This window comes from Oryctolagus cuniculus, chromosome 13 (genome assembly GCF_051225735.1).
Source record: "Oryctolagus cuniculus isolate XC-2025 breed Fujian yellow rabbit chromosome 13, ASM5122573v1, whole genome shotgun sequence".
NCBI classification, from domain to species: domain Eukaryota; kingdom Metazoa; phylum Chordata; class Mammalia; order Lagomorpha; family Leporidae; genus Oryctolagus; species Oryctolagus cuniculus.
This window is the reverse complement of record NC_142879.1, coordinates 69,641,275-69,782,826: the sequence shown is the minus strand read 5'-3', so window position 1 is coordinate 69,782,826 and position 141,552 is coordinate 69,641,275. Positions and strand designations below refer to the sequence as shown.

The following is a 141,552-nucleotide window of genomic DNA, read 5'->3' as shown; positions in this document are numbered from 1 at the left end:
TGTGACACGGAGAACCTGCAGGGAGAGCAAGGACGCCCACGGCACGGAAGCCGAGCCTCGGAAGCTGAGCTGCGGAGTCTGCACGTCAGCGCTGGAAGGGGAGGTGAGACAAAAAACTCGGTAACCCGAGTCATTCGCAGGGAAAGGCAGTAAGAGCCTAGAGGGAATGAGGCTTAAGGCCCCGCTGGGGAAAGTTCACCAGGCTGACTGGAGGAGAGAAAAAAAAATGAATAAAAAAGGGTAACCGGCATGGACACTAGTCTCTCTCTCCACTCACCTTACAAAGCTGAGCAAGACAAAGAGCAGGCACCATTTTGGACATACGTAAAGCAGCGCCCGCCATCAGCCAAGCAGAAAAAGCTGACTCTGGTGGGGAGAAATAACTGGAGGTAAGAACATAGTGAAAGTGTGGAGCTAACGAACTGAGACTGTGAAAATCTTAGGGTGGGCAAGTGAGCTCACCGAGTACACAAACTCGGTAACCTTGGCAACCCAGTGAGAGACTGCGGAGAAATTTGAGACCACATTGAGGGCTGCATAGACCCTTTGTGTGGTCCTTGGGGTAGAGCAGACTAATACCCACAGGGGCCAGATTTCATACATCAACTACCCTCAATTCCACTCAGCTGTGCAGAATTACTTCCCTTCTGAGTCAAAAAAAAAGAGAGCAAGTAAGCGAGCCAGAGAGAGAGAACAACCTGGGTGAGTCACCTTTGGCACACCCTTAACCCTGAAGAACCAAACAGAGCCACACCCATCACAGCCTCTAAGGACACATCAAAAGAAGAAAGTCCACTTCATCTAGAGTCATAGTACAACGAGAAAAAACACCACATTAAAGAAACCAAAGAATATCTCCACAATGTCAAACAAATGCAGAAACTGAGGTAACAAGAACAAGGAAGACACTATGACGCCCCCAAATGAACAAGACACCCCAATTCAAGATTATGAAGATGATGAGATAGAAGAAATGCAAGAAGCAGATCTCAAAAAACTTGATAAGAACATTAAGAAGTTCTCAATAACAAATTCTTGAACTACAGAAATCCTTACTGCACAGGATAGAAAATCTCTCATGAAAATGAAATCATAAGGAGGAATCAAAATGAAATGAAGAAACTAGTAGAATATGAAACTGGTAGTGACGAGAAATCATAATGAAATGAAGAAGTCAATAGATCAAATGACAAACACATTAGAGAGCCTTAAAAACAGAATGAGTAAAGCAGAAAAGAGACTATCAGACTTAGAAGACAGAACACAGGAAAGTATACAGTCAACCAAAGAAAAGAAGAGGAAATTAGAAATCTAAAAAACATTGGTGGGAATCTACAGAATAATATTAAAAAAACCAACATTCGAGTTCTAGGAGTCCTGAAGGTATGGAGAGGGAGAAAGGATTAGAAGGTCTTTGTAGTAGGATACTAGCAGAGAACATTCCGGGTTTGGAGAAGGACAGAGACATCCTAGTACAGGAAGCTCATAGAACCCCCAGTAAACATGACCAAAGAGATCCTCACCACGACACATTGTAAATAAACTCACCACAGTGAAACATAAAGAAAAGATCCTAAAATGTGCAAGAGAGAAACATCAGATTACTCTCAGAGGATCTCCAATGAGACTCACAGCTGACTTCTCATCAGAAACCCTACTGGCTAGGAGGGAATGGCGAGATATAGCCCAGGTACTAAGAGAGAAAAACTGCCAGCCCAGAATTTTATATCCTTCAAAGCTCTCATTTGAGAATGAAGGTTAAATAAAAACCTTTTATAGCAAACAGAAATTAAAAGAATTTGTTGCCACATGTGCAGCCCTGCAAAAGATGCTCAAAAATGTGTTACACACAGAAACACAGAAACATGACCAACAATATGAAAGACGGTAAAGGAAGAAAACTTCCCAGTAAAAGATCACAGGAAGTTAAAAGCTTATGAATTACAATGGCTTCCCCCCCCCATAACTTCCCTCCCACCCGCAACCCTCCGATCCCCAACACCCTCTCCCATTCCATTCACATCAAGATTCATTTTCAATTCTCTTTATATACAGGAGATCAATTTTAGCATATATTAAGTAAAGATTTCAACAGTTTGCACCCACACAGACTATAAAGTGAAAAATTCTGTTTGAGTACTAGTTATAGCATTAATTCACATTGAACAACACATTAAGGGCAGAGATCCTGCATGAGGAGTAAGTGCACAATGACTCCTGTTGTTGACTTAACAAATTGACAGTCTTGTTTATAGTGTCAGTAATATCCTCAAGCTCTTGTCATGAGCTGCCAAGGCTATGGAAGCCTTTTGAGTTTGCCAACTCCAATCTTATTTAGACAAGGTCATAGTCAAAGTGGAAGTTCTCTCCTCCCTTCAAAGAAAGGTACCTCCTTCTTTGATGGCCCTTTCTTTCCACTGGGATCTCACTCGCAGAGATCTTTCATTTAGGTCATTTTTTTTTGCCAGAGTGTCTTGGCTTTCCATGCTTATAATACTCTCATGGGCTCTTCAACCAGATCCGAATGCCTTAAGGGCTGATTCTGAGGCCAGAGTGCTGTTTAGGACATCTGCCATTCTATGAGTCTGCTCTGTATCCTATTCCCATGTAGGATCGTTCTCTCCCTTTTTTATTCTATCGGTTAGTATTTTCAGACACTAGTCTTGTTTATGTGATCCCTTTAATTATTATTCCTATCATTATGATCAATTGTGAACAAAAATTGATCACTTGGACTAGTGAGATGGCATTGGTACATGCCACTTTGATGGGATTGAATTGGAAACCCTGGTATGATTCTAACTCTACCATTTGGGGCAAGTCAGTTTGAGCATGTCCCAAATTGTACATCTCTTCCCTCTCTTGTTCCCACTCTTACATTTAAAAGGGATCACTTTTCAGTTAAGTTTCAACACTTAAGAAATACCGTGTATTAATTACAGAATTAAACCAATAGTATTAAGTAGAACAAACAAAAAAAATACTAGGAGGGATAAAGTATTAAGTTGTTCATCAACAGTCAGGGCAAGAGCTGATCAAGTCACCGTTTCTCATAGTGTCCATTTCACTTCAACAGGTTTCCTTTTTGGTGCTCGGTTAGTTGTCACCGATCAGGGAGAACATATGATATTTGTCCCTTTGGGACTGGTTTATTTTATTCAGCATAATATTTTCCAGATTCCTCCATTTTGTTGCAAATGACCGGATTTCATTGTTTTTTACTGCTTTATAGTATTCTGTAGAGTACATATCCCATAAATTCTTTATCCAGTCTACTGTTGATGGGCATTTAGGTTGATTCCAGGTCTTAGCTATTGTGAATGGAGCTGCAATAAACATTAAGGTGCAGACCACTTTTTCTTTGCCCATTTAATTTCCTTTGGGCAAATTCCAAGGAGTGGGATGGCTGGGTTGAATGGTAGGGTTATATTCAGGTTTCTGAGGAATCTCCAGGCTGACTTCTGTAGTGGCTTAACCAGTTTTCATTCCCACCAACAGTGAGTTAGAGTCCCTTTTCCCCCACATCTTCACCAGCATCTGTTGTTGGTAGATTTCTGAATGTGGGCCATTCTCACCGGGGTGAGGTGAAACCTCATTGTGGTTTTGATTTGCATTTCCCTGATGGCTAGTGATCTTGAACATTTTTTTCATGTGTCTGTTGGCCATTTGGATTTCCTCTTTTGAAAAATGTCTATTGAGGTCCTTGACCCATCTCTTAAGTGGGTTGTTAGTTTTCTTGTTGTGGAGTTTCTTGATCTCTTTGTAGATTCTGGTTGTTAATCCTTTATCTGTTGCATAGTTTGCATATATTTTTCCCATTCTGTTGGTTGCCTCTTCACTCTCCTGACTGTTTCTTTTGCAGTACAGAAACTTCTCAATTTGATGCAATCCCAAATGTTAATTTTGGCTTTGACTGCCTGTCCCTCTGAGGTTTCCAGGAAGTCTTTGCTCGTGCCAATATCTTGCAGGGTTTCTCCAATGTTCTCTAATAATTTGATGGTGTTGGGTCATAGACTTAGGGCTTTAATGCATGCTGAGTGGATTTTTCTGTAAGGTGTAAGGTAGGCATCTTGCTTCATGCTTCTGCATATGGAAATCCAGTTTTCCCAGCACCATTTATTGAATAGAGTGTCCTTGCTCCGGGAAATGGTTTTAGATCCTTGATCAAATATAAGTTGGTTGTAGATGTTTGGGTTGATTCCTGGTGTTTCTATTCTGTTCCATTGGTATATCCACCTGTTTCTGTACCAGTACCATGCTGTTTTCATTACCACTGCCCTGTAGTATGTCCTGAATCTGGTATTGTGATGCCTCCAGCTTTGTTTTTGTTGTACAAAATTGCTTTAGCTATGCGAGTTCTGTGTTTCCATATGAATTTCAGCATCATTTTTTCTAGATCTGAGAAGAATGTCTTTGGTGTCTTGATTGGTATCGCATTGAATCTATAAATTGCTTTTGGGAGAATGGATATTTTGATGATATTGATTCTTCCGATCCATGAGCATGGAAGATTTTTCCATTTTTTGGTATCCTCTTCTATTTCTTTCTTTAAGATTTTGTAATTCTCATCGTAGAGATCTTTAATTTCCTTGCTTAATTTTATTCCAAGGCATTTGATTGTTTTTGTGGCTGTTGTGAATGAGATTGATCTTAGAAGTTCTTTCTCAGCTGTGGCATTGCCTGTGTTGATTTTTGTGCATTGATTTTATATCCTGCCACTTTGCCAAACTCTTCTATGAGTTCCAATAGTCTCTTAGTAGAGTTCTTTGGATCCCCTACATAAAGAATCATATCATCTGCAAAGAGGGATAGCTTGAGTTCTTCCTTCCCAATTTGTATCCCTTTAATTTCTTTTTCTTCCCTGATGGCTCTGGCTAAAACTTCCAGAACTATATTGAATAGCAGTGGTGAGAGTGGGCATCCCCGTCTGGCACCAGATCTCAGTGGAAATGCTTCCAACTTTTCCCCATTCAATAGGATGTTGGCCATGAGTTTTTCATAAATTGCTTTGATTGTATTGAGGAATGTTCCTTCTATACCCAATTTGCTTAGAGTTTTCATCATGAAAGGGTGTTCAATTTTATCAAATGCTTTCTCTGCATCTATTGAGATAATCATGGTTTTTCTTCTGCAGTCTGTTAATGTGGTATATCACATTGATTGATTTGCACACATTGAACCATCCCTGCATACCAGGGATAAATCCCACTTGGTCTGGGTGGATGATCTTTCTGATGTGTTGTTGCATTCTATTGGCCAGAATTTTATTGAGGATTTTTGTGTCCATGTTCATCAGGAATATTGGTCTGTAATTTTCTTTCAATGTTGCATCTTTTTCGGCTTAGTGATGCTGGCTTCATAGAAAGAATTTGGGAGGATTACATCTTTTTGGATTGTTCTGAGTAGTCTGAGAAGAATTGGAGTTAGTTCTTCTTTAAATGTCTGGTAGAATTCAGCAATGAATCCATCTGGTCCTGGGCTTTTCTTTGTTGGGAGAGCCTTTTTACTGTTTCAATTTCTGTCTCAGTTATGGGTCTGTTCAGGTTTTCTACGTCTTCGTTGTTCAATTTAGGAAGGTTGCCTGTGTCCAGGAATCTATCCATTTCTGATAGGTTTCCCTGTTTGCTGGCATACAAGTCCTTGTAGTAATTTCTGATGATTCTTTTTATTTCTGTGGTTTCTTTTGTTACTCTCCCTTTTTCATCTCTGAATTTATTTATTTAGGTCTTATCTTTTTTTAGTCAGTTGGGCCAATGGTGTGTCAATTTTGTTTATTTTTTTCAAAAAAACAGCTCTTCTTTTGGCTGATTTTTGGTAATGTTTTTGTGGATTCAATCCTGTTGATTTCTTCTCTGATGTTAATTATTTCCTCTTATCCTACTAGATTTGGGTCTGGTTTTCTGTAGTTGTTCTAGATCCTTGAGATGCACTGAAAGCTCATTTATTTGGTGCCTTTCCAATTTCTTGATGTAGGCACCTATTGCTATAAAATTTCCTCTTTACACTGCTTTTTCTGTATCCTATAAGTTTTGATATGTTGTACTGTTTTCCTCATTTACTTCCAGAAAGTTTTTGATTTCTCTTTTGATTTCTTCTATGACCCAGTGTTCATTCAGGAGCATGTTGTTCAGTCTTCATGTGTTTGCACACACTCTAGGGATTCCTGAGTTGCTAATTTCCAACTTCATTCCATTGTGGTCTGAGAAGCTGCATCATATGATTCTAATTTTTTGAATTTGCTGAGACTTGCTTTATGGCCTAGTATGTGGTCAATCCTAGAGTAGGTTCCATACACTGCTGAGAAGAATGTAAAATCTGTAAGTGTAGGATTGAAAGTTCTGGAGATATCTGTAAGACCCATTTGGGCTATAGTATCCATTAAATCTGCTGTTTCCTTGTTGATCTTCTGTCCGTTTGATCTGTCTATTTCTGAGAGTGGAGTATTGAAGTCCCCCAGTGCTATTGTATTGGAGTCTACATTTCCCTTTAAGTCCCTTAGCATATGTTTTAAATAAACCGGTGCCCTGTAATTAGGTGCATATACATTGATAATAGTTACATCTTCCTATTGAATTGATCCTTTAATCATTATATAGTGCCCCTCTTTGTCTCTGTTAACAGTTTTTGTGTTAAAGTTTATTTTGTATAATATTAAGATGGCTACACCTGCTCTTTTTTCATTTCTGTTGGCATTGTATATCTTTTTCCAGCCTTTCACTTTCAATCTGCATGCATCTTTGTTGGAAAGATGTGTTTCTTGTAAGCAGCAAATGGATGGGTTTTGTACCTTAACCCATTCAGCCAATCTGTGCCTTTTAAATGGAGAGTTGAGGCCATTAATGTTCAATGTGACTATTGATAAGTAGTAACTTTGCCCTGCCATTTTCCCAAAAGATATTTTCTAATATATGGTTTTAACTTCCTGTGATCTTTTACTGGGAGGTCTTCTTCCTTTCCCATCTTTCATATTGATGGTCATGTTTCTGTATTTCTGTGTGTAACACATCTTTCAGCATCTTTTGCCGGGCTGGACATGTGGCAACAAATTCTTTTAATTTCTGTTTGCTATGAAAGGTCTTTATTTCACCTTCATTCACAAATGAGAGCTTTGCAGGATATGATATTCTGGGCTGGCAGTTTTTCTCTCTTAGTACCTGGGCTATATCTCGCCATTCCCTCCTAGCCAGTAGGGTTTCTGATGAGAAGTCAGCTGTGAGTCTCATTGGAGATCCTCTGAGAGTAATCTGATGTTTCTCTCTTGCACATTTTAGAATCTTTTCGTTGTATTTCACTGTGGTGAGTTTAATTACAACGTGTCATGGTGAAGATCTCTTTGGTCATGTTTACTGGGGGTTCTATGAGCTCCCTGTACTAGGATGTCTCTGTCCTTCTCCAAACCCGGAATGTTCTCTGCTAGTATCCTACTACAAAGACCTTCTAATCCTTTCTCCCTCTCCATGCCTTCTGGAACTCCTAGCACTCGAATGTTGGGGGTTTTAATAGTATCCTGTAGATTCCTGCCAATATTTTTTAGATTTCTAATTTCCTCTTCTTTTCTTTGGTTTGACTGTATACTTTCCTGTGCTCTGTCTTCTAAGTCCGATATTCTCTCTTCTGCTTCACTGACTCTGTTTTTAAGGCTCTCTAATGTGTTTGTCATTTGATCTATTGACTTCTTCATTTCATTTTGATTTCTCTTCACTATCAATTTCATGTTCTACTAGTTTCTTCATTTCATTTTAATTCCTCCTTATGATTTCATTTTCATGAGAGAGATTTTCTTTCCTGTCCAGTAAGGATTTCTTAGTTCAAGAATTTGTTATTGAGAACTTCTTAATGTTCTTATCAAGTTTTTTGAGATCTGCTTCTTGCATTTCTTCTATCTCATCATCTTCATAATCTTGAATTGGGGTGTCTTGTTCATTTGGGGGCGTCATAGTGTCTTCCTTGTTCTTGTTACCTCAGTTTCTGCATTTGTTGCTTGCCATTATGGAGATATTCTTTGGTTTCTTCGCTGTAGTGGTTTCTGTCATTATACTATGACTCTAGATGAAGTGGACTGTCTGCTTTTGATGTATCCTTAGAGGCTTGTGATGGGTGTGCCCAGAGAACTCTGGTTCTTCAGGGTTAAGGGTGTGCCTAAGGTGACACACCCAGGTTAGGAGTGGTAAATCTCTCTCTCTCTCTTTTTAAATTCAGAAGGGAAGTAATTCCGTACAGCAGTGAAATTGAAGATAGTTAATGTCTGAAATCTGGCCCCTGTGGGTATCTCTGCAGTCTCCCACTGGGTTGCCAAGGTTACCGAGTTTGTGTACTCTCCAGAGAGTACTCATGTCTCTGTGAGTTCTCTCCCACACGTTCAGTTTTTCACAGTCTCAGTTCATTAGCTCCACACGTTCACTAAGTCCTAACCTCCTGGTAGTTCTCCTCACCAGAGTCAGGTTTTTCTGCTTGCTGATGGCGGATGCCACTTTTACGTATGTGTAAAATGTACCTGCTCTTTATCTTACTTGCCTTTGTAAGGTGAGTGCAGAGAGAGACTTGTGTCCCTGCTGGTCCCTTTTATTTATTTATTGTTTTCTCTCCTCTAGTTAGCCTGCTGAACTTTCCCCAGTGGGGCTTCAAGCCTCGTTCCCTCTAGGCTTTTCCTGCCATTTCCCCACCAATGTCTTGGGCTACTGAGGTTTTGCCTCACCTCCCTTTCCAGCGCTGGTGTGTAGACTCCGCGGCTCCCGAGCCGTGGGCACCCTTGCCCTCCACATAGGTCCAACGTGCCCCCTAGTTCCAGAAGAGTTTCTTCTGCAGTTTTTTTCCTGAACATTTCCCTGAAACTACAGTATCTCCACTTTTATTAAACGATCTTTTCCCAGACTATCAGGGCACTCCCTCATGATTCCGCCATCTTGCCTCCCTCCCCATATAAAAGGTATTAAACACTACCATCCACACAACAGTCTTTATTACTGATTTTATTTAAAAATTATTTGCATAATTATATCTTGAATTGTAAATGAGTATTATACATGAACCCGCTTTGGGAAGACAATTCCTTGTTGCACTATAGAACATCTAATTACATAGCAAACAGGATACTTTTTTGCTGTCAACAAAGAAAACAGTTAATGATGCTACTGTAAATATCAAGAAGGCTAAAAAAAAGAAATTCTATTTCTTTTTTTGTAGAAAATTTATTTCTTCTTTTGTCTTCTAAGTGCTTTCCATGCAGAGGGAAGCACTCGACTTGTGGAACTGAATGCACTATTGGAGAATGTCCTGGGCCAAAGACATGCTCTAGGATGATAAGACTCAAAGGAACCATGCAACCCTCCTGCAGCTCAGAAGCCGTCATTCTCACTTACCAATTCCATCTTTCCAGACGCCATTCAAGATGCTTGAAAAAAGATCAGGCTTATATGATAAATACACATCAAATGAAAAGACACGAACCGCTACCTGACACCACTACTGGTAACGTCTGTGCTGTGTGAAAGCACCTTTAGAAAGAGCCTATGCGGCGAGAGATAAGCGTCTAAAGATTCAAAATGAATCAACAGTATTGGATAACAACATAATTCTCAACTCAGAAGCCGCCTCAAGAGCAGGTGCATCTTCAGTTAATGTAACAGGAAAAAAGGCCATGGATTTTATTTTATTAATTGTACCCACTCACAAATCGACCTAAGGTCACCAGATGTGTAGACACAATGAGATTTTTGTTGTTGCTTATAGTCTTTAATTGAAGTGATGAGAAAGGAAATAGATCTTTTTAAAAACAAAACCGAGTAGCTACTGCTGTCTAAATTAAGAGGTGGCACCAGGTGTGGGGTTCACTTTGAGTGGCCACTTGTGGTGCGACTTCAATGATCCGGGGCTTGTCTATGATCCTGGCGGTACGGTTGCCCTTCTCTACAATCCCAATAATCCATGCTTGGTGACCTTCACCATATTTGGGGGACTTTATCTCTGCACAGAACCGAGCTGCTTGCTCACGTGGTAAACAGATTAGGAGGCCTCCTGGCAAAGGAATAAAGAGGGACCATTAGCTGTGACACTACAAGAGCAGCTCTCCACCTCTGTGTGTCTACAGACACTCCCACCCAGACCAGCGCCTCCCTGGGCCTGCAGCAAGCTGCGCCTTCCATTCAGCTCAGATGCCGGGTCTGTCCTGAACAGCGGCTCAGCAAGTTCTCAGTCAGCTCCACTTTATTAAATAAAAAACACTTCTACAACAAACACTCAAAATGGCAAAAACAATCAATCTGTGAACGATTAATGCTACAGAGGAGAAAGGTGGTTAGGGCTCTGGATGGAGCTGCACTGAAGTCCATACAAACAAGAGGATCCCTCATCTTAACCAAGAATGTGCTCTGGCGTTTTTTTAAAAATCTAAGACTCATGAAAGAGTATATGTCACCACGTACCTACGTTCTAGTCCAGACCATCATTCCTCCAAATATTCACCCTCTCCCACCCATCACCAGATTCTGATGTCAAAAAGAACATGGGACAGTCCCAATGAACCTGCTCAGTCACACACAGGCTGCTGGGCCTGGAAGCCCATACACAGCAGGAGGCTGCCACGGCCACAGGGGACTGACCTCAAAGTGGGGTCACATGCACAGACTGGACCCATACCCTTGTACCTGATGTTTCTGGGCAGGTCCCATGCATGAGGCCAAACATGTTTGACAGGCCTTGCTCACAGCAGCCATCTTGGCCAGCACAGGAAGGTTGTGGATCACAAATGACACCTCGTTCCTCTGCTGCTTGGCTAAGATCTGTGCGTGGCCCAGGATCCCGAAGCCTGTGGGCAGCCAGGTCTCTAACTAGCACCCATATGGGATGCTGGCACTTGCAAGCGGAGGCTTTGCCCATTACGCCACAACACTGGCGCCTAGAGGAAAACTCATCACCCAACTACATTGTGGGTTTGGTTTATCATAAAATCAAATCAGCCCACAAGACTTCCTATCATCAGAAATCTGACTTTATTTTTCAGGTCAACCTGCAAATACACCCCCTGACACAATCATGTCACGTCCAACTTCAAAGACAAATAAGCAGGCACAGTGCCTTGCTGTCAGTTTCTCTCGGGGCTGGAGTCAGCTCCTGTGCCTGCAGGTTTTCTCACTGCTGCTTCCTTACTCTGTTGTCACCCGATTTTGAAATCAGAAGAACATCCACCTGGAGGTTTTCACTGCTTTGAGGAGTGAACCTTGATGAGGTCCATACATTGGGGCTTGGGGAGGAGCTGTTTGTCTTTTTCTTAAAATGTTTTTTTTTAATTATTTTAAAGATTTATTTATTCGTCTGAAAGAACTTGGGTGAGGGGGAAAGAGAAATATTCCACCTTCTGGTTCACTCCCCAAATGCCTGCAATAGCGAGGATTGGGCCAGGAGCCAGGAACTGCATCTGCCAGTCCCTATTTTTGCTTATTTGAAAGGCCAAGAGAGAGAGAGAGACAGAGTACTTCCATCTTCTGGTTCACTTCCTAAATGGGCCAGGCCAAAGCCAAGAGCCTAGAATTCAATCCAGGTCTACCATGTGGGTGCCAAGGCCCCAGGCATTTCAGCCAACACCTGCTGCTTCCCAGGGAGTGCATTGGCAGGAAGCTGGAGGCAGATATGGGATGCAGAGTTTTAGCAGTGAGGCGAAACTTCCACTCTGGTCTGAGCTATAGGTAAGTGCACAGTTCAGCAGCATTGCATGCATTCCTCACATTGCACAACCACCACTGCTGCCTATCCCCAGAGCTCTTTTTCTTTCCAGCTTGTAAAGCTGAGCCCTGCACCCATCAACAATAGCTTGTCATTCCACCTCCCAAGAACCGGCAGCCAGCATTCCATGTTCTGTCTAGGAATTGGACTACTCTAGGCACCTCATGTAAGTAGAATTAGAAACTATTTGTCCTTTTGTGACTGGTGTATTTCACTAAGCATAAACTCGAGGTTCATATACCTCGGAGCCTGTGTCAGAGTTTCCTTCCTTATTTAGGCTGAACAATATAGTGTATTTTATGGGGTAGCTGTGGTGATGCAGCAGGTTAAGCCACTTTTTGGGAGACCTGCATCCCAAATTGGAGCACTGGCTCAAGTCCCAGCCACTCTGTGCTTCAATTCCAGCTCCCTGCTAATGCCCCTGAGAGACAGAGGCTGATGGCCCAAGTACTTAGGCCTCGGCCACCCTCATGGGAGACCCAGATGGAGTTTCTGGCTCCTGGCTTCAGCCTGGCCCACTCCAAGCTGTTGCGGTCATCTGTGGACTGGATCAGCTGATAGAAGCTGTCTCTCTCTTTCCCACCCTCTCAGTTCTCTGTTTTTGTATCAATAAATAATTAAATTTTAAAAATTGTCCATTGTATGTCAATGGCACATTCAGCTGGTCTGTCCCTTGATGTGCTTTCGGGTCATTTTCATTTTTTTAGCTATGTGGATAATACTGCCATCCACAGGGGTGTACCACAGTCTGCTTTGAATTCCTTTGCGTAGCTACCCAAAAGCAGAGCTACCAGTTGCATGGTAATTGCATTTTTAGAGAAAAAACCATTCAGTTTTCTGTAGCTATTGCACCATTTTACGTTCCCACCAACAGGACTAAAGGATGCCAAATTTCCACCATGTTGTTCTCAGCACTTGTTACTCTCTCTCTCTCTCTCTCTCTCTTTTTTTTTTTTTTTACAGGCATAACCTACTGGGTGTGAGGATTTGATTTACACTGTGCTGCTTGTCTTATGTGAAAAAGTGGAAAGGATTGGAAGCCCACACCTCCTCCGTCCCTGGGCACATGTCAGAACAGTTTCAGGAAAGAGTGGATGGAGATTGAGCTAGAACTTGGTGCTCAAAACCAGGGCCACTGCACCTGCAGAGACTTCACGGACACCTCCCTCTCTGACCTCGGGAAGGCGTAGGGAGAAGAGAGAAGGTCTGAGAAGGCAAAGCGTGCACAGAGTTAGACATCAAGGACAGGAAGAGAACCAGCAAAGGAGACTGAGAAGGAACCCCCCGGAGGCTCTAGGAGAGTGGGGTTGAGAGCCCGCAGGGGAGGGCCAGGGAGATGAGTTGCTGGCAGGAGGCATCCCGCACATCTGGGGAACCTGGGCACTGATTCTCAGTGGGGTCTCTATGGCCTTGGAAACACCTTCTTTCAGGGGTCCTCAGAGTAGGTTTGGTGGGGTCAATCGGCAGAGAAAAGAGAGTACCCCTCATGTTCTGGGGTCACCCTGGCCTCCTCTCTTCCTCTCACCATCACATCTAACTCCGCTGCTTCTGTGTCTTCAACAAGGTCCACTGTGTCCATTCTTGCATTCTGCATTTGCTATGGCTGAGGCTGTCATTTCAAACCCTCCCATGCTGCTTTCCCTGTCGGGAGTGCCCGTTTTCTCCCCCTTAGCATCCTGTGAACTGTTTCCGGAGTCATCTTTCCACAATGCAAATCAGATCACATTGTCCCTCCACCCAAAGCCCACAAGCAGGGCTCAGCACAGCAATGGCACGTGCCACTCCCTTCTCTGGCAGCAGAGCTGAGATGTCATCCAAGTATCTGCCAACCATGTGCATCTCGACCCATCTCCAGCCCCTGGGGTAGGGCTTGATGAGTCAACTCAGTTAAGTAAGTCCCCTTGCTAATCATTGATTTAACAAGGGGTGCATGAACTTGATGGTGTGGAGGAAGGAACCTTATGGGGTGTATGAGATTTGGGAAAAGGTTTCTTAGTTCTTAGTTTTTACAAAGAAACAAATATAAAGAAAGGATTCTAATCCCTTGAAAGGAGACAAAAGGGCAGGCACAGCAGGTTAGAGCCCTGGCCTACAATGCTGGCATCCCATATGGTCGCCAGTTCAAGTCCCACCTCCACTTCCCATGCACCACTTCCAATCCAGCTCCCTGCTAATGCACCTGGGAAAGCAGCAGATGATGGTCCAAGTGCTTGAGCCCTTGTACCCATGTGGGAGACCCCAAGGAAGCTCCTGGCTCCTGGCTTCAGCCTGGCCCAGCCCCGGCTGTTGCAGCCATTAGGGAGTGAACCAACATCCAGCAGAGGCCCTAGCCAGCACAGGGGCCTCAGGGACAGGGCTGGGGGTTAGAGATCTCACAGATCCCAAGAGTCATAGCCCAGCCTGTCCCTTTGCACCGTGCCCACCCGCTCTGCACCCCTGGCTCCCAGCCTCATTTGGGGCAAATCCCTGTGCCCCAGAACATCTGCAAACAACAAAGTCCATTTTCTGTTCTCAGGGTCTGGGTCAGCTTCTGATGTTTGCAACCAAAACAGCTGACTGCTCCTGACATACACGCTTACCCAGAATCCATGAAGAGATCACATCTCCCCTCGTGCCTTCAAGCAGTTCCCTTCTGGGCAGCAATGACACAGAACTGGCAAAGGATGGGGCTTAACAGGTGACTCCACGCAACTCAATTCAAAACCGGCCACTTCAAGAAAACAAAAGGAGCCGTTCTGTACACCCAGGAGGGTGTACAGAGGGAGAGGCTGGCAGAACCTTCTGCCCATTTGTAAGAGCAGTGAGGAACGGGTCCCCCAAAGCACCGCTCCTCAGGTGGGGGTGCTGCTTGCCAAGGTGCAGGGCTGTTTGCTTTGCTGAAGTTGTATGTTCATCTAGAGCAGAGCAGGCAGACCAGAGCCCCAGCCTCAGGCCTGGCAGACGGCCTCTTTGTAAATAGAGTTTTGTTGGGTCCCAGCCACGCTCCTTGAGGTCCTGTTGTCTCTGGCAGCCTTCCTGCCCCAACGGCAGAGTGGAATCAATGCAGCAGATGTGGCCTGGGCTGCATGGGGGAAAATACTGACCATCCGGGTCTTGACAGGACAAGCTTGCAGGCTCCTGACCCAGGGCCCAAGTATGCACCTGACTCGATGGAAAGTTCTGCTTGTACCAGAGGGTCTTCACAAGGTTCATAGAAAATGCATGTTATGAAAACAGGGCACATGGATTTCAAATTGTGGCACCCAAATACATGTGTTTTATTTCCATTTTCTACCCACTTTTTTTAAAGGACTTTCGTTGTCCTGGGTCCATTCTCTGTTGCTCTAAATTTCTTCCTGTTTATTGTCTCTTTTTCTTTTTCTCTGGAGAGTTGTTTATTTATTGGAAAGGCAGAGTGATGGAGAGGAGAGAGGGAGAGACACTGGCTCACTCTCCAGATGGCCTCAACAGCCTGGTCAGGGCCAGGCAAAACTGGAAGGCTGGGGCTCCATCCGGGTCTCCCACACGGATAACAGGGGCCCAAGTACTTGGGCTGTCTTCTGCTGCCATCCAAGGTAGATAGCAAGAAGCTGGGTCAGAAGCAGAGCATCAGGGACTCGAACCTGCTACTAGAAGTAGCCACTTAACCAGCTACACCACAACATTGGCCACCCTGTTCATTGTTTCAATTTAAAAATTCATTTTAGTGTCTACACATTTGTGTGATTTACATGAAAATCAAAGGAATACAAAATGTCCTAAAAAGAAGAAGAAGAAGAAGAAGAAGAAGAAGAAGAAGAAGAAGAAGAAGAAGAAGAAGAAGAAGAAGAAGAAGAAAAGGCCAGCACCACAGCTCACTAGGCTAATCTTACGCCTGCGGCACTGGCACCCCGGGTTCTAGTGCCGGTTGGGGTGCTGGATTCTGTCCCAGTCAGAAACCATGACCCCTATGCAAGAGACATAGAAAAAAACAAAGCAGACCCATGGTGTATTCAAACTGTGTAGAAGAACTGATCGGTTGCTGTGCACTTCCTATATAAGTTCCTAATACCCAGACCTGGATGGACCCCTCCCTGGAGGACCCCTCCTGAAAAATGGAAGTCTGCTTCTCAATAAAATCAGCTTAAACTTACTTTTCTCACCCTATTTGCTGTCCACATCATGATTCTTCCTTGTGGTGAGACAAAGGCCCAACTCCAAACTCCTGTAACACCTGGACCCCTGCCCCCAGTGTGAGGACCTGGAAGAAGCTCCTGGCTCCTAACAAAGAGAAAGGCCTTCCATCCCATGGTTCATTCCTCAGATGACTGCAATAGCCAGGGCAGGGCAAGGCCAAAGCCAGGAGCCAGGAGCTTCATCTGGGTCTCCCACATGGGTGCTGGAGTCCAAGTACATGGGCCATCTTCCACTGCTTTCCCAGGGACATTAGCAGGGAGCTAGATAGGAAATGCAGCACTCAGGACTCAAACCATGACCCATATGGTAAGCCAGCAATGCAGGTGGCTGCTTTACTTGCTACGCCACAATATTGGTCCCCATGACTTTTTTTTAATGACTTTTTTTAAAGACTTATTTATTTCACAGGCAGAATCAGAGAGAGAGAGAGAGAGAGAGAGAGAATGAGAATCTTCCATCTGCTGGTTCACTCCCCAGTTGACCACACCGCTAGGGTCGGGCCAGGCTGCAGCCAAGAGCCGGGAACTCCAGAGGGATCTTCTGTGTGGGTGACAGGGGCCCAAGCCCTTGGGCCATCCTCCACTGGCTTCATAGGCGCCTTACTAGGAAGCTGCATCAGATATAGAGCACCCAGGACTCAAGCCAGCATGTACATGGGATGCCAGCCTTGCAAGCAGTGGCTTAACCTGCTGTGCCACAATGCCAGCCCCTGGCCAAGGCTTTCTGCCTCCACGTTGGTCAGTCACAGGGGAAAGGGCATGACCTTGGTGGAAGCAGCTCTGCCACGGAGGCCATTCCCAAAGAGGCTGGCATTTGAAGGCTGTTTACTGACAGTACTAGCAGCGGCAGGAATTGTGTTCTGTATTACTGAGAGGAATCTGGGATGTGCAGCACTCCCCACCCCACCCCCACCACATTATATCATCCTGTGAGTCCCATACAAACAGCCTACAGAGCAGTCATATTGTAGATACTTTATAGATGAGGAAACAGGCTCCGAGAGGTCAGCTTGCTGGGAATTGGTGGGCCTGGGGTTGCACGGCCTCTGCTGTTGTGTGAAACCCTTCCTCTTGCAAAGCATCCAGCCTGCAGGCCTGGCGACCTTCAGGGAAGGAAGTCCACGGGACGGCTGCCCCAGGGCTTCATGTACGAGGCGTTCCTCCTTAGAGCCTGCCAAGATCTCTCCTGATTTATCAACGTGGCCCTCATGAGCACGGAAAACGGCTTTTTAACGTCTCCTCAGCCTCTTCACCAACTCCTTCATTAGGTTTCTCTAACCTTCCAGGCTTCAATCTAACTTGAGCCCAAACAGGTGCATTCATTGGAGTCATTGTGAAGTCACAGTCTGTGTTGGAATGAGAAGGCCATGCCAAGTTGGCCACTGGCAAGCGAGCGTCAGTTACTCAGGAATGGCTTTGAAACCCACCTGGCTTTAGAAGCTGCCTGGCAACAGGCTGTGATTGGTTGGGGCATAGACCGCCCCTTGACCAGATTGGCTGGTCTTGGCTATATAACATGTGGTTCCAACTGTAATAAACGATCTGCGGGTTAACGCCCTGGCCTGAAGCGCCAACATCCTATATGGTGCTGGTTTTAGTCCTGGCTGCTCCATTTCTGATCCAGCTCTCTGCTATGGCCTGGGATACCAGTAGAAGATGGCCCAAGTCCTTGGGCCCCTGCACCTGCATGGAAGACCCAGAAGAAGCTCCTGGCTCCTGGCTTCGGATCAAGAAGCTCTGGACGTTGCCGTCATCTGGGGAGGAAACCAGCAGACAGAAGACCTCTCTCTCTGTCTCTACCTCTCTCTGTAACTCTTTCAAATAAATAAAATAAATCTTTTTAAAAAAATGGCATATGGGTGCTGACGCTGTGGTACAGTGGATTAAAGCCTTGGCGTGCAGTGCCAGCATCCTATATGGGCACCAGTTCGGGTCTCTGCTGCTCCACTTCTGATCCAGTTCTCTGCTATGGCCTGGGAGGGCAGCAGAGGATGGCCCAAGTCCTTGGGCCCCAGCACCTGCATGAGAGACCCCGAAGAAGCTGCTGGCTTCGGATTGGCTCAGCTTCAGCAGTTGCAGCCATTTGTGGAGTGAACCAGTGGATGGAAGACCTCTCTCTCTCTCTGTCTCTACCTCTCTCTAACTCTGCCTCTCAAATAAGTAAATCTTAAATTAAAAAAACAGTTTATGTTGGGTTGGTGTTGTGGTATAACATGCTAAGCTGTTGCCTGCAGCACCGGCATCCCATATGAGCACCAACTTGAGTCCTTGCTACTCCACTTCTGATCCAGCTCCCTGCTAATGTGCCTGGGAAAGCAGCAGAAGATGGCCCAAGTGTTTGGGTCCCTGTACCCATATGTGAGACCCAGAAAAGCTCCTTGCTTTGGACTGGTCCAGCTCCAGCCATTATGGCCATTGGGGAGTGAACCAGCAGATGGAAGATTCTCTCTCTACTTCTCTCACTGTAACTCTGCCTTTCAAATAAATAAAATGAGTCTTTTTTAAACAAAAGTTATGGAAAAAACAAACCTGATTTATGTGGAAGAGTTTCCATTAGGGGCATTTTACAATTGAAAAAAAAAAAAAAAGAACACAGGAATGAAAGGTGAGTCGAGGAAGGCTTGCACTGTAAACAGTGAGCAAAGACCTTTGGTTTTCCTAAGCTGGGAGTCCCAAAATTCATACAAGGGAAGCCTTTCCTTTTGTTTCATTTTGTGCTTTGTTTGAGCATTAACTTCTAGATTAGTCTCTGCTGAAAGGAACAGCAGCCCAGGCCAAGCCCAGCCTCTGAGGCACCAGGCAGCCCTCATTCTGCCAAGCACCAGTGCCATCCCCTTTACAGCTCCTCCTCTCTCCTCCACTTGCCTGGGATCCACACGGACGATGAGCAGTGCCCATTTCCTCAGCTGTTCTTTTCCTTCATGGACAAAACCATGGATAAAATGTGATGTCCTGATTGGTTGGCTTTCACTCACAAATACACATGGACAGAAACATCTTGTGCTATCTACTTTTCCTACAGAAGTTTTTTTTTTTTTTGGTCTTTATTTTTTAATGTACTTATTTATTTGAAAGCCAGTGTTACAGAGGCAGAGAGAGAGAGAGAGAAAGAAAGTCTTCCATATACTGGTTCATTCCCCAAATGGCCACAACAGCCAGAGTCTGCCAATCCAAGCCAGGAGCCAGGAGCTTCTTCAGGGTCTCCCATGCAGGTACAGGGGCCCAAGGACTTGAGCCATCTTCTACTGCTTTCCCAGGCCATAGCAGAGAGCTGGATCAGAAATGGAGCAGCCAGGACTTCAACCAGCACCCATATGGGATGCCAGCACTGAAGGCGGCGGCTTTACCCACTATGCCACAGCACCGGCCCCAAATCCACTCTTTTCAAACAAGCTCCACCCACTATGCCACAATGCCACACACACACACACACACACCCTTTTTTTAACACTGACGTTTGAAACCAGCTTGGGAAGTTTAGTCCAGAACAAAACAGTGTTGCCTAAGTGCTATCTATTCACACTGGCATTCCTTCTTTACATTTTAGCGCCATTCCACAATCCAGTCTGCTGAAATCCTCCCCAGGAGTCCCTTGGCAACCCTGGTTTCCAGATGGAACAAGTCCTAAACAAGGTGTCCCTACAAAGAAACCGACCAGAAAGGTGATGCTAGATTTGGGGACATTTCTGCTTAGCAGAATGGCAAGAAAGCGACCCTTTGTTATTTTTTCTCACTAAAGTCCTAACTACAATTTTAAAAATCAAGACTGTGTTTCCTTGCTGCCCTCCACTGGTCCAGAAATATGGTGCTGTGGTGAAGTCCTCTCCAGTCCATGGATACTTCCAATCCAGGCAAAAGTACCTAAAACTTTCTCTGTACAATGAAGGAAGTGGTGTTTCATTCATAAATGCTCAAGGCTTTGGACTGCCCTGCCCAATAGAACACACCATCTGAACAGAGGAAAAGATCAGAGGTAGGGGCCAGCATTGTGGCAATAGTAGGCTAAGCCTCCACCTGCAGTGCAGGCATCCCGTGTGGATGCTGGTTCAAGTCCTGGCTGCTCCACTTCCAATCCAACTCCCTGCTCATGGCTTGGGAAAGCAGTGGAAGATAGCCCAAGTCCTTGGGCCACTTCACTCACATGGGAGACCCAGAAGATGCTCCTGGCTCCTGTCTTTGGCCACGTAGGGAGTAAGCAGTGCATAGAAGATCTCTCTGTCTCTCCCCCTCTCTGTCTGTAACTCTGCCTCTCAAATAAATAAACTAATTTTTAAAAGAACAGAAATACCAGGTGGGTTTCTTAAGGAGGACAGTTGGGTAGAGCAAGTTGTGCAAGGAGGCCTGTATCAGACCCTTACTGTGTCTTTATTATGTCCTCCTGAAGCCTTTAATAAAAGGTCAATGTGTTATATGGTGTTCTCAATTGGAGAAGCATCTGTCACGACAGGAAATTGGTAGGTTGTGGGTTTATCAGGACAGAAATGCAAACCTCAGCTCTTCCTGAGTTCCAAAGCATTCATTTCAGCAACTGAACGAAATAACCGACTTCACACACTGAAATTATGTCAACTATCTTTATTAATCTTGTTGTAACCCCAGATGATTTTCCTTGAGACAATACTATTTCAGTTTTACTGTTTTTACTTCCATCACCACACCCTCATTGCACTGCAGAATTCACTGTATGCAATCAAGTACCTGAGCCATGGTTTGTGATTTTGTTAACGAGTGATAGCACAGATGACACCATCACAAGGGAAGGGTTTTCTTCTGACACCTGGTTTTGTTTTGGGTTCCTGTAGGAGAGTTTTAGCAAAGGGTGGTTTCAAAGGTTGACTCGTTCCCCCTTCACAAGTCGACTTCGAAATATAAAAACATCCTGGAAATAAGGCCAAACAGAAGGAATTTATGGAACACTTCTATTTGCCTACTCACCATCTACATAGGGTTAAATAGGGGGAAAAATTCCCCATAATTGCTACACTGGTTAGTAAGTAAACCATGTTCTGAGACTCCAATTAATGTAATATCTAAAATAGTGCCACCACACTAAGTCAGTGGGGGCCCACATCGCCAGCCCTGGCTGAGGTGATGCACCTGCTAACTGCAGGGAATGTCTCGTAACATCGCCAGTTCCTGAAGAGTTTCCTCTGCACTTCCCTGCCGCCCTTTATGCTGACTGCTTGAGCCATCTAGAACATTCTACTCCTGCCTGATTACACCCTGACAGGGAAACTAGTGTCTTGGGTTACTAATTTTTGTTGCTTTTTTTCCCTTTGTTTTTTGATGACACAGTTTGAACCTCCTTGTTTAGTATTTATTTCCGGTCAAACAGCAAGGTATGGTGGAAAGAATGATTTTAGAATTAGGCCTCTGAAATCTTATGTTGCTAAGGAAACTTGCACCAACCACCTGACTCTTATGTTCTCCTACACAGCATGGAGCTGTGCTGACTGCTCCTTACGGTGTGGGAGAAGAAAACAGGAGAATGGACATGAACGTGCTTTGATACCTCACAAAGAATTATAAAGCAGATCACAACAATTAGTACCGCCATTCCCAGTAAGCCTGAGGAACAATGACCTGCTCGATAACTCAATTAAATATAGGAGGTATTTATTCAGCATAGCCTTGCTGAATTCAAACATATGTGCAGCTGGACCTCATCATATCTTCAGGGCACTGGTTCCAGGACCCCCAGGGAATACAACATCTGAGGCTGCTCCAGTCCCTCATCTGAGTATCAAGTAGTGTATAAAACCTGAATCTAACCTGTGCACATCCTCCTGCCTACTTCAAGTCATCTTTAGAGTCTTCATAATATTAGTACAATGACTATGCTATGTAAACAACTGTTCAGGATCATTCAGGGACTAATGACACAGACAATTTGTCTGCTGGTCACCGGTAGCTTTGACTGTCTGCTCGTTAATAAGGAACAGGTCTGTATGTATTCAGAACAAGTGGAATATTTTTTCAAATGTTTCTGCTTGTCTTTTATACATTGGATGATTGACTCTACAGACGCAGAACTTGCAATTAAGCAGAGCTGACTGCATACTGTGTTTATCCTGTGTTAAAATTCAGGGTGTCAGATATAAGTCCCAGTGGACAGATTATGTTGTCTGTGTGAGGCATTTTAAGGACTGAACAAAAGGCAAGGGACAAGATTTCGTGGGAAAAATGCCAAGACCTGCCAGCTGGGGTCACACCTGCAGGTAATGAAGGAAGAAGATTCTCATGCTGGGAAGCTACTTCAGAAGGTGCACTCTGCACCTCCCAGAATTCAACTGGGTGGGAGAACCATGAAGCATCTGAAGACACACCTGACACCTGTACCAAATTTTTCACAAGCGTACCTTCAAGTCCACGGTGCCCTCATAGCCCTGGAATTTATCCGCCATTTGTGAAGCTTCCTTCCCAATGTTTTCTTGGATGGTGCCCTCCACATCAATGTAGTGGCAGTCGGCACTGGCGTAATGACAGGAAATGGCCTATAGAGAGTGGTGAAATTGAGAAACACATCCCATTGCTGCCAGCAACCAACCAGGCAGGGAGGCCTTCTCTTACCCAGCCAATTCTACACTGGAAGCCTGCTCCATGGGACACAAAATCAGTGTCTCTGTAGCTCAGCTCCATCCCTCTCCCAGGACCCCAGTTAAAGGCTAACTGAAAATTTACAAATGGTTTTAACCAGGTGTGATAACTGAGGCAGCTGAGCCCATCATTGTTTTTTAAAAGGTGTAGATGGGGGGGCTGGTGCTGTGGCATAGTGAACTAAGCCTTTGCCTATATCACCAGCGTCCCATATGGGCACTGGTTCATGTCCTGGCTGCTCCTCTTCCAATCCAGCTCTCTGCTAGGGCCTGGGAAGGTAGTAGAAGATGGCCTAATTACTTGGTCCCCTGCACCCATGTGTGGACTTGGAAGAAGCTCCTGGCTCCTGGCTTCAGATCAGCCCAGCTCTGGCCATTGCAGCCAATTGGGGAGGGAACCAGTGGATGGAAGACCTCTCTTGGGAAAGCACTTGGGTCCTTGCCCCACCAGACTTCCAGGATTCTGCTTTCAGCCTGGCCCAGTCTGGCTATTGCAGCCATTTGAGGAGTGAACCAGTGCATCAAAGATTCTCTCTCTCTCTCACTCTCTCTTTCTCTGTCACTTTGCCTTTTAAATAAAAAGTACATCTTTAAGAAAAGAAAAGGTATAGAGGGGACAGGAAACACAATCCTCTAGGTGAGAGAACTTTGCCATGGGATTTTCCTAAGCCCCACAAAGCCAGGTATCCCAAGTAGCCCGTCATCTTCTTAGTTCCAAGGCTAGGCCCCCTGCCAAATTTGGGAGGGTTAGTATTCTGATGGCAAGCATGAAAACAAAAGACACCGTGGAAAGAAAACCCATGCCCACCTCCTCGCAAATCAGAGGGAACACTTCAAGGCCAAGGCCGTGTTTCCTTCAAGGCAAAGGCTTAAGTTATGTGGTTCTTCCCGTTCCAGAAAAACTTATACACAGACCTAAGTGGCAAAGCAACGTTAAAACTCACTGTCTTTGCCACAGGTCAGATATCTTAAGGTGACTGCACCCTGCAGGAGGACTTACTACTTTGCCCAACACATGGAGCTTCCAGAGAGTGGAGTGACAAACTCCATTTCCTTAGGTGAGCCCCCGTGTAGCCACAGCAGAGCCCCAGGCAAAGGCAAACACGTGTGCACTGGCATTCACATTGTTATGTCATGATGATTAATATTTTTCCAGGGCATTAAGGCTACTGAAAACATCCTGGAGGAACACTGCACAGTCAGGTAGTAAAACCCACAGCGACATTTGCATAACTGTCCCTGCACCTCCTCACTCCTGTGGCTCGGAGGGCTGTGTGAGTGCAGAGTCCAATCCCATCTTCTATTTAAGATTCTGGCATTGTTGCACAGGATGGGTTGTTTGTGTTCATTGTGACTTGGGAAACATGTAAGGGACCTTGATTGCTGAGGTTTTATTGGAATCCTCTCAATTTTTTTAAGTTTTTTTTTTTTTTTTTTTGAGAGGTCAAGTACAGAGACAGAGAAAGACAGAAAGATCCACCATCTGCTGGTTCACACCCCAAATGACCACAATGGCCAGAGCTGGGCCAGGACAAAGCCAGGAGCTTCATCCGGGTCTCCCATGTGGGTGGAGGGACCCAAGCACTTGGGCCATCTTCCACTGCTTTCCCAGCCATAGTAGACTCTGGATTGGAAGAGGAGCAGCTGGGACACGAACCAACAGACATATGGATGCCAGCACCACAAGCAGAGGCTTAGTCTACTACACCACAGCACTGGCCTCATCCCCTTAAATTTTGCCCCTGGGGAGGCTGCCTCAACTTGCCTCAGCCTAATCTGGGCCCTACTGAGCCCAGGGAAGAAAATGAATGGATGGAACATGAAATGTGACCCCTGACCTTTGGCCTCAGAGAGGCTTCAGGGATTGGTGGGAACAGCATCATGAACTCGAAAGCTCCACTGGGCCCCAAAGGAGCTCCAGTATTGGGTGTGGACAGCATGTTATCCTGGGAGAATGTGCACCCATGGGACCGTCAGTCTGTGAGACCAAGAAGTCAACCATCCGGGGTGTGTGAGGATCCTCATTCCCTTTTGAATGCAAGCAATGAAATTAAAACCTTCTAAGGCCAAGGGATTAAAAAAGATACATATATATCTCTATATATATCTCTATATCTATGTAGATATAGATATATACAGATGCATATATATGGCTGAAGTTCATTCTGGCTTCAGGGCAATCAATTCAGAATCAATACAACGTGTATTGGATCAATACTGTTTTCCCAGCAGTAATATTAACATGAAGTTCCCTCCAGTTATCATTTACACAAGCATCTAAATTCCACATTTTCGCCCCAGAAGAAGCAATCCCGAGCACGTTCATGTGTCAGTAGTAATATCCACATGATTAGGATCCTGAGGTCCTCTGGCTTCTCACTGATAAGAGCCAAAAGGGCACAAGGCCCAGAAATTGATTTCCTGGTAAACAAACTGGACTAAAGTCCAGTTTAGTTAAAACTCGCACACCCTTCACATTTTCATATATCTTAAAATTTTTGTTTCTAACTCATCATCTCTGAAAGCTGCAGCAACGTGAACGCATACCTTCCGGAAGCCTTGGGTTCTGTTCCGCCCGGATCCATGGATGAGCAAAGGATGAAAGAAAACTGTGTCCCCCTTCTCCATCACAAGGTGCACGCGGGCGTTGTTCTTCTCATAGTCCTGGATCCCGTGGTACATTATGTTAACTCCTCCCTGCGACACACAAGAGAAGACACAGCTAAACACGAGGAAGCAGCAGCATCAGTAAAAACTTGTTCAACGGCTCACCACGGGAGCACGGGCGCTCTCTGTTCTTCCAAGAGAAAGAGACATCTGAATCAGTCTTGGAAAAGTTTTCAGGGGCCAGCACTGTGGTACATGGGTTAAGCTTTGGCCTATAATGCTCGCATCCCATATTGGCGCCAGTTCGAGTCCTGCCTGCTCCACTTCCAATCCAGCTTCCTGCTAATGTGTCTGAGAAGGCAACAGATGTTGGCCCAAGAACCTGGGTGCCTGCACCAATGTGGGAGACCAGGAAGAAGCTCCCGGCTTTAGCTTGGCCCAACCCCAGCCCTTGGGGAGGGAACCAGCAGATGGAAGTGCTCTCTCACTCCCTCTCACTCCCTGTCGCTCCCTCTCACTCTCTCTCGCGCTCTGTGTGTGTGTGTGTGTGTGTGTGTATCTCTGCCTTTCAAATAAATAAAAGAACCTTTAAAAAAAAAAACGGAAAGAAAGACAAAGTTTTCCATACACAAAAGCCTCTCGGTGCCTGGTTTGAGAAGTCATGTGTTGGTATTAAAATCTTTGAAATTTCATGACTGAGTCAAACAGGAAGCCACAGACGGGCTTTGCTTTTTGGATCAGTACAGGGGTCACACTTCCCGCCATCCTCCTGACCCTGCCAGCTGACTCTGTAACAGTCTTTGCCAGCAGTGTCCTCTCCCAGAGCTCGCGAACATTCTTCTCCATTACAGGGGCGCGTCTCTGAGAGGCCAGTCCTTCTGAAATAGGGGCAGGGTGGAAATGCTCAATTTGCACTTTATTTACTTTTTGCTCAAAACCATTTATGTCACGTCCTTAGTAAGAAAAAAACAAAAAGAATACATTTGGTGTTTGTTTCAAACTGTTTCCAAAGCAAGTTATCGCTTTAGGTAATGGGTTGCTTCTTTATTGCAGAAACACAAGTGAGAAGCATGTAAAGCTTGCAAGCCTCAGGGTGTGGTTTGGCTTAGCTGTGTAGATGCCTACACTCCACATCAGGGGCCTGAGTTCCATACCCGCCTCCAGCTTCAACTAATGCCGACCCTGCGAGGCAGCAGAATATGGGGCAAGCACTTGGGTTCCTGGGGCCGGTGCTATGGCACAGTGGGTTAAAGCCTTGGCCTGAAGAGCCAGAACCAGCATCCCATATGAGTGCTAGTTCTAGTTCCGACTGCTCCTCTTCGGAACAGCTCTCTGCTGTGCTCCAGGAGTTCAGTGCAGGATGGCCCAAGTCCTTGGGCCCCTGCACCCACATGGGAGACCCAGAAAAAGCTCCTGGCTCCTGACTTCGGATCTGCACAGCTTTAGCCATTGTGGCCATCTGGGGAGTGAACTAGTGGATGGAAGACCTCTCTCTCTCAGTCTCTACCTCTCTCTGTAACTCTGCCTTTCAAATAAATAAAAATATCTTAAAAATAAATAAAATAATAAGCTGTAAGCTCCTATTTTAAAAAATTACTTGGGTTCCTGCCACCCACATGAGAGACCTGGCCTGAGCTCCCAGCTCCTTGGTCTCTGCCACTGCGGGTTTCTGGGGAGCGTGAACCAGTAGATGGGAGTGCATGCATGCGCTGTGTTTGTCTCTGAAAGAAAAAGAGAAGGAAGGAAGGGACAGAGGGAGGGAGGGAGACAGCGAGGGAAAGAGAGGGAGGAGGGAAGGAAGGGAGAGAGGAAAGACAGACAGCGAGAAAGACAATAAAGTTCACAGTGTGGGAGTTTACATGGGTCACTGGGGGGCAGGGAGGCAGGAGCACCCATTCAGCTTCCCAAGGGATCCCAAATCCCATGCCTCTGTCTGCGCCCACTTCCCTGCTGCAGAGTGGTGAACCTTGACCCAGTGCCCTTCTCTTCTGGCAAAAGGTGGAAACGTGACCCAGGCTCAGTGAGTCAGACCCCCAGCCCTGCAGCTGCCACCACTCTGAGCCCCACAGAGGGGACAGCCCCAGCCTGGCCCTGGAGTCCTACAGACATCCCTCGGCCTAAGGCATCCAGAGCCTCTCCTGCTGCTTACTTGCATTAACTCTCACCAAAACCGGAACTTCATGGATGATCTCACAATTCCAAGTTTTTCTAACAGGATCCAGACTCAAATATTTTCACGTAACACTAATCATCCGTGCAAGAATTCTAACTAACGGAGTCGAACGTTCAGAGGTTCTTCACTTCTAAAGACCTACAACCCCCACTTCCTGCCGCAGGTGCTCTTCCAGCCCAACCATCTCTCAGGCCTTCCCGATCTCCTCATCTTACGCCTCAAATGCTCATGATCTCCTTCTGGTTCCTCTGGCTCTGGACGCCCACAGCTCCAGTGCATCCTGGGCCAGAGTGTCAGCCTATTCTTCCTCAAGGACCGATCTGATGCCGCCACTCATTGGCTTAAAGGAGCATACCAGTCCCCAGCATCTACAGCTGCACGGATGAACAAAGCCAGAAAGTAACTCAGTGTTTACCTGTGATTAAGAGAGCTTATCTCGATTGTGGTGGGGATTGCACAGGGGTGCGTGTGTGTGTGTGTGTGTATCAAAGTGATCATGTTATAGACTCAAAATATGCTCAGTTTGGGGCAAAGATGATGACTGGGAAACCCACATGCCACATCAGAATGCCTGGTTTGAGTCCTGGTTCCTAGGCTTCTGGACCCAGCTTCTTGCTGACGCACATCCTGCGACACAGCAGGTGACAAGTACAGTGTGTCCCTGCCACCTACTGGGGACACCTGTCCAAGCCCTGGCTGTTGTGATCATTTGGGGAGTGAATTTGCAGATGGAGGAGCTCTCTCTCTCTCTCCCTCTCTCTCGCACCCTCTCCCCCCCACCCCTCCCCTCTCTTTCTGTCTCTCTGCCCTTTAAACCAGGCCTCTCTGCTTGGGCCATTCTCCCCCGACCAGCCCTCCGAAGAGCCCTGCTGGCCTTTGCAGTTGGAGCACACGATCCCTTCCTCTTCTCCGCTCTCAGAGCCACAGTCAGCGAGCAGACTCGGGGGGCACGTATCACCCACATCCAGGGCTGAAGTGCTTACGTCTTCCTCTGCGATTAGGCCATGCCATCTCGGGCCCTCCGCAGCACCTGCTCAAGTTCCCCACCTGGGCCGGTTTTCAAACGCGTGTTCAAAGGACAACTACACTGGGTGTTTGGTCTGACATCCTCCAACTGATCGCACTTCTAAGTCTCAGGACAGCGCTTGGCTAAGAAAGGCAGTGCCCTCTCCCCTGTATGCTCTTTATGGATGCTGAGTGAAATTTAAAACCGGGAAGGAGATTCGGCTCCTAGACAGACCTACCCCCCACTGCGGGTAGTCCTGCGGCTTCAGGGGGCCTTTGTGGGTGCCGGGAAGCACCACCAGACAACCGTTGTTCCGGTCAATGTGCTCCATCGCGGTCCACGCACAAACAATGAGATTGCTGGGCCGGAAGGGGAAATAGTACAGATCCTGGTGCAAGGGATGACGGGACGTCTTCTTGCCTGAAAGAGAACCTGCTGTTAATAGACGTTCAAGGGCAGACAAGAGGCCCCGTGGTTAAGACACTGGTGAGGACATCTGCATCCCCATTCAGATGCCTGGGTGTGATACTCAGTCCTGGCTCCTAACTCCAGTTTCTTGCCACTCTGCACCCTGGAAGGCACTGGGTGAAGATGGTTCAAGTACCTTAGTTCCTGCCACCCAGGTGGGTACCTGGATTGAGTTCCTGGCCCAGCCCCAGGCATTGCAAGTATCAGGGAGTGAATCAGAAGATGGGCTCTTTCTTGAGAGGGCTCTCGCTCTCTCTCTTTTCTTCTCAGACAAATTTTTTTTAATTTTAAATAAATAATCAAATTAAATCTAATGTCTTAAAAAGACATTTGTCCAAGTCTCAGAATTCCTTATCCTTTGCCTAGAAAACCAGAAAAATGAACTATCCCCAGGAAATGAAACAACACTACAGAAAAATCAACCTTGAGAGAGAAGCAACCAACTGGATGTCAAATCAAATGCGAAGGGGCCAGTACTGTGGAGTAGCAGTGCCACATCCCATATGGGTGGGGGTTTCAGTCTTGGCTGCTCCACTTCCGATCCAGCTCTGTGCAATGGCCTGAGAAAGCAGTTTACTGTGGCCCAAGTCCTTGGGCCCCTGCACTTGCGTAGGAGACCCAGAAGAAGCTCCTGGCTTTGGATCGGCCCAGCTTTGGTCATTGTGGCCATTTGGGGAGTGAACCAGCCACTGCAACTGCAGGAGCAAAGCCAGTCTGAAGCCAGAAGCCTGGAAGTTCTGCACCACCAAGGTCAGAACATCAACCTCACATATGTTAATTGAACAATTTTTTCTTGCTTCTCCTTAATAAGAAGAGTCCTGGAGTACTGTGGTGGCACCGCTGGTTAAGTACCACCTACAATGCTGGCATCCTTTATGAGCGCTGGTTCCAGTCCTGAATGCTGCACTTCCAACGCAGCTCCCTTCTGATGCACCTGGGAAGGCAGCAGAAGATGGCCCAAGTGCTTGGGCCCCTGCCACCCACCAGTGAACTCAGGGGGCTTCCATAGCCTTGGCAGCTCATGACAAGAGCCCAGGGTGATTACTGATGCCATAAACAAGAGTGTCAATTTGTTAAGTCAACAACAGGAGTCACTGTGCACTTACTCCTCATGTAGGATCTTTGTCCTTAGTATGCTGTACATTGTGATTTAATGCTATAACTAGTACTCAAACAGTATTTTTCACTTCTTGTTTCTGTGTGGGAGCAAACTGTTGAAATCTTTACTTAATGTATGCTAAACTGATCTTCTGTATATAAAGAGAAACGAAAATGAATCTTGATGAGAATGGAAGGGGAGAGGGAGTGGGAAAGGGGAGGGTTGTGGTTGGGAGGGACGTTATGGGGGGGAAGTCATTGTAATCCATAAGCTGTACTTTGGAAATTTATATTCATTAAATAAAAGTTAAAAAAAAAAAAAGAAAGAGGGTTGGAGGGAGGTTACGGGGGGGAAAACGCTATAATCCAAAACTGTACTTTTGAAATTTATATTTATTAAATAAAAGTTTAAAAAAATAAAATTAAATCAAAAAAAATAAGAAGAGTCCTTTACCAACATCTGGAGGTTTGTTAATCAGCATTGCGTGCATGGCCATAATATTGGGTCCGGTGAAGCACTCCACGTATTTCAAGATCTAAGAAAAATAAGGGGGAGGGGGAGGAACAAAGTTTCATGGGCAATCAGAAGTACAGGCCAGTGGCACCAAGGCCAACTCCTCTATGACAGGCAAGATGGTAACAGTCAGTATTTCACAACACTGCGAACAAAGCATGGCAGAAAATCCAGAAACTGGAAACCACTCTAAATCTACAACCCTTTGAATTGGGCAGGCTTGTCTGAGTAGCTGGGAATATAACCTGTTTCTCTTCTACAAGAAAGGGGTGCGTTTCTGTAAGGTATCAGCCTAGAAGGCCAGGACCAGCCCTTCTGCCACCCAAAGCCACAGACAGTGCCCAGGGAGAAACGGCTTCCTTTTTCTTCTTGGAGACCCTGCACAAGAACGACCCTGCCTAAGTGGGCCCAAGGGGAGCATCTGGCCCGGCAGCTGGGTTTGAGTCCCAGCTCTGTGCCCAATTCCAGCTCCCTGCTCCTGCACACGCTGGGAGGGAGCAGCTGATGGCTCAAGTTGCTGGGTTCTTGCCACCCACGTGGGAGACCTGGATTGAGTTCCAGCGCCCACCTTTGGCAGGCCCAGCCCTGGACACTTATGGGCATCTGTGGAGTAGAATTGTGAGTGGAGATTTCTCCATCAGTCTGCCTCTCAGACAGTAAGAGAAGAAAGGAAGAGCTCAGCAGGATTCGCTGCTGTCAGGAGCGGCCAGGTCAGAGCAGGGCAGCAACTCAGAGGACACTGCACAACCAGTGTGCCCTCCCCTCCACGTCTTCACATAGGCAGGAAGCAGGCCCAGTCACAGGAAGCAGGCGTGCATCAGTGGACAAGAAAAGCAGGTCCTGTGCCTGTGCAGTTGGAGGTCCCGTGAGAATCAAGATACTGACTCAGTCATGACCTGGGAGCATTGTGGGTGCACGGCCAAGGGTGAAGTCAGATCAGGGAAGAAGACGGCATTCAAGCGTGGCCGGGTCTGATTCCAAAACAGGAGGCAGGGCCCGCTCCTCCTCACAGCCTGATCTCTGCTAGGTCGGGAATGTTGGCAGTTACAGCCTGAAACACTTGAAATGTACAAACAGCTCGAGAGGCAGGCCTCACGGTTCTGTCTACACCAAGCCTGGGACTGTGCACCTTCACTTGGGCTGGCGCTTATAAACCCCCACGGCTGAGAGCCATCCCCACCATCCCTGCTGTCCTCCGTACTGTTCTTTAGCCAGTCACTTGCCTCAATTACATCAGCTTCCTTCTAAATCTTATCCCCAGTACTAACTTCCTGAAAATCGTTGAGTTCGATGTGCTGGTGATGCTTCCCAACACATGGACAGAGAAGTAACCATTCACGTAACTCGTACCTCCTGAGGGCGCTACAGGAACTGCCAATATTCACCCAAGGTATTCACAGCAGCGTTTCGCCAACCACAAGTTGTCACCCACCATCCCGCAGCCGAGTTCCATCTCCAGCACAGGACTGCACGACAGTCCAGGGGGCCGCTTCCCCTCGGTCCTCTGTCTGGGACCTGGATGTGACGGCACAGGTGGCATCCCTGTACAGCCCACCTCTGGGAACCAAGCTCTCTAACAGCACCTGCTTATAATTCCTATACTCCCTGGGAAGCCTCCTGCTGAGCCATTCCAACAAATGGCTCGGAAACTAAGACTCTGGTATACTGCAGTTTGAAAGTTACCAGGTGGCTCCATGCAGAGGGCTATGGGAGGATGACAGGCACCCACTGTAAGTGAAAAACACAAGGTGACAGCCAGGAGGTTCCTGATCCCCGACACAGGCAGGAGGTGTACAAGTGAGAGAATTCCCGACGTATACACTCAACAGGGAGCGAGGTTCCGGGGAGCTGGGGTCACTCCTTTTTGCTTCATGTCTTTGTGTACTGCTTAGACCTTTTCTTATTTGTTTTTAATTTGATTTATTTATTTATTTTTGACAGGCAGAGTGGACAGTGAGAGAGAAGCAGAGAGAAAGGTCTTTCTTTTCCGTTGGTTCACCTTCCAATTCCCGCTGTGGACAGCACGCTCGGCCGGCGCATCACGCTGATCCAAAGCCAGGAGCCAGGTGTTTCTCTTGGTCTCCCATGCGGGTGCAGGGCCCAAGCACTTGGGCCATCCTCCACTACACACACCCAGGCCACAGCAGAGAGCTGGACAGGAAGAGGAGCAACCGGGACAGAATCCGGCGCCCCGACCGGGACTAGAACACGGTGTGCCAGTGCCGCAGGTGGAAGATTAGCCTATTGAGCCGGGGGGCTGGCCTGTTTAGATCTTTTTTGTAAATATGGTTCATGCTTAAAGAATAATACTCTTGGATGGCGCCGCAGCTCACTTGGTTAATCCTCTGCCTGTGGCTCCGGTACGTTGGGTTCTAGTCCCAGTTGGGGCGACGGATTCTGTCCTGGTTGCTCCTCTTCCAGTCTAGCTCTCTGCTGTGGTCCAGGAAGGCAATGGAGGATGGCCCAAGTGCTTGGGCCCTGCACCCACATGGGAGACCAGGAGGAAGAACCTGGCTCCTGGCTTCAGATGGGTGTAGCACTCCGGCTGCAGCAGCCATTTGTGGGGTGAACCAATGAAAGGAAGACCTTTCTCTCTGTCTCTCCATCTCTCACTGTCTAACTCTGCCTGTCAAAAAAAAAAAAAAAAAAGAATGCTCTTTTTCAAAAAAAAAGAAATCTGATTTTTAAATCAAAGCATCCTGGGGCCAGTGCTGTGGCATAGCAGGTAAAGCTGTCGCCTGCAGCATCAGATTCCGATATGGGCGCCGGTTCAAGTCTCAGGGGCTCCACTTCCAATCCAGCTCTCTGCTATGGCCTGGGAAAGCAGTGGAAGATGGCCCAAGTCCTTGGGCCCCTGAACCCACATGGGAGCCCCGGAAGAAGCTCCTAGCTCATAGCTTCGGATGCGCCCAGCTCCAGCTGTTGCGGCTATTTGGGGAGGGAACCGGCAGATGGAAGACCTCGGTCTCTCCCTCTCTCATTCTGTAACTTCTATCTCTCAAGTAAATAATCAAAAGAAAAAAAATACATGAGTTTACGTATCGTGGCCCCAGTAACTTCACGCCCGTTGTCTTGGAAGGGCTGTGTCCCGTTCACCCAGAATTCTGTTCCTTCTCAACAGACACACGGCTCCTCAAGGCTGCCATCCCTGGCGCTGCGGGTGGGGTCATTCTCTGTCTGGGGAGGGGGCTGCTCTGGCTCTGGGCACTGTAGCATGGCTGAGCCCCGCTACTGTGGCATCCCCGGCTCCCACCCAGGAGAAGCCAACGGGAGCCAACCAAAAACCGCCAAATACCCACTGGGGGCCCAAAGCACCTCCAGCTGCAGACTACAGCGCTTAGAGCCACATGTGGGAAGGGGCAGGAGCAGCAGATCTGGGGGCAGGGGTGCAGGCTCACAGCCCGGTGATGCCACACACAAGCCCAGCACACAGAGCCTCTGACCTCGGGCAGGGTGCAGTATCTGAAGAGCTCCTCGTCTTCCTGGAAGTCCTGGACCTTGGTAACTGATTTCTCACTCAGGTTATGCTCCGATTTCACAATGGCCACATCTTTCATCACCATTAAGCCCGGTGGTCTCACCTCCTTTCTGCAGATTCTTTCAAACTCACTCCTAGGAAAATAAATTTGCATACGGTGTCATGAAGCCGGGCTCCCAGCACCTGTCCGGCCCCGCCCTGCCAGAGGGACCTACAGACTCCAGCAGCAGGTTTCCCTGCACAACAGAATAGTCCTGGCGACAGGGAGGGGACACGGCCACCTCAGACATGCCGGCCTCCTTACTGCCAGGCAGGGATCACCCTACCACAATGAAAACATTGCTCAGCTTGGCAAACCTGCAGGGAAACAGTTTTGTGCTTTTGGTTGCATGGTAAAAATGATGGCCACACGCCAGTCGCGTTCACCGCGTGCCAGCCCCCACTTGCTACGTTTTCCTTACTTGTCACTGTACTTAGTCTTAGCCACTGGGATGGCGGCACTGTCCCGATGGCCATTGCACAGATGAAATGTAGCAGGGAGGGGACACGCAGTCGCGGAAACCTAGGCAGATGGACCAGGACGAGGCCCTCAGTCTAGCCCAGAGCTCATACCCAGCTCCTAACAAAGTGAATCACTGCAAACACGGATCAGGGAGAGGCGGGTCTTGACTCGGGTCCTCATGCCACAGAACACACAGTTCATAACGAACAAAGAGTGCTACCGTACCTGAAGCGCTGAATGTCAGCATGCGACACCAGATTCTTAATGACCAGATACCCGTTTTCTTCATAAAATTTTCTCTGTTCTAGGCTTAGAACATTATTATCCAGAGTATACCTAAAGAAGAAAAGATTTCCAAATATCCTTATAAGAAAACAACATGTATCAAGAACCTAAGAAAGATTCATACTCTACTCTCCAATCTGTTATTTCTGTTCCTCACTGTAAGGAACTAATCTAAAACAACCTAAAAAGCAAGGACTGTAATTAACCCCCCAAAAAACTGCAGTAATAGAAGAAAAATTATCCGACATTATGAGCGTACTTCAAACAGTTTGAGGGAAATAGAGTAAAAATACAAGTTTATTGAGGTACAAAGAATTTTTTTGAAATCTATGCAGAGTATTTTCACAGTCTAGATTTTCCACAGACTTTTTGAACACCCCGGTATATCCACTCAATAGCTTATGACTCCAGCATTAAAAATAAAAGGCATGGGGCCAGTGCTGTGGCATAGCGGGTTAAGCCACTGCCTGTAGTGCCGGTATCCCATATGGATGCCAGTTTGAGACCCAGCTGCTCCACCTCTGATCCAGCTCTCTGCTATGCACTGGGAAAGCAGCAGAAAATGGTCCAAGTCCTTGGGCCCCCACAACCAACCCAAGTGGGAGATCCAGAGGAATCTCCTGGCTTTGGATTGGCACAGTTCCAGCCATTGTGGCCAACTGGAGAGTGAACCAGTGGGTAGAAGACCTCTCTCTCTCTCTCTCTCTCTCTCTCTCTCTCTCTCTCTGCCTCTCCTCTCTGTGTGTAACTCTTTCAAATAAATAAATATTAAAAATAAAGGGCATATGATAGTTTGGATGATGTTTCTTCTAATACGATATGAGGACCGTGATGTAAAGCCAAGACACTACTTGTGGAAAGACTGCAGGGGCAGGTGTTTGGAGCAGCAGCGTAAGTCATCCCCTGAGACACCTACATCCCATTCCTGAGTGCCTGGTTCGAGTCTTGGCTACTCCATCTCTGATCCAACTTCCTCTTAATGTGCATCCTGGGAGGCAAGAGATGATGGCTCAGCGGCTTGGATTCCTGCACCCACGTCAGAGACTTGGAAGGAATTCTGGGCTCCTGGCTTCAGCCTCGGCCTAGTCTCAACTACTGTGTTCCTCTGGAGAGTGAACCAGGGGGTGGTAGCTCACTCTCTCTTTTTTTGCCATTGTCTTTCTCTCTCTCTCTCTCTCCCTTTCAGATAAAATGAAAATACATCAATAAAAACTTAGAAGAAAAGTTTAAAACCTGCAACAATATATCAAAAATAATTTGTAAGAGTGAGTGCCTTTCAGCAATGGAATTATAGATGAGTATATAAGATTTTTGGTGTAATGAATATATGTGGTTTTTCAGATGGGAAACAATTCAATACACTTTTAATTTTCTGGTTGGTGCATTCGTAGAAGTAATCAAAGTGACAACATCCAAGTAAGTACACAGCATGTCCACAGACTCAAGCTACATAACCCACTCCTTGACGTGAGCCCTTCTGCTCTGTAACACAGCAGGGTACCTGGACTCTAGAGCAATTAATTATGCACTTGAAACCACGTAGAGCAGAAGAACTGGTATCTGAGAGGTAGAAAAACTAATTACCCCATTTGATCATTTTATATTGCATACATGTATCAAATTCAATATCATATCCCATAAATAAGTATAAATCTTAACCAGCAATTTAAAAATTGGAATTATTGCTAATATTTATTACAAGAAGAATATTTATGAAGGTCAAAGCTTTCTCTATCAAAAGTGACTTAAGATATGCCAGAGATGCTAGCTAGCTAATATGTCAATATAACTAGAAGCTAATTTAAATGTAATATATATCATGCCTGGGTTATTAGTTATGTAGTTTCTGATACTGTTCCTTCCTTCTGAAATTTACATATAGAAAATTAAAGTGAACACACGAAACATTTTCCCCAACTTTACTGATTAGAACTAGTTCTGGAGGACTGGTGCTGTGGTATAGTAGGTTAAGCATCTGCCTGTGACACCAGCATCCCATATAGGCACCGGTTCAAATACCAGCAGCTCCAGTTCCAAACCAGCTGCCTGCTGATGGCCCGGGGAAGTAGTAGCAGATGGCCCAAGTGCTTGGCCCCAGAACCCTCTTGGGAGACCCGAAGAAGCTCCTGGCTCCTGGCTCCTGGCTTCGGATCGGCACAGGTCGTGCTGTTGCGGCCAATTGGGGACTGAACCAACGGATGGTAGACCTCTCTCTCTCTCTCTCTCTCTGCGTCTCCTTCTCTCTCTGTGTACCTTTTTCAAATAAAATAAATCGTTTAAAAAAAATAAAAAATCACAGTTAGATCTACTTACTGGAATTTCTGAGGCTGGAAACTGGCAGGGGAAGATGTCCCTGAAGTGGGGTGGGCTACCTAGGACGTGAATTAAGGCAAATAAGGTAAAACCGAGGAGCAAGCCGTTCCGAGAAATAGGCCCCCCCCCCCCACCCCTCCGTGCTAGTTCAGTTCTCAGGAGAAAGGCATCTTCCTGAACAGACGCGGGAGCTCTGACTTCACTCCTGCTCGGACAGGTGCACACCGCGGCTAAGGCGCTTTGGCCTCTACCACCTCACTTCATCTTCACAAGGACCCTAGAGGTGGCCGGAAGATGCAGCACCCCCCGCTTTGGCATTTGTGAGCAGGGCTCTGGGCGGCCTCAGAGAAAATGGCAAAGTCCTCCTCCGGATCACCTCCCGAGACCGCAAAGCAAGAAACGGAGCCCCTAAGGGCGCACGGAGGATGGAGCAGAGACACGGCCTCCTCCCCGCTGCCCGGCTCGCTCTGGGGGAAAAGTGACCTAGAGGGGACGAGCACACGGAGGCCATCGCCCCGGGCCCGGGCCCGAGCAGCGCGCGCAGGCACAAGGATACGATGGCCGCGGCCGAGGGGTGGCCGAGGTGTCCCAGCAGGATCCTCAGGCGGGCGCCAGCGCGCAGCTGATCCATGACGGCGGTGCTGAGACCCCATGGCCTCGGACTTAACTCTGCAGGCAGCACCGGAGGCGGGGCGGCCCCGCCCAAGACCGGGGCGTGGACGCGCGCGGCACTAGGGATCCCTGGTTCGCCGCCCCGGCGTGGGCTGGCCGGGCCACCGGGCTGCGGGGACGTCCTCCCAGCGACCGGGGGGAGAGGGGGTCCTCCCGGCAGCACCCAGACTTGGGGGCCAGGGACTGGACGGAGGCCCTCCAGTGACCCGTGGCTGAGCGGAGAAGGGACCCAATCCGTTTAACCCCACGTGGCTCAACTTCCACTAACTGCAGAGCCCACGCAAAGTCAAAGGTTCACCCGTGCAAGTCACACGCCTGAGCCCTTTGGCCTGTGACCCCTCCTCCCCCAGAGCCCTCGAGGTAGCAGAAGGACCTCGGGCCTGCTCCTTGCCCTACTCCCTGTTAACCTCCGCCGCCTCCCCGGTCACCCCATGCAAGATCCTGATCCTTCAGCTGGCAGGCTGGGATCGCGGAGGCGCACCTGGCTTTTGAGCCCCACTTCAGAGGCTGAGCCTTGGAGGAGCAACTACCAGATGGGGAGCGGACCAACTGGTGTCTCCCTACCGCCCTCGCCTGGTGAGCGGTAGGAACTGCTAAGAAGAGAAAAAACCAAACTAAAAATATGAATGCCGCTCACCTGTCACCTACTTGGAGCTCAGACCTCGCCCGAACTGGGCCTGGCAGTGACTGCGTTCCCACCTACTTAGACCTGCACTGGTTATGCTGCTCTCAAATGCCCTCGTTGAGCAGGTGTGTGAAGATCCCCGCCTCGGCTCTGTTAAAACATTTTTTTAAGATTATGTTTCAATGTATGATTGTTACCGCGAGAAGATAAAATCCTTGAACGACTACAATCGTCCTTCATCTGTTTAAACTCCAAGGGATGTTCTTTTACTTCCTTCCTTCCTTCCTTCCTTCCTTCCTTCCTTCCTTCCCTCCTTCCTTCCCTCCCTTCCTTCCTTCCTTCCTTCCTTCCTTCCTTCCCTCCCTCCCTCCTTCCCTTCCTTCCTTCCTTCCTTCCTTCCTTCCTTCCTTCCTTCCTTCCCTCCCTCCTTCCGTTCCTTCCTTCCTTCCTTCCTTCCTTCCATTTCTGTTGGAGGCAGGTGTTGAGCCTAGGAGTTCAGAAGCCTGCATACCACATGGGCGTGCCTGGGTTCAATTCCCAGCGTCAGCTCCTGTCTCCAGCTTCCTGAGAGGCGGCGACGGCCCCAGTGGTTGGGTCCCTGCCCTCCACACTGGGTATCTGGACTGTGGCAGTCTTGGATTGAGTTTCTGACTTGAGCCAGCGCAACCCATGCCTTTGTGGGAATTTGGGGGAGTGAAACATCCAATGGGAACACTCTCCTTCTCTGTTCCTCTCAAAGACATTTTTAAAAAACAATTTTTAAACAAATGTGTTCATTTACGAACCCATGGGGAATTAAAACAATTTTTTAAATAAAGGGGTCATTTGGTTGATGTTATTTGCATTCTTAAGCAGCAGTTTGGACTACTTGGACATTTCCTGAGTAAGCATCTTCAGGAACTGTAGTGTTTATCTGGGGCCAGTGCTGTGGGTAGCAGGTAAAGCCGCTGCCTGCAGTGCCGGCATCCCATATGGGAACCAATTCGAGACCTGGCTGCTCCACTTCCAATCTAGCTCTCTGTATGGCCTGGGAAAGCAGTAGAAGATGGCCTAGGCCCTTGGGCCCCTGCACCCACATGGAAGACTTGGAAGAAGCTCCTGGTAGGATCCTGGCTTCAGATCGTCCCAGCTCTGGCTGTTGCGGCCACTTGGGGAGTGAACCAGCAGATGGAAGACTCTCTCTCTCTCCCTGCCTCTCTTTCTCTCTCTGTGCAACTCTGACTTTCACATAAAATAGATAAACCTTTATTAAAAATAAATGAAGTGGGGGCCGGCACCGTGGCTCACTTGGTTAATCCTCCACCTGCAACACCGGCATCCCATATGGGCCCCGGGTTCTAGTCCTGGTTGCTCCTCTTCCAGTCCAGCTGTCTGCTATGGGCCGGGAGGGCAGTGGAGGATGGCCCAAGTGCTTGGGCTCTGGACCCGCATGGGAGACCAGGAGGAAGCACCTGGCTGCTGACTTCGGATCGGCGTTCCTCCGGCCATAGCGGCCATTTAGGGGATCAACCAAGGAAGGAAGACCTTTCTGTCTCTCTTTCACTGTCTAACTCTATCTGTCAAACAAATTTTAAAAATGAAGTGTTTAATAATTATTTATTTAAATTTGAGTGGCAAAGCAAGCGAGCCGGATGCTGAACTCCAGACCCCGTCACCAATGGTCTACATCATATTGCCTCTAGGATTTCTTTTCTTTCTTTCTCTCTCTCTCTCTTTCTTTCTTAAAGAGTTATTTATTTGAAAGGCAGATTTCCAGAGAGGCAGAGACAGAGAGAGAAAGAGAGAGGTCTTCCATCCGCTGGGCCACTCCCCAGTTGGCTGCAACGGCCAGAGCTGCGGTGATCCGAAGCCAGGAGCCAGGAGTTTCTTCCCCGTCTCCCACCTGAGTACAGAGGCCCAAAGACTTGGGCCATCTTCTACTGCTTTCCCAGGCCATAGTAGAGAGCTGGATTGGCAGTGGAGCAGCCAGGACTTGAACCGGCGCCCATTTGGGATGCCGGCACTGCAGGTGGCAGATTTACCCACTATGCCACAGCACCGACCACACCCCCCTCAACAAAGGATCCCTGACACCTCCAAAAGATGGTGTCTCCCTTGCTGGAAGATATGTTCACATCCTAGTCCCCAGGAAAAGGTGAGTGTGGCCTTGTGTGGAAACATGGTCTGTTTTTTTTCCTTTCAGATTCAGGGTCCTGAGATAAACTCAGGCTGGGACCATTGGGGCTAGGCCACTGGGAGGCACTAAATCTAACACAACCACAACAAAAATCTCTCTGGGTGATTTGACATGCCCCTGCTCCCCACCCCACCCCCATCCTGTTGAGAATGGTGGATCTGTGGTATTTGGTGGTGAAGAAGGGGTGGGGAGGAAGGGACTAAGGAGGGAAAAGTCACACTCACACACTTGCACACACAACACATATGCTTCCCGTTTACTGCCATTCCTTTAGATCTGAATTACAATTTCAGTTCTGCACCAGAAATTGAGGTGTTCTCATGTAAGAATAATTAAAAAGAAAAAACAGGATAAAGACATTTCCAATAGCACAAACACAACTAAGCCATAGGCAGTGGTTTGAATACAACAATCTTGATGTGAATGGAAGGGGAGAGGGAGCGGGAAAGGGGAGGTTGCGGGTGGGGCCCTCCACCAAACACTGTAACTCCAAGAAGTTCAGACTCAGCGACCCATTAACAAAGAAAGCTCAACAGGACGCTTGCTTACTCAGAGGTTTCCAGCACACTTTATTTTGCAGACCACTGGCCTGCGGCTCGAGGACCAACGTCTGTATAAATGCCTGTGAAACGTCCTGTTAGCTTCAGTTCTGCAGCAGCCTCTCACACACCAGCCGCCACACACGGCTACAGTCCAGGCGCTGGTGCAGAGGGGCTGCCTCGGTTCCCACGGGAGGGCTCGGCCAGGTAATGCCTCTTCCAGGGAGCCTCCCCTTCCCGGGACGGAGCCTTGGGCAACAAGTGGATGGGTGTGCAAGTGCAGCTCTGGTGCCCGGAGCAGGAAGTGTTCAGGCCCTGGGAGAGACGCGGCGCTTTCTCCGACGACAGACACTCAGGGGCTCAGTGCCCCACGCTTCGCCCACGGTTCACCCCACAGGAATTGCCCCTGCTTGTTTACTGGGTGAAAATATAAGGAAGCCTCCGTTTTTTAGCCAGACAGTCAACACCTGTTAAATAGCCTATTGTTTCTAGAACTACAAAATTCAATTCAAGAAAATATAGGTCCCGTGAAAGACTTAAAGTTTTATAAAACTAAAATCTAGTTTTCCCCGATAAATTGTACTTTAGGCAAAACCCTCCCGATGCTTCTAAAATAATACTATAAGGGGCATCTGCTAATACAAGAGCAATTAAAAAATTAAATATTTATTTGAATAACAAGTTTAAGTTCAAGCTGTAATGTTAGCAATGCCGATTTTTAACACAGATCACAAAAAGCATGCACAAAAAAAGGACTGGTGCCAAGGGCAAAATACTGCTAAGAATTAGGCTAAATAGCTACTGATTTTAACAAAAGGCTTGCAATCATTATACAAAATATATAATGTATTTTTTCACTTTTATTTAATAAATATAAATTTCCAAAGTACAGCTTATGGATTGCAATGGCTTTCCCCCCACATAACTTCCCTCCCACCCACAACCCTCCCAACTCCCACTCCCTCTCCCATTCCATTCACATCAAGATTCATTTTCAATTATCTTTATACACATGAGATCATTTTAGCATATAGTAAGTAGAAATTTCAACAGTTTGCACCCACACAGAGCATAAAGTATAAAATACTGTTTGAGTACTAGTTATAGCATTAATTCAGATTGAACAACACATTAAGGACAGAGATCCTACATGAGGGGTAAGTGCACAGTGACTCCTGTTGTTGACTTAACAGATTGACACTCTTGTTTATGGTGTCAGTAATCTCCCTAGGCTCTTGTCATGAGTTGCCAAGGCTATGGAAGCCTTTTGAGTCTGCCGACTTCGATCTTATTTAGACAAGGTCATAGTTAAAGTGGAAGTTCACTCCTCCCTTCAAAGAAAGGTACCTCCTTCTTTGATGGCCCGTTCTTTCCACTGGGATCTCACTCAATTGTGAACTGAAATTGATCACATGGACTAGTGAGATGGCATTGGTACATGCCACCTTGATGGGATTGAATTGGAATCCCCAGGCAGGTTTCTAACTAACCATCTGGGGCAAGTCAGCTTGAGCTTGTTCCAAATTGCACATCTTCTCCCTCTCTTATTCACACTCTTAGATTTAACAGAAATCAATTTTCAGTTAAATTGAAACACCTAGGAATAATTATGTGTTAATTACAGAGTTCAACCAATAGTATTAAGTAGAACAAAAAAATAGTAAAAGGAATAAAGTATTAAGTTGTACATCAACAGTCAGGACAAGGGCTGATCAAGTCATTGTTTCTATAGTGTCCATTTCACTTCAACAGGTTTCCTTTTTGGTGCTCGGTTAGTTGTCACCGATCAGGGAGAACACATGATATTTGTCCCTTTGGGACTAGCTTAATTCACTCAGCATGATGTTTTCCAGATTCCTCCATTTTGTTGCAAATGACTGGATTTCATTGTTTTTTACTGCTGATAGTATTCTATAGAGTACATGTCCCATAACTTCTTTATCCAGTCTACCGTTGATGGGCATTTAGGTTGATTCCAGGTCGTAGCTATTGTGAATGGAGTTGCAATAAACATTAAGGTGCAGACCGCTTTTTTGTTTGCCCATTTAATTTCCTTTGGGCAAATTCCAAGCAGTGGGAAGGCTGGGCTGTATGGAAGGGTTATATTCAGGTTTCTAAGGAATCTCCAGACTGACTTCCATAGTGGCTTGACCAGTTTGCATTCCCACCAACAGTGGGTTAGTGTCCCTTTTTCCCCACATCCTCACCAGGTCGGTAGATTTCTGTATGTGAGCCATTCTCACCGGGGTGAGGTGGAACCTCACTGTGGTTTTGATTTGCATTTCCCTGATTGCTAGCGACCCCAAACATTTTTTCCTGTGCCTGTTGGCCATTTGTATTTCCTCTTTTGAAAAATGTCTATTGAGGTCCTTGACCCATCTCTTAAGTGGGTTCTTTATTTTGTTGTTGTGGAGTTTTCTTGATCTCTTTGTAGATTCTGGTTGTTAATCATTTATCTCTAGCATAGTTTGCAAATATTGTTTCCCATTCTATTGGTTGCCTCTTCACTTTCCTGACTTTTTTTTTTCTGTACAGAAACTTCTCAATTTGATGCAATCCCAATACTTAATTTTGGCTTTGACTGCCTGTGCTTCCGGAGTCTTTTCCAAGAAGTCTTTGCCGGTGCCTATATCTTGCAAGGTTTCTCCAATGTTCTCTAATAATTTGATGGTGTCAGGTCATAGATTTAGGGCTTTAATCCATGCTGAGTGGATTTTTGTGTAAGGCGTAAGGTAGGGGTCTTGCTTCATGCTTCTGCATGTGGAATCCAGTTTTCCCAGCACCATTTATTGAATAGACTGTCCTTGCTCCAGGAATTGGTTTTAGATCCTTGATCAAATATAAGTTGGTTGTAGATGTTTGGGTTGATTTCTGGTGTTTCTATTCTGTTCCATTGGTCTATCCATCTGTTTCTGTACCAGTACCATGCTGTTTTGATTACAACTGCCCTGTAGTATGTCCTGAAATCTGGTATTGTGATGCCTCCAGCTTTGTTTTTGTGGTACAAGATTGCTTTAGCTATTCGAGTTCTGTGCTTCCATATGAATTTCAGCATCATTTTTTCTAGATCTGGGAAGAATGTCTTTGGTGTCTTGATTGGTATCACATTGAATCTATAAATTGCTTTTGGGAGAATGGACATTTTGATGATGTTGATTCTTCCAATCCATGAGCATGGAAGATTTTTCCATTTTTTGGGATCTTCTTCTATTGCTTTCCCTAAGATTTTGTGATTCTCATCGTAGAGATCTTTAAGGTCCTTGGTTAAGTTTATTCCAAGGTATTTGTTTTTGTGGCTATTGTGAATGGGATTGATCTTAGAAGTTCTTTCTCAGCCGTGGCATTGCCTGTGTATACAAAGGCTGTTGATTTTTGTGCATTGATTTTATATCCTGCTACTTTGCCAAACTCTACTATGAGTTCCAATAGTCTCTTAGTAGAGTTCTTTGGATCCCCTACATAAAGAATCTTATCATCTGCAAAAAGGGATAGTTTGACTTCTTCCTTCCCAATTTCTATGCCTTTAGTTTCTTTTTCTTCCCTAATGGCTCTAGCTAAAACTTCCAGAATGGTATTGAATAGCAGTGGTGAGAGTGGGCATCCCTGTCTGGTACCAGATCTCAGTGGAAATGCTTCCAACTTTTCCCCATTCAATAGGATGCTGGCCATGGGTTTTTCATAAACTGCTTTGATTATATTGAGGAATGTTCCTTTTATACCCAATTTGCTTAGAGTTTTCATTATGAAAGGGTGTTGTATTTTTTTTATAATTTAAAAAATTTTTTTTTGACAGGCAGAGTGGACAGTGAGAGAGAGAGAGAGAGAGAGAAAGGTCTTCCTTTTCCATTGGTTCACCCTCCAATGGCCACCACGGCCAGCATGCTGCGGCTGGCGCACCACGCTGATCCGATGGCAGGAGCCTGGTACTTCTCCTGGTCTCCCATGGGGTGCAGGGCCCAAGCACTTGGGCCATCCTCCACTGCACTCCCTGGCCACAGCAGAGAGCTGTCCTGGAAGAGGGGCAACCGGGACAGAATCCAGAGCCCGGACCGGGACTAGAACCCGGTGTGCTGGCACTGCAAGACAGAGGATAAGCCTAGTGAGCCGCGGCGCCAGCCAAGGGTGTTGTATTTTATCAAATTCTTTCTCTGCATCTATTGAGATAATTGTATCGTTTTTATTCTGCAGTCTGTCAATGTGGTGTATCACATTGATTGATTTGCACACATTGAACCATCCCTGCATACCAGGGGTAAATCCCACTTGGTCTGGGTGGATGATCTTTCTGATGTGTTGTTGCATTCTATTGGCCAGAATTTTATTGACAATTTTTGTGTCTATGTTCATCAGGAATATTGGTCTGTAATTTTCTTTCAATGTTGCATCTTTTTTGGCTTAGGGATTAAAGTGATGCTGGCTTCATAGAAAGAATTTGGGAGGATTCCCTCTTTTTTGATTGTTCTAAGTAGTTTGAGAAGAAATGGTGTTAGTTCTTCTTTAAATGTCTGGTAGAATTCAGCAGTGAATCCATCTGGTCCTGGGCTTTTCTTTGATGGGAGGGCCTTTATTGCTGTTTCAATTTCTGTCTCAGTTATGGGTCTGCTTAGGTTTTCTATGTCTTCATGGTTCAATTTAGGTAGGTTGCCTGTGTCCAGGAATCTATCCATTTCTGATAGGTTTCCCTGTTTGCTGGCATACAAGTCCTTGTAGTAATTTTTGATGATTCATTTTATTTCTGTGATGTCTGTTGTCACTTTCTCTTTTTCATCTCTGATTTTATTTTTTGGGTCTTTTCTCTTTATTTTTTTAGTCAGTTGGGCCAAGGGGTGTCAATTTTGTTTATTTTTTCAAAAATCGGCTTTTTGGCTGATTTTTTGTAATTTTTTTTTTAGATTCAATCCTGTTGATTTCTTCTCTGATGTTAATTATTTCTCTTCTCCTACTAGATTTGGGTCTGGTTTGCTGCAGTTGTACTAGATCCTTGAGATGCACTGAAAGCTCATTTATTTGGTGCCTTTCCAATTTCTTGATGTAGGCACCTATTGCTATAAAGTTTCCTCTTAACACTGCTTTTGCCGTATCCCATAAGTTTTGATATGTTGTATTGTTATCCTCATTTACTTCCAGAAAGTTTTTGATTTCTCTTTTGATTTCTTCTATGACCCAGTGTTCATTCAGGAGCTTGTTGTTCAGTCTCCGTGTGTTTGCATACACTCTAGGGATTCCTGAGTTGCTAATTTCCACCTTCATTTCACTGTGGTCTGAGAAGCTGCATCACATGATTCTAATGTTTTGAATTTGCTGAGACTTGTTTTATGGCCTAGTATGTGGTCAGTCCTAGAGTGGGTTCCATGCACTGCTGAAACGAATGTAAATTCTTTAAGTGTAGGATTGAAAGTTCTGTAGATATCTGTTAGATCCATTTGGGCTATAGTGTCAATTAAACCTGCTGTTTTCTTGTTGATCTTCTGTCCGTTTGATCTGTCTATTTCTGAGAGTGGAGTATTGAAGTCCCCCAGTGCTATTGTATTGGAGACTACATCTCCCTGTAAGTCCCTTAGCATATGTTTTCAATAAACCGGTGCCCTGTAATTAGGTGCATATACCTTGATAATAGTGACATCTTCCTTTCCAGCGCTAGTGCGTAGACTCCACGCCTGGGCTCCCGAGCCGTGGGCACCTTGCCCTCCAGGTAGGTCCACCAAGCCCCCTAATTCCAGAAGAGTTTCCTCCGCAGTTTTTTTCCTGAACCTTTCCCTGAAACTACAGTATCTCCACTTTTATTAAACTATCTTTTCCCGGACTATCAGTGCACACCCTCATGATTCCGCCATCTTGCCTCCCTCCCCATATAAAATGTATTAAATACTACCATCCACACAACAGTCTTATTACTGATTTTATTTAAGAATTACTCCCCAAATGCCTGCAATAGCGAGGATTGGGCCGGGAGCCAGGAACTGCATCCGCCAGTCCCTATTTTTACTTATTTGAAAGGCCAAGAGAGAGAGAGACAGAGATCTTCCATCTTCTGGTTCACTTCCTAAATGGGCCAGGCCAAAGCCGAGAGCCTAGAATTCAATCCAGGTCTACCATGTGGGTGCCAAGGCCCCAGGCATTTCAGCCAACACCTGCTGCTTCCCAGGGAGTGCATTGGCAGGAAGCTGGAGGCGGATATGGAATGCAGTGTTTTAGCAGTGAGGCGAAACTCCCACTCCGGTCTGAGCTATCCGTAAGTGCACAGTTCAGCAGCATTGCATGCATTCCTCACATTGCACAACCACCACTGCTACCTATCCCCAGAGCTCTTTTTCTTTCCAGCTTGTAAAACTGAGCCCTGCACCCATCAACAATAGCTTGCCATTACACCTCCCAAGAACCAGCAGCCACCATTCCATGTTCTGTCTAGGAATTGGACTACTCTAGGCACCTCATGTAAGTAGAATTAGATAGCATTTGTTCTTTTGTGTCTGGCATATTTCACTAAGCATAAACTCGAGGTTCATCCACCTCAGAGCCTGTGTCAGAGTTTCCTTCCTTGTTTAGGCTGAACAATATAGTGTATGTTATGGGGCAGCCGTGGTGATGCAGCAGGTTAAGCCACTTGTTACTCTCTCTCTCTTTTATTTTTTTTTTTTTTTTACCAGACATAACCTACTGGGTATGAGGATTTGATTTACACTGTGCTGCTTGTCTTATGTGAAAAAGTGGAAAGGATTGGAAAGCCCACACCTCCTCCGTCCCTGGGCACATGTCAGAACAGTTTCAGGAAAGAGTGGATGGAGATTGAGCGAGAACTTGGTGCTCAAAACCAGGGCCACTGCACCTGCAGAGACTTCACGGACACCTCCCTCTCTGACCTCGGGAAGGCGTAGGGAGAAGAGAGAAGGTCTGAGAAGGCAAAGCGTGCACAGAGTTAGACATCAAGGACAGGAAGAGAACCAGCAAAGGAGACTGAGAAGGAACCCCCCGGAGGCTCTAGGAGAGTGGGGTTGAGAGCCCGCAGGGGAGGGCCAGGGAGATGAGTTGCTGGCAGGAGGCATCCCGCACATCTGGGGAACCTGGGCACTGATTCTCAGTGGGGTCTTTATGGCCTTGGAAACACCTTCTTTCAGGGGTCCTCAGAGTAGGTTTGGTGGGGTCAATCGGCAGAGAAAAGAGAGTACCCCTCATGTTCTGGGGTCACCCTGGCCTCCTCTCTTCCTCTCACCATCACATCTAACTCCGCTGCTTCTGTGTCTTCAACAAGGTCCACTGTGTCCATTCCTGCATTCTGCATTTGCTATGGCTGAGGCTGTCATTTCAAACCCTCCCATGCTGCTTTCCCTGTCGGGAGTGCCCGTTTTCTCCCCCTTAGCATCCTGTGAACTGTTTCCGGAGTCATCTTTCCACAATGCAAATCAGATCACATTGTCCCTCCACCCAAAGCCCACAAGCAGGGCTCAGCACAGCAATGGCACGTGCCACTCCCTTCTCTGGCAGCAGAGCTGAGATGTCATCCAGTTTTCTGCCAGCCATGTGTATCTGGACCCATCTCCAGCCCCTGGGGTAGGGCTTGATGAGTCAACTCAGTTAAGTAAGTCCCCTTGCTAATCATTGATTTAACAAGGGGTGTGTGAACTTGATGTGGTGGAGAAAGGATCCTTATGGGGTGTATGAGATTTGGGAAAAGGTTTCTTAGTTCTTAGTTTTTACAAAGGAACAAATATAAAGAAAGGATTCTAATCCCTTAAAGGAGACACAAGGGCAGGCACAGGAGGTTAGAACCCAGGCCTGCAACGCTGGCATCCCATATGGTCGCCACTTCGAGTCCCATCTCCACTTCCCATGCTCCACTTCCAATCCAGTTCTCTGCTATGTCCCTGGAAAAGCAGCAGAGGATGGCCCAAGTGCTTGAGCCCTTGTACCCATGTGGGAGACACTGAGGAAGTTCCTGGCTCCTGGCTTCAGCCTGGACCAGCCCTGGCTGTTGCAGCCATTTGGAGATTGAACCAGTGTATGGAAGACCTGTCTCTCTCTGTCTCTACCTGTTTCTGTAACTCTCTATTTCAAATAAGTAAAGTAAATCATAAAAATAATCAGAACACACAAAGAAGAGTTATAATTACTTTTTGCCTTTGAATGATGTTGTTCAAGGATGCAATGCCTGGGGCCACTATACCCATTCTTCAAAAATGAAAGGAGTCATCAAAATAATAAGGATAGAATAGGGAACAGATGAAAATAATCCAAAACTTTGATAACCAGTGAGCATTTTGGACCCCTTCCCTGGACTTCCAGTTATAAGAGGCAACATGTTTATTTTTACTGGCTAAGCCTACAGAGTTGACTTTGAAGCGTTCTTGCCACCAAAGGCATCCTGAACTACTCATCATAGAACACTACATCAATTGCAGATCACTTTGTATGACACCAAAGGGTGGCTCCCACATGCCCATTTTCCCTACACCCCCCACTGTCCCAGCCTGTGCGCTTGGCCACGTCACACTTGGAACCACCCTTCACACACCTGCTCTGGTGAGCAACCTTGCCTGTCCGGAACAATCTCCCTACTTCTTCAAGGTTGCTGTGAGGCACCCTGTTCTCCCGTGCCTCTCTCTCCTCACCACTCCAGGGGGCAGTTCTCCTTTTCTTGTGTCCCCTTGCACTTCTCTCCTTTTCACCCTTGCTTTCTCTCACCTCTAGGGCCGGTCTCACTCCACGCACATAGATTTTTGTGTCGTGCCTTCTGCCCCCACCCCCCCTTCACTTCTGAACTCCGTGGAAGCAAAGACCATGTCTGACTCAGTTGTGTTTCTGCCAGGGGTTACGACAGTGCCTGGCACATCCCAGTCACTCAGTAGATATTTGGCGATGGAGATTGATGGGGAGGATTTGGGCTGAAGCTGGGAGAGGCAGGAAAGGTGGCCAGGCAAAGCTGAGAGGTGCGGGCTGGACAATTGTGTATTGTGTGAGTGTGCACACACAGGTGGTAGCCCGGTGCCTGGTCTCTGTGTTGAAGGAATGAGGGGAAGAGTGGCTGTGCGAATATTGCAGGTGCCAGTGAGTGGGTGACTGTGGGCTTGTGTCCAGGAAGTCTCTGGAGTGAGGAGGAATGAGAGGGAGCTTGTTTGAGTCCCTGAGGGTGCCTGTGAGATGGTGGGAGTGAAACTCCAAGGACTGATTTTGGGACTCACCACTTGGGAAAACCAAAGGCTTTTGCTCATTCTCCATGCTTCAAACTCCTCACTCACCGCCACCCTTTCTTTCTATGGTTTTTTCTTTTATTGTAGTAGAACATATACAGCATAAAAGCTCCCAATTCAACCATCCTTACTGCAGAGTTCAGTGGCATTAAGCACACTCACTCTGTTCTGCATCTGTCACCACCCTCCATCCGTCCCAGAAGTTTCCCATCTCCTCCGAGGGAAACTCTGTCCCCTTAACAACAACTCCCCATTCTCCCTTCTCCATCCCCGACAGCCACCGTTCTGCCTGTCTCTGTGAATTCAGTTTCTCTAGGATCCTCATCTCAGGGCAATCATTTGATGTTTGTCCTTTTGTGACTAGTGGCTTACTTCACCTAACATAGCGATCTCGAGGTAGGTGCACGGTGTGGCATATGTCAGAACTTCCTTCCTTTTTAAGGCTGAATCATATTCCACTATGGATAGACTGCGTTTTGTTCATCCCCTCTGTCATCCATCTGCCTCTGTCATCGGACACTTGGGTTGCCTCCACCATTTGGCTATGGTGAATGATGCTGCTGTGTCCGTGGGAAGCTGAATGCCTCTGAGACTCTGCTTTCCATTCTGTTAGGTACCTACCCAGAAGTGGAGTCTGGGTTGGATCAATGTATTTTTTAGAAAGACTTGTTAATTTATTTATTTGAAAGGCAGAGTGGCAGAGAGAGGCGAGAAGTGATCTTCCAACTGCTGTTTCACTTCCCAGATAACTGAAACAGCTGTGGGTGGGCCAGGCTGAAGCTGGGAGCCAGGAACTCCATCCAGGTCTCCTACCTGTGTAGCAGGGACCTACATATTAGGGCCAAAATCTGCTGCCTTCCCAGGTGCATTAGCAGGGAGCTGGGCAGGAAGCAGAGCAGCTGGGACTGCAACTGAAACGCTAACATGGGATGCCGGCATTGCAGCAGGCAGCTTAACCTGCTGTGCCAGTCCCAGGATCATTGGCTTTCTATAAAAATTATTTATTTATTTATTTATTTACTTGAAAGAGAGAGAGAGATTCTATTTTTTAAGATTTATTTATTTTATTGAAAGGGAGAGTTACATAGAGAGAGAAGGAGAGACAGAGAGAGTTAGAGAGAGAGAGAGTCTTCCATCCACTGGTTTACTCCCCACTTGGCCACAACAGCTGGAGCTGTGCCGATCCGAAGCCAGGAGCCAGGAGCTCCTTCCAGGTCTCCCACATGGGTGCTGGGGCCCAAAGACTTTGACCATCTTCTACAGCTTTCCCAGGCAACAGCAGAGAGCTGGATTACAAATGGAGCAGCCAGGACTTGAACTGGCACCCATCTGGGATGCTGGCACTGCAGGCAGCAGCTTTACCCGCTACGCCACAGCACCAGCCCCAAGACGGTAATTATCCACTGATTCCTCCTTCAAATGGCTGCAACACCTAGGGCTGGGCCAACCTAAGTCAAGAACCTTTGGTTTCCCACATACTTGGGCCATCTTCCATGGCCTTCTCAGATGCAGCAGAGAGCTGGATCAGAAGCAGAGCAGCAGGACTTAGATTGGCACTCTAATAATGGATGCCTAGGTTGCAGACAGCTGCTTAACACACTGTACCCCAATGCCAGTCCAGATTAGTTTATTGTTAATAGAGGCATGTTGTCTAATATTCAGAATGTACTGACCACAATTACTTTTATCAGTTCCCTTCCGTGTGGTTGCCTTACCCAACACACACACACACACACACACACACACACACACAATTGGGACTATTAGCCACTGCTCGTGTTATTTAAGGAAGAAGCTGATAATATTAAAGGGTAATCAGGGAAGGGCAGAATCCCTGATCCCCAGCAATGCAGAGTGCAAACTAAGCAAATGCTGCAGTCGGACTGCCCTCTTGGCAAGGAGAGATGGGAACTCCAGCTGCTACCAGTGTTGGGAACCAGGAGAAGCTGCTCTGTTGGCCAAAGGGATGAAGCAGCAGCACAGAGAGGGGCAGAGCTAGGAGGCTGGGGGCTCCTGGCTTCCTTCCTGCATCATTTCCGCGGCTGCAGGGCCCGACTCTTCCTTAGGCGTCATGAAGTGGACCAGCCTCCTGAGGTTTGTGAAGTTCCATGCTGCTCAAGCCATCCCCTACAAATCAGTCCTGATGCTTGTAGGTCTGCCAACACAGGGACACGTTCTGCCCAACTCAGTACAGACTTCTGATTTAACTGTGTCCTTTTTTAAACTTTAATTTAGTAAATATAAATTTCAAAAGTACAGCTTATGGATTACAATGGCTTCCCCCCCCATAACTTCCCTCCCACCTGCAACTCTCCCAACTCCCGCTCCCTCTCCCATTCCATTCACATCAAGATTCATTTTCAATTATCTTTAGATACAGAAGATCAATTTAGTATATATTAAGTACAGATTTCAACAGTTTGCACCCACACAGAACCATAAAGTATAAATCCTGTTTGAGTACTAGTTATAACATGAATTCACATTGAACAACACATTAAGGACAGAGATTCTACATGAAGAGTAAGTGCACAATGACTCCTGTTGTTGACTTAACAAATTGACACTGTTGTTTATGGTGTCAGTAATCTCCCTAGGCTCTTGTCATGAGTTGCCAAGGCTATGGATGCCTTTTGAGTTCAGAGACATCGATCTTATTTAGACAAGGTCATAGTCAAAGTGGAAGTTCACTCCTCCCTTCAGAGAAAGGTACCTCCTTCTTTGATGGCCTGTTCTTTCTGCTGGGATCTCACTTGCAGAGATTTTTCTTTTTTCTTTTTTTTTTTTTTTTTTTTTTTTTTTTTTTTTTGCCAGAATGCCTTGGCTTTCCATGCCTAAAATACTCTCATGGACTCCTCAGCAAGATCCGAATGACTTAATGGCTGAATCTGAGACCAGAGTGCTGTTTAGGACATCTGCCAATCTACTGGGTCATTAAAAAATGATTATTCTTACAGTCCACCATGGTTATATTTCAAAAACATACACTGAATTCCAGTAGAGCTGGAATTTTTTTAAAAAAGGTTTATTTTATTTAGTTAAAAGGCAAAGTTACAGAGAGACAGAGAAAGGGATCTTCTATTACAGTATCAATCCCAAAATGGCCACAATGGCCAGGGCTGGGCCAGGCCAAAGCCAGGAGCCAGAAACTCAGAATCTGAGTCTTCCATGTGGGTGACGGGGACTCAATTACTTGAGTGATCACCTGCTGCCTCCCAGGGTGACATTAGCAGGGTGCTGGAGTCAGGAGCTGAGACAGAACTTGTACCCAGATACTTTTTTTAAAGATGTATTTAATTATTTGAAAGGCAGAGTTACAGAGACAGGGGGAGAGAGAGAGAGAGAGAGAGAGAGAGAGAGAGAGAGAGAGAGAGAGGAGAGAGATCTTCATCCACTGGTTCACTGCTCAAAGGCCACAATGGCCAAGGCTGGACCTGGCCAGAGCAAGGAGCCAGGAGCCAAGAGCTTCTTCCAAGCCTTCTTCATGGGTAGCAGGGGCCCAATCACTTGGATTGTAATCCATTGCTTTTCCCAGGCCATTAGCAGGGAACTGGATAGGAAGTGGAGCAGCTGGGACTTGAACCAGTGCCTATATGGGATGCTGGCATTGCAGGCAGTGACTTTAACAGCTATACTGCAATGATAGCTCCGCCAAATGGCTTCATTACCTCTGTGTATATTGTCCACCCTCACTAAATTCTTTTATTCAAAAGTGGAGGTTGTGACCCACCACTAGTCAGGTCCTAATGCCAGAGGTTGACCTAATGCCAGGTGATGAGTCTGTTGTGTCTAGGGGACCGAAGTCATGAATGTTTGTAGAAGGAAGACCGCCCAGCCCCAGCCTCACTACCTTTCCCTCTGCTGTGCTCTGGTTGGGGTCCCATCTCCATGCAGGCCAGCATGAAAGTCAGACGTGTGGTCAACACTCGCCGGGAGTTGCAATGAGTCCTGATGGTGGCGCTGTCCTCTTCCTCACTGCTACGTGATATGGCCTGGAGCCCATCTCTGCTCCACCATGATGTGTGGGTTCAGGCATGGCCTCCAAGCCACAGAGACAGAAGTGTCCCTTTCTCTCCCCACCTCTATGGCAGCCAGTAGAGGCTTGCATCCAGCAGAGCCTGTCCCCAGCACAGGGGCCTCAGGGACAGGGCTGGGGGTTAGAGATCTCACAGATCCCAACAGTCATAGCCCAGTCTGTCCCTTTGCACTGTGCCCACCCGCTCTGCACCCCTGGCTCCCAGCCTCATTTGGGGCAAATCCCTGTGCCCCAGAACATCTGCAAACAACAAAGTCCATTTGCTGTTCTCAGGGTCTGGGTCAGCTTCTGATGTTTGCAACCAAGACAGCTGACTGCTCCTGACACACACGCTTGCCCAGAATCCATGAAGAGATCACATCTCCCCTCGTGCCTTCAAGCAGTTCCCTTCTGGGCAGCAATGACACAGGGATGGCAAATGATGGGTCTTAACAGGTGACTCTATGCAACTCAATTCAAAACCGGCCACTTCAAGAAAACAAAAGGAGCCGTTCTGCACACTGAGGAGGGTGTACAGAGGGAGAGGCTGGCAGAACCTTCTGCCCATTTGCAGGAGCGGTGGGGTATGGGTCTCCCGAAGCACCGCTCCTCAGGTGGGGGTGCTGCTTGCCAAGTTGCAGGGCTGTGTGCTTTGCTGAAGTTGTATGTTCATCTAGAGCAGAGCAGGCGACCAGAGCCCCAGCCTCAGGCTGGCAGACAGCCTCTTTGTAAATAGAGTTCTGTTGGGTCCCGGCCATGCTCCTTGAGTTCCTGTTGTCTCTGGTGGCCTTCCTGCCCCAACGGCAGAGTGGAATCAATGCAGCATGTGGCCCAGGCTGCATGGGGGAAAATATTGAGCATCCGGGTCTTGACAGGACAAGCTTGCAGGCTCCTGACCCAGGGCCCAAGTATGCACCTGACTCGATGGAAAGTTCTGCTTGTACCAGAGGGTCTTCACAAGGTTCATAGAAAATGCATGTTATGAAAACAGGGCACATGGATTTCAAATTGTGGCACCAAAATACATGTGTTTTATTTCCATTTTCTACCAGTGTTTTTTAAAGGACTTCCATTGTCCTGGGTCCATTCTCTGTTGTTCTTAATTTCTTCCTGTTTATTGTCTCTTTTTCTTTCTCTCTGGAGAGTTGTTTATTTATTGGAAAGGCAGAGTGATGGAGAGGAGAGAGGGGGAGACACTGGCTCACTCTCCGGACGGCCTCAACAGCCTGGTCAGGGCCAGGCAAAACTGGAAGCCTGGAGCTCCATCCGGGTCTCCCACATGGATGACAGGGGCCCAAGTACTTGGGCTGTCTTCTGCTGCCATCCAAGGTAGATAGCAAGAAGCTGGGTCAGACGCCGAGCATCAGGGACTCGAACCTGCTACTAGAAGTAGCCACTTAACCAGCTACACCACAACATTGGCCACATTGTCCATTGTTTCAGTTCAAAAAATCACTTTAGTTTCTACACATTTGTGTGGTTTACATAAAAAAGGAATACAAAAAGTCCTAAAAAAAAAAAAAAAAAGGCCTGCACTGCGGTTCACTAGGCTAATCCCCCACCTGTGACGCCAGCACCCCAGGTTCTAGTCCCAGTTGCTCCTTTTCCAGTCCAGCTCTCTGCTGTGGCCGAGGAAAGTAGTGGAGGATGGCCCAAGTGCTTGGGTCCTGCACCCGCATGGGAGGCCAGGAGGAAGCACCTGGCTCCTGGCTTTGGATCGGTACAGCACCAGCTGGGGTGGCCATTTGGTGGGTGAACCAACGGAAGGAAGACCTTTCTCTCTGTCTCTCTCTCTCTCTCACTGTCTAACTCTGCCTGTCCAAAAAAAAAAAAAAATTCCTGTTCCTGTCTCTCCTCACGGGCCACCATATTCCAAGAAATGACAATCCTCAAGGGGAACAGATAAAAGTCTGAACTTTTTGGAGGCCTGAGGAAGACCCTGGATTCTCTGAGAGCAAAGATAGGCCTCCGGAGCAGAGCAGTTAGAATGACTGACCTCACAGCGGGGCTGGAGCAAGGGCTCCCCGTTCCAGGTTGTGTAAGAATCACCTGGGAGCCAGGGTTCGCAGTGTACATTTTGAGTAGCTGCAGTGCCCACAGTTGGGTCTCTAACACCAACCTCCAATAAGAGGAGCCAGGGCTCATGGGAGAAAAGCCTGGTGACAAATAGGTAAGGAAAGATACAGGAGGAGCCTGGAGCATCCTTCCAGTCTCAGAAAGTAAGGAAGAGCTAACAGATTCAATGAGGCTTGCACTGTGTGCAGTTGGTAAAGCCACCGTCTGCAACCCTGGTATCTCCTAAGGGCACCAGTTCATGTCCCAGCTGCTCCACTTCAGATTCAGATTCCTGCTAATGCCATAGAGAAAGCAGCGGCAGAAGGCCCACATACTTGGGTGAGGAATTAGAGGATTAATATGCAGTTACAAAAGGCCTCTGTGGGAAGAAGAAAGAAAGTGCTTGTGTAAAACCTACCACTGCCCCAAGAAAATGATTGATAGAGAACATAGTGGGTCCTGTACCCATAGGCAACCATATGAGAAACTAGGTTCTGGCATCACACCAGACCACAGCACACAATAGCATGTCTCAAGTGCTTCACATCCCATCAGGTAGGCATAACCTACCTTAACTGGCCAGGTCAACAATACTTCTCAACTGTCACATCTCACAGGTAGTCCACATGGTCAAGTTTGCTAACTGGTCAGGAACCATGACCCCTATGCAAGAGACATAGAGAAAAACAAAGCAGACCCCTGGCATATTGAAACTGTGTAGAAGAACTGATCAGTTGCTGTGCACTTCCTATAGAAGTTCCCAATACCCGGACCTGGATGGACCCCACCCTGGAGGACCCCTCCTGAAAAGCGGGAGTCTGCTTCTCATAAAATCTGCTTTCACTTGCTTTTCTCACCCCATTTGCTATCCACATCATAATTCTTACTTATCGTGAGACAAAGGCCCAACTCCAAGCTCCTATAACACTTGGGCCCCTGCCCCCAGTGTGAAGACCTGGAAGAAGCTCCTGGCTCCTAACAAAGAGAAAGGCCTTCCATCTTATGGTTCATTACTCAGATGGCTGCAACAGCCAGGGCAGGGCAAGGCCAAAGCCAGGTACCAGGAGCTTCATCTGGGTCTCCCACATGGGTGCTGGAGTCCAAGTACATGGGCTATCTTCCACTGCTTTCCCAGGGACATTAGCAGGGAGCTAGATAGGAAATGCAGCACTCAGGACTAGAACCATGACCCATATGGTATGCCTGTACTGCAGGTGGCTGCTTTACATGCTACACCAGAATAATGGTCCCCAAGACTTTTTTTAATGACTTTTTTTAAAGACTTATTTATTTCACAGGCAGAATCGGAGAGAGAGAGAGAGAATCAGAATCTTCCATCTGCTGGTTCACTCCCCAGTTGACCACACTGCTAGGGTCGGGCCAGGCTGCAGCCAGGAGCCGGGAACTCCACAGGGATCTCCGTGTGGGTGACAGGGACCCAAGCCCTTGGGCCATCCTCCACTGCCTTCATAGGCGCCTTACTAGGAAGCTGCATCAGATATAGAGCACCCAGGACTCAAGCCAGCATGTACATGGGATGCCAGCCTTGCAAGCAGTGGCTTAACCTGCTGTGCCACAATGCCAGCCCCTGGCCAAGGCTTTCTACCTCCACGTTGGTCAGTCACAGGGAAAGGGCATGACCTTGGTGGAGGCAGCTCTGCCGCGGAGGCCATTCCCAAAGAGGCTGGCATTTGAAGGCTGTTTACTGACAGTCCTAGCAGCGGCAGGAATTGTGTTCTGTATTACTGAGTTAATCTGTGCAGTGCGGCACTCCCCACCCCACCGCACCCTCGCCGCAATATATCATCCTGTGAGTCCCATACAAACAGCCTACAGAGCAGTCATATTGTAGCTACTTTATAGATGAGGAAACAGGCTCCGAGAGGTCAGCTTGCTGGGAATTGGTGGGCCTGGGGTCGCACAGCCTCCGCTGTTGTGTGAAACCCTTCCTCTTGCAAAGCATCCAGCCTGCAGGCCTGGCGACCTTCAGGGAAGGAGGTCCATGGGACGGCTGCCCCAGGGCTTCATGTATGAGGCGTTCCTCCTTAGAGCCTGCCAAGATCTCTTCTGATTTATCAACGTGGCCCTATGAGCATGGAAAACGGCTTTTTAACGTCTCCTCAGCCTCTTCACCAACTCCTTCATTAGGTTTCTCTAACCTTCCAGGCTTCAATCCAACTTGACCCCAAACAGGTGCATTCATTGGAGTCATTGTGAAGTCACAGTCAACTTTCAGTTGTCTGTAGAAGTCTGCACTAAGAATCTTTCAGTCAAAAATATTGAACTCGGGGCTGGTGTTGTGGCACAGTGGGTTAAGCCTCTGGCCTTCAATGTCGGCAACCCGTATCAGAGTGCAGGTTCAAGTCCTGGCTGCTCCGTTTCCCATCCAGCTGTCTGATAATGGGCCCGGGAAAGCACTAGAAGATGGAATTCCTGACTCCTGACTTCAGCCTAACTCAGCCCCAGCTGTAAGGAGAGTGAACCAGCAAATGAAAGCACTTCTCACTCTGCCTTTCAATTAAATAAAGCTTTGAAAAGAAAGAAAGAAAGCACAGTGGTGGTTTCCAGGGGCTGGAGGCATGTGGAAATGTGGAGTTACGCTTTAGTGGGTGCTGGATTTCCATTCTGTAACATGAAAAGTGCTCTGGAGATGGATGGGGGTGATGGTTAGACAACAAAATTAAAAATGTTTCATACAGAGCCGGCGCCGTGGCTCAATAGGCTAATCCTCCACCTTGCGGCGCCGGCACACCGGGTTCTAGTCCCGGTCGGGGCGCCGGATTCTGTCCCGGTTGCCCCTCTTCCAGGCCAGCTCTCTGCTATGGCCAGGGAGTGCATTGGAGGATGGCCCAGGTGCTTGGGCCCTGCACCCCATGGGAGACCAGGAGAAGCACCTGGCTCCTGGCTCCTGCCAGGATCAGCGCGGTGCGCCGGCTGCAGCGGCGGCCATTGGAGGGTGAACCAGCGGCAAAAGGAAGACCTTTCTCTCTCTCTGTCTCTCTCTCTCACTGTCCACTCTGCCTGTCAAAAAAAAAAAATGTTTCATACAAATAAATTGTGGTGTTTAAAAAATGGCATATGGGGGGCCAGTGCTGTGGCGCAGTGGGTTAACGCCCTGACCTGAAGCGCCAGCATCCTATATGGTGCTGGTTTTAGTCCTGGCTGCTCCATTTCTGATCCAGCTCTCTGCTATGGCCTGGGATACCAGTAGAAGATGGTCCAAATCCTTGGGCCCCTGCACCCACATGGGAGACCCAGAAGAAGCTCCTGGCTCCTGGCTTCAGATCGAGAAACTCTGGACGTTGCAGTCATGTGGGGAGGAAACCAGCAGATGGAAGACCTCTCTCTCTGTCTCTACCTCTCTCTGTAACTCTTTCAAATAAATAAAATAAATCTTTTTTAAAAATGGCATATGGGTGCTGACGCTGTGGTACAGTGGATTAAAGCCTTGGCGGGAAGTGCCAGCATCCTATATGGGCACAAGTTCGGGTCTCTGCTGCTCCACTTCTGATCCAGCTCTCTGCTATGGCCTGGGAGGGCAGCAGAGGATGGCCCAAGTCCTTGGGCCCCAGCACCCGCATGAGAGACCCTGAAGAAGCTGCTGGCATCGGATTGGCTCAGCTTCAGCCATTGCAGCCATTTGTGGAGTGAACCAGTGATGGAAGACCGCTCTCTCTCTGTCTCTACCTCTCTCTAACTCTGCCTCTAAAATAAGTAAGTCTTAAAAAAAAAAATTTATGTTGGGTTGGTGTTGTGGTATAACATGCTAAGCTGTTGCCTGCAGCACCGGCATCCCATATGAGCACCAATTCGAGTCCTGGCTACTCCACTTCTGATCCAGCTCCCTGCTAATGTGCCTGGGAAAGCAGCAGAAGATGGCTCAAGTGTTTGGGTCCCTGTACCCATATGTAAGACCCAGAAAATCTCCTTGCTTTGGACTGGTCCAGCTCCAGCCATTATGGCCATTGGGGAATGAACCAGCAGATGGAAGATTCTCTCTCTCCTTCTCTCACTGTAACTCTGCATTGCAAATAAATAAAATGAGTCTTTTTTTAAAAAAAGTTATGGCAGGCCAGCGCCGCGGCTCACTAAGCTAATCCTCCGCCTTGCGGCACTGGCACACCGGGTTCTAGTCCCGGTCGGGGCGCCAGATTCTGTCCCGGTTGACCCTCTTCCAGGACAGCTCTCTGCTGTGGCCAGGGAGTGCAGTGGAGGATGGCCCAAGTGCATGGGGCTTGCACCCCATGGGAGACCAGGATAAGTACCTGGCTCCTGCCATCGGATCAGTGCGGTGCGCCAGCCCCAGCACACCGGCCGCAGCGGCCATTGGAGGGTAAACCAACGGCAAAGGAAGACCTTTCTCTCTGTCTCCCTCTCTCTCACTGTCCACTCTGCCTGTCAAAAAAAAAAAGGTTAAGGCAAATACAGCAAAAAACAAACCTGATTTATGTGGAAGAGTTTCCATAGGGGCATTTTACAATTGAAAAAAAAAAAGGACACAGGGATGAAAGGTGAGTTGAGGAAGGCTTGCAGTGTAGACAGTGAGCAAAGACCTTTGGTTTTCCTAAGCTGGGAGTCCCGAAATTCATACAAGGGAAGCCTTTCCTTTTCTTTCGTTTTGTACTTTGTTTGAGCATTAACTTCTAGATTAGTCTCTGCTGAAAGGAACAGCAGCCCAGGCCAAGCCCAGCCTCTGAGGCACCAGGCAGCCCTCATTCTGCCAAGCACCAGTGCCATCCCCTTTACAGCTCCTCCTCTCTCCTCCACTCGCCTGGGATCCACATGGATGATGAGCAGTGCCCATTCGTTCAGCTGTTCTTTTCCTTCATGGACAAAACCATGGATAAAATGTGACGTCCTGATTGGTTGGCTTTCACTCACAAATACACATGGACAGAAACATCTTGTGCAAACTATTTTTCCAACTGAAGTGGTTTTTTTTGTCTTTTTTTATTTTTTATGTACTTATTTATTTGAAAGCCAGTGTTACAGAGGCAGAGAGAGAGAGAGAGAGAAAGAAAGTCTTCCATATACTGGTTCATTCCCCAAATGGCCACAACAGCCAGAGTCTGCCAATCCAAGCCAGGAGCCAGGAGCTTCTTCAGGGTCTCCCATGCAGGTACAGGGGCCCAAGGACTTGAGCCATCTTCTACTGCTTTCCCAGGCCATAGCAGAGAGCTGGATCAGAAATGGAGCAGCCAGGACTTCAACCAGCACCCATATGGGATGCCAGCACTGAAGGTGGCGGCTTTACCCACTCTGCCACAGCACCGGCCCCAAATCCACTCTTTCCAAACAAGCTCCACCCACTATGCCACAATGCCACACACACACACCCCCTTTTTTTTTTAACACTGAAGTTTGAAACCAGCTTGGGAAGTTTAGTCCAGAACAAAACAGTGTTGCCTAAGTGCTAGCTATTCACACTGGCATTCCTTCTTTACATCTTAGCGCCATTCCACAATCCAGTCTGCTCAGATCCTCCCCAGGAGTCCCTTGGCAACCCTGGTTTCCAGATGGAACAAGTCCTAAACAAGGTGTCCCTACAAAGAAACCGACCAGAAAGGTGATGCTAGATTTGGGGACATTTCTGCTTAGCAGAATGGCAAGAAAGAGACCCTTTGTTATTTTTTCTCACTAAAGTCCTAACTACAATTTTAAAAATCAAGACTGTGTTTCCTTGCTGCCCTCCACTGGTCCAGAAATATGGTGCTGTGGTGAAATCCTCTCCAGTCCATGGATACTTCCAATCCAGGCAAAAGTACCTAAAACTTTCTCTGGACCATGAAGGAAGTGGTTTTTCATTCATAAATGCTCAAGGCTTTCGACTGCCCTGCCCAACAGCACACACCATCTGAACAGAGGAAAAGATCAGAGGTAGGGGCCAGCATTGTGGCAATAGTAAGCTAAGCCTCCACCTGCAGTGCCAGAATCCCATGTGGATGCTGGTTCAAGTCCTGGCTGCTCCACTTCCAATCCAACTCCCTGCTCATGGCTTGGGAAAGCAGTGGAAGATGGCCCAAGTGCTTGGGCCCTTGAACTCACATGGGAGACCCAGAAGATGCTCCTGGCTCCTGTCTTCGGACACGTAGGGAGTAAACAGTGCATAGAAGATCTCTCTGTCTCTCCCCCTCTCTGTCTGTAACTCTGCCTCTCAAATAAATAAACTAATTTTTAAAAGAACAGAAATACCAGGTGGGTTTCTTAAGGAGGACAGTTGGGGTGAGGAAGTTGTGCAAGGAGGCCTGTATCAGACCCTTACTGTGTCTTTATTATGTCCTCCTGAAGCCTTTAATAAAAGGTCAATGTGTTATATGGTGTTCTCAGTTGGAGAAGCATCTGTCACGACAGGAAATTGGTAGGCTGTGGGTTTATCAGGACAGAAACGCAAACCTCAGCTCTTCCTGAGTTCCAAAGCATTCATTTCAGCAACTGAATGAAATAAACCGACTTCACACACTGAAATTATATGTCAACTATCTTTATTAATCTTGTTGTAACCCCAGATGATTTTCCTTGAGACAATACTATTTCAGTTTTACTGTTTTTACTTCCATCACCACACCCTCATTGCACTGCAGAATTAACTGTATGCAATCAAGTACCTGAGCCATGGTTTGTGATTTTGTTAACGAGTGATAGCACAGATGACACCATCACAAGGGAAGGGTTTTCTTCTGACATCTGGTTTTGTTTGCGTTCCTGTAGGAGAGTTTTAGCGAAGGGTGGTTTCAAAGGTTGACTCGTTCCCCCTTCACAAGTCGACTTCGAAATATAAAAATATCCTGGAAATAAGGCCAAACAGAAGGAATTTATGGAATACTTCTATTTGCCTATTCACCATCTACAAAGGGTTAAATAGGGGGAAAATTTCCCCATAATTGCTACACTGGTTAGTAAGTAAACCATGTTCTGAGACTCCAATTAACGTAATATCTAAAATAGTGCCACCACACTAAGTCAGTGGGGGCCCCACATCGCCAGCCCTGGCTGAGGTGGTGCACCTGCTAAGTGCAGGGAATGTCTCGTAACATCGCCAGTTCCTGAAGAGTTTCCTCTGCACTTCCCTGCCGCCCTTTATGCTAACTGCTTGAGCCATCTAGAACATTCTACTCCTGATTACATCCTAACCGGGAAAACCAGTGTCTTGGGTTACTAATTTGTTTGTTGCTTTTTTTCCTTTGTTTTTTGATGACACAATTTAGAACTCCTTGTTTATTATTTATTTCTGGGCAAAAGGTATGGTGGAAAGGATGGTTTTAAATTAGACCTCTGAATTCTTATGTTGCTAAGGGAACTTGCACCAACCACTGGGACTCATGTTCTCCTACACAGCATGGAGCTGTGCTGACTGCTCCTTTCGGTGTGGGAGAAGAAAACAGGAGAATGGACGTGAACGTGCTTTGATACCTCACAAAGAATTATAGAGCAGATCACAACAATTAGCACCGCCATTCCCAGTAAATATAGGAGGCATTTATTCAGCACAGCCTTGCTGAATTCAAACATATGTGCAGCTGGACCTCATCATATCTTCAGGGCACTGGTTCCAGGACCCCCAGGGAATACAACATCTGAGGCTGCTCCAGTCCCTCATCTGAGTATCAAGTAGTGTATAAAACCTGAATCTAACCTGTGCACATCCTCCTGCCTACTTCAAGTCATCTTTAGAGTCTTCATAATATTAGTACAATGACAATGCTATGTAAACAGTTGTTCTGGATCATTCAGGGACTAATGACACAGACAATTTGTCTGCTGGTCACCGGTAGCTTTGACTGTCTGCTCGTTAATAAGGAACAAGTCTGTACATATTTGAGTCTAGTGGAATATTTTTTTAAATGTTTCTGCTTCTCTTTTATACTTTGGATGATTGATCTACAGACACAGAACTTGCAATTAAGCAGAGCTGACCCCATACTGTGTTTGTCCTATGTTAAAATTCAGGGTGTCAGACAGAAGTCCCAGTGGACAGATTAGGTTGACTGTGTGAGGCATTTTAAGGACTGAACAAAAGGCAAGGGACAAGATTTCGAGGGAAAAATGCCAAGCCAAGACATGTCAGCTGGGGTCACACCTGCAGGAAATGAAGGAAGAAGATTCTCACACTGGGAAGCTACTTCAGACTGTGACTGGCAACGGCTGGTGGCTGCCTTGGCAGGCAGTGTCCTACAGCCCACTCAGCAGCCCAGAGTCCCTGTGGTAGCCCGTCTCCCTCGGAGGCATTTGCCATTGCACTTGTCATTATCTATTACAAATTACATATAAAGAACAGATAAAACGCGCATATTACAGGAACTAAGGTCACCACGTTTAGTTATTTGCCTTGACTGATAATCCGTCTACTGGTCTTCAGCAGAATATCCACTAGCTAAAAATGATGATGCACGCGTGATGCGTGTCCACAAGAGAGCATATGCAGCACTGTTTCATGGCCCTACTCAATGAATGTTCCTGATCTTTACCCCTGCTGTACGCAAGCTGCGCCTCTCCTCAAACCCCAGAGGCAAGTTTACCAAAAGGAACATGTGCTTGGGCATTGCTCTCTGGCAGCCTCACTGGCTTTGCTAATGGCCAAATGCGTGATTCTGTGGTGAACAGGAGGCCTTTGATGGCCATCCCGAACTTGGACCTGCCCTGCTCTGCCTTCAGAAGGTAGCGTTCTGAGCTTCATTTTATCTCACCGAAATCTGCTTCCTACTTTTGTTCTTGTCTGTGCTGTGTGCAACAGGTCTGACCTCGCACTGTGGGACCTCCCCAAGACACAGAGCTGCAGCTGCAGGTGCCCGGGTCCCCTGCAGGGGGAAGCAGGTGCAGCTGGAAAGGCCACTGCCACTCTCAGTGCGGCTCAGCAGTGCACTCTGCACCTCCCAGAATTAAACTGGGTGGGAGAACCGTGAAGCATCTGAAGACACACGTGACACCAGTACCTTATTTTTCACAAGCGTACCTTCAAGTCCACGGTGCCCTCATAGCCCTGGAATTTATCCACCATTCGTGAAACTTCCTTCCCAATGTTTTCTTGGCTGGTGCCCTCCACATCAATGTAGTGGCAGTCGGCACTGGCGTAATGGCAGGAAATGGCCTATAGAGAGTGGTGAAATTGAGAAACACATCCCATTGCTGCCAGCAACCAACCAGGCAGGGAGGCCTTCTCTTACCCAGCCAATTCTACACTGGAAGCCTGCTCCATGGGACACAAAATCAGTCTCTCTGTAGCTCAGCTCCATCCCTCTCCCAGGACCCCAGTTAAAGGCTAACTGAAAAGTTACAAATGGTTTGAACCAGGTGTGATAACTGAGGCAGCTGAGCCCATCATTGTTTTTTACAAGGTGTAGATGGGGGGCTGGTGCTGTGGCATAGTGAACTAAGCCTTTGCCTATATCACCGGCATCCCATATGGGCACTGGTTCATGTCCTGGCTGCTCCTCTTCCAATCCAGCTCTCTGCTAGGGCCTGGGAAGGTAGTAGAAGATGGCCTAATTACTTGGTCCCCTGCACCCATGTGTGGACTTGGAAGAAGCTCCTGGCTCCTGGCTTCAGATCAGCCCAGCTCTGGCCATTGCAGCTAATTGGGGGGAGGAGGAACCAGTGGATGGAAGACCTCTCTTGGGAAAGCACTTGGGTCCTTGCCCCACACAGACTTCCAGGATTCTGGTTTCAGCCTGGCCAAGCTCTGGCTATTACAGCCATTTGAGGAGTGAACCAGTGCATCAAAGATTCTCTCTCTCTCTCACTCTCTCTCTCTCTCTCTGTCACTTTGCCTTTTAAATAAAAAATACATCTTTAAGAAAAGAAAAGGTATAGAGGGGACAGGAAACACAATCCTCTAGGTGAGAGAACTTTGCCATGGGATTTTCCTAAGCCCCACAAAGCCAGGTATCCCAAGTAGCCCGTCATCTTCTTAGTTCCAAGACTAGGCCCCCTGCCAAATTTGGGAGGGTTAGTATTCTGATGGCAAGCATGAAAACAAAAGACACCGTGGAAAGAAAACCCATGCCCACCTCCTCGCAAATCAGAGGGAACACTTCAAGGCCAAGGCCGCTGTTTCCTTCAAGGCAAAGGCTTAAGTTATGTGGTTCTTCCCGTTCCAGAAAAACTTATACACAGACCTAAGTGGCAAAGCAACGTTAAAACTCACTGTCTTTGCCACAGGTCAGATATCTTAAGGTGACTGCACCCTGCAGGAGGACTTACTACTTTGCCCAACACATGGAGCTTCCAGAGAGTGGAGTGACAAACTCCATTTCCTTAGGTGAGCCCCCGTGTAGCCACAGCAGAGCCCCAGGCAAAGGCAAACACGTGTGCGCCGGCATTCACATTGTTATTTCATGATGATTAATATTTTTCTGGGGCATTAAGGCTACTGAAAACATCCTGGAGGAACACTGCACAGTCATCTAGTAAAACCCACAGCGACATTTGCATAACTGTCCCTGCACCTCCTCACTCCTGTGGCTCGGAGGGCTGTGTGAGTGCAGAGTCCAATCCCATCTTCTATTTAAGATTCTGGCATTGTTGCACAGGATGGGTTGTTTGTGTTCGTTGTGACTTGGGAAACATGTAAGGGACCTTGATTGCTGAGGTTTTATTGGAATCCTCTCAATTTTTTTAAGTTTTTTTTTTTTTTTTTTTTTTTGAGAGGTCAAGTAGAGAGACAGAGAAAGACAGAAAGATCCACCATCTGCTGGTTCACTCCCCAAATGGCCACAATGGCCAGAGCTGGGCCAGGCCAAAGCCAGGAGCTTCATCCGGGTCTCCCATGTGGGTGGAGGGACCCAAGCACTTGGGCCATCTTCCACTGCTTTCCCAGCCATAGCAGACTCTGGATTGGAAGAGGAGCAGCTGGGACATGAACCAACAGCCATATCGGATGCCAGCACCACAAGCAGAGGCTTAGTCTACTACACCACAGCGCTGGCCTCATCCCCTTAAATTTTGCCCCTGGGGAGGCTGCCTCAACTTGCCTCAGCCTAATCTGGGCCCTACTGAGCCCAGGGAAGAAAATGAATGGATGGAACATGAAATGTGACCCCTGACCTTTGGCCTCAGAGAGGCTTCAGGGATTGGTGGGAACAGCATCATGAACTGGAAAGCCCCACTGGGCCCCAAAGGAGCTCCAGTATTGGGTGTGGACAGCATGTTACCCTGGGAGAATGTGCACCCACGGGACCGTCAGTCTGTGAGACCAAGAAGTCAACCATCCGGGGTGTGTGAGGATCCTCATTCCCTTTTGAATGCAAGCAATGAAATTAAAACCTTCTAAGGCCAAGGGATTAAAAAGATGCATATATATCTCTAGATATATCTCTATATCTATATAGATATAAATATATATAGATACATATGTATGGCTGAAGTTCATTCTGGCTTCAGGGCAATCAATTCAGAATCAATACAACGTGTATTGGATCAATACTGCTTTCCCAGCAGTAATATTAACATGAAGTTCCCTCCAGTTATCATTTACACAAGCATCTAAATTCCACATTTTTGCCCCAGAAGAAGCCATCCCGAGCACGTTCATGTGTCAGTAGTAATATCCACATGATTAGGATCCTGAGGTCCTCTGGCTTCTCACTGATAAGAGCCAAAAAGGCACAAGGCCCAGAAATTGATTTCCTGGTAAACAAACTGGACTAAAGTCCAGTTTAGTTAAAACTCACAGATCCTTCATATTTTCATATATCTTAAAATGTTTGTTTCTAACTCATCATCTCTGAGAGCTGCAGCAACGTGAACGCATACCTTCTGGAAGCCTTGGGTTCTGTTCCGCCCGGATCCATGGATGAGCAAAGGATGAAAGAAAACTGTGTCCCCCTTCTCCATCACAAGGTGTACGCGGGCGTTGTTCTTCTCGTAGTCCTGGATCCCGTGGTACATTAAATTAACTCCTCCCTGCGACACACAAGAGAACACACAGCTAAACACGAGGAAGCAGCAGCATCAGTAAAAACTTGTTCAACGGCTCACCACGGGAGCACGGGCGCTCTCTGTTCTTCCAAGAGAAAGAGACATCTGAATCAGTCTTGGAAAAGTTTTCAGGGGCCAGCACTGTGGTACATGGGTTAAGCTTTGGCCTATAATGCTCGCATCCCATATTGGCGCCAGTTCGAGTCCTGGCTGCTCCACTTCCAATCCAGCTTGCTGCTAATGTGTCTGAGAAGGCAACAGATGTTGGCCCAAGAACCTGGGTGCCTGCACCTATGTGGGAGACCAGGAAGAAGCTCCCGGCTTTAGCTTGGCCCAACCCCAGCCCTTGGGGAGGGAACCAGCAGATGGAAGTGCTCTCTCACTCCCTCTCACTCCCTGTCGCTCCCTCTCACTCTCTCTCGCGCTCTGTGTGTGTGTGTGTGTGTGTGTATCTCTGCCTTTCAAATAAATAAAAGAACCTTTAAAAAAAAAAAAAAACAGAAAGAAAGACAAAGTTTTCCATACACAAAAGCCTCTCGGTGCCTGGTTTGAGAAGTCATGTGTTGGTATTAAAATCTTTGAAATTTCATGACTGAGTCAAACAGGAAGCCACAGACGGGCTTTGCCTTTTGGATCAGTACAGGGGTCACCCTTATCCGCCCTCCTCCTGACCCTGCCAGCTGACTCTGTAACAGTCTTTGCCAGCAGTGTCCTCTCCCAGAGCTCGCGAACATTCTTCTCCATTACAGGGGCGCGTCTCTGAGAAGCCAGTCCTTCTGAAAGAGGGGCAGGGTGGAAATGCTCAATTTGTACTTTATTTACTTTTTGCTCAAAACCATTTATGTCACGTCCTTAGTAAGAAAAAAACAAAAAGAATACATTTGGTGTTTGTTTAAAACTGTTTCCAAAGCAAGTTATCGCTTTAGGTAATGGGTTGCTTCTTTATTGCAGAAACACAAGTGAGAAGCATGTAAAGCTTGCAAGCCTCAGGGTGTGGTTTGGCTTAGCTGTGTAGATGCCTACACTCCACATCAGGGGCCTGAGTTCCATACCCGCCTCCAGCTTCAACTAATGCCGACCCTGCGAGGCAGCAGAATATGGGGCAAGTACTTGGGTTCCTGGGGCCGGTGCTATGGCACAGTGGGTTAAAGCCTTGGCCTGAAGAGCCAGAACCAGCATCCCATATGAGTGCTAGTTCTAGTCCTGACTGCTCCTCTTCGGAACAGCTCTCTGCTGTGCTCCAGGAGTTCAGTGCAGGATGGCCCAAGTCCTTGGGCCCCTGCACCCACATGGGAGACCCAGAAAAAGCTCCTGGCTCCTGACTTCGGATCTGCACAGCTTTAGCCATTGTGGCCATCTGGGGAGTGAACTAGTGGATGGAAGACCTCTCTCTCTCAGTCTCTACCTCTCTCTGTAACTCTGCCTTTCAAATAAATAAAAATATCTTAAAAATAAATAAAATAATAAGCTGTAAGCTCCTATTTTAAAAAATTACTTGGGTTCCTGCCACCCACATGAGAGACCTGGCCTGAGCTCCCAGCTCCTTGGTCTCTGCCACTGCGGGTTTCTGGGGAGCGTGAACCAGTAGATGGGAGTGCATGCATGCGCTGTGTTTGTCTCTGAAAGAAAAAGAGAAGGAAGGAAGGGACAGAGGGAGGGAGGGAGACAGCGAGGGAAAGAGAGGGAGGAGGGAAGGAAGGGAGAGAGGAAAGACAGACAGCGAGAAAGACAATAAAGTTCACAGTGTGGGAGTTTACATGGGTCACTGGGGGGCAGGGAGGCAGGAGCACCCATTCCCCTTCCCAAGGGATCCCAAATCCCATGCCTCTGTCTGCGCCCACTTCCCTGCTGCAGAGTGGTGAACCTTGACCCAGTGCCCTTCTCTTCTGGCAAAAGGTGGAAACGTGACCCAGGCTCAGCGAGTCAGACCCCCAGCCCTGCAGCTGCCACCACTCTGAGCCCCACAGAGGGGACAGCCCCAGCCTGGCCCTGGAGTCCTACAGACATCCCTCGGCCTAAGGCATCCAGAGCCTCTCCTGCTGCTTCCTTGCACTAACTCTCACCAAAACCGGAACTGCATGGATGATCTCACAATTCCAAGTTTTTCTAACAGGATCAGACTCAAACATTTTCACGTGACACTAATTATCCGTGCAAGAATTCTAACTAACGAGACGAACGTTCAGAGGTTCTTCACTTCTAAAGACCTACAACCCCCACTTCCTGCCGCAGGTGCTCTTCCAGCCCAACCATCTCTCAGGCCTTCCCGACCTCCTCATCTTACGCCTCAAATGCTCATGATCTCCTTCTGGTTCCTCTGGCTCTGGACGCCCACAGCTCCAGTGCATCCTGGGCCAGAGTGTCAGCCTATTCTTCCTCAAGGACCGATCTGATGCCGCCACTCATTGGCTTAAAGGAGCATACCAGTCCCCAGCATCTACAGCTGCACGGATGAACAAAGCCAGAAAGTAACTCAGTGTTTACCTGTGATTAAGAGAGCTTATCTCGATTGTGGTGGGGATTGCACAGGGGTGCGTGTGTGTGTGTGTGTGTGTGTGTGTATCAAAGTGATCATGTTATACACTCAAAATATGCTCAGTTTAGGGCAAAGATGATGACTGGGAAACCCACATGCCACATCAGAATGCCTGGTTTGAGTCCTGGTTCCTAGGCTTCTGGACCCAGCTTCTTGCTGACGCACATCCTGCGACACAGCAGGTGACAAGTACAGTGTGTCCCTGCCACCTACTGGGGACACCTGTCCAAGCCCTGGCTGTTGTGATCATTTGGGGAGTGAATTTGCAGATGGAGGAGCTCTCTCTCTCTCTCCCTCTCTCTCGCACCCTCTCCCCCCCCCACCCCTCCCCTCTCTTTCTGTCTCTCTGCCCTTTAAACCAGGCCTCTCTGCTTGGGCCATTCTCCTCCGTCCAGCCCTCCGAAGAGCCCTGCTGGCCTTTGCAGTTGGAGCACGCGATCCCTTCCTCTTCTCTGCTCTCAGAGCCACGGTCAGCGAGCAGACTCGGGGGGCACGTATCACCCACATCCAGGACTGAAGTGCTTACGTCTTCCTCTGCGATTAGGCCATGCCATCTCGGGCCCTCCGCAGCACCTGCTCAAGTTCCCCACCTGGGCCGGTTTTCAAACACGTGTTCAAAGGACAACTACACTGGGTGTTTGGTCTGACATCCTCCAACTGATCGCACTTCTAAGTCTCAGGACAGCGCTTGGCTAAGAAAGGCAGTGCCCTCTCCCCTGTATGCTCTTTATGGATGCTGAGTGAAATTTAAAACCGGGAAGGAGATTCGGCTCCCAGATAGACCTACCTCCCACTGCGGGTAGTCGTGCGGCTTCAGGGGGCCTTTGTGGGTGCCGGGGAGCACCACCAGACAACCGTTGTTCCGGTCAATGTGCTCCATCGCGGTCCAAGCACAAACAATGAGATTGCTGGGCCGGAAGGGGAAATAGTGCAGATCCTGGTGCAAGGGATGACGGGACGTCTTCTTGCCTGAAAGACAACCTGCTGTTAATAGATGTTCAAGGGCAGACAAGAGGCCCCGTGGTTAAGACACTGGTGAGGACATCTGCATCCCCATTCAGATGCCTGGGTGTGATACTCAGTCCTGGCTCCTAACTCCAGTTTCTTGCCACTCTGCACCCTGGAAGGCACTGGGTGAAGATGGTTCAAGTACCTTAGTTCCTGCCACCCAGGTGGGTACCTGGATTGAGTTCCTGGCCCAGCCCCAGGCATTGCAAGTATCAGGGAGTGAATCAGAAGATGGGCTCTTTCTTGAGAGGGCTCTCGCTCTCTCTCTTTTCTTCTCAGACAAATTTTTTTTAATTTTAAATAAATAATCAAATTAAATCTAATGTCTTAAAAAGACATTTGTCCAAGTCTCAGAATTCCTTATCCTTTGCCTAGAAAACCAGAAAAATGAACTATCCCCAGGAAATGAAACAACACTACAGAAAAATCAACCTTGAGAGAGAAGCAACCAACTGGATGTCAAATCAAATGCGAAGGGGCCAGTACTGTGGAGTAGCAGTGCCACATCCCATATGGGTGGGGGTTTCAGTCTTGGCTGCTCCACTTCCGATCCAGCTCTGTGCAATGGCCTGAGAAAGCAGTTTACTGTGGCCCAAGTCCTTGGGCCCCTGCACTTGCGTAGGAGACCCAGAAGAAGCTCCTGGCTTTGGATCGGCCCAGCTTTGGTCATTGTGGCCATTTGGGGAGTGAACCAGCCACTACAACTGCAGGAGCAAAGCCAGTCTGAAGCCAGAAGCCTGGAAGTTCTGCACCACCAAGGTCAGAACATCAACCTCACATATGTTAATTGAACAATTTTTTCTTGCTTCTCCTTAATAAGAAGAGTCCTGGAGTACTGTGGTGGCACTACTGGTTAAGTACCACCTACAATGCTGGCATCCTTTATGAGCGCTGGTTCGAGTCCTGAATGCTGCACTTCCAACGCAGCTCCCTTCTGATGCACCTGGGAAGGCAGCAGAAGATGGCCCAAGTGCTTGGGCCCCTGCCACCCACCAGTGAACTCAGGGGGCTTCCATAGCCTTGGCAGCTCATGACAAGAGCCCAGGGTGATTACTGATGCCATAAACAAGAGTGTCAATTTGTTAAGTCAACAACAGGAGTCACTGTGCACTTACTCCTCATGTAGGATCTTTGTCCTTAGTATGCTGTACATTGTGATTTGATGCTATAACTAGTACTCAAACAGTATTTTTCACTTTATGTTTCTGTGTGGGAGCAAACTGTTGAAATCTTTACTTAATGTATGCTAAACTGATCTTCTGTATATAAAGAGAAACGAAAATGAATCTTGATGAGAATGGAAGGGGAGAGGGAGTGGGAAAGGGGAGGGTTGCGGGTGGGAGGGACGTTATGGGGGGGAAGCCATTGTAATCCATAAGCTGTACTTTGGAAATTTATATTCATTAAATAAAAGTTAAAAAAAAAAGAAAGAGGGTTGGAGGGAGGTTACGGGGGGGAAAACGCTATAATCCAAAACTGTACTTTTGAAATTTATATTTATTAAATAAAAGTTTAAAAAAATAAAATTAAATCAAAAAAAAAAATAAGAAGAGTCCTTTACCAACATCTGGAGGTTTGTTAATCAGCATTGTGTTCATGGCCATAATATTGGGTCCGGTGAAGCACTCCACATATTTCAAGATCTAAGAAAAATAAGGGGGAGGGGGAGGAACAAAGTTTCATGGGCAATCAGAAGTACAGGCCAGTGGCACCAAGGCCAACTCCTCTATGACAGGCAAGATGGTAACAGTCAGTATTTCACAACACTGCGAACAAAGCATGGCAGAAAATCCAGAAACTGGAAACCACTCTAAATCTACAACCCTTTGAATTGGGCAGGCTTGTCTGAGTAGCTGGGAATATAACCTGTTTCTCTTCTACAAGAAAGGGGTGCGTTTCTGTAAGGTATCAGCCTAGAAGGCCAGGACCAGCCCTTCTGCCACCCAAAGCCACAGACAGTGCCCAGGGAGAAACGGCTTCCTTTTTCTTCTTGGAGACCCTGCACAAGAACGACCCTGCCTAAGTGGGCCCAAGGGGAGCATCTGGCCCGGCAGCTGGGTTTGAGTCCCAGCTCTGTGCCCAATTCCAGCTCCCTGCTCCTGCACACGCTGGGAGGGAGCAGCTGATGGCTCAAGTCGCTGGGTTCTTGCCACCCACGTGGGAGACCTGGATTGAGTTCCAGCGCCCACCTTTGGCAGGCCCAGCCCTGGACACTTATGGGCATCTGTGGAGTAGAATTGTGAGTGGAGATTTCTCCATCAGTCTGCCTCTCAGACAGTAAGAGAAGAAAGGAAGAGCTCAGCAGGATTCGCTGCTGTCAGGAGCGGCCAGGTCAGAGCAGGGCAGCGGCTCAGAGGACACTGCACAACCAGTGTGCCCTCCCCTCCACATCTTCACATAGGCGGGAAGCAGGCCCAGTCACAGGAAGCAGGCGTGCAGCAGTGGACAAGAAAAGCAGGTCCTGTGCCTGTGCAGTTGGAGGTCCCGTGAGAATCAAGATACTGACTCAATCATGACCTGGGAGCATTGTGGGTGCACGGCCAAGGGTGAAGTCAGATCAGGGAAGAAGACGGCATTCAAGCGTGGCCAGGTCTGATTCCAAAACAGGAGGCAGGGCCCGCTCCTCCTCACAGCCTGATCTCTGCTAGGTCGGGAATGTTGGCAGTTACAGCCTGAAACACTTGAAATGTACAAACAGTTCAAGAGGCAGGCCTCATGGTTCCATCTACACCAAGCCTGGGACTGTGCACATTGGCCTGGACTGGCGCTTATAAACCCCCACTGCTGAGAGCCATCCCCACCATCCCTGCTGCCCTCCATACTGTTCTTTAGCCAGTCACTTCCCTCAATTACATCAGCTTCCTTCTAAATCTTATCCCGAGTACTAACTTTCTGAAAATCGTTGAGTTCGATGTGCTGGTGATGCTTCCCAACACATGGACAGAGAAGTAACCATTCACGTAACTCGTACCTCCTGAGGGCGCTACAGGAACTGCCAATATTCACCCAAGGTATTCACAGCAGCGTTTCGCCAACCACAAGTTGTCACCCACCATCCCGCAGCCGAGTTCCATCTCCAGCACAGGACTGCACGACAGTCCAGGGGGCCGCTTCCCCTCGGTCCTCTGTCTGGGACCTGGATGTGACGGCACAGGTGGCATCCCTGTACAGCCCACCTCTGGGAACCAAGCTCTCTAACAGCACCTGGTTATAATTCCTATACTCCCTGGGAAGCCTCCTGCTGAGCCATTCCAACAAATGGCTCGGAAACTAAGACCCTGGTATACTGCAGTTTGAAAGTTACCAGGTGGCTCCATGCAGAGGGCTATGGGAGGATGACAGGCACCCACTGTAAGTGAAAAACACAAGGTGACAGCCAGGAGGTTCCTGATCCCCGACACAGGCAGGAGATGTACAAGTGAGAGAATTCCTGACACATACACTCATCGGGGAGCAAGGTTCCGGGGAGCTGGGGTCACTCCTTTTTGCTTCATGTCTTTGTGTACTGCTTAGATCTTTTCTTTAAATAAAGTTCACTCTTAAAGAGTAATACTCTTGGCTGGTGCCGTGGCTCACTTGGCTAATCCTCTGCCTGCGGCACCGGTACCCCAGGTTCTAGTCCCAGTTGGGGCGCCGGATTCTGTCCCCGCTGCTCCTCTTCCAGTCCAGCTCTCTGCTGTGGCCCGGGAAAGCAGTGGGGGATGCCCCAATTGCTTGGGCCCTGCCCCCGCATGGGAGACCAAAAGGAAGCACCTGGCTCCTGGATTCTGATCAGTGCAGCACGGCGGCCGCTGCGGCCATTTAGGGGGTGAACCAACGAAAAGATGACCTTTCTCTCTGTCTCTCCATCTCTCACTGTCTAACTCGGCCTGTCAAAAAAGAGAATAATACTCTTCTTCAAAAAAAAAAAAAAAGAAAGAAATCTAATTTTTAAAACAAACACATCGTGGGGCCAGTGCTGTGGTGCAGCGGGTAAAGCATATGCCTACAGAATCAGCATCCGATATGGGTTCTGGTTTGCTCAGAGGCTCAGAGGCTCCACTTCCGATCCAGCTCTCTGCTATGGCCTGGGAAAGCAGTGGAAGATGGCCCAAATCCTTGGGCCCCTGCACCCACATGCAAGACCCGCGAGAAGCTCCTAGCTCATAGCTTCAGATGCGCCCAGCTCCAGCTGTTGAGGCTATTTGGGGAGGGAACTGGTAGATGAAAGACCTCTGCCTAAAACTTCTATCTCTCAAGTAAATATTTAAAAGAAAAAAGAAAAAAATACATGAGTTTACGAATCATATCCTCAGTAACTTCACGCCTGTTGTCTTGGAAGGGCTGTGTCCCGTTCACCCAGAATTCTGTTCCTTCTCAACAGACACACGGCTCCTCAAGGCTGCCATCCCTGGCGCTGCGGGTGGGGTCATTCTCTGTCTGGGGAGGGGGCTGCTCTGGCTCTGGGCACTGTAGCATGGCTGAGCCCCGCTACTGCGGCATCCCCGGCTCCCACCCAGGAGAAGCTAACGCGTGCCAACCAAAACTCGCGAAATACCCAGTGGGGGCCCAAAGCACCTCCAGCTGCGGACTACATGGCTTAGAGCCACATGCGGGAGGGTCAGGGGCAGCAAATCTGGGGGCAGGGGTGCAGGCTCGCAGCCCGGTGATGCCACACACAAGCCCAGCACACAGAGCCTCTGACCTCGGGCAGGGTGCAGTATCTGAAGAGCTCCTCGTCTTCCTGGAAGTCCTGGACCTTGGTAACTGATTTCTCACTCAGGTTATGCTCCGATTTCACAATGGCCACATCTTTCATCACCATTAAGCCCGGTGGTCTCACCTCCTTTCTGCAGATTCTTTCAAACTCACTCCTAGGAAAATAAATTTGCATACGGTGTCATGAAGGCAGGCTCCCAGCACCTATCCGGCCCCACCCTGCCGGAGGGACCTACAGACTCCAGGATGGGTTTCCCTGCACAACAGAATAGTCCTGGCGACAGGGGGGCACACGGCCACCTCAGACATGCCGGCCTCCTTAAGGCCAGGCCCTACCACAATGAAAACATTGCTCAGCTGACAAACCTGCAGGGAAACAGTTTTGTGCTTTTGGTTGCACGGTAAAAATGATGGCCACACGCCAGTCGCGTTCACCGCGTGCCAGCCCCCACTTGCTACGTTTTCCTTACTTGTCACTGTACTTAGTCTTAGCCACTGGGATGGCAGCACTGTCCCAATGGCCATTGCACAGATGAAATGTAGCAGGGAGGGGACACGGAGTCGCGGAAACCTAGGCAGATGGCCCAGGACGCGGCCCTCAGTCTAGCCCAGAGCTCATACCCAGCTCCTAACAAAGTGAATCACTGCAAACACGGATCAGGAAGAGGCGGGTCTTGACTCAGGTCCTCATGCCACAGAACACACAGTTCATAACGAACAAACAGGGCTACCGTACCTGAAGCGCTGAATGTCAGCATGCCACACCAGATTCTTAATGACCAGATACCAGTTTTCTTCATAAAATTTTCTCTGTTCTAGGCTAGAACATTATTATCCAGAGTATACCTAAAGAAGAAAAGATTTCCATAATATCCTTATAAGAAAACAACATGTATCAAGAACCTAAGAAAGATTCATACTCTACTCTCCAATCTGTTATTTCTGTTCCTCACTGTAAGGAACTAATCTAAAACAACCTAAAAAGCAAGGACTCTAACTAAGCCCCAAAAAAACTGCAGTAATAGAAGAAAAATTAACCGACATTATGAGGGTACTTCAAACAGTTTGAGGGAAATAGAGTAAAAATACAAGTTTATTGAGGTACAAAGAATTTTTTTGAAATCTATGCAGAGTATTTTCACAGTCTAGATTTTCCACAGACTTTTTGAACACCCCCGTATATCCACTCAATAGCTTATGACTCCAGTATTAAAAATAAAAGGCATGGGGCCAGTGCTGTGGCGTAGTGGGTTAAGCCACTGCCTGTAGTGCTGGTATCCCATATGGGTGCCAGTTTGAGACCCAGCTGCTCCACCTCTGATCCAGCTCTCTGCTATGCACTGGGAAAGCAGCAGAAAATGGTCCAAGTCCTTGGGCCCCCACAACCAACCCAAGTGGGAGATCCAGAGGAATCTCCTGGCTTTGGATTGGCACAGTTCCAGCCATTGTGGCCAACTGGAGAGTGAACCAGTGGGTAGAAGACCTCTCTCTCTCTCTCTCTCTCTCTCTCTTTGCCTCTCCTCTCTGTGTGTAACTCTTTCAAATAAATAAATATTAAAAATAAAGGGCATATGATAGTTTGGATGATGTTTCTTCTAATACGATATGAGGACCGTGATGTAAAGCCAAGACACGACTTGTGGGAAGATGCAGGGGCAGGTGTTTGGAGCAGCAGCGTAAGTCATCCCCTGAGACACCTACATCCCATTCCTGAGTGCCTGGTTCGAGTCTTGGCTACTCCATCTCTGATCCAACTTCCTCTTAATGTGCATCCTGGGAGGCAAGAGATGATGGCTCAGCGGCTTGGATTCCTGCACCCACGTCAGAGACTTGGAAGGAATTCTGGGCTCCTGGCTTCAGCCTTGGCCTAGTCTCAACTACTGTGTTCCTTGGAGAGTGAACCAGGGGGTGGTAGCTCACTCTCTCTTTTTTTGCCATTGTCTTTCTCTCTCTCTCTCTCTCTCTCTCTCTCTCTCCCTTTCAGATAAAATGAAAATACATCAATAAAAACTTAGAAGAAAAGTTTAAAACTTGCAACAATATATCAAAAATAATTTGTAAGAGTGAGTGCCTTTCAGTAATGGAATTATAGATGAGTATATAAGATTTTTGGTGTAATGAATATAAGTGGTTTTTCAGATGGGAAACAATCCAATACACCTGTGCCCCAGAACATCTGCAAACAACAAAGTCCATTTTCTGTTCTCAGGGTCTGGGTCAGCTTCTGATGTTTGCAACCAAAACAGCTGACTGCTCCTGACATACACGCTTACCCAGAATCCATGAAGAGATCACATCTCCCCTCGTGCCTTCAAGCAGTTCCCTTCTGGGCAGCAATGACACAGAACTGGCAAAGGATGGGGCTTAACAGGTGACTCCACGCAACTCAATTCAAAACCGGCCACTTCAAGAAAACAAAAGGAGCCGTTCTGTACACCCAGGAGGGTGTACAGAGGGAGAGGCTGGCAGAACCTTCTGCCCATTTGTAAGAGCAGTGAGGAACGGGTCCCCCAAAGCACCGCTCCTCAGGTGGGGGTGCTGCTTGCCAAGGTGCAGGGCTGTTTGCTTTGCTGAAGTTGTATGTTCATCTAGAGCAGAGCAGGCAGACCAGAGCCCCAGCCTCAGGCCTGGCAGACGGCCTCTTTGTAAATAGAGTTTTGTTGGGTCCCAGCCACGCTCCTTGAGGTCCTGTTGTCTCTGGCAGCCTTCCTGCCCCAACGGCAGAGTGGAATCAATGCAGCAGATGTGGCCTGGGCTGCATGGGGGAAAATACTGACCATCCGGGTCTTGACAGGACAAGCTTGCAGGCTCCTGACCCAGGGCCCAAGTATGCACCTGACTCGATGGAAAGTTCTGCTTGTACCAGAGGGTCTTCACAAGGTTCATAGAAAATGCATGTTATGAAAACAGGGCACATGGATTTCAAATTGTGGCACCCAAATACATGTGTTTTATTTCCATTTTCTACCCACTTTTTTTAAAGGACTTTCGTTGTCCTGGGTCCATTCTCTGTTGCTCTAAATTTCTTCCTGTTTATTGTCTCTTTTTCTTTTTCTCTGGAGAGTTGTTTATTTATTGGAAAGGCAGAGTGATGGAGAGGAGAGAGGGAGAGACACTGGCTCACTCTCCAGATGGCCTCAACAGCCTGGTCAGGGCCAGGCAAAACTGGAAGGCTGGGGCTCCATCCGGGTCTCCCACACGGATAACAGGGGCCCAAGTACTTGGGCTGTCTTCTGCTGCCATCCAAGGTAGATAGCAAGAAGCTGGGTCAGAAGCAGAGCATCAGGGACTCGAACCTGCTACTAGAAGTAGCCACTTCACCAGCTACACCACAACATTGGCCACCCTGTTCATTGTTTCAATTTAAAAATTCATTTTAGTTTCTACACATTTGTGTGATTTACATGAAAATCAAAGGAATACAAAAAGTCCTAAAAAGAAGAAGAAGAAGAAGAAGAAGAAGAAGAAGAAGAAGAAGAAGAAGAAGAAGAAGAAGAAGAAGAAGAAAAGGCCAGCACCACAGCTCACTAGGCTAATCTTACGCCTGCGGCACTGGCACCCCGGGTTCTAGTCCCGGTCGGGGTGCTGGATTCTGTCCCAGTCAGAAACCATGACCCCTATGCAAGAGACAGAAAAAAACAAAGCAGACCCATGGTGTATTAAAACTGTGTAGAAGAACTGATCGGTTGCTGTGCACTTCCTATATAAGTTCCTAATACCCAGACCTGGATGGACCCCTCCCTGGAGGACCCCTCCTGAAAAATGGAAGTCTGCTTCTCAATAAAATCAGCTTAAACTTACTTTTCTCACCCTATTTGCTGTCCACATCATGATTCTTCCTTGTGGTGAGACAAAGGCCCAACTCCAAACTCCTATAACACCTGGGCCCCTGCCCCCAGTGTGAAGACCTGGAAGAAGCTCCTGGCTCCTAACAAAGAGAAAGGCCTTCCATCTTATGGTTCATTACTCAGATGGCTGCAACAGCCAGGGCAGGGCAAGGCCAAAGCCAGGAGCCAGGAGCTTCATCTGGGTCTCCCACATAGGTGCTGGAGTCCAAGTACATGGGCCATCTTCCACTGCTTTCCCAGGGACATTAGCAGGGAGCTAGATAGGAAATGCAGCACTCAGGACTCAAACCATGACCCATATGGTAAGCCAGTAATGCAGGTGGCTGCTTTACATGCTACGCCACAATATTGGTCCCCATGACTTTTTTTTAATGACTTTTTTTAAAGACTTATTTATTTCACAGGCAGAATCAGAGAGAGAGAGAGAAAGAGAGAAAATGAGAATCTTCCATCTGCTGGTTCACTCCCCAGTTGACCACACTGCTAGGGTCGGGCCAGGCTGCAGCCAGGAGCCGGGAACTCCAGAGGGTCCTGTGTGGGTGACAGGGGCCCAAGCCCTTGGGCCATCCTCCACTGCCTTCATAGGCGCCTTACTAGGAAGCTGCATCAGATATAGAGCACCCAGGACTCAAGCCAGCATTTGCATGGGATGCCAGCCTTGCAAGCAGTGGCTTAACCTGCTGTGCCACAATGCCAGCCCCTGGCCAAGGCTTTCTACCTCCACGTTGGTCAGTCACAGGGAAAGGGCATGACCTTGGTGGAGGCAGCTCTGCCGTGGAGGCCATTCCCAAAGAGGCTGGCATTTGAAGGCTGTTTACTGACAGTACTAGCAGCGGCAGGAATTGTGTTCTGTATTACTGAGAGGAATCTGGGCAGTGCGGCACTCCCCACCCCACCCCACCCCCACCACAATATATCATCCTGTGAGTCCCGTACAAACAGCCTACAGAGCAGTCGTATTGTAGATACTTTATAGATGAGGAAACAGGCTCCGAGAGGTCAGCTTGCTGGGAATTGGTGGGCCTGGGGTCGCGTAGCCTCCGCTGTTGTGTGAAACACTTCCTCTTGCAAAGCATCCAGCCTGCAGGCCTGGCGACCTTCAGGGAAGGAGGTCCACGGGACGGCTGCCCCAGGGCTTCATGTACGAGGCGTTCCTCCTTAGAGCCTGCCAAGATCTCTCCTGATTTATCAACGTGGCCCTCATGAGCACGGAAAACGGCTTTTTAACGTCTCCTCAGCCTCTTCACCAACTCCTTCATTAGGTTTCTCTAACCTTCCAGGCTTCAATCTAACTTGAGCCCAAACAGGTGCATTCATTGGAGTCATTGTGAAGTCACAGTCTGTGTTGGAATGAGAAGGCCATGCCAAGGTGGCCACTGGCAAGCGAGCGTCAGTTACTCAGGAATGGCTTTGAAACCCACCTGGCTTTAGAAGCTGCCTGGCAACATGCTGTGATTGGATGGCTTTGGAAACTGCCTGGCAACAGGCTGTGATTGGTTGGGGCATAGACCACCCCTTGACCAGATTGGCTGGTCTTGGCTATATAACATGTGGTTCCAACTGTAATAAATGAGTCTGCGGGTTAACGCCCTGGCCTGAAGCGCCAACATCCTATATGGCGCTGGTTTTAGTCCTGGCTGCTCCATTTCTGATCCAGCTCTCTGCTATGGCCTGGGATACCAGTAGAAGATGGCCCAAGTCCTTGGGCCCCTGCACCCACATGGGAGACCCAGAAGAAGCTCCTGGCTCCTGGCTTCGGATCGAGAAGCTCTGGACGTTGCAGTCATCTGGGGAGGAAACCAGCAGACAGAAGACCTCTCTCTCTGTCTCTACCTCTCTCTGTAACTCTTTCAAATAAATAAAATCAATCTTTTTAAAAAATGGCATATGGGTGCTGACGCTGTGGTACAGTGGATTAAAGCCTTGGCGTGCAGTGCCAGCATCCTCTATGGGCACCAGTTCGGGTCTCTGCTGCTCCACTTCTGATCCAGCTCTCTGCTATGGCCTGGGAGGGCAGCAGAGGATGGCCCAAGTCCTTGGGCCCCAGCACCTGCATGAGAGACCCCGAAGAAGCTGCTGGCTTCGGATTGGCTCAGCTTCAGCAGTTGCAGCCATTTGTGGAGTGAACCAGTGGATGGAAGACCTCTCTCTCTCTCTCTCTGTCTCTACCTCTCTCTAACTCTGCCTCTAAAATAAGTAAGTCTTAAATAAAAAAACAGTTTATGTTGGGTTGGTGTTGTGGTATAACATGCTAAGCTGTTGCCTGCAGCACCGGCATCCCATATGAGCACAAACTTGAGTCCTTGCTACTCCACTTCTGATCCAGCTCCCTGCTAATGTGCCTGGGAAAGCAGCAGAAGATGGCCCAAGTGTTTGGGTCCCTGTACCCATATGTGAGACCCAGAAAAGCTCCTTGCTTTGGACTGGTCCAGCTCCAGCCATTATGGCCATTGGGGAGTGAACCAGCAGATGGAAGATTCTCTCTCTACTTCTCTCACTGTAACTCTGCCTTTCAAATAAATAAAATGAGTCTTTTTTAAACAAAAGTTATGGAAAAAACAAACCTGATTTATGTGGAAGAGTTTCCATTAGGGGCATTTTACAATTGAAAAAAAAAAAAAAAGAACACAGGAATGAAAGGTGAGTCGAGGAAGGCTTGCACTGTAGACAGTGAGCAAAGACCTTTGATTTTCCTAAGCTGGGAGTCCCAAAATTCATACAAGGGAAGCCTTTCCTTTTGTTTCATTTTGTGCTTTGTTTGAGCATTAACTTCTAGATTAGTCTCTGCTGAAAGGAACAGCAGCCCAGGCCAAGTCACCCTCTGAGGCACCAGGCAGCCCTCATTCTGCCAAGCACCAGTGCCATCCCCTTTACAGCTCCTCCTCACTCCTCCACTCGCCTGGGATCCACATGGACGATGAGCAGTGCCCATTCACTCAGCTGTTCTTTTCCTTCATGGACAAAACCATGGATAAAATGTGACGTCCTGATTGGTTGGCTTTCACTCACAAATACACATGGACAGAAACATCTTGTGCTATCTACTTTTCCTACAGAAGTTTTTTTTTTTTTTGTCTTTATTTTTTAATGTACTTATTTATTTGAAAGCCAGTGTTACAGAGGCAGAGAGAGAGAGAAAGAAAGTCTTCCATATACTGGTTCATTCCCCAAATGGCCACAACAGCCAGAGTCTGCCAATCCAAGCCAGGAGCCAGGAACTTCTTCAGGGTCTCCCATGCAGGTACAGGGGCCCAAGGACTTGAGCCATCTTCTACTGCTTTCCCAGGCCATAGCAGAGAGCTGGATCAGAAATGGAGCAGCCAGGACTTCAACCAGCACCCATATGGGATGCCAGCACTGAAGGCGGCGGCTTTACCCACTCTGCCACAGCACCGGCCCCAAATCCACTCTTTTCAAACAAGCTCCACCCACTATGCCACAATGCCACACACACACACACCCTTTTTTTAACACTGACGTTTGAAACCAGCTTGGGAAGTTTAGTCCAGAACAAAACAGTGTTGCCTAAGTGCTATCTATTCACACTGGCATTCCTTCTTTACATTTTAGCGCCATTCCACAATCCAGTCTGCTCAGATCCTCCCCAGGAGTCCCTTGGCAACCCTGGTTTCCAGATGGAACAAGTCCTAAACAAGGTGTCCCTACAAAGAAACCGACCAGAAAGGTGATGCTAGATTTGGGGACATTTCTGCTTAGCAGAATGGCAAGAAAGCGACCCTTTGTTATTTTTTCTCACTAAAGTCCTAACTACAATTTTAAAAATCAAGACTGTGTTTCCTTGCTGCCCTCCACTGGTCCAGAAATATGGTGCTGTGGTGAAATCCTCTCCAGTCCATGGATACTTCCAATCCAGGCAAAAGTACCTAAAACTTTCTCTGTACAATGAAGGAAGTGGTGTTTCATTCATAAATGCTCAAGGCTTTGGACTGCCCTGCCCAATAGAACACACCATCTGAACAGAGGAAAAGATCAGAGATAGGAGCTGGCGCTGTGGCAATAGTAGGCTAAGCCACCACCTGCAGTGCAGGCATCCCGTGTGGATGCTGGTTCAAGTCCTGGCTGCTCCACTTCCAATCCAACTCCCTGCTCATGGCTTGGGAAAGCAGTGGAAGATAGCCCAAGTCCTTGGGCCACTTCACTCACATGGGAGACCCAGAAGATGCTCCTGGCTCCTGTCTTTGGCCACGTAGGGAGTAAGCAGTGCATAGAAGATCTCTCTGTCTCTCCCCCTCTCTCTCTGTAACTCTGCCTCTCAAACAAATAAACTAATTTTTAAAAGAACAGAAATACCAGGTGGGTTTCTTAAGGAGGACAGTTGGGTTGAGCAAGTTGTGCAAGAAGGCCTGTATCAGACCCTTACTGTGTCTTTATTATGTCCTCCTGAAGCCTTTAATAAAAGGTCAATGTGTTATATGGTGTTCTTAATTGGAGAAGCATCTGTCACGACAGGAAATTGGTAGGTTGTGGGTTTATCAGGACAGAAATGCAAACCTCAGCTCTTCCTGAGTTCCAAAGCATTCATTTCAGCAACTGAACGAAATAACCGACTTCACACACTGAAATTATGTCAACTATCTTTATTAATCTTGTTGTAACCCCAGATGATTTTCCTTGAGACAATACTATTTCAGTTTTACTGTTTTTACTTCCATCACCACACCCTCATTGCACTGCAGAATTCACTGTATGCAATCAAGTACCTGAGCCATGGTTTGTGATTTTGTTAACGAGTGATAGCACAGATGACACCATCACAAGGGAAGGGTTTTCTTCTGACACCTGGTTTTGTTTGGCGTTCCTGTAGGAGAGTTTTAGCAAAGGGTGGTTTCAAAGGTTGACTCGTTCCCCCTTCACAAGTCGACTTCGAAATATCCAAACATCCTGGAAATAAGGCCAAACAGAAGGAATTTATGGAACACTTCTATTTGCCTATTCACCATCTACATAGGGTTAAATAGGGGGAAAATTTCCCCGTTATTGCTACACTGGTTAGTAAGTAAACCATGTTCTGAGACTCCAATTAATCTAATATCTAAAATAGTGCCACCACACTAAGTCAGTGGGGGCCCCACATCGCCAGCCCTGGCTGAGGTGGTGCACCTGCTAACTGCAGGGAATGTCTCGTAACATCGCCAGTTCCTGAAGAGTTTCCTCTGCACTTCCCTGCCGCCCTTTATGCTAACTGCTTGAGCCATCTAGAACATTCTACTCCTGATTACATCCTAACCGGGAAAACCAGTGTCTTGGGTTACTAATTTGTTTGTTGCTTTTTTTCCTTTGTTTTTTGATGACACAATTTAGAACTCCTTGTTTATTATTTATTTCTGGGCAAAAGGTATGGTGGAAAGGATGATTTTAGGATTAGACCTCTGAAATCTTATGTTGCTAAAGAAACTTGCACCAACCACCTGACTCTTATGTTCTCCTACACAGCATGGAGCTGTGCTGACTGCTCCTTTCAGTGTGGGAGAAAAAAACAGGAGAATGGACGTGAACGTGCTTTGATACCTCACAAAGAATTATAGAGCAGATCACAACAATTAGCACCGCCATTCTCAGTAAATATAGGAGGCATTTATTCAGCACAGCCTTGCTGAACCTCAAACATATGTGCAGCTGGACCTCATCATATCTTCAGGGCACTGGTTCCAGGACCCCCAGGGAATACCAACATCTGAGGCTGCTCCAGTCCCCCATCTGAGTATCAAGTAGTGTATTAAACCTGATCTAACCTGTGCACATCCTCCTGCCTACTTCAAGTCATCTTTAGAGTCTTCATAATATTAGTACAATGACTATGCTATGTAAACAGCTGTTCTGGATCATTCAGGGACTAATGACACAGATAATTTGTCTGCTGGTCACCGGTAGCTTTGACTGTCTGCTCGTTAATAAGGAACAAGTCTGTACATATTTGGGACAAGTGGAATATTTTTTCAAATGTTTCCTCTTGTCTTTTATACTTTGGATGATTGATCTACAGACGCAGAACTTGCAATTAAGCAGAGCTGACTGCATACTGTGTTTATCCTGTGTTAAAATTCAGGGTGTCAGACAGAAGTCCCAGTGGACAGATTAGGTTGTCTGTGTGAGGCATTTTAAGGACTGAACAAAAGGCAAGGGACAAGATTTCGTGGGAAAAATGCCAAGACCTGCCAGCTGGGGTCACACCTGCAGGTAATGAAGGAAGAAGATTCTCATGCTGGGAAGCTACTTCAGAAGGTGCACTCTGCACCTCCCAGAATTAAACTGGGTGGGAGAACCATGAAGCATCTGAAGACACACCTGACACCTGTACCTAATTTTTCACAAGCGTACCTTCAAGTCCACGGTGCCCTCATAGCCCTGGAATTTATCCGCCATTCGTGAAGCTTCCTTCCCAATGTTTTCTTGGATGGTGCCCTCCACATCAATGTAGTGGCAGTCGGCACTGGCGTAATGGCAGGAAATGGCCTATAGAGAGTGGTGAAATTGAGAAACACATCCCATTGCTGCCAGCAACCAACCAGGCAGGGAGGCCTTCTCTTACCCAGCCAATTCTACACTGGAAGCCTGCTCCATGGGACACAAAATCAGTGTCTCTGTAGCTCAGCTCCATCCCTCTCCCAGGACGCCAGTTAAAGGCTAACTGAAAATTTACAAATGGTTTTAACCAGGTGTGATAACTGAGGCAGCTGAGCCCATCATTGTTTTTTAAAAGGTGTAGATGGGGGGCTGGTGCTGTGGCATAGTGAACTAAGCCTTTGCCTATATCACCAGCGTCCCATATGGGCACTGGTTCATGTCCTGGCTCCTCCTCTTCCAATCCAGCTCTCTGCTAGGGCCTGGGAAGGTAGTAGAAGATGGCCTAATTACTTGATCCCCTGCACCCATGTGTGGACTTGGAAGAAGCTCCTGGCTCCTGGCTTCAGATCAGCCCAGCTATGGCCATTGCAGCCAATTGGGGAGGGAACCAGTGGATGGAAGACCTCTCTTGGGAAAGCACCTGGGTCCTTGCCCCACACAGACTTCCAGGATTCTGGTTTCAGCCTGGCCCAGCTCTGGCTATTGCAGCCATTTGAGGAGTGAACCAGTGCATCAAAGATTCTCTCTCTCTCTCTTTCTCTCTCTCTCTCTCTCTCTCTCTCTCTTTCTCTGTCACTTTGCCTTTTAAATAAAAAATACATCTTTAAGAAAAGAAAAGGTATAGAGGGGACAGGAAACACAATCCCCTAGGTGAGAGAACTTTGCCATGGGATTTTCCTAAGCCCCACAAAGCCAGGTATCCCAAGTAGCCCGTCATCTTCTTAGTTCCAAGGCTAGGCCCCCTGCCAAATTTGGGAGGGTTAGTATTCTGATGGCAAGCATGAAAACAAAAGACACCGTGGAAAGAAAACCCATGCCCACCTCCTCGCAAATCAGAGGGAACACTTCAAGGCCAAGGCCGCTGTTTCCTTCAAGGCAAAGGCTTAAGTTATGTGGTTCTTCCCGTTCTGGCAAAGCAATGTTAAAACTCACTGTCTTTGCCACAGGTCAGATATCTTAAGGTGACTGCACCCTGCAGGAGGACTTACTACTTTGCCCAACACATGGAGCTTCCAGAGAGTGGAGTGACAAACTCCATTTCCTTAGGTGAGCCCCCGTGTAGCCACAGCAGAGCCCCAGGCAAAGGCAAACATGTGTGCGCTGGCATTCACATTGTTATGTCATGATGATTAATATTTTTCCAGGGCATTAAGGCTACTGAAAACATCCTGGAGGAACACTGCACAGTCATCTAGTAAAACCCACAGCGACATTTGCATAACTGTCCCTGCACCTCCTCACTCCTGTGGTTCGGAGGGCTAGTGAGTGCAGAGTCCAATCCCATCTTCTATTTAAGATTCTGGTATTGTTGCACAGGATGGGTTGTTTGTGTTCATTGTGACTTGGGAAAAATGTAAGGGACCTTGATTGCTGAGGTTTTATTGGAATCCTCTCAATTTTTTTAAGTTTTTTTTTTTTTTTTTTGAGAGGTCAAGTACAGAGACAGAGAGAGACAGAAAGGTCCTCCATCCGCTGGTTCACTCCCCAAATGGCCACAATGGCCAGAGCTGGGCCAGGCCAAAGCCAGGAGCTTCATCCGGGTCTCCCATGTGGGTGGAGGGACCCAAGCACTTGGGCCATCTTCCACTGCTTTCCCAGCCATAGCAGACTCTGGATTGGAAGAGGAGCAGCTGGGACACGAACCAGCAGACATATCGGATGCCAGCACCACAAGCAGAGGCTTAGTCTACTACACCACAGCGCTGGCCTCATCCCCTTAAATTTTGCCCCTGGGGAGGCTGCCTCAACTTGCCTCAGCCTAATCTGGGCCCTACTGAGCCCAGGGAAGAAAATGAATGGATGGAACATGAAATGTGACCCCTGACCTTTGGCCTCAGAGAGGCTTCAGGGATTGATGGGAACAGCATCATGAACTGGAAAGCCCAACTGGGCCCCAAAGGAGCTCCAGTATTGGGTGTGGACAGCATGTTCTCCTGGGAGAATGTGCACCCACGGGACCGTCAGTCTGTGAGACCAAGAAGTCAACCATCCGGGGTGTGTGAGGATCCTCATTCACTTTTGAATGCAAGCAATGAAATTAAAACCTTCTAAGGCCAAGGGATTAAAAAAGATACATATATATCTCTATATATATCTCTATATCTATATAGATATAAATATATATAGATACATATGTATGGCTGAAGTTCATTCTGGCTTCAGGGCAATCAATTCAGAATCAATACAACGTGTATTGGATCAATACTGCTTTCCCAGCAGTAATATTAACATGAAGTTCCCTCCAGTTATCATTTACACAAGCATCTAAATTCCACATTTTTGCCCCAGAAGAAGCCATCCCGAGCACGTTCATGTGTCAGTAGTAATATCCACATGATTAGGATCCTGAGGTCCTCTGGCTTCTCACTGATAAGAGCCAAAAAGGCACAAGGCCCAGAAATTGATTTCCTGGTAAACAAACTGGACTAAAGTCCAGTTTAGTTAAAACTCGCACACCCTTCATATTTTCATATATCTTAAAATTTTTGTTTCTAACTCATCAGCTCTGAGAGCTGCAGCAACGTGAATGCATACCTTCCGGAAGCCTTGGGTTCTGTTCCGCCCGGATCCATGGATGAGCAAAGGATGAAAGAAAACTGTGTCCCCCTTCTCCATCACAAGGTGCACGCGGGCGTTGTTCTTCTCATAGTCCTGGATCCCGTGGTACATTAAATTAACTCCTCCCTGCGACACACAAGAGAAGACACAGCTAAACACGAGGAAGCAGCAGCATCAGTAAAAACTTGTTCAACGGCTCACCACGGGAGCACGGGCGCTCTCTGTTCTTCCAAGAGAAAGAGACATCTGAATCAGTCTTGGTAAAGTGCTCAGGGGCCAGCACTGTGGTACATGGGTTAAGCTTTGGCCTATAATGCTCGCATCCCATATTGGCGCCAGTTCGAGTCCTGGCTGCTCCACTTCCAATCCAGCTTGCTGCTAATGTGTCTGGGAAGGCAACAGATGTTGGCCCAAGAACCTGGGTGCCTGCACCAATGTGGGAGACCAGGAAGAAGCTCCCGGCTTTAGCTTGGCCCAACCCCAGCCCTTGGAGGGAACCAGCAGATGGAAGTGCTCTCTCACTCCCTCTCACTCCCTGTCGCTCCCTCTCACTCTCTCTCACGCTCTGTGTGTGTGTGTGTGTGTGTATGTATGTATCTCTGCCTTTCAAATAAATAAAAGAACCTTTAAAAAAAAAAAAAAACAGAAAGAAAGACAAAGTTTTCCATACACAAAAGCCTCTCGGTGCCTGGTTTGAGAAGTCATGTGTTGGTATTAAAATCTTTGAAATTTCATGACTGAGTCAAACAGGAAGCCACAGACGGGCTTTGCTTTTCGGATCAGTACAGGGGTCACCCTTATCCGCCCTCCTCCTGACCCTGCCAGCTGACTCTGTAACAGTCTTTGCCAGCAGTGTCCTCTCCCAGAGCTCGCGAACATTCTTCTCCATTACAGGGGCGCGTCTCTGAGAGGCCAGTCCTTCTGAAATAGGGGCAGGGTGGAAATGCTCAATTTGTACTTTATTTACTTTTTGCTCAAAACCATTTATGTCACGTCCTTAGTAAGAAAAAAACAAAAAGAATACATTTGGTGTTTGTTTAAAACTGTTTCCAAAGCAAGTTATCGCTTTAGGTAATGGGTTGCTTCTTTATTGCAGAAACACAAGTGAGAAGCATGTAAAGCTTGCAAGCCTCAGGGTGTGGTTTGGCTTAGCTGTGTAGATGCCTACACTCCACATGAGGGGCCTGAGTTCCATACCCGCCTCCAGCTTCAACTAATGCCGACCCTGCGAGGCAGCAGAATATGGGGCAAGTACTTGGGTTCCTGGGGCCGGTGCTATGGCACAGTGGGTTAAAGCCTTGGCCTGAAGAGCCAGAACCAGCATCCCATATGAGTGCTAGTTCTAGTCCTGACTGCTCCTCTTCGGAACAGCTCTCTGCTGTGCTCCAGGAGTTCAGTGCAGGATGGCCCAAGTCCTTGGGCCCCTGCACCCACATGGGAGACCCAGAAAAAGCTCCTGGCTCCTGACTTCGGATCTGCACAGCTTTAGCCATTGTGGCCATCTGGGGAGTGAACTAGTGGATGGAAGACCTCTCTCTCTCAGTCTCTACCTCTCTCTGTAACTCTGCCTTTCAAATAAATAAAAATATCTTAAAAATAAATAAAATAATAAGCTGTAAGCTCCTATTTTAAAAAATTACTTGGGTTCCTGCCACCCACATGAGAGACCTGGCCTGAGCTCCCAGCTCCTTGGTCTCTGCCACTGCGGGTTTCTGGGGAGCGTGAACCAGTAGATGGGAGTGCATGCATGCGCTGTGTTTGTCTCTGAAAGAAAAAGAGAAGGAAGGAAGGGACAGAGGGAGGGAGGGAGACAGCGAGGGAAAGAGAGGGAGGAGGGAAGGAAGGGAGAGAGGAAAGACAGACAGCGAGAAAGACAATAAAGTTCACAGTGTGGGAGTTTACATGGGTCACTGGGGGGCAGGGAGGCAGGAGCACCCATTCAGCTTCCCAAGGGATCCCAAATCCCATGCCTCTGTCTGCGCCCACTTCCCTGCTGCAGAGTGGTGAACCTTGACCCAGTGCCCTTCTCTTCTGGCAAAAGGTGGAAACGTGACCCAGGCTCAGTGAGTCAGACCCCCAGCCCTGCAGCTGCCACCACTCTGAGCCCCACAGAGGGGACAGCCCCAGCCTGGCCCTGGAGTCCTACAGACATCCCTCGGCCTAAGGCATCCAGAGCCTCTCCTGCTGCTTACTTGCACTAACTCTCACCAAAACCGGAACTTCATGGATGATCTCACAATTCCAAGTTTTTCTAACAGGATCCAGACTCAAATATTTTCACGTAACACTAATCATCCGTGCAAGAATTCTAACTAACGGAGTCGAACGTTCAGAGGTTCTTCACTTCTAAAGACCTACAACCCCCACTTCCTGCCGCAGGTGCTCTTCCAGCCCAACCATCTCTCAGGCCTTCCCGACCTCCTCATCTTACGCCTCAAATGCTCATGATCTCCTTCTGGTTCCTCTGGCTCTGGACGCCCACAGCTCCAGTGCATCCTGGGCCAGAGTGTCAGCCTATTCTTCCTCAAGGACCGATCTGATGCCGCCACTCAAAAAATCATCTATTATTTTTCACTTTATGTTTCTGTGTGGGAGCAAACTGTTGAAATCCATACTTCATGTATACTAAGCTGATCTTCTGTATATTAAGATAATCGAAAATGAATCTTGATGTGAATGGAAGGGGAGAGGGAGTGGGAAAGGGGAGGGTTGTGGGTGGGAGGGACGATATGGGGGGGAAGACACTGTAATCCATAAGTCGTACTTTGGAAATTTATATGCATTAAATAAAAGTTAAAAAAAAAAAAAAAGGAGCATACCAGTCCCCAGCATCTACAGCTGCACGGATGAACAAAGCCAGAAAGTAACTCAGTGTTTACCTGTGATTAAGAGAGCTTATCTCGATTGTGGTGGGGATTGCACAGGGGTGCGTGTGTGTGTGTGTGTGTGTGTGTATCAAAGTGATCATGTTATAGACTCAAAATATGCTCAGTTTGGGGCAAAGATGATGACTGGGAAACCCACATGCCACATCAGAATGCCTGGTTTGAGTCCTGGTTCCTAGGCTTCTGGACCCAGCTTCTTGCTGACGCACATCCTGCGACACAGCAGGTGACAAGTACAGTGTGTCCCTGCCACCTACTGGGGACACCTGTCCAAGCCCTGGCTGTTGTGATCATTTGGGGAGTGAATTTGCAGATGGAGGAGCTCTCTCCCTCTCTCTCGCACCCTCTCCCCCCCCCACCCCTCCCCTCTCTTTCTGTCTCTCTGCCCTTTAAACCAGGCCTCTCTGCTTGGGCCATTCTCCCCCGACCAGCCCTCCGAAGAGCCCTGCTGGCCTTTGCAGTTGGAGCACACGATCCCTTCCTCTTCTCCGCTCTCAGAGCCACGGTCAGCGAGCAGACTCGGGGGGCACGTATCACCCACATCCAGGGCTGAAGTGCTTACGTCTTCCTCTGCGATTAGGCCGTGCCATCTCGGGCCCTCCGCAGCACCTGCTCAAGTTCCCCACCTGGGCCGGTTTTCAAACACGTGTTCAAAGGACAACTACACTGGGTGTTTGGTCTGACATCCTCCAACTGATCGCACTTCTAAGTCTCAGGACAGCGCTTGGCTAAGAAAGGCAGTGCCCTCTCCCCTATATGCTCTTTATGGATGCTGAGTGAAATTTAAAACCGGGAAGGAGACTCGGCTCCCAGATAGACCTACCTCCCACTGCGGGTAGTCGTGCGGCTTCAGGGGGCCTTTGTGGGTGCCGGGGAGCACCACCAGACAACCGTTGTTCCGGTCAATGTGCTCCATCGCGGTCCAAGCACAAACAATGAGATTGCTGGGCCGGAAGGGGAAATAGTACAGATCCTGGTGCAAGGGATGACGGGACGTCTTCTTGCCTGAAAGAGAACCTGCTGTTAATAGATGTTCAAGGGCAGACAAGAGGCCCCGTGGTTAAGACACTGGTGAGGACATCTGCATCCCCATTCAGATGCCTGGGTGTGATACTCAGTCCTGGCTCCTAACTCCAGTTTCTTGCCACTCTGCACCCTGGAAGGCACTGGGTGAAGATGGTTCAAGTACCTTAGTTCCTGCCACCCAGGTGGGTACCTGGATTGAGTTCCTGGCCCAGCCCCAGGCATTGCAAGTATCAGGGAGTGAATCAGAAGATGGGCTCTTTCTTGAGAGGGCTCTCGCTCTCTCTCTTTCCTTCTCAGACAAATTTTTTTTAATTTTAAATAAATAATCAAATTAAATCTAATGTCTTAAAAAGACATTTGTCCAAGTCTCAGAATTCCTTATCCTTTGCCTAGAAAACCAGAAAAATGAACTATCCCCAGGAAATGAAACAACACTACAGAAAAATCAACCTTGAGAGAGAAGCAACCAACTGGATGTCAAATCAAATGCGAAGGGGCCAGTACTGTGGAGTAGCAGTGCCACATCCCATATGGGTGGGGGTTTCAGTCTTGGCTGCTCCACTTCCGATCCAGCTCTGTGCAATGGCCTGAGAAAGCAGTTTACTGTGGCCCAAGTCCTTGGGCCCCTGCACTTGCGTAGGAGACCCAGAAGAAGCTCCTGGCTTTGGATCGGCCCAGCTTTGGTCATTGTGGCCATTTGGGGAGTGAACCAGCCACTACAACTGCAGGAGCAAAGCCAGTCTGAGCCAGAAGCCTGGAAGTTCTGCACCACCAAGGTCAGAACATCAACCTCACATATGTTAATTGAACAATTTTTTCTTGCTTCTCCTTAATAAGAAGAGTCCTGGAGTACTGTGGTGGCACCGCTGGTTAAGTACCACCTACAATGCTGGCATCCTTTATGAGCGCTGGTTCGAGTCCTGAATGCTGCACATCCAACGCAGCTCCCTTCTGATGCACCTGGGAAGGCAGCAGAAGATGGCCCAAGTGCTTGGACCCATCCCACCCACCAGTGAACTCAGGGGGCTTCCATAGCCTTGGCAGCTCATGACAAGAGCCCAGGGTGATTACTGATGCCATAAACAAGAGTGTCAATTTGTTAAGTCAACAACAGGAGTCACTGTGCACTTACTCCTCATGTAGGATCTTTGTCCTTAGTATGCTGTACATTGTGATTTAATGCTATAACTAGTACTCAAACAGTATTTTTCACTTTATGTTTCTGTGTGGGAGCAAACTGTTGAAATCTTTACTTAATGTATGCTAAACTGATCTTCTGTATATAAAGAGAAACGAAAATGAATCTTGATGAGAATGGAAGGGGAGAGGGAGTGGGAAAGGGGAGGGTTGTGGTTGGGAGGGACGTTATGAGGGGGAAGCCATTGTAATCCATAAGCTGTACTTTGGAAATTTATATTCATTAAATAAAAGTTAAAAAAAAAAAGAAAGAGGGTTGGAGGGAGGTTACGGGGGGGAAAACGCTATAATCCAAAACTGTACTTTTGAAATTTATATTTATTAAATAAAAGTTTAAAAAAATAAAATTAAATCAAAAAAAATAAGAAAAGTCCTTTACCAACATCTGGAGGTTTGTTAATCAGCATTGCGTGCATGGCCATAATATTGGGTCCGGTGAAGCACTCCACATATTTCAAGATCTAAGAAAAATAAGGGGGAGGGGGAGGAACAAAGTTTCATGGGCAATCAGAAGTACAGGCCAGTGGCACCAAGGCCAACTCCTCTATGACAGGCAAGATGGTAACAGTCAGTATTTCACAACACTGCGAACAAAGCATGGCAGAAAATCCAGAAACTGGAAACCACTCTAAATCTACAACCTGTTGAATTGGGCAGGCTTGTCTGAGTAGCTGGGAATATAACCTGTTTCTCTTCTACAAGAAAGGGGTGCGTTTCTGTAAGGTATCAGCCTAGAAGGCCAGGACCAGCCCTTCTGCCACCCAAAGCCACAGACAGTGCCCAGGGAGAAACGGCTTCCTTTTTCTTCTTGGAGACCCTGCACAAGAACGACCCTGCCTAAGTGGGCCCAAGGGGAGCATCTGGCCCGGCAGCTGGGTTTGAGTCCCAGCTCTGTGCCCAATTCCAGCTCCCTGCTCCTGCACACGCTGGGAGGGAGCAGCTGATGGCTCAAGTCGCTGGGTTCTTGCCACCCACGTGGGAGACCTGGATTGAGTTCCAGCGCCCACCTTTGGCAGGCCCAGCCCTGGACACTTATGGGCATCTGTGGAGTAGAATTGTGAGTGGAGATTTCTCCATCAGTCTGCCTCTCAGACAGTAAGAGAAGAAAGGAAGAGCTCAGCAGGATTCGCTGCTGTCAGGAGCAGCCAGGTCAGAGCAGGGCAGCGGCTCAGAGGACACTGCACAACCAGTGTGCCCTCCCCTCCACGTCTTCACATAGGCGGGAAGCAGGCCCAGTCACAGGAAGCAAGCGTGCAGCAGTGGACAAGAAAAGCAGGTCCTGTGCCTGTGCAGTTGGAGGTCCCGTGAGAATCAAGATACTGACTCAATCATGACCTGGGAGCATTGTGGGTGCACGGCCAAGGGTGAAGTCAGATCAGGGAAGAAGACGGCATTCAAGCGTGGCCGGATCTGATTCCAAAACAGGAGGCAGGGCCCGCTCCTCCTCACAGCCTGATCTCTGCTAGGTCGGGAATGTTGGCAGTTACAGCCTGAAACACTTGAAATGTACAAACAGCTCGAGAGGCAGGCCTCACGGTTCCATCTACACCAAGCCTGGGACTGTGCACCTTCACTTGGGCTGGCGCTTATAAACCCCCACGGCTGAGAGCCATCCCCACCATCCCTGTGTCCTCCATACTGTTCTTTAGCCAGTCACTTGCCTCAATTACATCAGCTTCCTTCTAAATCTTATCCCGAGTACTAACTTCCTGAAAATCGTTGAGTTCGATGTGCTGGTGATGCTTCCCAACACATGGACAGAGAAGTAACCATTCACGTAACTCGTACCCCCTGAGGGCGCTACAGGAACTGCCAATATTCACCCAAGGTATTCACAGCAGCGTTTCGCCAACCACAAGTTGTCACCCACCATCCCGCAGCCGAGTTCCATCTCCAGCACAGGACTGCACGACAGTCCAGGGGGCCGCTTCCCCTCGGCCCTCTGTCTGGGACCTGGATGTGACGGCACAGGTGGCATCCCTGTACAGCCCACCTCTGGGAACCAAGCTCTCTAACAGCACCTGGTTATAATTCCTATACTCCCTGGGAAGCCTCCTGCTGAGTCATTCCATCAAATGGCTGGGAAACTAAGACCCTGGCATACTGCAGTTTGAAAGTTACCAGGTGGCTCCATGCAGAGGGCTATGGGAGGATGACAGGCACCCACTGTAAGTGAAAAACACAAGGTGACAGCCAGGAGGTTCCTGATCCCCGACACAGGCAGGAGGTGTACAAGTGAGAGAATTCCCGACGTATACACTCAACAGGGAGCGAGGTTCCGGGGAGCTGGGGTCACTCCTTTTTGCTTCATGTCTTTGTGTACTGCTTAGACCTTTTCTTATTTGTTTTTAATTTGATTTATTTATTTATTTATTTATTTATTTATTTATTTTTGACAGGCAGAGTGGACAGTGAGAGAGAAGCAGAGAGAAAGGTCTTTCTTTTCCGTTGGTTCACCTTGCAATTGCCGCTGTGGACAGCACGCTCGGCTGGCGCACCACGCTGATCCAAAGCCAGGAGCCAGGTGTTTCTCTTGGTCTCCCATGCGGGTGCAGGGCCCAAGCACTTGGGCCATCCTCCACTACACACACCCAGGCCACAGCAGAGAGCTGGACAGGAAGAGGAGCAACCGGGACAGAATCCGGCGCCCCGACCGGGACTAGAACACTGTGTGCCAGTGCCGCAGGTGGAAGATTAGCCTATTGAGCCGGGGGGCTGGCCTGTTTAGATCTTTTTTGTAAATATGGTTCATGCTTAAAGAATAATACTCTTGGATGGCGCCGCAGCTCACTTGGTTAATCCTCTGCCTGTGGCTCCGGTACGTTGGGTTCTAGTCCCAGTTGGGGCGACGGATTCTGTCCTGGTTGCTCCTCTTTCAGTCTAGCTCTCTGCTGTGGCCCAGGAAGGCAATGGAGGATGGCCCAAGTGCTTGGGCCCTGCACCCACATGGGAGACCAGGAGGAAGAACCTGGCTCCTGGCTTCAGATGGGTGTAGCACTCCGGCTGCAGCAGCCATTTGTGGGGTGAACCAACGAAAGGAAGACCTTTCTCTCTGTCTCTCCATCTCTCACTGTCTAACTCTGCCTGTCCAAAAAAAAAAAAAAAAAAGAATTATCTTTTTCAAAAAAAAAGAAATCTGATTTTTAAATCAAAGCATCCTGGGGCCAGTGCTGTGGCATAGCAGGTAAAGCTGCCGCCTGCAGCATCAGATTCCGATATGGGCGCCGGTTCAAGTCTCAGGGGCTCCACTTCCAATCCAGCTCTCTGCTATAGCCTGGGAAAGCAGTGGAAGATGGCCCAAGTCCTTGGGCCCCTGAACCTACATGGGAGCCCCGGAAGAAGCTCCTAGCTCATAGCTTCGGATGCGCCCAGCTCCAGCTGTTGCGTCTATTTGGGGAGGGAACCGGCAGATGGAAGACCTCGGTCTCTCCCTCTCTCATTCTGTAACTTCTATCTCTCAAGTAAATAATCCAAAGAAAAAAAATACATGAGTTTACGTATCATGGCCCCAGTAACTTCATGCCCATTGTCTTGGAAGGGCTGTGTCCCGTTCACCCAGAATTCTGTTCCTTCTCAACAGACACACGGCTCCTCAAGGCTGCCATCCCTGGCGCTGCGGGTGGGGTCATTCTCTGTCTGGGGAGGGGGCTGCTCTGGCTCTGGGCACTGTAGCATGGCTGAGCCCCGCTACTGCGGCATCCCCGGCTCCCACCCAGGAGAAGCCAACGGGAGCCAACCAAAAACCGCCAAATACCCACTGGGGGCCCAAAGCACCTCCAGCTGCAGACTACAGCGCTTAGAGCCACATGTGGGAAGGGGCAGGAGCAGCAGATCTGGGGGCAGGGGTGCAGGCTCGCAGCCCGGTGATGCCACACACAAGCCCAGCACACAGAGCCTCTGACCTCGGGCAGGGTGCAGTATCTGAAGAGCTCCTCGTCTTCCTGGAAGTCCTGGACCTTGGTAACTGATTTCTCACTCAGGTTATGCTCTGATTTCACAATGGCCACATCTTTCATCACCATTAAGCCCGGTGGTCTCACCTCCTTTCTGCAGATTCTTTCAAACTCACTCCTAGGAAAATAAATTTGCATACGGTGTCATGAAGCCGGGCTCCCAGCACCTGTCTGGCCCCGCCCTGCCAGAGGGACCTACAGACTCCAGCAGCAGGTTTCCCTGCACAACAGAATAGTCCTGGCAACAGGGAGTGGACACGGCCACCTCAGACATGCCGGCCTCCTTACTGCCAGGCAGGGATCACCCTACCACAATGAAAACATTGCTCAGCTTGGCAAACCTGCAGGGAAACAGTTTTGTGCTTTTGGTTGCACGGTAAAAATGATGGCCACACGCCAGTCGCGTTCACCGCGTGCCAGCCCCCACTTGCTACGTTTTCCTTACTTGTCACTGTACTTAGTCTTAGCCGCTGGGATGGCGGCACTGTCCCGATGGCCATTGCACAGATGAAATGTAGCAGGGAGGGGACACGGAGTCGCGGAAACCTAGGCAGATGGCCCAGGACGCGGCCCTCAGTCTAGCCCAGAGCTCATACCCAGCTCCTAACAAAGTGAATCACTGCAAACACGGATCAGGGAGAGGCGGGTCTTGACTCGGGTCCTCATGCCACAGAACACACAGTTCATAACGAACAAACAGTGCTACCGTACCTGAAGCGCTGAATGTCAGCATGCGACACCAGATTCTTAATGACCAGATACCCGTTTTCTTCATAAAATTTTCTCTGTTCTAGGCTTAGAACATTATTATCCAGAGTATACCTAAAGAAGGAAAGATTTCCATAATATCCTTCTAAGAAAACAACATGTATCAAGAACCTAAGAAAGATTCATACTCTACTCTCCAATCTGTTATTTCTGTTCCTCACTGTAAGGAAGTAATCTAAAACAACCTAAAAAGCAAGGACTGTAATTAACCCCCCAAAAAACTGCAGTAATAGAAGAAAAATTATCCGACTTTATGAGCGTACTTCAAACAGTTTGAGGGAAATAGAGTAAAAATACAAGTTTATTGAGGTACAAAGAATTTTTTTGAAATCTAAGCAGAGTATTTTCACAGTCTAGATTTTCCACAGACTTTTTGAACACCCCGGTATATCCACTCAATAGTTTATGACTCCAGCATTAAAAATAAAAGGCATGGGGCCAGTGCTGTGGCATAGCGGGTTAAGCCACTGCCTGTAGTGCCGGTATCCCATATGGATGCCAGTTTGAGACCCAGCTGCTCCACCTCTGATCCAGCTCTCTGCTATGCACTGGGAAAGCAGCAGAAAATGGTCCAAGTCCTTGGGCCCCCACAACCAACTCAAGTGGGAGATCCAGAGGAATCTCCTGGCTTTGGATTGGCACAGTTCCAGCCATTGTGGCCAACTGGAGAGTGAACCAGTGGGTAGAAGACCTCTCTCTCTCTCTCTCTCTCTCTCTCTCTCTCTGCCTCTCCTCTCTGTGTGTAACTCTTTCAAATAAACAAATATTAAAAATAAAGGGCATATGATAGTTTGGATGATGTTTCTTCTAATACGATATGAGGACCGTGATGTAAAGCCAAGACACTACTTGTGGGAAGATGCAGGGGCAGGTGTTTGGAGCAGCAGCGTAAGTCATCCCCTGAGACACCTACATCCCATTCCTGAGTGCCTGGTTCGAGTCTTGGCTACTCCATCTCTGATCCAACTTCCTCTTAATGTGCATCCTGGGAGGCAAGAGATGATGGCTCAGCGGCTTGGATTCCTGCACCCACGTCAGAGACTTGGAAGGAATTCTGGGCTCCTGGCTTCAGCCTCGGCCTAGTCTCAACTACTGTGTTCCTCTGGAGAGTGAACCAGGGGGTGGTAGCTCGCTCTCTCTTATTTTCCATTGTCTTTCTCTCTCTCTCTCTCTCTCTCCCTTTCAGATAAAATGAAAATACATCAATAAAAACTTAGAAGAAAAGTTTAAAACCTGCAAAAATATATCCAAAATAATTTGTAAGAGTGAGTGCCTTTCAGTAATGGAATTATAGATGAGTATATAAGATTTTTGGTGTAATGAATATAAGTGGTTTTTCAGATGGGAAACAATCCAATACACTTTTAATTTTCTGGTTGGTGCATTCGTAGAAGTAATCAAAGTGACAACATCCAAGTAAGTACACAGCATGTCCACAGACTCAAGCTACATAACCCACTCCTTGACATGAGCCCTTCTGCTCTGTAACACAGCAGGGTACCTGGACTCTAGAACAATTAATTATGCACTTGATACCACGTAGAGCAGAAGAAATGGTATCTGAGTTGTAGAAAAACTAATTACCCATTTGATCATTTTATATTGCATACATGTATCAAATTACAACATCATATCCCATAAATAAGTATAAATCTTAACCAGCAATTTAAAAATTGGAATTATTGCTAATAATATTTATTACAAGAAGAATATTTATGAAGGTCAAAGCTTTCTCTATCAAAAGTGACTTAAGTTACACCAGAGATGCTAGCTAGCTAATATGTCAATATAACTAGAAGCTAATTTAAATGTAATATATATCATGCCTGGGTTATTAGTTATGTAGTTTCTGATGCTGTTCCTTCCTTCTGAAATTTACATATAGAAAATTAAAGTCAACATGTGAAATATTTTCCCAACTTTACTGATTAGAACTGGTTCTGGGGGACTGGTGCTGTGGTATATATAGTAGGTTAAGCATCTGCCTGTGACACCAGCATCCCATATAGGCACCGGTTCAAATACCAGCAGCTCCAGTTCCAAACCAGCTGCCTGCTGATGGCCTGGGGAAGTAGTAGCAGATGGCCCAAGTGCTTGGCCCCAGAACCCTCTTGGGAGACCCGAAGAAGGTCCTGGCTTCGGATCGGCACAGGTCGTGCTGTTGCGGCCAATTGGGGACTGAACCAACGGATGGTAGACCTCTCTCTCTCTCTCTCTGCGTCTCCTTCTCTCTCTGTGTACCTCTTTCAAATAAAATAAATCGTTAAAAAAAAAATAAAAAATCACAGTTAGATCTACTTACTGGAATTTCTGAGGCTGGAAACTGGCAGGGGAAGATGTCCCTGAAGTGGGGTGGGCTACCTAGGACGTGAATTAAGGCAAATAAGGTAAAACCGAGGAGCAAGCCGTTCCAAGAAATAGCCCCCCGTGCTAGTTCAGTTCTCACGAGAAAGGCATCTTCCTGAACAGACGCGGGAGCTCTGACTTCACTCCTGCTCGGACAGGTGCACACCGCGGCTAAGGCCCTTTGGCCTCTACCACCTCACTTCATCTTCACAAGGACCCTGGAGGTGGCCGGAAGATGAAGAACCCCCCGCTTTGGCATTTGTGAGCAGGGCTCTGGGCAGCCTCAGAGAAAATGGCAAAGTCCTCCTCCGGATCACCTCCCGAGACCGCAAAGCAAGAAACGGAGCCCCTAAGGGCGCACGGAGGATGGAGCAGAGACACGGCCTCCTCCCCGCTGCCCGGCTCGCCCTGGGGGAAAAGTGACCTAGAGGGGACAAGCGCACGCAGGCCATCGCCCCGGGCCCGGGCCCGAGCAGCGCGCGCAGGCACAAGGATACGATGGCCGCGGCCAAGGGGTGGCCGAGGTGTCCCAGCACGATCCTCAGGCGGACGCCAGCGCGCAGCTGATCCATGACGGCGGTGCGGAGACCCCATGGCCTCGGACTTAACTCTGCAGGCAGCACCGGAGGCGGGGCGGCCCCGCCCAAGACCGGGGCGTGGACGCGCGCAGCACTAGGGATCCCTGGTTCGCCGCCCCGGCGTGGGCTGGCCGGGCCACCGGGCTGCGGGGACGTCCTCCCAGCGACCGGGGGGAGAGGACCTCAGGCCTGCTCCTTGCCTTACTCCCTGTTAACCTCCGCCGCCGCCCCGGTCACCCCATGCAAGATCCTGATCCTTCAGCTGGCAGGCTGGGATCGCGGAGGCGCACCTGGCCTTTGAGCCCCACTTCAGAGGCTGAGCCTTGGAGGAGCAACTACCAGATGGGGAGCGACCAACTAGTGTCTCCCTACCGCCCTCGCCTGGTGAGCAGTAGGAACTGCTAAGAAGAGAAAAAACCAAACTAAAAATATGAATGCAGCTCACCTGTCACCTACTTGGAGCTCAGACCTGGCCCGCACTGGGCCTGGCAGTGACTGCTTTCCCACCTACTTAGACCTGCACTGGTCCTGCTGCTCTCAAATGCCCTCGTTGAGCAGGTGTGTGAAGATCCCCACCTCGGCTCTGTTAAAACATTTTTTAAGATTATGTTTCAATGTATGATTGTTACCGCGAGAAGAAGAAAATCGTTGAACGTCTACAATCGTCCTTCACCTGTTTAAACTCCAAGGGATGTGCTTTTACTTCCTTCCTTCCTTCCTTCCTTCCTTCCTTCCTTCCTTCCAGTTGGAGGCAGGTGTTGAGCCTAGGAGGTCAGATGCCTGCATACCACATGGGCGTGCCTGGGTTCAATTCCCAGCGTCAGCTCCTGTCTCCAGCTTCCTGAGAGGCGGCGATGGCCCCAGTGGTTGGGTCCCTGCCCTCCACACTGGGTATCTGGACTGTGGCAGTCTTGGATTGAGTTTCTGACTTGAGCCAGCGCAACCCATGCCGTTGTGGGAATTTGGGGGAGTGAAACATCCAATGGGAACACTCTCCTTCTCTGTTCCTCTCAAAGACATTTCTTAAAAAACAATTTTTAAACAAATGTGTTCATTTACGAACCCATGGGGAATTAAAACAATTTTTTAAATAAAGGGGTCATTTGGTTGATGTTATTTGCATTCTTAAGCAGCAATTTGGACTACTTGGACATTTCCTGAGTAAGCATCTTCAGGAACTGTAGTGTTTATCTGGGGCCGGTGCTGTGGGTAGCAGGTAAAGCCGCTGCCTGCAGTGCCGGCATCCCATATGGGAACCAATTCGAGACCTGGCTGCTCCACTTCCAATCTAGCTCTCTGTATGGCCTGGGAAAGCAGTAGAAGATGGCCTAGGCCCTTGGGCCCCTGCACCCCCATGGAAGACTTGGAAGAAGCTCCTGGTAGGATCCTGGCTTCAGATCGTCCCAGCTCTGGCCGTTGCGGCCACTTGGGGAGTGAACCAGCAGATGGAAGACTCTCTCTCTCTCCCTGCCTCTCTTTCTCTCTCTGTGCAACTCTGACTTTCACATAAAATAAATAAACCTTTATTAAAAATAAATGAAGTGGGGGCCGGCACCGTGGCTTACTTGGTTAATCCTCCACCTGCAACACCGGCATCCCATATGGGCCCCGGGTTCTAGTCCTGGTTGCTCCTCTTCCAGTCCAGCTGTCTGCTATGGGCCGGGAGGGCAGTGGAGGATGGCCCAAGTGCTTGGGCTCGGCACCCGCATGGGAGACCAGGAGGAAGCACCTGGCTGCTGACTTCGGATCGGCGTTCCTCTGGCCATAGCAGCCATTTAGGGGGTCAACCAAGGAAGGAAGAACTTTCTGTCTCTCTTTCACTGTCTAACTCTATCTGCCGAACAAATTTTAAAAATGAAGTGTTTAATTATTATTTATTTAAATTTGAGTGGCAAAGCAAGCGAGCCGGATGCTGAACTCCAGACCCCGTCACCAATGGTCTACATCATATTGCCTCTAGGATTTCTTTTCTTTCTTTCTCTCTCTCTCTCTTTCTTTCTTAAAGAGTTATTTATTTGAAAGGCAGATTTCCAGAGAGGCAGAGACAGAGAGAGAAAGAGAGAGGTCTTCCATCCGCTGGGCCACTCCCCAGTTGGCTGCAATGGCCAGAGCTGCGGTGATCCGAAGCCAGGAGCCAGGAGTTTCTTCCCCGTCTCCCACCTGAGTACAGAGGCCCAAAGACTTGGGCCATCTTCTACTGCTTTCCCAGGCCATAGCAGAGAGCTGGATTGGCAGTGGAGCAGCCAGGACTTGAACCGGCGCCCATTTGGGATGCCGGCACTGCAGGTGGCAGATTTACCCACTATGCCACAGCACCGACCACACCCCCCCTCAACAAAGGATCCCTGACACCTCCAAAAGATGGTGTCCCCCTTGCTGGAAGATATGTTCACATCCTAGTCCCCAGGAAAAGGTGAGTGTGGCCTTGTGTGGAAACATGCTCTGTTTTTTTTCCTTTCAGATTCCGGGTCCTGAGATAAACTCAGGCTGGGACCATTGGGGCTAGGCCACTGGGAGGCACTAAATCTAACACAACCACAACAAAAATCTCTCTGGGTGATTTGCCATAACCCTGCTCCCCACCCCACCCCCATCCTGTTGAGAATGGTGGATCTGTGGTATTTGGTGGTGAAGAAGGGGTGGGGAGGAAGGGACTAAGGAGGGAAAAGTCACACTCACGCACACTCACACACTGGCACACACAACACATATGCTTCCCGTTTACTGCCATTCCTTTAGATCTGAATTACAATTTCAGTTCTGCAACAAAAATTGAGGTGTTCTCATGTAAGAATAATTAAAAAGAAAAACCAGGATAAAGACATTTCCAATAGCACAAACACAACTAAGCCATAGGCGGTGGTTTGAAGACAACAATCTTGATGTGAATGGAAGGGGAGAGGGAGCGGGAAAGGGGAGGGTTGCGGGTGGAGCCCTCCACCAAACACTGTAACTCCAAGTAGTTCAGACTCAGCGACCCATTAACAAAGAAAGCTCAACAGGACGCTTGCTTGCTCAGAGGTTTCCAGCACACTTTATTTTGCAGACCACTGGCCTGCGGCTCGAGGACCAACGTCTGTATAAATGCCTGTGAAACGTCCTGTTAGCTTCAGTTCTGCAGCAGCCTCTCACGCACCAGCCGCCACACACGGCTACAGTCCAGGCGCTGGTGCAGAGGGGCTGCCTCGGTTCCCACGGGAGGGCTCGGCCAGGTAATGCCTCTTCCAGGGAGACTCCCCTTCCCCGTGACGGAGCCTAGGGCAAAAAGTGGATGGGTGTGCAAGTGCACCTTTGGTGCTGTGAGCAGGAAGTGTTCAGGCCCTGGGAGAGACGCGGCGCTTTCTCCGACGACAGACACTCAGGGGCTCGGTGCCCCACGCTTCGCCCACGGTTCACCCCACAGGAATCGCCCCTGCTTGTTTACTGGGTGAAAATATAAGGAAGCCTCCGTTTTTTAGCCAGACAGTCAACACCTGTTAAATAGCTTATTGTTTCTAGAACTACAAAATCCAATTCAAGAAAATATAGGTCCCGTGAAAGACTTAAAGTTTTATAAAACTAAAATCTAGTTTTCCCCCATAAATTGTACTTTAGGCAAAACCCTCCAGATGCTTCTAAAATAATACTAAAAGGGGCATCTGATAATACAAGAGCAATTAAAAATTAAATATTTATTTGAATAACAAGTTTAAGTTCAAGCTGTAATGTTAGCAATGCCGATTTTTAACACAGATCACAAAAAGCATGCACAAAAAAAGGACTGGTGCCAAGGGCAAAATACTGCTAAGAATTAGGCTAAATAGCTACTGATTTTAACAAAAGGCTTGCAATCATTATACAAAATATATCATGTATGTTTTCACTTTTATTTAATAAATATAAATTTCCAAAGTACAGCTTATGGATTGCAATGGCTTTCCCCCCACATAACTTCCCTCCCACCCACAACCCTCCCAACTCCCACTCCCTCTCCCATTCCATTCACATCAAGATTCATTTTCAATTATCTTTATACACATGAGATCAATTTAGCATATAGTAAGTAGAAATTTCAACAGTTTGCACCCACACAAAGCATAAACTATAAAATACTGTTTGAGTACTAGTTATAGCATTAATTCACATTGAACAACACATTAAGGACAGAGATCCTACATGAGGGGTAAGTGCACAGTGACTCCTGTTGTTGACTTAACAGATTGACACTCTTGTTTATGGTGTCAGTAATCTCCCTAGGCTCTTGTCATGAGTTGCCAAGGCTATGGAAGCCTTTTGAGTCTGCCGACTTCGATCTTATTTAGACAAGGTCATAGTTAAAGTGGAAGTTCACTCCTCCCTTCAAAGAAAGGTACCTCCTTCTTTGATGGCCCGTTCTTTCCACTGGGATCTCACTCAATTGTGAACTGAAATTGATCACATGGACTAGTGAGATGGCATTGGTACATGCCACCTTGATGGGATTGAATTGGAATCCCCAGGCAGGTTTCTAACTAACCATCTGGGGCAAGTCAGCTTGAGCTTGTTCCAAATTGCACATCTTCTCCCTCTCTTATTCACACTCTTAGATTTAACAGAAATCAATTTTCAGTTAAATTGAAACACCTAGGAATAATTATGTGTTAATTACAGAGTTCAACCAATAGTATTAAGTAGAACAAAAAAATAGTAAAAGGAATAAAGTATTAAGTTGTACATCAACAGTCAGGACAAGGGCTGATCAAGTCATTGTTTCTATAGTGTCCATTTCACTTCAACAGGTTTCCTTTTTGGTGCTCGGTTAGTTGTCACCGATCAGGGAGAACACATGATATTTGTCCCTTTGGGACTAGCTTAATTCACTCAGCATGATGTTTTCCAGATTCCTCCATTTTGTTGCAAATGACTGGATTTCATTGTTTTTTACTGCTGATAGTATTCTATAGAGTACATGTCCCATAACTTCTTTATCCAGTCTACCGTTGATGGGCATTTAGGTTGATTCCAGGTCGTAGCTATTGTGAATGGAGTTGCAATAAACATTAAGGTGCAGACCGCTTTTTTGTTTGCCCATTTAATTTCCTTTGGGCAAATTCCAAGCAGTGGGAAGGCTGGGCTGTATGGAAGGGTTATATTCAGGTTTCTAAGGAATCTCCAGACTGACTTCCATAGTGGCTTGACCAGTTTGCATTCCCACCAACAGTGGGTTAGTGTCCCTTTTTCCCCACATCCTCACCAGGTCGGTAGATTTCTGTATGTGAGCCATTCTCACCGGGGTGAGGTGGAACCTCACTGTGGTTTTGATTTGCATTTCCCTGATTGCTAGCGACCCCAAACATTTTTTCCTGTGCCTGTTGGCCATTTGTATTTCCTCTTTTGAAAAATGTCTATTGAGGTCCTTGACCCATCTCTTAAGTGGGTTCTTTATTTTGTTGTTGTGGAGTTTTCTTGATCTCTTTGTAGATTCTGGTTGTTAATCATTTATCTCTAGCATAGTTTGCAAATATTGTTTCCCATTCTATCGGTTGCCTCTTCACTTTCCTGACTTTTTTTTTCTGTACAGAAACTTCTCAATTTGATGCAATCCCAATAGTTAATTTTGGCTTTGACTGCCTGTGCTTCCGGAGTCTTTTCCAAGAAGTCTTTGCCGGTGCCTATATCTTGCAAGGTTTCTCCAATGTTCTCTAATAATTTGATGGTGTCAGGTCATAGATTTAGGGCTTTAATCCATGCTGAGTGGATTTTTGTGTAAGGCGTAAGGTAGGGGTCTTGCTTCATGCTTCTGCACATGGAAATCCAGTTTTCCCAGCACCATTTATTGATTAGACTGTCCTTGCTCCAGGAATTGGTTTTAGATCCTTGATCAAATATAAGTTGGTTGTAGATGTTTGGGTTGATTTCTGGTGTTTCTATTCTGTTCCATTGGTCTATCCATCTGTTTCTGTACCAGTACCATGCTGTTTTGATTACAACTGCCCTGTAGTATGTCCTGAAATCTGGTATTGTGATGCCTCCAGCTTTGTTTTTGTGGTACAAGATTGCTTTAGCTATTCGAGTTCTGTGCTTCCATATGAATTTCAGCATCATTTTTTCTAGATCTGGGAAGAATGTCTTTGGTGTCTTGATTGGTATCACATTGAATCTATAAATTGCTTTTGGGAGAATGGACATTTTGATGATGTTGATTCTTCCAATCCATGAGCATGGAAGATTTTTCCATTTTTTGGGATCTTCTTCTATTGCTTTCCCTAAGATTTTGTGATTCTCATCGTAGAGATCTTTAAGGTCCTTGGTTAAGTTTATTCCAAGGTATTTGTTTTTGTGGCTATTGTGAATGGGATTGATCTTAGAAGTTCTTCCTCAGCCGTGGCATTGCCTGTGTATCCAAAGGCTATTGATTTTTGTGCATTGATTTTATATCCTGCTACTTTGCCAAACTCTACTATGAGTTCCAATAGTCTCTTAGTAGAGTTCTTTGGATCCCCTACGTAAAGAATCTTATCATCTGCAAAAAGGGATAGTTTGACTTCTTCCTTCCCAATTTCTATGCCTTTAGTTTCTTTTTCTTCCCTAATGGCTCTAGCTAAAACTTCCAGAATGGTATTGAATAGCAGTGGTGAGAGTGGGCATCCCTGTCTGGTACCAGATCTCAGTGGAAATGCTTCCAACTTTTCCCCATTCAATAGGATGCTGGCCATGGGTTTTTCATAAATTGCTTTGATTATATTGAGGAATGTTCCTTTTATACCCAATTTGCTTAGAGTTTTCATCATGAAAGGGTGTTGTATTTTTTTATAATTTTTTTAATTTTTTTTTGACAGGCAGAGTGGACAGTGAGAGAGAGAGAGACAGAGAGAAAGGTCTTCCTTTGCCATTGGTTCACCCTCCATGGCCACCGCGGCCAGCATGCTGCGGCTGGCGCACCGCGCTGATCCGATGGCAGGAGCCTGGTACTTCTCCTGGTCTCCCGTGGGGTGCAGGGCACAAGCACTTGGGCCATCCTCCACTGCACTCCCTGGCCACAGCAGAGAGCTGTCCTGGAAGAGGGGCAACCGGGACAGAATCCGGAGAATGGACCGGGACTAGAACCCAGTGTGCTGGCACTGCAAGACAGAGGATTAGCCTAGTGAGCCGCGGCGCCAGCCAACGGTGTTGTATTTTATCAAATTCTTTCTCTGCATCTATTGAGATAATCGTATCGTTTTTATTCTGCAGTCTGTCAATGTGGTGTATCACATTGATTGATTTGCACACATTGAACCATCCCTGCATACTAGGGGTAAATCCCACTTGGTCTGGGTGGATGATCTTTCTGATGTGTTGTTGCATTCTATTGGCCAGAATTTTATTGAGGATTTTTGTGTCCATGTTCATCAGGAATATTGGTCTGTAATTTTCTTTCTTTCTTTTTTTTTTTTTTTTTTTTTCACAAGCAGAGTGGACAGTGAGAGAGAGAGACAGAGAGAGAAAGGTCTTCCTTTGCCGTTGGTTCACCCTCCAATGGCCGCCGCTGCAGCCAGCGCACCGCGCTGATCCGATGGCAGGAGCCAGGAGCCAGGTGCTTTTCCTGGTCTCCCATGGGGTGCAGGGCCCAAGCATCTGGGCCATCCTCCACTGCACTCCCTGGCCATAGCAGAGAGCTGGCCTGGAAGAGGGGCAACCGGGACAGAATCCGGCGCCCCAACCGGGACTAGAACCCGGTGTGCCGGCGCCGCAAGGTGGAGGATTAGCCTATTGAGCCACGGCGCCGGCTAATTTTCTTTCAATGTTGCATCTTTTTCAGCTTAGGGATTAAAGTGATGCTGGCTTCATAGAAAGAATTTGGGAGGATTCCATCTTTTTGGATTGTTCTAAGTAGTTTGAGAAGAAATGGTGTTAGTTCTTCTTTAAATGTCTGGTAGAATTCAGCAGTGAATCCATCTGGTCCTGGGCTTTTCTTTGATGGGAGGGCCTTTATTGCTGTTTCAATTTCTGTCTCAGTTATGGGTCTGCTTAGGTTTTCTATGTCTTCATGGTTCAATTTAGGTAGGTTGCCTGTGTCCAGGAATCTATCCATTTCTGATAGGTTTCCCTGTTTGCTGGCATACAAGTCCTTGTAGTAATTTCTGATGATTCATTTTATTTCTGTGATGTCTGTTGTCACTTTCTCTTTTTTATCTCTGATTATTTTTTTTGGGTCTTTTCTCTTTTTTTTTAGTCAGTTGGGCCAAGGGGTGTCAATTTTGTTTATTTTTTCAAAAATCGGCTTTTTGGCTGATTTTTTGTAATTTTTTTTTTAGATTCAATCCTGTTGATTTCTTCTCTGATGTTAATTATTTCTCTTCTCCTACTAGATTTGGGTCTGGTTTGCTGCAATTGTTCTAGATCCTTGAGATGCACTGAAAGCTCATTTATTTGGTGCCTTTCCAATTTCTTGATGTAGGCACCTATTGCTATAAAGTTTCCTCTTAACACTGCTTTTGCCGTATCCCATAAGTTTTGATATGTTGTATTGTTATCCTCATTTACTTCCAGAAAGTTTTGATTTCTCTTTTGATTTCTTCTGTGACCCAGTGTTCATTCAGGAGCTTGTGGTTCAGTCTCCGTGTGTTTGCATACACTCTAGGGATTCCTGAGTTGCTAATTTCCAACTTCATTCCACTGTGGTCTGAGAAGCTGCATCACATGATTCTAATGTTTTGAATTTGTTGAGACTTGTTTTATGGCCTAGTATGTGGTCAATCCTAGAGTGGGTTCCATGCACTGCTGAGACGAATGTAAATTCTTTAAGTGTAGGATTGAAAGTTCTGTAGATATCTGTTACATCCATTTGGGCTATAGTGTCGATTAAATCTGCTGTTTTCTTGTTGATCTTCTGTCCGTTTGATCTGTCTATTTCTGAGAGTGGAGTATTGAAGTCCCCCAGTGCTATTGTATTGGAGACTACATCTCCCTGTAAGTCCCTTAGCATATGTTTTAAATGAACCGGTGCCCTGTAATTAGGTGCATATACATTGATAATAGTTACATCTTCCTTTCCAGCGCTAGTGCATAGACTCCACGCCTGGGCTCCCGAGCCGTGGGCACCTTGCCCTCCAGGTAGGTCCACCAAGCCCCCTAATTCCAGAAGAGTTTCCTCCGCAGTTTTTTTCCTGAACCTTTCCCTGAAACTACAGTATCTCCACTTTTATTAAACTATCTTTTCCCGGACTATCAGTGCACGCCCTCATGATTCCGCCATCTTGCCTCCCTCCCCATATAAAATGTATTAAATACTACCATCCACACAACAGTCTTATTACTGATTTTATTTAAGAATTATTTGCGTAATTATATATTGAATTGTAAATGAGTATTATACATGAACTCCCTTCGGGAAGGCAATTCCTTGTTGCACTATAGAACATCTAATTACATAGCAAAAAGTATCCTTTTTTGGCTGTCAACAAAGAAAACAGTTAATGATGCTACTGTAAATATCAAGAAGGCTAAAAAAAAAGAAATAAAATTTCTTTTTTTGTCTTCTAAGTGCTTTCCATGCAGAGGGAAGCACTCGACTTGTGGAACTGAATGCACTATTGGAGAATGTCCTGGGCCAAAGACATGCTCTAGGATGATAAGACTCAAAGGAACCATGCAACCCTCCTGCAGCTCAGAAGCCGTCATTCTCACTTACCAATTCCATCTTTCCAGACGCCATTCAAGATGCTTGAAAAAAGATCAGGCTTATATGATAAATACACATCAAATGAAAAGACACGAACCGCTACCTGACACCACTACTGGTAACGTCTGTGCTGTGTGAAAGCACCTTTAGAAAGAGCCTATGCGGCGAGAGATAAGTGTCTAAAGACTCAAAATGAATCAACAGTATTGGATAACAATATAATTCTCAACTCAGAAGCCGCCTCAAGAGCAGGTGCATCTTCAGTTAATGTAACAGGAAAAAAGGCCATGGATTTTATTTTATTAATTGTACCCACTCACAAATCGACCTCAGGTCACCAGATGTGTAGACACAATGAGATTTTTGTTGTTGCTTATAGTCTTTAATTGAAGTGATGAGAAAGGAAATAGATCTTTTTAAAAACAAAACCGAGTAGCTACTGCTGTCTAAATTAAGAGGTGGCACCAGGTGTGGGGTTCACATTTTGAGTGGCCACTTGTGGTGCGACTTCAATGATCCGGGCCTGGTCTATGATCCCGGTGGTACGGTTGCCCTTCTCTACAATCCCAATAATCCATGCTTGGTGACCTTCACCATATTTGGGGGACCTGGGCACTGATTCTCAGTGGGGTATGTATGAGATTTGGGGAAAGGTTTCTTAGTTCTTAGTTTTTACAAAGAAACAAATATAAAGAAAGGATTCTAATCCCTTGAAAGGAGACAAAAGGGCAGGCACAGCAGGTTAGAGCCCTGGCCTACAATGCTGGCATCCCATATGGTCGCCAGTTCAAGTCCCACCTCCACTTCCCATGCACCACTTCCAATCCAGCTCCCTGCTAATGCACCTGGGAAAGCAGCAGATGATGGTCCAAGTGCTTGAGCCCTTGTACCCATGTGGGAGACCCCAAGGAAGCTCCTGGCTCCTGGCTTCAGCCTGGCCCAGCCCCGGCTGTTGCAGCCATTAGGGAGTGAACCAGCATCCAGCAGAGGCCCTAGCCAGCACAGGGGCCTCAGGGACAGGGCTGGGGATTAGAGATCTCACAGATCACAAGAGTCATAACCCAGCCTGTCCCTTTGCACTGTGCCCGCCCGCTCTGCACCCCTGGCTCCCAGCCTCATTTGGGGCAAATCCCTGTGCCCCAGAACATCTGCAAACAACAAAGTCCATTTTCTGTTCTCAGGGTCTGGGTCAGCTTCTGATGTTTGCAACCAAAACAGCTGACTGCTCCTGACATACACGCTTACCCAGAATCCATGAAGAGATCACATCTCCCCTCGTGCCTTCAAGCAGTTCCCTTCTGGGCAGCAATGACACAGAACTGGCAAAGGATGGGGCTTAACAGGTGACTCCACGCAACTCAATTCAAAACCGGCCACTTCAAGAAAACAAAAGGAGCCGTTCTGTACACCCAGGAGGGTGTACAGAGGGAGAGGCTGGCAGAACCTTCTGCCCATTTGTAAGAGCAGTGAGGAACGGGTCCCCCAAAGCACCGCTCCTCAGGTGGGGGTGCTGCTTGCCAAGGTGCAGGGCTGTTTGCTTTGCTGAAGTTGTATGTTCATCTAGAGCAGAGCAGGCAGACCAGAGCCCCAGCCTCAGGCCTGGCAGACGGCCTCTTTGTAAATAGAGTTTTGTTGGGTCCCAGCCACGCTCCTTGAGGTCCTGTTGTCTCTGGCAGCCTTCCTGCCCCAACGGCAGAGTGGAATCAATGCAGCAGATGTGGCCTGGGCTGCATGGGGGAAAATACTGACCATCCGGGTCTTGACAGGACAAGCTTGCAGGCTCCTGACCCAGGGCCCAAGTATGCACCTGACTCGATGGAAAGTTCTGCTTGTACCAGAGGGTCTTCACAAGGTTCATAGAAAATGCATGTTATGAAAACAGGGCACATGGATTTCAAATTGTGGCACCCAAATACATGTGTTTTATTTCCATTTTCTACCCACTTTTTTTAAAGGACTTTCGTTGTCCTGGGTCCATTCTCTGTTGCTCTAAATTTCTTCCTGTTTATTGTCTCTTTTTCTTTTTCTCTGGAGAGTTGTTTATTTATTGGAAAGGCAGAGTGATGGAGAGGAGAGAGGGAGAGACACTGGCTCACTCTCCAGATGGCCTCAACAGCCTGGTCAGGGCCAGGCAAAACTGGAAGGCTGGGGCTCCATCCGGGTCTCCCACACGGATGACAGGGGCCCAAGTACTTGGGCTGTCTTCTGCTGCCATCCAAGGTAGATAGCAAGAAGCTGGGTCAGAAGCAGAGCATCAGGGACTCGAACCTGCTACTAGAAGTAGCCACTTCACCAGCTACACCACAACATTGGCCACCCTGTTCATTGTTTCAATTTAAAAATTCATTTTAGTTTCTACACATTTGTGTGATTTACATGAAAATCAAAGGAATACAAAAAGTCCTAAAAAAGAAGAAGAAGAAGAAGAAGAAGAAGAAAAGGCCAGCGCTGCAACTCACTAGGCTAATCTTACGCCTGCGGCACTGGCACCCCGGGTTCTAGTCCCGGTCGGGGTGCTGGATTCTGTCCCAGTCAGAAACCATGACCCCTATGCAAGAGACATAGAAAAAAACAAAGCAGACCCATGGTGTATTCAAACTGTGTAGAAGAACTGATCGGTTGCTGTGCACTTCCTATATAAGTTCCTAATACCCAGACCTGGATGGACCCCTCCCTGGAGGACCCCTCCTGAAAAATGGAAGTCTGCTTCTCAATAAAATCAGCTTAAACTTACTTTTCTCACCCTATTTGCTGTCCACATCATGATTCTTCCTTGTGGTGAGACAAAGGCCCAACTCCAAACTCCTATAACACCTGGGCCCCTACCCCCAGTGTGAAGACCTGAAAGAAGCTCCTGGCTCCTAACAAAGAGAAAGGCCTTCCATCTTATGGTTTATTTCTCAGATGGCTGCAACACCCAGGGCAGGGCAAGGCCAAAGCCAGGTACCAGGAGCTTCATCTGGGTCTCCCACATAGGTGCTGGAGTCCAAGTACATGGGCCATCTTCCACTGCTTTCCCAGGGACATTAGCAGGGAGCTAGATAGGAAATGCAGCACTCAGGACTCAAACCATGACCCATATGGTAAGCCAGTAATGCAGGTGGCTGCTTTACTTGCTACGCCACAATATTGGTCCCCATGACTTTTTTTTAATGACTTTTTTTAAAGACTTATTTATTTCACAGGCAGAATCAGAGAGAGAGAGAGAGAGAGAGAATGAGAATCTTCCATCTGCTGGTTCACTCCCCAGTTGACCACACTGCTAGGGTCGGGCCAGGCTGAAGCCAGGAGCCGGGAACTCCACAGGGATCTTCTGTGTGGGTGACAGGGGCCCAAGCCCTTGGGCCATCCTCCACTGCCTTCATAGGCGCCTCACTAGGAAGCTGCATCAGATATAGAGCACCCAGGACTCAAGCCAGCATTTACATGGGATGCCAGCCTTGCAAGCAGTGGCTTAACCTGCTGTGCCACAATGCCAGCCCCTGGCCAAGGCTTTCTGCCTCCACGTTGGTCAGTCACAGGGGAAAGGGCGTGACCTTGGTGGAGGCAGCTCTGCCGCGGAGGCCATTCCCAAAGAGGCTGGCATTTGAAGGCTGTTTACTGACAGTCCTAGCAGCGGCAGGAATTGTGTTCTGTATTACTGAGAGGAATCTGGGCTGTGCAGCACTCCCCACCCCACCCCACCCTCGCCGCAATATATCATCCTGTGAGTCCCGTACAAACAGCCTACAGAGCAGTCATATTGTAGATACTTTATAGATGAGGAAACAGGCTCCGAGAGGTCAGCTTGCTGGGAATTGTGGGCCTGGGGTTGCACGGCCTCCGCTGTTGTGTGAAACCCTTCGTCTTGCAAAGCATCCAGCCTGCAGGCCTGGCGACCTTCAGGGAAGGAAGTCCACGGGAAGGCTGCCCCAGGGCTTCATTTACGAGGCGTTCCTCCTTAGAGCCTGCCAAGATCTCTCCTGATTTATCAACGTGGCCCTCATGAGCACGGAAAACGGCTTTTTAACGTCTCCTCAGCCTCTTCACCAACTCCTTCATTAGGTTTCTCTAACCTTCCAGGCTTCAATCTAACTTGAGCCCAAACAGGTGCATTCATTGGAGTCATTGTGAAGTCACAGTCTGTGGTGGAATGAGAAGGCCATGCCAAGGTGGCCACTGGCAAGCGAGCGTCAGTTACTCAGGAATGGCTTTGAAACCCACCTGGCTTTAGAAGCTGCCTGGCAACAGGCTGTGATTGGTTGGGGCATAGACCGCCCCTTGACCAGATTGGCTGCTCTTGGCTATATAACATGTGGTTCCAACTGTAATAAACGATCTGCGGGTTAACGCCCTGGCCTGAAGCGCCAACATCCTATATGGCGCTGGTTTTAGTCCTGGCTGCTCCATTTCTGATCCAGCTCTCTGCTATGGCCTGGGATACCAGTAGAAGATGGCCCAAGTCCTTGGGCCCCTGCACCTGCATGGGAGACCCAGAAGAAGCTCCTGGCTCCTGGCTTCGGATCGAGAAGCTCTGGACGTTGCAGTCATCTGGGGAGGAAACCAGCAGACAGAAGACCTCTCTCTCTGTCTCTACCTCTCTCTGTAACTCTTTCAAATAAATAAAATCAATCTTTTTAAAAAATGGCATATGGGTGCTGACGCTGTGGTACAGTGGATTAAAGCCTTGGCGTGCAGTGCCAGCATCCTCTATGGGCACCAGTTCGGGTCTCTGCTGCTCCACTTCTGATCCAGTTCTCTGCTATGGCCTGGGAGGGCAGCAGAGGATGGCCCAAGTCCTTGGGCCCCAGCACCTGCATGAGAGACCCCGAAGAAGCTGCTGGCTTCGGATTGGCTCAGCTTCAGCAGTTGCAGCCATTTGTGGAGTGAACCAGTGGATGGAAGACCTCTCTCTCTCTGTCTCTACCTCTCTCTAACTCTGCCTCTCAAATAAGTAAATCTTAAATAAAAAAAACAGTTTATGTTGGGTTGGTGTTGTGGTATAACATGCTAAGCTGTTGCCTGCAGCACCGGCATCCCATATGAGCACCAACTTGAGTCCTTGCTACTCCACTTCTGATCCAGCTCCCTGCTAATGTGCCTGGGAAAGCAGCAGAAGATGGCCCAAGTGTTTGGGTCCCTGTACCCATATGTGAGACCCAGAAAAGCTCCTTGCTTTGGACTGGTCCAGCTCCAGCCATTATGGCCATTGGGGAGTGAACCAGCAGATGGAAGATTCTCTCTCTACTTCTCTCACTGTAACTCTGCCTTTCAAATAAATAAAATGAGTCTTTTTTAAACAAAAGTTATGGAAAAAACAAACCTGATTTATGTGGAAGAGTTTCCATTAGGGGCATTTTACAATTGAAAAAAAAAAAAGAACACAGGAATGAAAGGTGAGTCGAGGAAGGCTTGCACTGTAGACAGTGAGCAAAGACCTTTGATTTTCCTAAGCTGGGAGTCCCAAAATTCATACAAGGGAAGCCTTTCCTTTTGTTTCGTTTTGTGCTTTGTTTGAGCATTAACTTCTAGATTAGTCTCTGCTGAAAGGAACAGCAGCCCAGGCCAAGTCCAGCCTCTGAGGCACCAGGCAGCCCTCATTCTGCCAAGCACCAGTGCCATCCCCTTTACAGCTCCTCCTCACTCCTCCACTCGCCTGGGATCCACACGGACGATGAGCAGTGCCCATTTCCTCAGCTGTTCTTTTCCTTCATGGACAAAACCATGGATAAAATGTGACGTCCTGATTGGTTGGCTTTCACTCACAAATACACATGGACAGAAACATCTTGTGCTATCTACTTTTCCTACAGAAGTTTTTTTTTTTTTTGGTCTTTATTTTTTAATGTACTTATTTATTTGAAAGCCAGTGTTACAGAGGCAGAGAGAGAGAGAGAGAGAGAAAGAAAGTCTTCCATATACTGGTTCATTCCCCAAATGGCCACAACAGCCAGAGTCTGCCAATCCAAGCCAGGAGCCAGGAGCTTCTTCAGGGTCTCCCATGCAGGTACAGGGGCCCAAGGACTTGAGCCATCTTCTACTGCTTTCCCAGGCCATAGCAGAGAGCTGGATCAGAAATGGAGCAGCCAGGACTTCAACCAGCACCCATATGGGATGCCAGCACTGAAGGTGGCGGCTTTACCCACTATGCCACAGCACCGGCCCCAAATCCACTCTTTTCAAACAAGCTCCACCCACTATGCCACAATGCCACACACACACACACCCTTTTTTTTAACACTGACGTTTGAAACCAGCTTGGGAAGTTTAGTCCAGAACAAAACAGTGTTGCCTAAGTGCTATCTATTCACACTGGCATTCCTTCTTTACATTTTAGCGCCATTCCACAATCCAGTCTGCTCAAATCCTCCCCAGGAGTCCCTTGGCAACCCTGGTTTCCAGATGGAACAAGTCCTAAACAAGGTGTCCCTACAAAGAAACCGACCAGAAAGGTGATGCTAGATTTGGGGACATTTCTGCTTAGCAGAATGGCAAGAAAGCGACCCTTTGTTATTTTTCTCAGTAAAGTCTCCTAACTACAATTTTAAAAATCAAGACTGTGTTTCCTTGCTGCCCTCCACTGGTCCAGAAATATGGTGCTGTGGTGAAGTCCTCTCCAGTCCATGGATACTTCCAATCCAGGCAAAAGTACCTAAAACTTTCTCTGTACAATGAAGGAAGTGGTGTTTCATTCATAAATGCTCAAGGCTTTGGACTGCCCTGCCCAATAGAACACACCATCTGAACAGAGGAAAAGATCAGAGATAGGAGCTGGCGCTGTGGCAATAGTAGGCTAAGCCACCACCTGCAGTGCAGGCATCCCGTGTGGATGCTGGTTCAAGTCCTGGCTGCTCCACTTCCAATCCAACTCCCTGCTCATGGCTTGGGACAGCAGTGGAAGATAGCCCAAGTCCTTGGGCCACTTCACTCACATGGGAGACCCAGAAGATGCTCCTGGCTCCTGTCTTTGGCCACGTAGGGAGTAAGCAGTGCATAGAAGATCCCTCTGTCTCTCCCCCTCTCTCTCTGTAACTCTGCCTCTCAAATAAATAAACTAATTTTTAAAAGAACAGAAATACCAGGTGGGTTTCTTAAGGAGGACAGTTGGGTTGAGCAAGTTGTGCAAGAAGGCCTGTATCAGACCCTTACTGTGTCTTTATTATGTCCTCCTGAAGCCTTTAATAAAAGGTCAATGTGTTATATGGTGTTCTTAATTGGAGAAGCATCTGTCACGACAGGAAATTGGTAGGTTGTGGGTTTATCAGGACAGAAATGCAAACCTCAGCTCTTCCTGAGTTCCAAAGCATTCATTTCAGCAACTGAACGAAATAACCGACTTCACACACTGAAATTATGTCAGCTATCTTTATTAATCTTGTTGTAACCCCAGATGATTTTCCTTGAGACAATACTATTTCAGTTTTACTGTTTTTACTTCCATCACCACACCCTCATTGCACTGCAGAATTCACTGTATGCAATCAAGTACCTGAGCCATGGTTTGTGATTTTGTTAACGAGTGATAGCACAGATGACACCATCACAAGGGAAGGGTTTTCTTCTGACACCTGGTTTTGTTTTGGGTTCCTGTAGGAGAGTTTTAGCAAAGGGTGGTTTCAAAGGTTGACTCGTTCCCCCTTCACAAGTCGACTTCGAAATATCCAAACATCCTGGAAATAAGGCCAAACAGAAGGAATTTATGGAACACTTCTATTTGCCTACTCACCATCTACATAGGGTTAAATAGGGGAAAAATTTCCCCATAATTGCTACACTGGTTAGTAAGTAAACCATGTTCTGAGACTCCATTAATCTAATATCTAAAATAGTGCCACCACACTAAGTCAGTGGGGGCCCACATCGCCAGCCCTGGCTGAGGTGGTGCACCTGCTAACTGCAGGGAATGTCTCGTAACATCACCAGTTCCTGAAGAGTTTCCTCTGCACTTCCCTGCCGCCCTTTATGCTGACTGCTTGAGCCATCTAGAACATTCTACTCCTGATTACACCCTGACAGGGAAAACCAGTGTCTTGGGTTACTAATTTTTGTTGCTTTTTTTTCCCTTTGTTTTTTGATGACACAGTTTGAACCTCCTTGTTTAGTATTTATTTCCGGTCAAACAGCAAGGTATGGTGGAAAGAATGATTTTAGGATTAGGCCTCTGAAATCTTATGTTGCTAAGGAAACTTGCACCAACCACCTGACTCTTATGTTCTCCTACACAGCATGGAGCTGTGCTGACTGCTCCTTTCAGTGTGGGAGAAGAAAACAGGAGAATGGACATGAACGTGCTTTGATACCTCACAAAGAATTATAAAGCAGATCACAACAATTAGTACCGCCATTCCCAGTAAGCCTGAGGAACAATGACCTGCTCGATAACTCAATTAAATATAGGAGGCATTTATTCAGCATAGCCTTGCTGAATTCAAACATATGTGCAGCTGGACCTCATCATATCTTCAGGGCACTGGTTCCAGGACCCCCAGGGAATACAACATCTAAGGCTGCTCCAGTCCCTCATCTGAGTATCAAGTAGTGTATAAAACCTGAATCTAACCTGTGCACATCCTCCTGCCTACTTCAAGTCATCTTTAGAGTCTTCATAATATTAGTACAATGACTATGCTATGTAAACAACTGTTCAGGATCATTCAGGGACTAATGACACAGATAATTTGTCTGCTGGTCACCGGTAGCTTTGACTGTCTGCTCGTTAATAAGGAACAGGTCTGTATGTATTCAGAACAAGTGGAATATTTTTTCAAATGTTTCTGCTTGTCTTTTATACATTGGATGATTGACTCTACAGACGCAGAACTTGCAATTAAGCAGAGCTGACTGCATACTGTGTTTATCCTGTGTTAAAATTCAGGGTGTCAGATATAAGTCCCAGTGGACAGATTAGGTTGTCTGTGTGAGGCATTTTAAGGACTGAACAAAGGCAAGGGACAAGATTTCGTGGGAAAAATGCCAAGACCTGCCAGCTGGGGTCACACCTGCAGGTAATGAAGGAAGAAGATTCTCATGCTGGGAAGCTACTTCAGAAGGTGCACTCTGCACCTCCCAGAATTAAACTGGGTGGGAGAACCATGAAGCATCTGAAGACACACCTGACACCTGTACCTAATTTTTCACAAGCATACCTTCAAGTCCACGGTGCCCTCATAGCCCTGGAATTTATCCGCCATTCGTGAAGCTTCCTTCCCAATGTTTTCTTGGATGGTGCCCTCCACATCAATGTAGTGGCAGTCGGCACTGGCGTAATGGCAGGAAATGGCCTATAGAGAGTGGTGAAATTGAGAAACACATCCCATTGCTGCCAGCAACCAACCAGGCAGGGAGGCCTTCTCTTACCCAGCCAATTCTACACTGGAAGCCTGCTCCATGGGACACAAAATCAGTGTCTCTGTAGCTCAGCTCCATCCCTCTCCCAGGACCCCAGTTAAAAGCTAACTGAAAATTTACAAATGGTTTTTAACCAGGTGTGATAACTGAGGCAGCTGAGCCGATCATTGTTTTTTAAAAGGTGTAGATGGGGGGCTGGTGCTGTGGCATAGTGAACTAAGCCTTTGCCTATATCACCAGCGTCCCATATGGGCACTGGTTCATGTCCTGGCTGCTCCTCTTCCAATCCAGCTCTCTGCTAGGGCCTGGGAAGGTAGTAGAAGATGGCCTAATTACTTGGTCCCCTGCACCCATGTGTGGACTTGGAAGAAGCTCCTGGCTCCTGGCTTCAGATCAACCCAGCTCTGGCCATTGCAGCCAATTGGGGAGGGAACCAGTGGATGGAAGACCTCTCTTGGGAAAGCACTTGGGTCCTTGCCCCACACAGACTTCCAGGATTCTGCTTTCAGCCTAGCCCAGCTCTGGCTATTGCAGCCATTTGAGGAGTGAACCAGTGCATCAAAGATTCTCTCTCTCTCTCTCTCTCTCTCTTTCTCTGTCACTTTGCCTTTTAAATAAAAAATACATCTTTAAGAAAAGAAAAGGTATAGAGGGGACAGGAAACACAATCCCCTAGGTGAGAGAACTTTGCCATGGGATTTTCCTAAGCCCCACAAAGCCAGGTATCCCAAGTAGCCCGTCATCTTCTTAGTTCCAAGGCTAGGCCCCCTGCCAAATTTGGGAGGGTTAGTATTCTGATGGCAAGCATGAAAACAAAAGACACCGTGGAAAGAAAACCCATGCCCACCTCCTCGCAAATCAGAGGGAACACTTCAAGGCCAAGGCCGCTGTTTCCTTCAAGGCAAAGGCTTAAGTTATGTGGTTCTTCCCGTTCTGGCAAAGCAATGTTAAAACTCACTGTCTTTGCCACAGGTCAGATATCTTAAGGTGACTGCACCCTGCAGGAGGACTTACTACTTTGCCCAACACATGGAGCTTCCAGAGAGTGGAGTGACAAACTCCATTTCCTTAGGTGAGCCCCCGTGTAGCCACAGCAGAGCCCCAGGCAAAGGCAAACATGTGTGCGCTGGCATTCACATTGTTATGTCATGATGATTAATATTTTTCCAGGGCATTAAGGCTACTGAAAACATCCTGGAGGAACACTGCACAGTCAGGTAGTAAAACCCACAGCGACATTTGCATAACTGTCCCTGCACCTCCTCACTCCTGTGGCTCGGAGGGCTGTGTGAGTGCAGAGTCCAATCCCATCTTCTATTTAAGATTCTGGCATTGTTGCACAGGATGGGTTGTTTGTGTTCATTGTGACTTGGGAAAAATGTAAGGGACCTTGATTGCTGAGGTTTTATTGGAATCCTCTCAATTTTAAGTTTTTTTTTTTTTTTTTTTTTGAGAGGTCAAGTACAGAGACAGAGAGAGACAGAAAGATCCACCATCTGCTGGTTCACTCCCCAAATGGCCACAATGGCCAGAGCTGGGCCAGGCCAAAGCCAGGAGCTTCATCCGGGTCTCCCATGTGGGTGGAGGGACCCAAGTACTTGGGCCATCTTCCACTGCTTTCCCAGCCATAGCAGACTCTGGATTGGAAGAGGAGCAGCTGGGACACGAACCAGCAGCCATATCGGATGCCAGCACCACAAGCAGAGGCTTAGTCTACTACACCACAGCGCTGGCCTCATCCCCTTAAATTTTGCCCCTGGGAAGGCTGCCTCAACTTGCCTCAGCCTAATCTGGGCCCTACTGAGCCCAGGGAAGAAAATGAATGGATGGAACAGGAAATGTGACCCCTGACCTTTGGCCTCAGAGAGGCTTCAGGGATTGATGGGAACAGCATGATGAACTGGAAAGCCCCACTGGGCCCCAAAGGAGCTCCAGTATTGGGTGTGGACAGCATGTTATCCTGGGAGAATGTGCACCCACGGGACCGTCAGTCTGTGAGACCAAGAAGTCAACCATCCAGGGTGTGTGAGGATCCTCATTCCCTTTTGAATGCAAGCAATGAAATTAAAACCTTCTAAGGCCAAGGGATTAAAAAAGATACATATATATCTCTAGATATATCTCTATATCTATATAGATATAAATATATATAGATACATATATATGGCTGCTGTTCGTTCTGGCTTCAGGGCAATCAATTCAGAATCAATACAACGTGTATTGGATCAATACTGTTTTCCCAGCAGTAATATTAACATGAAGTTCCCTCTGGTTATCCTTTACACAAGCATCTAAATTCCACATTTTTGCCCCAGAAGAAGCCATCCCGAGCACGTTCATGTGTCAGTAGTAATATCCACATGATTAGGATCCTGAGGTCCTCTGGCTTCTCACTGATAAGAGCCAAAAAGGCACAAGGCCCAGAAATTGATTTCCTGGTAAACAAACTGGACTAAAGTCCAGTTTAGTTAAAACTCGCACACCCTTCACATTTTCATATATTTTAAAATTTTTGTTTCTAACTCATCAGCTCTGAGAGCTGCAGCAACGTGAACGCATACCTTCCGGAAGCCTTGGGTTCTGTTCCGCCCGGATCCATGGATGAGCAAAGGATGAAAGAAAACTGTGTCCCCCTTCTCCATCACAAGGTGCACGCGGGCGTTGTTCTTCTCGTAGTCCTGGATCCCGTGGTACATTAAATTAACTCCTCCCTGCGACACACAAGAGAAGACACAGCTAAACACGAGGAAGCAGCAGCATCAGTAAAAACTTGTTCAACGGCTCACCACGGGAGCACGGGCACTCTCTGTTCTTCCAAGAGAAAGAGACATCTGAATCAGTCTTGGAAAAGTTTTCAGGGGCCAGCACTGTGGTACATGGGTTAAGCTTTGGCCTATAATGCTCGCATCCCATATTGGCGCCAGTTCGAGTCCTGCCTGCTCCACTTCCAATCCAGCTTCCTGCTAATGTGTCTGAGAAGGCAACAGATGTTGGCCCAAGAACCTGGGTGCCTGCACCAATGTGGGAGACCAGGAAGAAGCTCCTGGCTTTAGCTTGGCCCAACCCCAGCCCTTGGGGAGGGAACCAGCAGATGGAAGTGCTCTCTCACTCCCTCTCACTCCCTGTCGCTCCCTCTCACTCTCTCTCGCGCTCTGTGTGTGTGTGTGTGTGTGTATCTCTGCCTTTCAAATAAATAAAAGAACCTTTAAAAAAAAAAAAAAACAGAAAGAAAGACAAAGTTTTCCATACACAAAAGCCTCTCGGTGCCTGGTTTGAGAAGTCATGTGTTGGTATTAAAATCTTTGAAATTTCATGACTGAGTCAAACAGGAAGCCACAGATGGGCTTTGCTTTTTGGATCAGTACAGGGGTCACCCTTATCCGCCCTCCTCCTGACCCTGCCAGCTGACTCTGTAACAGTCTTTGCCAGCAGTGTCCTCTCCCAGAGCTCGCGAACATTCTTCTCCATTACAGGGGCGCGTCTCTGAGAAGCCAGTCCTTCTGAAATAGGGGCAGGGTGGAAATGCTCAATTTGTACTTTATTTACTTTTTGCTCAAAACCATTTATGTCACGTCCTTAGTAAGAAAAAAACCAAAAGAATACATTTGGTGTTTGTTTAAAACTGTTTCCAAAGCAAGTTATCGCTTTAGGTAATGGGTTGCTTCTTTATTGCAGAAACACAAGTGAGAAGCATGTAAAGCTTGCAAGCCTCAGGGTGTGGTTTGGCTTAGCTGTGTAGATGCCTACACTCCACATCAGGGGCCTGAGTTCCATGCCCGCCTCCAGCTTCAACTAATGCCGACCCTGCGAGGCAGCAGAATATGGGGCAAGTACTTGGGTTCCTGGGGCCGGTGCTATGGCACAGTGGGTTAAAGCCTTGGCCTGAAGAGCCAGAACCAGCATCCCATATGAGTGCTAGTTCTAGTCCCGACTGCTCCTCTTCGGAACAGCTCTCTGCTGTGCTCCAGGAGTTCAGTGCAGGATGGCCCAAGTCCTTGGGCCCCTGCACCCACATGGGAGACCCAGAAAAAGCTCCTGGCTCCTGACTTCGGATCTGCACAGCTTTAGCCATTGTGGCCATCTGGGGAGTGAACTAGTGGATGGAAGACCTCTCTCTCTCAGTCTCTACCTCTCTCTGTAACTCTGCCTTTCAAATAAATAAAAATATCTTAAAAATAAATAAAATAATAAGCTGTAAGCTCCTATTTTAAAAAATTACTTGGGTTCCTGCCACCCACATGAGAGACCTGGCCTGAGCTCCCAGCTCCTTGGTCTCTGCCACTGCGGGTTTCTGGGGAGCGTGAACCAGTAGATGGGAGTGCATGCATGCGCTGTGTTTGTCTCTGAAAGAAAAAGAGAAGGAAGGAAGGGACAGAGGGAGGGAGGGAGACAGCGAGGGAAAGAGAGGGAGGAGGGAAGGAAGGGAGAGAGGAAAGACAGACAGCGAGAAAGACAATAAAGTTCACAGTGTGGGAGTTTACATGGGTCACTGGGGGGCAGGGAGGCAGGAGCACCCATTCAGCTTCCCAAGGGATCCCAAATCCCATGCCTCTGTCTGCGCCCACTTCCCTGCTGCAGAGTGGTGAACCTTGACCCAGTGCCCTTCTCTTCTGGCAAAAGGTGGAAACGTGACCCAGGCTCAGCGAGTCAGACCCCCAGCCCTGCAGCTGCCATCACTCTGAGCCCCACAGAGGGGACAGCCCCAGCCTGGCCCTGGAGACCTACAGACATCCCTCGGCCTAAGGCATCCAGAGCCTCTCCTGCTGCTTACTTGCATTAACTCTCACCAAAACCGGAACTTCAATGATGATCTCACAATTCCAAGTTTTTCCAACAGGATCCAGACTCAAATATTTTCACGTAACACTAATCATCCGTGCAAGAATTCTAACTAACGGAGACGAACGTTCAGAGGTTCTTCACTTCTAAAGACCTACAACCCCCACTTCCTGCCGCAGGTGCTCTTCCAGCCCAACCATCTCTCAGGCCTTCCCGACCTCCTCATCTTACGCCTCAAATGCTCATGATCTCCTTCTGGTTCCTCTGGCTCTGGACGCCCACAGCTCCAGTGCATCCTGGGTCAGAGCGTCAGCCTATTCTTCCTCAAGGACCGATCTGATGCCGCCACTCATTGGCTTAAAGGAACATACCAGTCCCCAGCATCTACAGCTGCACGGATGCACAAAGCCAGAAAGTAACTCAGTGTTTACCTGTGATTAAGAGAGCTTATCTCGATTGTGGTGGGGATTGCACAGGGGTGCGTGTGTGTGTGTGTGTGTGTGTGTATCAAAGTGATCATGTTATAGACTCAAAATATGCTCAGTTTGGGGCAAAGATGATGACTGGGAAACCCACATGCCACATCAGAATGCCTGGTTTGAGTCCTGGTTCCTAGGCTTCTGGACCCAGCTTCTTGCTGACGCACATCCTGCGACACAGCAGGTGACAAGTACAGTGTGTCCCTGCCACCTACTGGGGACACCTGTCCAAGCCCTGGCTATTGTGATCATTTGGGGAGTGAATTTGCAGATGGAGGAGCTCTCTCTCTCTCTCCCTCTCTCTCGCACCCTCTCCCCCCCCACCCCTCCCCTCTCTTTCTGTCTCTCTGCCCTTTAAACCAGGCCTCTCTGCTTGGGCCATGCTCCCCCGACCAGCCCTCCGAAGAGCCCTGCTGGCCTTTGCAGTTGGAGCACACGATCCCTTCCTCTTCTCCGCTCTCAGAGCCACGGTCAGCGAGCAGACTCGGGGGGCACGTATCACCCACATCCAGGACTGAAGTGCTTACGTCTTCCTCTGCGATTAGGCCGTGCCATCTCGGGCCCTCCGCAGCACCTGCTCAAGTTCCCCACCTGGGCCGGTTTTCAAACACGTGTTCAAAGGACAACTACACTGGGTGTTTGGTCTGACATCCTCCAACTGATCGCACTTCTAAGTCTCAGGACAGCGCTTGGCTAAGAAAGGCAGTGCCCTCTCCCCTGTATGCTCTTTATGGATGCTGAGTGAAATTTAAAACCGGGAAGGAGATTCGGCTCCTAGACAGACCTACCCCCCACTGCGGGTAGTCGTGCGGCTTCAGGGGGCCTTTGTGGGTGCCGGGAAGCACCACCAGACAACCGTTGTTCCGGTCAATGTGCTCCATCGCGGTCCACGCACAAACAATGAGATTGCTGGGCCGGAAGGGGAAATAGTACAGATCCTGGTGCAAGGGATGACGGGACGTCTTCTTGCCTGAAAGAGAACCTGCTGTTAATAGACGTTCAAGGGCAGACAAGAGGCCCCGTGGTTAAGACACTGGTGAGGACATCTGCATCCCCATTCAGATGCCTGGGTGTGATACTCAGTCCTGGCTCCTAACTCCAGTTTCTTGCCACTCTGCACCCTGGAAGGCACTGGGTGAAGATGGTTCAAGTACCTTAGTTCCTGCCACCCAGGTGGGTACCTGGATTGAGTTCCTGGCCCAGCCCCAGGCATTGCAAGTATCAGGGAGTGAATCAGAAGATGGGCTCTTTCTTGAGAGGGCTCTCGCTCTCTCTCTTTTCTTCTCAGACAAATTTTTTTTAATTTTAAATAAATAATCAAATTAAATCTAATGTCTTAAAAAGACATTTGTCCAAGTCTCAGAATTCCTTATCCTTTGCCTAGAAAACCAGAAAAATGAACTATCCCCAGGAAATGAAACAAAACTACAGAAAAATCAACCTTGAGAGAGAAGCAACCAACTGGATGTCAAATCAAATGCGAAGGGGCCAGTAAGTGGAGTAGCAGTGCCACATCCCATATGGGTGGGGGTTTCAGTCTTGGCTGCTCCACTTCCGATCCAGCTCTGTGCAATGGCCTGAGAAAGCAGTTTACTGTGGCCCAAGTCCTTGGGCCCCTGCACTTGCGTAGGAGACCCAGAAGAAGCTCCTGGCTTTGGATCGGCCCAGCTTTGGTCATTGTGGCCATTTGGGGAGTGAACCAGCCACTACAACTGCAGGAGCAAAGCCAGTCTGAGCCAGAAGCCTGGAAGTTCTGCACCACCAAGGTCAGAACATCAACCTCACATATGTTAATTGAACAATTTTTTCTTGCTTCTCCTTAATAAGAAGAGTCCTGGAGTACTGTGGTGGCACCGCTGGTTAAGTACCACCTACAATGCTGGCATCCTTTATGAGCGCTGGTTCGAGTCCTGAATGCTGCACTTCCAACGCAGCTCCCTTCTGATGCACCTGGGAAGGCAGCAGAAGATGGCCCAAGTGCTTGGGCCCCTGCCACCCACCAGTGAACTCAGGGGGCTTCCATAGCCTTGGCAGCTCATGACAAGAGCCCAGGGTGATTACTGATGCCATAAACAAGAGTGTCAATTTGTTAAGTCAACAACAGGAGTCACTGTGCACTTACTCCTCATGTAGGATCTTTGTCCTTAGTATGCTGTACATTGTGATTTGATGCTATAACTAGTACTCAAACAGTATTTTTCACTTTATGTTTCTGTGTGGGAGCAAACTGTTGAAATCTTTACTTAATGTATGCTAAACTGATATTCTGTATATAAAGAGAAACGAAAATGAATCTTGATGAGAATGGAAGGGGAGAGGGAGTGGGAAAGGGGAGGGTTGTGGTTGGGAGGGACATTATGGGGGGGAAGCCATTGTAATCCATAAGCTGTACTTTGGAAATTTATATTCATTAAATAAAAGATAAAAAAAAAAAAAGAAAGAGGGTTGGAGGGATGTTACGGGGGGGAAAACGCTATAATCCAAAACTGTACTTTTGAAATTTATATTTATTAAATAAAAGTTTAAAAAAATAAAATTAAATAAAAAAAATAAGAAGAGTCCTTTACCAACATCTGGAGGTTTGTTAATCAGCATTGCGTGCATGGCCATAATACTGGGTCCGGTGAAGCACTCCACGTATTTCAAGATCTAAGAAAAATAAGGGGGAGGGGGAGGAACAAAGTTTCATGGGCAATCAGAAGTACAGGCCAGTGGCGCCAAGGCCAGCTACTCTATGACAGGCAAGATGGTAACAGTCAGTATTTCACAACACTGCGAACAAAGCATGGGGGAAAATCCAGAAACTGGAAACCACTCTAAATCTACAACCCGTTGAATTGGGCAGGCTTGTCTGAGTAGCTGGGAATATAACCTGTTTCTCTTCTACAAGAAAGGGGTGCGTTTCTGTAAGGTATCAGCCTAGAAGGCCAGGACCAGCCCTTCTGCCACCCAAAGCCACAGACAGTGCCCAGGGAGAAACGGCTTCCTTTTTCTTCTTGGAGACCCTGCACAAGAACGACCCTGCCTAAGTGGGCCCAAGGGGAGCATCTGGCCCGGCAGCTGGGTTTGAGTCCCAGCTCTGTGCCCAATTCCAGCTCCCTGCTCGTGCACACGCTGGGAGGGAGCAGCTGATGGCTCAAGTCGCTGGGTTCTTGCCACCCACGTGGGAGACCTGGATTGAGTTCCAGCGCCCACCTTTGGCAGGCCCAGCCCTGGACACTTATGGGCATCTGTGGAGTAGAATTGTGAGTGGAGATTTCTCCATCAGTCTGCCTCTCAGACAGTAAGAGAAGAAAGGAAGAGCTCAGCAGGATTCGCTGCTGTCAGCTGCGTCCAGGTCAGAGCAGGGCAGCGGCTCAGAGGACACTGCACAACCAGTGTGCCCTCCCCTCCACGTCTTCACATAGGCAGGAAGCAGGCCCAGTCACAGGAAGCAGGCGTGCAGCAGTGGACAAGAAAAGCAGGTCCTGTGCCTGTGCAGTTGGAGGTCACGTGAGAATCAAGATACTGACTCAGTCATGACCTGGGAGCATTGTGGGTGCACGGCCAAGGGTGAAGTCAGATCAGGGAAGAAGACGGCATTCAAGCGTGGCCGGGTCTGATTCCAAAACAGGAGGCAGGGCCCGCTCCTCCTCACAGCCTGATCTCTGCTAGGTCGGGAATGTTGGCAGTTACAGCCTGAAACACTTGAAATGTACAAACAGCTCGAGAGGCAGGCCTCACGGTTCCATCTACACCAAGCCTGGGACTGTGCACCTTCACTTGGGCTGGCGCTTATAAACCCCCACGGCTGAGAGCCATCCCCACCATCCCTGTGTCCTCCGTAGTGTTCTTTAGCCAGTCACTTGCCTCAATTACATCAGCTTCCTTCTAAATCTTATCCCGAGTACTAACTTCCTGAAAATCGTTGAGTTCGATGTGCTGGTGATGCTTCCCAACACATGGACAGAGAAGTAACCATTCACGTAACTCGTACCTCCTGAGGGCGCTACAGGAACTGCCAATATTCACCCAAGGTATTCACAGCAGCGTTTCGCCAACCACAAGTTGTCACCCACCATCCCGCAGCCGAGTTCCATCTCCAGCACAGGACTGCACGACAGTCCAGGGGGCCGCTTCCCCTCGGTCCTCTGTCTGGGACCTGGATGTGACGGCACAGGTGGCATCCCTGTACAGCCCACCTCTGGGAACCAAGCTCTCTAACAGCACCTGCTTATAATTCCTATACTCCCTGGGAAGCCTCCTGCTGAGCCATTCCAACAAATGGCTCGGAAACTAAGACCCTGGCATACTGCAGTTTGAAAGTTACCAGGTGGCTCCATGCAGAGGGCTATGGGAGGATGACAGGCACCCACTGTAAGTGAAAAACACAAGGTGACAGCCAGGAGGTTCCTGATCCCCGACACAGGCAGGAGGTGTACAAGTGAGAGAATTCCCGACGTATACACTCAACAGGGAGCGAGGTTCCGGGGAGCTGGGGTCACTCCTTTTTGCTTCATGTCTTTGTGTACTGCTTGGATATTTTCTTATTTGTTTTTAATTTGATTTATTTATTTATTTATTTATTTATTTAATTTTGACAGGCAGAGTGGACAGTGAGAGAGAAGCAGAGAGAAAGGTCTTTCTTTCCCGTTGGTTCACCTTCCAATTGCCGCTGTGGACAGCACGCTCGGCCGGCGCACCACGCTGATCCAAAGCCAGGAGCCAGGTGTTTCTCTTGGTCTCCCATGCGGGTGCAGGGCCCAAGCACTTGGGCCATCCTCCACTACACACACCCAGGCCACAGCAGAGAGCTGGACAGGAAGAGGAGCAACCGGGACAGAATCCGGCGCCCCGACCGGGACTAGAACACGGTGTGCCAGTGCCGCAGGTGGAAGATTAGCCTATTGAGCCGGGGGGCTGGCCTGTTTAGATCTTTTTTGTAAATATGGTTCATGCTTAAAGAATAATACTCTTGGATGGCGCCGCAGCTCACTTGGTTAATCCTCTGCCTGTGGCTCCGGTACGTTGGGTTCTAGTCCCAGTTGGGGCGACGGATTCTGTCCTGGTTGCTCCTCTTCCAGTCTAGCTCTCTGCTGTGGCCCAGGAAGGCAATGGAGGATGGCCCAAGTGCTTGGGCCCTGCACCCACATGGGAGACCAGGAGGAAGAACCTGGCTCCTGGCTTCAGATGGGTGTAGCACTCCGGCTGCACCAGCCATTTGTGGGGTGAACCAACGAAAGGAAGACCTTTCTCTCTGTCTCTCCATCTCTCACTGTCTAACTCTGCCTGTCAAAAAAAAAAAAAAAAAAGAATACTCTTTTTCAAAAAAAAAGAAATCTGATTTTTAAATCAAAGCATCCTGGGGCCAGTGCTGTGGCATAGCAGGTAAAGCTGCCGCCTGCAGCATCAGATTCCGATATGGGCGCCGGTTCAAGTCTCAGGGCCTCCACTTCCAATCCAGCTCTCTGCTATGGCCTGGGAAAGCAGTGGAAGATGGCCCAAGTCCTTGGGCCCCTGAACCCACATGGGAGCCCCGGAAGAAGCTCCTAGCTCATAGCTTCGGATGCGCCCAGCTCCAGCTGTTGCGGCTATTTGGGGAGGGAACCGGCAGATGGAAGACCTCGGTCTCTCCCTCTCTCATTCTGTAACTTCTATCTCTCAAGTAAATAATCCAAAGAAAAAAAATACATGAGTTTACGTATCATGGCCCCAGTAACTTCACGCCCGTTGTCTTGGAAGGGCTGTGTCCTGTTCACCCAGAATTCTGTTCCTTCTCAACAGACACACGGCTCCTCAAGGCTGCCATCCCTGGCGCTGCGGGTGCGGTCATTCTCTGTCTGGGGAGGGGGCTGCTCTGGCTCTGGGCACTATAGCATGGCTGAGCCCCACTACTGCAGCATCCCCGGCTCCCACCCAGAGGAGCCACCACAAGCCAACCAAAACCCCCCCAAATACCCACTGGGGGCCCAAAGCACCTCCAGCTGCGGACTACAGCGCTTAGAGCCACATGCGGGAAGCGGCAGGGGCAGCAGATCTGGGGGCAGGGGTGCAGGCTCGCAGCCTGGCGATGCCACACACAAGCCCAGCCCACAGAGCCTCTGACCTCGGGCAGGGTGCAGTATCTGAAGAGCTCCTCGTCTTCCTGGAAGTCCTGGACCTTGGTAACTGATTTCTCACTCAGGTTATGCTCCGATTTCACAATGGCCACATCTTTCATCACCATTAAGCCCGGTGGTCTCACCTCCTTTCTGCAGATTCTTTCAAACTCACTCCTAGGAAAATAAATTTGCATACGGTGTCATGAAGCCGGGCTCCCAGCACCTGTCCGGCCCCGCCCTGCCAGAGGGACCTACAGACTCCAGGATGGGTTTCCCTGCACTACAACAGAATAGTCCTGGCGACAGGGAGGGGACACGGCCACCTCAGACATGCCGGCCTCCTTACTGCCAGGCAGGGATCACCCTACCACAATGAAAACATTGCTCAGCTTGGCAAACCTGCAGGGAAACAGTTTTGTGCTTTTGGTTGCATGGTAAAAATGATGGCCACACGCCAGTCGCATTCACCGCGTGCCAGCCCCCACTTGCTACGTTTTCCTTACTTGTCACTGTACTTAGTCTTAGCCACTGGGATGGCAGCACTGTCCCGATGGCCATTGCACAGATGAAATGTAGCAGGGAGGGGACACGGTGTCGCGGAAACCTAGGCAGATGGCCCCAGGACACAGCCCTCAGTCTAGCCCAGAGCTCATACCCAGCTCCTAACAAAGTGAATCACTGCAAACACGGATCAGGGAGAGGCGGGTCTTGACTCGGGTCCTCATGCCACAGAACACACAGTTCATAACGAACAAACAGTGCTACCGTACCTGAAGCGCTGAATGTCAGCATGCGACACCAGATTCTTAATGACCAGATACCCGTTTTCTTCATAAAATTTTCTCTGTTCTAGGCTTAGAACATTATTATCCAGAGTATACCTAAAGAAGAAAAGATTTCCATAATATCCTTATAAGAAAACAACATGTATCAAGAACCTAAGAAAGATTCATACTCTACTCTCCAATCTGTTATTTCTGTTCCTCACTGTAAGGAACTAATCTAAAACAACCTAAAAAGCAAGGACTGTAATTAACCCCCCAAAAAACTGCAGTAATAGAAGAAAAATTATCCGACATTATGAGCGTACTTCAAACAGTTTGAGGCAAATAGAGTAAAAATACAAGTTTATTGAGGTACAAAGAATTTTTTTGAAATCTATGCAGAGTATTTTCACAGTCTAGATTTTCCACAGACTTTTTGAACACCCCAGTATATCCACTCAATAGTTTATGACTCCAGCATTAAAAATAAAAGGCATGGGGCCAGTGCTGTGGCATAGTGGGTTAAGCCACTGCCTGTAGTGCTGGTATCCCATATGGATGCCAGTTTGAGACCCAGCTGCTCCACCTCTGATCCAGCTCTCTGCTATGCACTGGGAAAGCAGCAGAAAATGGTCCAAGTCCTTGGGCCCCCACAACCAATCCAAGTGGGAGATCCAGAGGAATCTCCTGGCTTTGGATTGGCACAGTCCCAGCCATTGTGGCCAACTGGACAGTGAACCAGTGGGTAGAAGACCTCTCTCTCTCTCTCTCTCTCTCTGCCTCTCCTCTCTGTGTGTAACTCTTTCAAATAAATAAATATTAAAAATAAAGGGCATATGATAGTTTGGATGATGTTTCTTCTAATACGATATGAGGACCGTGATGTAAAGCCAAGACACTACTTGTGGAAAGATGCAGGGGCAGGTGTTTGGAGCAGCAGCGTAAGTCATCCCCTGAGACACCTACATCCCATTCCTGAGTGCCTGGTTCGAGTCTTGGCTACTCCATCTCTGATCCAACTTCCTCTTAATGTGCATCCTGGGAGGCAAGAGATGATGGCTCAGCGGCTTGGATTCCTGCACCCACGTCAGAGACTTGGAAGGAATTCTGGGCTCCTGGCTTCAGCCTCGGCCTAGTCTCAACTACTGTGTTCCTCTGGAGAGTGAACCAGGGGGTGGTAGCTCACTCTCTCTTTTTTTGCCATTGTCTTTCTCTCTCTCTCTCTCTCTCCCTTTCAGATAAAATGAAAATACATCAATAAAAACTTAGAAGAAAAGTTTAAAACCTGCAACAATATATCAAAAATAATTTGTAAGAGTGAGTGCCTTTCAGCAATGGAATTATAGATGAGTATATAAGATTTTTGGTGTAATGAATATATGTGGTTTTTCAGATGGGAAACAATCCAATACACTTTTAATTTTCCGGTTGGTGCATTCGTAGAAGTAATCAAAGTGACAACATCCAAGTAAGTACACAGCATGTCCACAGACTCAAGCTACATAACCCACTCCTTGACGTGAGCCCTTCTGCTCTGTAACACAGCAGGGTACCTGAACTCTAGAACAATTAATTATGCACTTGAAACCACGTAGAGCAGAAGAAATGGTATCTGAGAGGTAGAAAAACTAATTACCCCATTTGATCATTTTATATTGCATACATGTATCAAATTCAATATCATATCCCATAAATAAGTATAAATCTTAACCAGCAATTTAAAAATTGGAATTATTGCTAATAATATTTATTACAAGAAGAATATTTATGAAGGTCAAAGCTTTCTCTATCAAAAGTGACTTAAGATATGCCAGAGATGCTAGCTAGCTAATATGTCAATATAACTAGAAGCTAATTTAAATGTAATATATATCATGCCTGGGTTATTAGTTATGTAGTTTCTGATGCTGTTCCTTCCTTCTGAAATTTACATATAGAAAATTAAAGTCAACATGTGAAATATTTTCCCAACTTTACTGATTAGAACTGGTTCTGGGGGACTGGTGCTGTGGTATATATAGTAGGTTAAGCATCTGCCTGTGACACCAGCATCCCATATAGGCACCGGTTCGAATACCAGCAGTTCCAGTTCCAAACCAGCTGCCTGCTGATGGCCCGGGGAAGTAGTAGCAGATGGCCCAAGTGCTTGGGCCCCAGAACCCTCTTGGGAGACCCGAAGAAGCTCCTGGCTCCTGGCTCCTGGCTTCGGATCGGCACAGGTCGTGCTGTTGCGGCCAATTGGGGACTGAACCAACGGATGGTAGACCTCTCTCTCTCTCTCTCTGCGTCTCCTTCTCTCTCTGTGTACCTCTTTCAAATAAAATAAATCTTTTTAAAAAATAAAAAAATCACAGTTAGATCTACTTACTGGAATTTCTGAGGCTGGAAACTGGCAGGGGAAGATGTCCCTGAAGTGGGGTGGGCTACCTAGGACGTGAATTAAGGCAAATAAGGTAAAACCGAGGAGCAAGCCGTTCCGAGAAATAGCCCCCCCCCCCCCCCCCCCCGCCCCGTGCTAGTTCAGTTCTCAGGAGAAAGGCATCTTCCTGAACAGACGCGGGAGCTCTGACTTCACGCCTGCTCGGACAGGTGCACACCGCGGCTAAGGCGCTTTGGCCTCTACCACCTCACTTCATCTTCACAAGGACCCTAGAGGTGGCTGGAAGATGCAGCACCCCCCGCTTTGGGATTTGTGAGCAGGGCTCTGGGCGGCCTCAGAGAAAATGGCAAAGTCCTCTTCGGAATCAGCTGCCCAGACCCCAGAGCAAGAAACCGAGCCCCTAAGGGCGCGCGGACAATGGAGCAAAGCCACAGAGGCCAGCGAGGCCCGCCGGGGCCACCCGCGTCCCGGGACACGGCCTCCTCCCCGCTTCCCGGCTCGCCCTGGGGGAAAAGTGACCCTAGCAGGGATGAGCGCACCCAGGCCATCGCCCCGGGCCCGGGCCCGAGCGGCCCACGCAGGCGCAAGGATACGATGGCCGTGGCCGAGGGGTGGCCGAGGTGTCCCAGCAGGATCCTCAGGCGGGCGACTGCGCGCAGCTGATCCGTGATGGCAGCACTGAGACCCCAAGACCCGGACTTAACACTGCAGGCAGCACCAGAGGCAGGACGGCCCCGCCCAAGGCCTGGGCATGGAGGCGCGAGCCTCTAGGGATCCCTGGCAGCTGCGCCCTGGTGTGGGCTGGCCGGGCCACCAGGCTGCGGGGACGTCCTCCCAGCGACCAGGGGGGAGAGGGGGTCCTCCCGGCAGCACCCAGACTTGGGGGCCAGGGACTGGACGGAGGCCCTCCAGTGACCCGTGGCTGAGCGGAGAAGGGACCCAATCCGTTTAACCCCACGTGGCTCTCCTTCCACTAACTGCAGAGCGCACGCAAAGTCAAAGGTTCACCCGTGCAAGTCACATGCCTGAGACCTTTGGCCTGTGACCCCTCCTCCCCCAGAGCCCCCGAGGTAGCAGAAGGACCTCGGGCCTGCTCCTTGCCCTACTCCCTGTTAACCTCCGCCGCCGCCCCGGTCACCCCATGCAAGATCCTGATCCTTTAGCTGGCAGGCTGGGATCGCGGAGGCGCACCTGGCTTTTGAGCCCTACTTCAGAGGCTGAGCCTTGGAGGAGCAACTACCAGATGGGGAGCGAACCAACTGGTGTCTCCCTACCGCCCTCGCCTGGTGAGCAGTAGGAACTGCTAAGAAGAGAAAAAACCAAACTAAAAATATGAATGCGGCTCACCTGTCACCTACTTGGAGCTCAGACCTGGCCCGAACTGGGCCTGGCAGTGACTGCTTTCCCACCTACTTAGACCTGCACTGGTTATGCTGCTCTCAAATGCCCTCGTTGAGCAGGTGTGTGAAGATCCCCGCCTCGGCTCTGTTAAAACATTTTTTTAAGATTATGTTTCAATGTATGATTGTTACCGGGAGAAGAAGAAAATCCTTGAACGTCTACAATCGTCCTTTATCTGTTTAAACTCCAAGGGATGTTCTTTTCCTTCCTCCCTCCCTCCCTTCCTTCCTTCCTTCCTTTCTTCCTTCCTTCCTTCCCTCCTTCCTTCCCTTCCTTCCTTCCTTCCTTCCTTCCTTCCTTCCTTCCTGTTGGAGGCAGGTGTTGAGCCTAGGAGTTCAGATGCCTGCATTCCACATGGGAGTGCCTGGGTTCAATTCCCAGTGTCAGCTCCTGTCTCCAGCTTCCTGAGAGGCGGCGACGGCCCCAAGTGGTTGGGTCCCAGCCCTCCACACTGGATATCTGGACCGTGGCAGTCTTGGATTGAGTTTCTGACTTGAGCCAGCGCAACCCATGCCGTTGTGGGAATTTGGGGGAGTGAAACATCCAATGGGAACACTCTCCTTCTCTGTTCCTCTCAAAGACATTTCTTAAAAAACAATTTTTAAACAAATGTGTTCATTTACGAACCCATGGGGAATTAAAACAATTTTTTAAATAAAGGGGTCATTTGGTTGATGTTATTTGCATTCTTAAGCAGCAATTTGGACTACTTGGACATTTCCTGAGTAAGCATCTTCAGGAACTGTAGTGTTTATCTGGGGCCGGTGCTGTGGGTAGCAGGTAAAGCCGCTCTCTGCAGTGCCGGCATCCCATATGGGAACCAATTCGAGACCTGGCTGCTCCACTTCCAATCTAGCTCTCTGTATGGCCTGGGAAAGCAGTAGAAGATGGCCTAGGCCCTTGGGCCCCTGCACCCACGTGGAAGACTTGGAAGAAGCTCCTGGTAGGATCCTGGCTTCAGATCGGCCCAGCTCTGGCCGTTGCGGCCACTTGGGGAGTGAACCAGCAGATGGAAGACTCTCTCTCTCTCCCTGCCTCTCTTTCTCTCTCTGTGCAACTCTGACTTTCACATAAAATAAATAAACCTTTATTAAAAATAAATGAAGTGGGGGCCGGCACCGTGGCTTACTTGGTTAATCCTCCACCTACAACACTGGCATCCCATATGGGCCCCGGGTTCTAGTCCTGGTTGCTCCTCTTCCAGTCCAGCTGTCTGCTATGGGCCGGGAGGGCAGTGGAGGATGGCCCAAGTGCTTGGGCTCTGCACCCGCATGGGAGACCAGGAGGAAGCACCTGGCTGCTGGCTTCGGATCGGCGTTCCTCCGGCCATAGCGGCCATTTAGGGGATCAACCAAGGAAGGAAGACCTTTCTGTCTCTCTTTCACTGTCTAACTCTATCTGTCAAACAAATTTTAAAAATGAAGTGTTTAATAATTATTTATTTAAATTTGAGTGGCAAAGCAAGCGAGCTGGATGCTGAACTCCAGACCCCGTCACCAATGGTCTACATCATATTGCCTCTAGGATTTCTTTTCTTTCTTTCTCTCTCTCTCTCTTTCTTTCTTAAAGAGTTATTTATTTGAAAGGCAGATTTCCAGAGAGGCAGAGACAGAGAGAGAAAGAGAGAGGTCTTCCATCCGCTGGGCCACTCCCCAGTTGGCTGCAACGGCCAGAGCTGCGGTGATCCGAAGCCAGGAGCCAGGAGTTTCTTCCCCGTCTCCCACCTGAGTACAGAGGCCCAAAGACTTGGGCCATCTTCTACTGCTTTCCCAGGCCATAGCAGAGAGCTGGATTGGCAGTGGAGCAGCCAGGACTTGAACCGGCGCCCATTTGGGATGCTGGCACTGCAGGTGGCAGATTTACCCACTATGCCACAGCACCGACCACACCCCCCTCAACAAAGGATCCCTGACACCTCCAAAAGATGGTGTCTCCCTTGCTGGAAGATATGTTCACATCCTAGTCCCCAGGAAAAGGTGAGTGTGGCCTTGTGTGGAAACATGGTCTGTTTTTTTTCCTTTCAGATTCAGGGTCCTGAGATAAACTCAGGCTGGGACCATTGGGGCTAGGCCACTGGGAGGCACTAAATCTAACACAACCATAACAAAAATCTCTCTGGGTGATTTGACATGCCCCTGCTCCCCACCCCACCCCCATCGTGTTGAGAATGGTGGATCTGTGGTATTTGGTGGTGAAGAAGGGATGGGGAGGAAGGGACTAAGGAGGGAAAAGTCACACTCATGCACACTCACACACTTGCACACACAACACATATGCTTCCCGTTTACTGCCATTCCTTTAGATCTGAATTACAATTTCAGTTCTGCAACAAAAATTGAGGTATTCTCATGTAAGAATAATTAAAAAGAAAAACCAGGATAAAGACATTTCCAATAGCACAAACACAACTAAGCCATACACAGTGGTTTTAAGACAACAATCTTGATGTGAATGGAAGGGGAGAGGGAGCGGGAAAGGGGAGGGTTGCGGGTGGGGCCCTCCACCAAACACTGTAACTCCAAGTAGTTCAGACTCAGCGACCCATTAACAAAGAAAGCTCAACAGGACGCTTGCTTACTCAGAGGTTTCCAGCACACTTTATTTTGCAGACCACTGGCCTGCGGCTCGAGGACCAATGTCTGTATAAATGCCTGTGAAACGTCCTGTTAACTTCAGTTCTGCAGCAGCCTCTCACGCACCAGCCGCCACACACGGCTACAGTCCAGGCGCTGGTGCAGAGGGGCTGCCTCGGTTCCTATGGGAGGGCTCGGCCAGGTAATGCCTCTTCCAGGGAGCCTCCCCTTCCCTGTGATGGAGCCTTGGGCAGCAAGTGGATACGTGTGCAAGTGCAGCTCTGGTGCCATGAGCAGGAAGTGTTCAGGCCCTGGGAGAGACGCGGCGCTTTCTCCGACGACAGACACTCAGGGGCTCAGTGCCCCACGCTTCACCCACGGTTCACCCCACAGGAATCGCCCCTGCTTGTTTACTGGGTGAAAATATAAGGAAGCCTCCGATTTTAAGCTAGACAGTCAACACCTGTTAAATAGCCTATTGTTTCTAGAACTACAAAATTCAATTCAAGAAAAATAGGTCCCATGAAAGACTTAAAGTTTTATAAAACTAAAATCTAGTTTTCCCCGATAAATTGTACTTTAGGCAAAACCCTCCCGATGCTTCTAAAATAATACTAAAAGGGGCATCTGATAATACAAGAGCAATTAAAAAAATTAAATGTTTATTTGAATAACAAGTTTAAGTTCAAGCTGTAATGTTAGCAATGCCGATTTTTAACACAGATCACAAAAAGCATGCACGAAAAAAGGACTGGTGCCAAGGGCAAAATAATGCTAAGAATTAGGCTAAATAGCTACTGATTTTAACAAAAGGCTTGCAATCATTATACAAAATATATAATGTATTTTTTCACTTTTATTTAATAAATATAAATTTCCAAAGTACAGCTTATGAATTGCAATGGCTTTCCCCCCACATAACTTCCCTCCCATCCACAACCCTCCCAACTCCCAATCCCTCTCCCATTCCATTCACATCAAGATTCATTTTCAATTATCTTTATACACATGAGATCAATTTAGCATATATTAAGTAGAAATTTCAACAGTTTGCACCCACACAGAGCATAAAGTATAAAATACTGTTTGAGTACTAGTTATAGTATTAGTTCACATTGAACAACACATTAAGGACAGAGATCCTACATGAGGGGTAAGTGCACAGTGACTCCTGTTGTTGACTTAACAGATTGACACTCTTGTTTATGGTGTCAGTAATCTCCCTAGGCTCTTGTCATGAGTTGCCAAGGCTATGGAAGCCTTTTGAGTCTGCTGACATCGATCTTATTTAGACAAGGTCATAGTTAAAGTGGAAGTTCACTCCTCCCTTCAGAGAAAGGTACCTCCTTCTTTGATGGCCTGTTCTTTCCACTGGTATCTCACTCATAGAGATCTTTCATTTAGGTTTATTTTTTTTTCCCAGGGTGTCTTTGCTTTCCATGCCTAAAATACTCTCATGGACTCTTCAGCCTTTCCGAATGCCTTAAGGGCTGATTCTGAGGCCAGAGTGCTGTTTAGGACATCTGTCATTCTATGAGTCTGCTGTGTACCCTGCTTCCCATGTTGGATCGTTCTCTCCCTTTTTAATTCTATCAGTATTTTCAGACACTAGTCTTGTTTATGTGATCCCTTTGACCTTAGACCTATCAGTATGATCAATTGTGAACTGAAATTGATCACATGGACTAGTGAGATGGCGTTGGTACATGCCACCTTGATGGGATTGAATTGGAATCCCCAGGCAGGTTTCTAACTAACCATCTGGGGCAAGTCAGCTTGAGCTTGTTCCAAATTGCACATCTTCTCCCTCTCTTATTCACACTCTTAGATTTAACAGAAATCAATTTTCAGTTAAATTGAAACACCTAGGAATAATTATGTGTTAATTACAGAGTTCAACCAATAGTATTAAGTAGAACAAAAAAATAGTAAAAGGAATAAAGTATTAAGTTGTACATCAACAGTCAGGACAAGGGCTGATCAAGTCATTGTTTCTATAGTGTCCATTTCACTTCAACAGGTTTCCTTTTTGGTGCTCGGTTAGTTGTCACCGATCAGGGAGAACACA

At 47.8% G+C, this 141,552-nt stretch overlaps 4 protein-coding genes and 1 long non-coding RNA gene across 5 annotated transcripts; all 5 read right to left on the bottom strand.

Annotated features, from left to right (window-relative positions):
* Positions 1–20,432: 20,432 nt before the first annotated feature.
* On the bottom strand, positions 20,433–56,844 carry LOC127488881 (phytanoyl-CoA dioxygenase, peroxisomal). The gene is made up of 10 exons (XM_089312327.1): positions 56,750–56,844; positions 37,469–38,359; positions 36,913–36,971; positions 34,540–34,650; positions 33,778–33,946; positions 30,275–30,356; positions 28,493–28,674; positions 25,016–25,165; positions 22,232–22,366; positions 20,433–20,751 (listed from the first exon to the last, which is right to left on the bottom strand). The coding sequence occupies exons 2-10, from the start codon at positions 37,541–37,543 to the stop codon at positions 20,698–20,700; spliced, it is 1,017 nt and encodes a 338-aa protein (XP_089168453.1). The 5' UTR covers positions 37,544–38,359; positions 56,750–56,844; the 3' UTR covers positions 20,433–20,697.
* Positions 56,845–62,644: 5,800 nt separating this feature from the next.
* LOC138844872 (phytanoyl-CoA dioxygenase, peroxisomal-like) lies at positions 62,645–76,527 on the bottom strand. The gene is made up of 6 exons (XM_089312328.1): positions 76,321–76,527; positions 73,198–73,279; positions 71,416–71,597; positions 67,928–68,077; positions 65,130–65,264; positions 62,645–62,964 (listed from the first exon to the last, which is right to left on the bottom strand). The coding sequence occupies exons 1-6, from the start codon at positions 76,507–76,509 to the stop codon at positions 62,911–62,913; spliced, it is 792 nt and encodes a 263-aa protein (XP_089168454.1). The 5' UTR covers positions 76,510–76,527; the 3' UTR covers positions 62,645–62,910.
* An 8,239-nt stretch (positions 76,528–84,766) lies between these two features.
* LOC149122654 (phytanoyl-CoA dioxygenase, peroxisomal-like) lies at positions 84,767–102,392 on the bottom strand. Its single transcript, XM_089312326.1, has 9 exons — positions 101,999–102,392; positions 101,458–101,516; positions 99,099–99,209; positions 98,337–98,505; positions 94,814–94,895; positions 93,035–93,216; positions 89,303–89,452; positions 86,522–86,656; positions 84,767–85,084 (listed from the first exon to the last, which is right to left on the bottom strand). Exons 1-9 carry the CDS (start codon positions 102,071–102,073, stop codon positions 85,031–85,033), a joined length of 1,017 nt encoding a protein of 338 aa, XP_089168452.1. The 5' UTR covers positions 102,074–102,392; the 3' UTR covers positions 84,767–85,030.
* A 16,640-nt stretch (positions 102,393–119,032) lies between these two features.
* LOC149122653 (uncharacterized) lies at positions 119,033–120,961 on the bottom strand. The gene is made up of 2 exons (XR_016219335.1): positions 120,827–120,961; positions 119,033–119,350 (listed from the first exon to the last, which is right to left on the bottom strand). It is a non-coding gene; the product is annotated as an uncharacterized LOC149122653 (long non-coding RNA).
* A 976-nt stretch (positions 120,962–121,937) lies between these two features.
* LOC149122652 (phytanoyl-CoA dioxygenase, peroxisomal-like) lies at positions 121,938–127,251 on the bottom strand. The gene is made up of 3 exons (XM_089311258.1): positions 127,075–127,251; positions 123,590–123,739; positions 121,938–121,961 (listed from the first exon to the last, which is right to left on the bottom strand). Exons 1-3 carry the CDS (start codon positions 127,165–127,167, stop codon positions 121,938–121,940), a joined length of 267 nt encoding a protein of 88 aa, XP_089167384.1. The 5' UTR covers positions 127,168–127,251.
* Positions 127,252–141,552: the final 14,301 nt, after the last annotated feature.

Excerpts from the sequence above, each read along its gene's own strand:
- LOC127488881 (XM_089312327.1), bottom strand. The coding sequence starts at position 37,543 with ATGGATCAGCTGCGCGCTGGCGCCCGCCTGAGGATCCTGCTGGGACAC. Across the intron at positions 33,947-34,539 it reads GCTGACATTCAGCGCTTCAG|GAGTGAGTTTGAAAGAATCT; the intron begins GTACGGTAGCAC and ends TTATTTTCCTAG. Across the intron at positions 20,752-22,231 it reads AGGGCACCGTGGACTTGAAG|GATGTTTTTATATTTCGAAG; the intron begins GTACGCTTGTGA and ends CCTTATTTCCAG.
- LOC138844872 (XM_089312328.1), bottom strand. The coding sequence starts at position 76,509 with ATGCAAATTTATTTTCCTAGGAGTGAGTTTGAAAGAATCTGCAGAAAG. Across the intron at positions 71,598-73,197 it reads TAACAAACCTCCAGATGTTG|GCAAGAAGACGTCCCGTCAT; the intron begins GTAAAGGACTCT and ends GTTGTCTTTCAG. Across the intron at positions 65,265-67,927 it reads GAACCCAAGGCTTCCAGAAG|GCCATTTCCTGCCATTACGC; the intron begins GTATGCGTTCAC and ends CACTCTCTATAG.
- LOC149122654 (XM_089312326.1), bottom strand. The coding sequence starts at position 102,073 with ATGGATCAGCTGCGCGCTGGCGTCCGCCTGAGGATCGTGCTGGGACAC. Across the intron at positions 99,210-101,457 it reads TTCCAGCCTCAGAAATTCCA|GTATACTCTGGATAATAATG; the intron begins GTAAGTAGATCT and ends TTCCTTCTTTAG. Across the intron at positions 98,506-99,098 it reads GCTGACATTCAGCGCTTCAG|GAGTGAGTTTGAAAGAATCT; the intron begins GTACGGTAGCAC and ends TTATTTTCCTAG.
- LOC149122652 (XM_089311258.1), bottom strand. The coding sequence starts at position 127,167 with ATGGAGCACATTGACCGGAACAACGGTTGTCTGGTGGTGCTTCCCGGC. Across the intron at positions 123,740-127,074 it reads ACGACTACCCGCAGTGGGGG|GGAGGAGTTAATTTAATGTA; the intron begins GTAGGTCTGTCT and ends TGTGTGTCGCAG. Across the intron at positions 121,962-123,589 it reads GAACCCAAGGCTTCCGGAAG|AACGGGAAGAACCACATAAC; the intron begins GTATGCGTTCAC and ends TTGCTTTGCCAG.